This window comes from Arachis ipaensis, chromosome B5, assembly GCF_059453495.1.
Source record: "Arachis ipaensis isolate K30076 ecotype BB chromosome B5, ASM5945349v1, whole genome shotgun sequence".
Lineage (NCBI taxonomy): Eukaryota > Viridiplantae > Streptophyta > Magnoliopsida > Fabales > Fabaceae > Arachis > Arachis ipaensis.
This window is the reverse complement of record NC_142440.1, coordinates 152,693,319-152,811,772: the sequence shown is the minus strand read 5'-3', so window position 1 is coordinate 152,811,772 and position 118,454 is coordinate 152,693,319. Positions and strand designations below refer to the sequence as shown.

At 33.7% G+C, this 118,454-nt stretch overlaps 1 protein-coding gene and 5 pseudogenes across 1 annotated transcript; 5 read left to right on the top strand and 1 right to left on the bottom strand.

Annotated features, from left to right (window-relative positions):
* Positions 1-2,497: 2,497 nt before the first annotated feature.
* Positions 2,498-4,950, bottom strand: LOC107606619 (uncharacterized; annotated as a pseudogene).
* A 1,237-nt stretch (positions 4,951-6,187) lies between these two features.
* Positions 6,188-7,894, top strand: LOC107641371 (alkane hydroxylase MAH1 pseudogene; annotated as a pseudogene).
* A 5,936-nt stretch (positions 7,895-13,830) lies between these two features.
* On the top strand, positions 13,831-14,297 carry LOC107641370 (uncharacterized). Its single transcript, XM_016344865.1, has 2 exons — positions 13,831-13,980; positions 14,058-14,297. The coding sequence occupies exons 1-2, from the start codon at positions 13,831-13,833 to the stop codon at positions 14,295-14,297; spliced, it is 390 nt and encodes a 129-aa protein (XP_016200351.1).
* A 4,713-nt stretch (positions 14,298-19,010) lies between these two features.
* On the top strand, positions 19,011-20,747 carry LOC148566255 (alkane hydroxylase MAH1 pseudogene; annotated as a pseudogene).
* A 17,593-nt stretch (positions 20,748-38,340) lies between these two features.
* On the top strand, positions 38,341-39,890 carry LOC107642165 (alkane hydroxylase MAH1 pseudogene; annotated as a pseudogene).
* Positions 39,891-56,890: 17,000 nt separating this feature from the next.
* LOC148566254 (alkane hydroxylase MAH1 pseudogene) lies at positions 56,891-62,744 on the top strand (annotated as a pseudogene).
* Positions 62,745-118,454: the final 55,710 nt, after the last annotated feature.

Here is a 118,454-nt window from a genome sequence, read left to right as displayed (position 1 = left end):
ATAAGGTTCGAATTATTACACTTCTCCTAAAAGTTTAAGTGAATAGGAGAAAGTAATATAAAAATTATATTTTAAATACATCTTTTTAAGTAAAAATTTTTATTTTAGAATTTTTTTTTTGTATATATATTTTTTTATTTGTCTTATACTATTTTTTTTTAGAATTCATCAAGAATCGAAATTTAGACTTTTCGAATATAAAATTCTAATACTATATCATGAGATTAGATTGATTACTAGTACTACATGCGACGATGGAGTGGGATATGAGTGGAATGACACTGGCTACTACAGGCGATGATAGAACGGCGGTCAAACTATGGCAATTTAACCTTCAGTTATAGCGGGTCAGTTTTGCACTAATTTTTTTATATCTATAAGATTTAAGTTGATAGGAAAATGTATATAAATAATTGTATACAATCTAAAACTCTTGAGTATGTAAGTTGTAAAGTATTATTTGTTAAATGTTGAATAGGATGATTGATGTGTATCTGGTGGAGAAGATTCTTGTGTTACATGAAAGCTATGATGGAAGATGGCACATGATTGTACAAATTAAACCTTTTACTGTGACTTAAAATGCTAAAGCAAGAGAAGAGTGAATTCACCCTATATATATACATGACATCTCAACAAATGTTTAGAATGGAAAAAGTTAAGAACCAAGTACATTAATGAGTGAAAATTGAACTGCAAAAACCAACAATAACTCACTAACCCCCTTATCCCTACACACCCCACTTAACTAAGTCTCATTATATTCATTCGCTGTTTGATCATCATCAAAACAGGCACATGGTTATTACACCAACAATAAATTGAATTCGCAACATGTGGCGGTTCCTCTAAGCTCCACAAGATTTTATAATAAACCGACACAATAAAAATTCAAATTGTAGAAACAAATTAAATCAATAATTTCATGCATGCATCCGTCCTTCTCTCCCACCAACCATCTTATTACAATAACAGATACTTACAATACATGCCTATTACGTAGTATAGCTCTTCTCCAAGTAAGAACAAATTATGTAAATTTATTTGTATGTATCTTCTTTGACATCTTACTATACTATTTAAATATCACAATTGACCAATGATAAACATGGGTCCTGAGGATAATATGAATTACCACTTTACAAGCAATCCAAATAATAGTATATGTAATAACAATTAAATGAGAATCTGAGGTTATAAAATAATGACAAATATAACATAACAATTATATTATTAAGTTATAAAACCGTCAAATCATGGTATTAAAGAGCATATGATAATTAAAAACAGTAAATGTTTAACGAAATGGAGAAAAAATTCGACAAATAAACTTCGGTCTAAAATAATACCTAAAATTTATTATTGACTTAAATATTAGAATATCTTGTAAATATTGACTCAACATTAGAATTTTCGATTTTCTTAACTCACCTGTTCGTGATCTCTACACTTTATACGAACACTTAAATAATTCACATTGCTAGGTAATATAGTAGTATAATATACCAAATAGAGTAACTTAGGTGATGATCCATGTAATTTAATTGAAGAAAACCAATAATTTAGGTCTCTATTAAATGATGGCCTCTTTTTTGGTTGCCTACGGTATCTCCCAGTCTGACATGTCAAGGACTAATTCAACGCAGATCGGAGTTTCATTTAAAAGTCTGTTGCTGGCCAATGAGTTGCTGCATATACAAGGCGAGATTCGAACTCCCGACACTTACTTAAGTGGACGAGTGAGTTGATCACTCGACCAAACCAAGTTGGTTAAATGATGGGCTCTTTGAATGTTTTCCAACGAATGACATTTCTTCCTCCTTTTTCTAATCATAGGCCTGTATCTATCGATAATTAATAAAATCGATTAATTTTTTTCGTTACAAAAGTTTTTTTAAAGAGATAAGATAAACATTTAATCATAAGATGTACTTCAGTTCCACAAATTAAATAAACAAAAATTGAACTCCTAAGTCCTAACCGTTCCTTAATAAAATAAAATAAAATTGAATTAATCACATAATATAATAATATAATTAACCGAAGGAACAAGATTAAGTACATATACTATTTAACTATTTATCATATGTCTCACTTGTTATTACTTAAAACATCATTTGTGGACAAGATGAATTGTCTAGTAAACATCGCTTTTAATTCATAGGGCCAGTATAGTACAATTAACGATTTAGATTTATTTTACAATAAAACAAATCCAACAATAACGAGTTTTGCCAAGCCACACATCATATGGAGGAATATGTGGAAGCTTTTCCAATATATTTAATCTAACGTGTGCTTTAAAATTACAAAAATGTTATATACACAAAAAAAATATCAAATTAATTATTCTATATTTACAGTGACGGAACTAGAAATTTCATAAGAGGGGCCAATTAAATATAAAATATAATAAAAAATTAACAAAATATAATTTGTAGCATATATATCAAAAAAATAATTATATTATATAAAAGTCAATGTTCAACTACATACTTTAAGATTTTGATATTTTTAAACTTGACCGACGATGTTTCATGGAACTAAAATTATCAATTATCATCTCTGAAGTGAATTTTGAAGCAATTTCCTTTTCAATATATACAATCATACAATCTGCTAAAAATTCATCTTCCATCTTGTTTCGAAGCCTTGTTTTAATAATCTTCATAGCTGAAAAGGCCCGTTCAGTTGTTGTTGTAGTCAAAACAAGACGAATTAATCTATCAATTAAATGATATATATTTGATTTTCCTGTCTCTGTCAATTTTTGACACAATTCAGCAAGAGTAGACAAATTCTGAAAATCTGGAGCTTTAACCACATCAAGTTCATAATGTTGTAACTCATAATCCAATTGAATCTTTTCTTGCTCAGAAAAATCTAAAGAATAGAAATTCTTTGCAAGATTGCATATGTTGCAAACACCGAATAACTTGAAAGCATCTTTAGGATCTAAAGATGTACTCAATATGAGGAGCTCGGTTGCTTGCTCACTAAATCTACTATTTAGCTCTTTCAATTGAAAATCTATCACGCTAGTAAAAATGTCAACACGATAGTGGTGTTCAACAGTGACAACATCCTTTTTACGACGAGACCGAATTATGTCACTAAAAGAAGCACCCATATCAGGTATCTGAATAGCATGATCATTGCAGAAAGAACTAACTTTCTCCAAAAGTGCTCCCAACTACTATCTCTTAACTGTTGAATCAATGACTTTGTACTAGAAACCAGATGCATAGCATTCAAAATGTCTTGAGATTTTCGTTGCAATGCTTGACAAAGTTTATCAGTGATTCCCATGATTTCTTTCATCATATGCAAAATGAAAACAAAATCAAATGATAATAAAGATTTAAGAGCATAAGTAGCATCACCACGTTGAGAATATGTAGATCCATTAGTAGCCAAATCTTCCAGAACTGAAGTTGTTGCTCCAAACATACGTAAAAGGCTACAAATTGAGTTGAAGTGAGAGCTCCACCTGGTATCTCCTGATCTTTTTAATGTGCCAATTTGATTTGCTCCCCTTCCTGTTTCAATTTGATTAGTTGCAACTAAATGAAAAATTTCAGTTGCATAAGCAGATCGTAATTCATCATTGCGTTTGCAAGAAGAGCACACAACATTGATAATATTACTCAAACTTTGGAAAAAAGCATGAACATCAACAACTTCTTTAGCCGCAGCAACAAGATCTAGCTGTAATTGATGAGCAAAGCAATGAACATAATATGCATAAGGACATTCTTGAATAATTAAAGCTTGTAACCCTTTCCAATCTCCACCCATATTACTAGCTCCGTCATACCTTTGACCTCGAACATTTTGAATGTTGAGATTGTGATGAGATAATGCAGAACAAATCTCTTGTTTTAGAGTAGCAGAAGTAGTATCTTTGACATGAACAACATCTATTAGCCTTTCTTTGACAAATTCATGCTTATCAACAAATCTAACAACAAGTGCCATTTGTTCTCTTCTAGATTCATCTCTAGCTTCATCAACAATCAAACAAAACTTTGCATTACCAATCTCATTTCGAATTTCATTTTGCACCTTTCTAGCAAAAACATGTAGAATTTCCTTTTGAATAGAAGGTGATATGTATATTGCATTTTGAGGAGCATTATCCAAAACAACTGCATCCACTTCTTTATTGTAAGAAGCTAATAATTTTAATATTTCAAGAAAATTTTTTCGATTCTGAGACTCATGACTCTCGTCATGTCCCCTAAAAACACAAGCTTGAAACGTTAACCATCTGACAGTATCAATAGAGGCTTTAAGACGCAATCTATTGCTTAAAACTTGTTGTGAGCTTTGCTTAGCCAATACTTTGTCAATGTGACATAATTGATTAAGCAAATCTTTACAAGACTTAACAGCAATATTATGAGGAGAATTAAGAGATTTACCCACATGAGATAAAAATGCACAATCCTTTCCATTATTCACTTTTTTCCAATTGCGAAATCCTCCTGATGTGAATGGACTTTATTTTCTAGAAAATAAATAGCATGGAAGACAAAATGCAGCATCCACTTCTGGCGAATATTCTAGCCAAGAAAAACTCTTAAACCAATGAGCTTTGAAACGACGAGGATGACTTTCTAGACCAGAAAGAGGGTACTCATCCATAATAAATTGATATGGTCCAAACTTTATGTATGCTCTACGGATTTCATCTTGTTGATTGATAGGATAATTCCAAATTTGCGAACGCTTTCCGGGATCACGCATCAATGTATCAATATTAACTTGATCTATTTCAGTCCTTGTTATTTTGGAAGCAGGGGGTTGAATATCTTGCTCAACAAGTTGTGTCACAGGTTGTTCAATAATATTTTGAACATTACTCAAAGAATCTGAAGCTGAATTTTGTTCATCATATATTCTCTCTTTTCTCTTGAAAAATGAGTGAATTGTTTTCATCTTTGACATTTTTAACTTAACTTGAACTATCTAACAAAAAAAACAAAAATAATTACATATATATTATTTTCTTAAAAAAAATATTAAACCTATTGAGCAATAACAAATAATTTTAGAAACACAAATATATAATAACCAAAAATAAAGTTATTAATTTACCTGAATATTTTTTTGTTTCAAGTCTCACCCAAAAATAATTCTATTGAGTTTTGTCCTCACTTCAATCTTTGAACACTGTCCATTATAAAAAAAATAAATTAATTATTTTAAATAAATAATGTAAATAATACTTGATATTGTTATTAACTTAAAAAAAATTGAAATATACCTCTTTGAATCTTTGTTGTGCATTCAATGGTTAATATTTTGCTGTTCACTTCTCTTCAATAGTTTTTCTTCACATGTCTTGTTTTGGTATGGAAAGAAAATTAGAATGGAAAGAATAGAAGACCAAAAGTTTGGGAACCACTAAAAGAGAGAAAAGTGGCGCTGATGCCTCTGATGGTTTGAAACAAATATTTGAAAAATGTACTAGTGTTACTTTAATTAATAGTATGGACTTGGACAATTGGGCTAGTATAATAGAATCATTTTTATTAATTATTAGAATGGACTATTTGTTAATAAGAACAACAATAATTCAAATATCCAATACATAGTGCAGTTTTTAGTTATTTTAATTTATAAAATTTTGTAACTTATATTTTTTTAAATATTATATATAAAAAAAATTTAATATTATTAATTATTACTATTTACTATTTTTTTTTTAAAAATTTTGGGGGACCATGGCCACCTTAGGCCCGTCGATCTGCCACTGTATATTTATATAAATATATATTATTTTATTTATTTTTAATATATATTTTATATTTTATTTAATATTTTACCCTGATAATTGATTATTGATAAAAATTTTAAAGCCCAGATTAGATTAAAACTAAGTCTCAAGCAGTTTTCTTTGCCGAATTCAATGTAATATCTATCATTTTTGAATTAAAAATATTATTTGTCTTTTAAAATTTAGTATTTAATCAATTTTTTTAAAAATTTATTATTATTTAATTAATTTGAATATTTATTTTTTATATTATTTAAAAAATAAAAAAATTATGTATTTTTTATTTTTTATTAAAAACTAAATAAAAAATAATATTTAAAAGATACTTAATTTTGAATACCCTAGAATATTATCATTATATTCTTTATATATAGGGATACAAGAATAACAACACTACTACAAACACAAACATCAAACAACATAAACATTCTCAAATTATTTAGTGATGGCCATATTTTTCTATTTAGCAACAATGGCAGCACTACTTTGCTTCCTCTTACACTCTTTTCATAGGAGACTATGTTGCAAGAGCCCTCTCTTAATAGATTGGCCTATTGTTGGCATGCTACCAATAGTGTTATGGAACTTGTTCCGGATCCATGATTTCATAACCGATGTCTTGAAACAAGAAGGCAAAACCGGCGAGTTCATGGGACCATGGTTCACCAACATGAACTATTTGGTCACTAGTGACCCCATCAATGTTCATCACATAATGAGCAAGAGTTTTGACAACTATGTCAAGGGCTCTGAATTTCGTGACATCTTCCAAATTTTTGGAGATGGTATTTTTACCACGGATTCGGAGACTTGGAGGTACCATAGATCTTTGCTTCTTTCTTTGTTTAAGAATAGAAGCTTCGAGATTTTTCTAGAGAAAACGATTCGGAAGAAGGTGGAAGCTAGCTTGATTCCTGTATTAGAACACGTGGTACAACAACGTGTTGAGGTGGATCTACAAGACATCTTCAATCGCTTCACATTCGACAACATTTGCAACATTGTTTTAGGGTATGATCCTAATTGTCTTTCTATTGAGTTCCCTCAAGTTGCATGTGAGAAGGCTTTTAATGAAGCTGAAGAGTCCTTATTCTATAGGCATGCTGTTCCAAAGAGTGTTTGGAAGCTTCTAGAATGGCTTCAATTAGGTCAAGAGAGAAAGATGAGTGAAGCTTGCAAGGTGTTTGACCAATTCATATACTCTTGCATAGCATCAAAGAGAGAAGAGATAAGCAAGTACAACAAAAGTAGTCAAATAGATGAAGCTCAAGTTGACTTGCTTAGTGCTTTGATGATGATGAGAGAACAAGAAGAACAAGAAAAGGGTCAAAGTCAAACATTATTAGTCAATGATGACAAGTTTCTAAGAGACTCAACTTTCAATATTTTTGTGGCCGGAAGAGATACTATAACTTCAGCTCTTACTTGGTTCTTTTGGCTTGTTGCTACAAACCCATTAGTTGAAACCAGAATTCTTGATGAAATCAAAGAAAATTTTGGATCAAATAATGATGAAATGAAGCACAAAGTTTTAGGCATAGAAGAGGTGAAAAAGCTAGTTTATCTTCATGGTGCTCTTTGTGAATCTTTGAGGCTATTTCCTCCTATTCCTTTTGAGAGGAAGCAACCAATCAAAAGTGACATACTCCCAAGTGGACATCATGTGAATCCAAGTACAATGATCTTACTTTCTTTGTTTGCAATGGGAAGGTTTGAAGAGGTATGGGGAAAAGATTGCTTGGAGTTCAAGCCAGAGAGATGGATCTCTAATAAGGGTAGTATTGTTCATATGCCATCTTACAAGTTCATTAGTTTTAATGCGGGTCCTAGAACTTGCTTGGGAAAGGACATATCTTTTATCCAATTGAAGATGGTGGCAGCTTCTATTTTGTGCAATTATCATATTCATGTGGTGGAAGGTCATCAAGCTATTCCTAGTCTTTCAATTGTACTTCTAATGAAGCATGGTTTGAAAGTTAGGATAACTAGAAGACAGTGCAAGTAATTATTAGATGAATATAAGTTTTAATTTGTGATGTTTAATTTTAAGAGTTGTAAAAGCTGCTAGATTGTTACTATATAAATGTGTTAATTAGATAATAATTTCGAAAATCCTTACATATTTATAGAGTATCTATCTAGTTCATGTTTGGAGAATATGTAGGATAATTTATTCTGAATTTCTATTTAATTTCTCATGAATTCACAACATGTTCAAAAGTTCTAGAGAGTAATTTCAGTTGGTATTCAGAGCACGAATTAAAACAACGAATAATTGAGTTCATATACTGTACGTGGAGTTTATTAATTTGATATTAAGTATAACAAAAATGTTTGATAACAAAAAAAAATAACTAAAAATAGTCAAAATTTATCTTATTTAAAATTTATTAATTATTACAATAATTAATAAATTTTAAATAAAATAAATTCTGATTTTTTTTATTCCTCTAACATCGTCGTATATATAATCGAAAGTCAAATTAGGTGGGCCAACATACCAGACCAAAAAGCCAAGAAGGGAAGTGAGCATTAGGGGATGTCTTTTTGTTTTATGTTACTAGAAATTAATTAAATACTGAAGGGATAGGGTGCTTTTCAATTTCTCTTTGTTTTTTCCCTTTAAAATATACAGCTGCCTTGCTTTCGTGTTTTTGAGTTTTTTTTTAAATATATATATTTTTTTAATTTTTCACATTATCTTCTAATTCGATCAGATAAGTTCAATTTAAAAATTTATAGTTAACTAAATAAATTATTATATACAAAAGTAAAATTCAAAATTTTACTATTATATTAATCCAAGTTGGTTTTAATCTTTTTTTTTTCTTTTATTAAATTAATTGATAATTAAAAATTTTAAAAATCAGGACTGAGTATGCAGAAATGGGCCTGATGGGGTTGTAGAAAAATATCTTGTGCCTCTGTTCCAGCAGCAGCAAGCACGAGAGAAGGCGTGCAACACTCCATTCTCCCAAATGGAACAGTGTATGTTTTACCAATTTGAAATGAGCAGTTCAATTAGAAGGGGCAACATGTATCTTATTCGCGGTATTCAATCTGATTAAATTAGGTTGGATAGAATTGTCAATCTGATTCGTAGTGGGTAGAATTTTCGTGCGGTTAGGTAGAATATGAGTTGGGCTTCAATTCTATCCTATCAATTCACACCCTATATATGTATATATACTTATATAAAAATATGTTTTAAGTGGATGTTGAACTAAAAAGCTCTCGTTAAATATAAAAAGTTTTTAACCACTAAGAAAAGATCATTTATTGATAATTTAATACGATTTTTTTTTTACATAAAAGTCAATTTTATTTTAAATTATCATCAAGTTATATAATAATATTGCATTTTTTTGGTAGCCAACGGGTTAAAAATGGGTAAGGTTAGAGTTGAAATATTCTCAACTCACAAGTAGAGTAGAGTTGAGTTTATATAAAAATTTCAACCCGCGAGTAAAGTTAGGATTAAATTTAAACCCTACCTACTCTACCCATTGCCACCTCTAAGTTCAATTGAGACAACATAAACACTTCATGTATCAATAGTTTGTGTCAGAAAGGTAATAGAGAGAGCAGTAGAGAAAATATTTGTGTGTATTCGAACTGTGTAGAATGATATAATATAAAAGGGTATTTATAGGTGTTAAGTGAATCGAAATAATAAAGATGTAATATTCTATAATAAATATTCAAATATGCTAAATAATGCTAATTGATCATAATTATACTCTAACATCCCCTCAAACTCAAGTGACAACTTAAGTTTGAAACTTATTTAAAACAACGAAATAAAAAAAATGCATAAACTGATAGAAAAGGTGCAGACGGAACTACATGAAGAAAGCGCAGACAGAACTGCCGGAAGGAAGCGCAGACGGAACTGCCACAAGAAAATGCAGATGGAACTGTTGGAAGGGAACGCAGATAAAACTGCCAAAAAGAAACGCAGATGGAATACCGGAAAGAAACGCAGATGGAACTATCGAAAAGAAACACAGACGGAACAGCCAAAAAAGAACGCAAACGGAATTGTCGGAAAAAAAACGCAGACGAAACTGCCGAAAAGGAACGTAGACAGAACTGCCACAAGAGTGGCCAACTATCGAAAAATTGCTGAAAAGATAACGAACTGTCAGAAAATTGTTGAAAATGACAAAGTGTGAAAAGATGGTAAACTATCGAAAGGTGATGAAAAACATATGATTTCTCTACGAGAAAGCATCAAAACATGGACAAAAGTGAAGGAAAAAAATGACACGAAAGAAATGTATGAAAAATACGGTGATTTTAGTAAAAGAAAAATAATCAATCATTCTCAAGGAGGATACCATGACTCTGATATCATGTTAGAAAAGTAAGAGAGAGAGAACATCAGAAAAAAATGGGTATATTTGAATTGTGTAGAATGATATAATATAAAAAGATATTTATAAATACTAAGAAAATCGAAAAATAAAAAAACATAATATTCTATAATAAATATTCAAATATATTAAATAATGCTAATAATTGTTTCTAATTATACTTTAATAAATTGAAAATGGTTACTTTTGTAGTTTTCATTATTTCCTTAATATTTATTTTGGATGAGTTTCCCTGTTTGCATGCTTTGAAATGAAATCCTTCAATAATGTATAAAACTAATATACTAATGATGATCTTATGCTATTTTGTGAACCGTGAGAGTTTTTGAGCTATTGGATCGCTTCTTCCAACTCAAAAGGGGATTTCAATATGGCATATTGGCATGCACCTTGGATTGAAGCCTCATCATAATGGGACACTTGCAGGGGAAAGAGTTGCACTATTGCCAAGCCATGGAGGCTCGATTTGTATTTCTCATTATACCACTTCTCTTCAAAATTTAAATGAATAGAAAGGGATAATATAAACTCAGGTGCAGTTGACTTCATGTGAAGTTGATAGTTAAGAGTCGTTAAATAATTTAATAGGTTTGACTATATTATCATCTAACGACTCTCATCTATCAACATCACATGAAGTTAATTGCACCTTAATTTTCATCATATTCTAAATACATCTTCTCAAGCAAGAATTTCTATTTTAGAGTTTGCTTATTTTTTTATGCGCATACTTTTTTTTTTATTTGTCTTATACTATTTTTTTTTAATTTATCAAGAATCGAAATTCAGGTGACGATGAAAGAGTGAAGAGTGAATTCATGGTATATATATATATATATGACATCTCAACAAATGTTTAGAATGGAAAAAGTTAAGAACCAAGTACACTAATGAGTGAAAAGTACAGTGAACTGCAAAAACCAACAATAACTCAGTAACCCCCTTATCCCTACACACCCCACTTAACTAAGTCTCATTATATTCATTCGCTGTTTGATCATCAAAACAGGCACATGGTTATTACACCAACAATAAATTGAATTCGCAACATGTCGCGGTTCCTCTAAGCTCCACAAGATTTTATAATAAACCGACACAATAAAAATTAAAATTTTAGAAACAAATTAAATCAATAATTTCATGCATGCATCCGTCCTTCTCTCCCACCAACCATCTTATTACAATACATGCCTATTACGTAGTATAGCTCTTCTCCAAGTAAGAACAAATTATGTAAATTTATTTCTATGTATCTTCTTTGAGATCTTACTATACTATTTAAATATAACAATTGACCAATGATAAACATGGGTCCTGAGGATAATATGAATTACCACTTTACAAGAAATCCAAATTATTTAGTCTTCTGGACAAACAATGTTATATATGTATTAATAAATGAGAATCTGACATTATACTAACGACACGTACAATACAACAGTTATATTATCAAGTTACGAAATTGTCAAATTATGACATTAAAGAGCATATTATAAGGACAGTAAATACTTAATGAAATGGAGAAGGAGCTCGACAGGTAAATTTTGGTTTAAAATAATACCTAAAAAATATTACTCTTTTAAGTGTTGAAATGTCTTACAGATTATTCCCCAATCTAATTCTTTTTTTCACCAAAATTAGGATTTTCAATTTCTTTAACTCACCAGTTTGTGATCTCTATATCTAATATGAACACTTAGATAATTCACATTGCTAGATAATATAGTAGTATAATATACTAAAAAAAATATAAAGAGACAATGAATTTATGGTATAATGTGTATAATAAAAGTAAAAAAAAATTAAGATCAAATAATAATTAAGTTAATTATTTTTTAATAATTTCTAATTTTAAATTAAAAAAAAATAAGGATTTGTAATGAAAACAATTACGTATACCGCATAACTTCTCTCTCCGCATATGATGGGACTTCTTTAAGTACGTGCTTTTCGCCTAGTCTCTTTTCTTCTCGCCGGTGTCGCGCCACCAGCAACTTTAGTCGCCGCCACCCATAGCACCGACCGATGCCTCTCTGCACACCGCAAACGTCCGAGCAGCACCATCGCGCACAAAGAGTGATTCGCACAGTCCGCCAACGCTCCGGTCGTGCAGTCCCTTCCCCCAGCCGTCAGGTTTCACCGTCTCAACCTCTTCATCCGCGACATACAGGGAGTGGGGATGGTGCCACGTGTACGGTGATTTGGAGTTCGGTGGGTTGCCTATGGTGGATGTAGTGTATCTGATTAAAGATATCAAGAAGGCGAATGCTTTGTTTCATGGTGTTGCGGAGATTTTCGGCCAACTTGATTTTCTTGGATTTCGCTCCCTTACGTCTTCAAGGTATATACATTGAAAGACGAATTTAGATGTTGGATTTTCAATTCAATAAGTATATAGATGGTTATTTTAATTCTTAATTGGATGGTTATTTTGTTTGATTCAGTTTAACTATATACAATTAACAAATACTGGATAGTCATTTAACTAGATAATTAGATGATTATTTTAACAATTACGTGAATAGTTGTTTGATAGCCGGTAAAAGAGCTTCTAATTAACACCAGAGAGATGGAATGATAGATAAATATGGGATATCAGACGATTCAAGGAAAAGAGAAAATAGTATTTAGGTAAATTCTTTTGATAAATTAGGATTGGAATGACTAATTTTTTTTAAATAATTGTTTATATTTTTTTTTAATATTGAGCCAAATTTAAAATTTATTGTATACATTATTAAAATTTCAAATTGCCACTCTAATTATAGAGTAACGTAGTGATCCAAGTGATTTAATTGAAGATAACCAACAATTTAGGTCTGTATTAAATGCTGGCCTCTTTGAGTGTTCCGAATGACTTTTCTTTCTCCTTTTTCTAATCACAGGCCTCACTACCAAGGTATCTATCGATCATTAATTTAATAAAATCGATTAATTTTTTTCGTTACAAAAGTTATTTTTAAAGAGATAAGAGAAACACTTAATCATAAGATGTACTTCACTTCCACAAATAAACAAAAATTGAACTCCTAACCGTTCCTTAATAAAATAAAATAAAATTGAATTAATCACATAATATAATAATTAACCGAAGGAACAAGATTAAGTACATATACTATTTAACTATTTATCATATGTCTCACTTGTTATTACTTAAAACATCATTTGTGGACAAGATGAATTGTCTAGTAAACATCGCTTTTAATTCATAGGGCCAGTATAGTACAATTAACGATTTAGATTTATTTTACAATAAAACAAATCCAACAATAACGAGTTTTGCCAAGCCACACATCATATGGAGGAATATGTGGAAGCTTTTTCAATATATTTAATCTAAGGGATAAGTACGATTTTGGTCCCTGACGTTAGGGGTCAGAATCGAAATCGTCCATCTTGTATATTTGGATTTAATCTCATCCTTAAAGTCATATTTAAAATTAAAATCGTCCTTTATAACATTTTCAGACGAAAATGCCCTTGCGTCGTTATGAGGCAGTTATTACCACCGAAAACAATTATAAATATATATATATATGCATAGAAAATTAAAATGAATGGAAAACCTTAATAAGTATACATTGAATTGAAAGGAAGAAAGGGTAAAGCATCGTGGAAGCCACTGTTGCAGAGCAGAGATCACCGTGGAGGAGCTGCCAGAGGGAGAACGCCATGGCTGCACAAAGCTCAACCTCGTCTCATAGCAGAGCTTCGTCTCATGGTAGGCCGTTACTTTGTTCCCATGGTGAGAAGCCAGTGTTGCGAATCTCAGGGACCAAGGAGAACCCAGGTCGCAGATTTTGGGGTTGTGTCTACTTCGAGGTTTGTTTTGTTACTTTTCCTCTGAATTGGGTCTGCTGGGTGATGGAATGGTGGATGATGTTGGTGGGTATGTGCAGGTGCAAGAAGGCTGCAATTTCTTCCGTTGGGCAGATCCGGAGACAGAGGTGGAACAGTCAGAAGTTGCTAGAATAAGGAAGAAGCTTTCGATGATGAAATCAAGAACCAAAGCGGCAGAGTGGAAGGTGAAGGTCGTTGCAGTGTTAGGGTTTTTTGGGTGGGTGGGGTTTCTTTGTTTGTTGTTGCAGAGTTGGTCTAAAGCAACGCAACAGTGTGTAATTCCATTGAACCTGGTATGAAACATGTGTACACTTCTGGTGTTGTTATTGTTGGTGAATTGGGGTAGGGTTTATCTATTAGGGTGGTTCCTGATTGTGTTATGTTGAGTCTATTTCAAGATGTATATATGAATGTTTTGTAAGCATGGTTGGATAATGAAATGAGATTGAGGCCTTTTCTTGGCACAAACATGAGTTCAATTACTGATCAATAACATAACAGTGTCATGAGTTCGGTAAATGTCTGAATACATGATAAGCATAAGCATAGTGTTTGACATTAGCAACATCTTAAAAGAAGCTTAACTCAAAATAAAGTAACCATCAAAAGGATTGGCTGGGAAGAAGCCAATAATTCAGTACAAGAGTTTGAGCAGAAACTTAACAAGAAAAACATAAGCAACAAAAAGTAAGCAACAAGTTCACACTATTTAACCAGAAGCTTAACACAAACTTAAAACAAAATAAACCAACATCCATGCTATATAACTATGACATATTGATGCTAAGTGTTGTCATTTTCCTAAAGCAATCCCCATTTTCTTGGAGGCAACTTTGCCATTAACTTCAATTTCCTGGGAGAAACATGAGGTCCTCCAGTAAGGCTGACAGAGAAGTGCCCAGTGGGTTGGCTTGAAGCTGTGGCAATGGATGGCTGAGATGCTGGAAGAGTTGTGGTGGTTGGCTGTGATGAGGATGCAGAAGGTGCTGAGGTTTTTGGGATTGCAGTTGTCTTGGGTGGTGGATCATGTTGGGCTGAAGATGTGGGCTTGGTGGTCCCCTTGGGCCTGCCTCTAGGCCTCTTTAGCTGTGCTACAGTGTTGGACTGGGCTGAAGTTAGTGGCTGTGTTGCTGAGGTAACTTTTCTCTTGACAGTGAGCTTAGGAGTGGGCTGTGTAGATGCAGTTTTCTTTCCTCCCTTAGCAGCAAGAGGGTTTGACTTGTTGCTGCCCCTGGATTGCTTGCCTTTGCTTACATCCTTGGAATTTTGGGCCTATGAAACAGATGCAGTTAATATAGATGAACATAAGGCTTAATGAAAAATCTGAGACAAGTAGTGTAAAACATTAATCAATATACCTCATTCTCAATAGGTTTAGGGCATCTGCTCTTATTATGTCCAACAACACCACATATGGAGCACCTTTGTTTCTCCCCCCCTCCTGGACAGATGAGTGCGGCTGCTCTGTTCTTCATCTCCAGCAGATTGTTTCCTTTTCTTGACTGGCCTGTGACTAGGCCTTCTGTATGGGGGAGGCATCACATCAGGATGTGGGGTTATCTCCCATAGATCAGGTCCATTCAATGGGTGAATAACTGCTTCATAGCACTTCAGGTATGTTTCTATCTTGTAGCAATCGGCCACATAAGGTTCCAAGCCAAATCCCTTGAACTTGATGCAGCTAATCGCATGGACACATGGTATACTACTCAACTGCCACCTTCTACATGAGCACTCAAAGGATCCTAAGTCAACAGTAAACTTATCTAACCCACTCACAACCTCATATTTCTGAGCTGCAGACCAATATGGCCGCCATTCTCCGGCAGATCTAGACCTCCTCTCCAACTTGATTCTAATCCTAGGTAAGATTGTCCCTGCATATTTCTGAGCCAGATCCCTATTCTCTGCCCACCTAGTCATTAGTTTAACCCTGATATCCTCTAACATTGTAAGTATAGGTTTCTCTCTAGCATCAACTATGGCAGCATTAAAGCTTTCAGACATATTGTTTACCAGTGTATCTACTTTAGAATTATAGGTAAACCTAGATCTAGACCAATACTTAGGAGGGATAGCATTTAGGTACCTATATGCTTCCTGATTAACAGCTTTCAGTTCAGCCATGTTCCTCTCCCAGTCCCTCCAGTGAGTTGCCTTACCACACCTCCACATTAGTTGCTTCAATTGTAACCCTGGGAACCGTTTTCTGAAATTGCTGTACAGGTGCCTCACACAGAATCGATTCTCCACACCTGGTATAACTTCATCGTATGCTGGCAACAAACCCTGCAAGCAGAAAATGGAGGATGATATAATTAGTAAAATATTTACATGCAGTGATACAGAACTTCAATGAACATAAGTCAATGTGGTAATAGTTTCTTACTTTCTGTTGGTCAGACATGAAAGTAGTTTTTCCCATTTTCTCAATACCAATGTCAGATGCCAGATGATGTAGGAACCAACTCCATGAGTCCTTCGTCTCGGCCTCTACAACCGCATATGCAAGGGGTAGCATCTGGTCGTTTGGATCCCAACCAATGGCAGTGAGCAAGTGTCCCCCCTGGGGTGTCTTCAGAAAACAGCCGTCCAAACCAATGAAGCTCCTACAATGGCTGAAGCTCTGCTTGCATGCTTTCAAGCATATATAGATTCTCTGAAAGATACAGTGGCTGCTCATGGATAAGGATTCTGCTGCATTAACTTGTTCAGGGAACCTCTGCACCTGTATGCGAACGGATGACCCTGGATTTGCCCGCATCACCTCATGTGCATAGTCATATATCCTCTTATACTACTCTCGGAAGGTTCCCTGGATTTCATCCAGGGCAATCTGCTTGGTCCTCGTTGCCATTGACTTGGTGACAGTCAAGTTCCACTTCTTTTGAGCCTTTGACACTAACTCCCTAATCTTCACCTTCGGATTTGAACTGACCTTCTTCTTGAATGCCTTGCCAAGCCATCTCGAGTGCATAATCCCCACCCTGTGTGCCTGTGTACAAGTGTGACTCAGATTCATGCTGCGAAGATGCCAAGTATCCTCTTCTTTCATTTTCGCTGCATATACCCAAAACGGACACTCGCCAGTACAAACTGCCCTAACCCTCTGCAGATCACATTTCCTAAATGTGATCGCCCTAGCTGACTGCACGGCATATGCAGTCACAGTGTCCTTGAACTCTTCTCTGGATGCATACAATGTGCACACTTCCTACTTGTATTGGCTCATGTCTTTTTGAGGCTTGTGAACTGGATAACTCTGCCCCTGGTTCTCTGAATCTGAGACATCACCTCCAACCTCATGGTCATTCTCTAATTCATCACTCCTTGCTACATCCTCGTCTCCAAAGTTATCAGTTGCGACACCCTTCATTTTTCCTGCCCTACCTTTTTTATTCGCCACATTAACATCTTGAAATCTACTAACATCAGGATCAAGCTCATCTTCACTGTTCGTAAAGTTTGAATCATCTTCAGTCTCCTCCTCTTCCTCAGATGGTTTATACTCTGAATCAACGCTGTCACTATCATTATAGTTACCCATATCAGCTTCTAGATTAACATCATCACCACCCTCATTATTCTCTGCCCCAGAGATATCAGCAGCTGCTTCAGCATGTTTTGAATCAGGATGTTCTCCTCCATACAAAACCATCTGTTGTCCCTCATCATCCATCCTATGATCCCCCCCAACATCAATGTAGCCAGACGCAGGAAACACGTCTTCCTCCTCAACCTTGTGCACTACATACAAGTCAACATAATCTCTTAACTCAGCTATTTTGCACATAGCAATGGAATCTGCATCAGTTTTAAACAACTTCAAATGTTTCTCCAAGTCTTCGTGTGTAGGATCCTTGAACCACAACGAAGGGATGTTCTCCTGCACATAACCAAACTGCCTTAACTCTGCATAGGCTTCAAATACGGACCACCGATCACCATCAATCTCTTCTATCACTGTTGTTTCTCCCCCCACATACTCTAACGACCCATTCCGATAGATAAAAAACCCCCCATGGTAGACTTTCAGTTTAAAGTACACCATTGTCCTCTACAACAACCTACAGTGCCATATCACAGAAAAAGAAGAAAAATTAAAAAATAAATCGCACTGTGATGTTTATCCCTAATCTCAGTAAACAGTGAAACATACCTGAATGCCTATGCACGACCCTGCCTTCCAGTGAACCAGACTCGCCTTCGATCTTCAGTCCAAGAACACCGTCTCTCCTTTCATATTCTTACTTAGGGCACAGTGCAACTACATTGGTGAAGTGAAATATTCTGATGGGTTTTGTTGTTTACGTTGAGGGTTTGGAAGCATATGAAGGGGTGAAGTGTTTCGCGCGTAACACTTCAAGGATAGAAGGGTACTATGGTCATTTAGAAAAAATTTACACTGTAAAGGACGATTTTAATTTTAAATATGACTTTAAGGATGAGATTAAATCCAAATATACAAGAGGGACGATTTCGATTCTGACCCCTAACGTCAAGGACCAAAATCGTACTTATCCCTTAATCTAACGTGTGCTTTAAAATTACAAAAATGTTAAATACACAAAAAAAAAATATCAAATTAATTACTTTATATTTATATAAATATATATTATTTTATTTATTTTAATATATATTTTATATTTTATTTAATATTTTACCCTGATAATTGATTTGATAAAAATTTTAAAGCACACATTAGATTAAAACTAAGTCTCAAGCAGTTTTCTTTGCCGAATTCAATATATATAATATCTATCATTTTTGAATTAAAAATGTTATTTGTGTTTTAAAATTTAGTATTTAATCAATTTTTTTAAAAATTTATTATTATTTAATTAATTTAAATATCTACTTTTTATATTATTTAAAAAATTAAAAAATTATTGATTTTTTATTAAAAATTAAATAAAAAATAATATTTAAAAGCTACACTGTTTTTGAATTAGAATATTATCATTATATTCTTTATATATAGGGATACAAGAATAACAACACTACTACAAACACAAACATCAAACAACATAAACATTCTCAAATTATTTAGTGATGGCCATATTTTTCTATTTAGCAACAATGGCAGCACTACTTTGCTTCCTCTTACACTCTTTTCATAGGAGACTATGTTGCAAGAGCCCTCTCTTAATAGATTGGCCTATTGTTGGCATGCTACCAATAGTGTTATGGAACTTGTTCCGGATCCATGATTTCATAACCGATGTCTTGAAACAAGAAGGCAAAACCGGCGAGTTCATGGGACCATGGTTCACCAACATGAACTATTTGGTCACTAGTGACCCCATCAATGTTCATCACATAATGAGCAAGAGTTTTGACAACTATGTCAAGGGCTCTGAATTTCGTGACATCTTCCAAATTTTTGGAGATGGTATTTTTACCACGGATTCGGAGACTTGGAGGTACCATAGATCTTTGCTTCTTTCTTTGTTTAAGAATAGAAGCTTCGAGATTTTTCTAGAGAAAACGATTCGGAAGAAGGTGGAAGCTAGCTTGATTCCTGTATTAGAACACGTGGTACAACAACGTGTTGAGGTGGATCTACAAGACATCTTCAATCGCTTCACATTCGACAACATTTGCAACATTGTTTTAGGGTATGATCCTAATTGTCTTTCTATTGAGTTCCCTCAAGTTGCATGTGAGAAGGCTTTTAATGAAGCTGAAGAGTCCTTATTCTATAGGCATGCTGTTCCAAAGAGTGTTTGGAAGCTTCTAGAATGGCTTCAATTAGGTCAAGAGAGAAAGATGAGTGAAGCTTGCAAGGTGTTTGACCAATTCATATACTCTTGCATAGCATCAAAGAGAGAAGAGATAAGCAAGTACAACAAAAGTAGTCAAATAGATGAAGCTCAAGTTGACTTGCTTAGTGCTTTGATGATGATGAGAGAACAAGAAGAACAAGAAAAGGGTCAAAGTCAAACATTATTAGTCAATGATGACAAGTTTCTAAGAGACTCAACTTTCAATATTTTTGTGGCCGGAAGAGATACTATAACTTCAGCTCTTACTTGGTTCTTTTGGCTTGTTGCTACAAACCCATTAGTTGAAACCAGAATTCTTGATGAAATCAAAGAAAATTTTGGATCAAATAATGATGAAATGAAGCACAAAGTTTTAGGCATAGAAGAGGTGAAAAAGCTAGTTTATCTTCATGGTGCTCTTTGTGAATCTTTGAGGCTATTTCCTCCTATTCCTTTTGAGAGGAAGCAACCAATCAAAAGTGACATACTCCCAAGTGGACATCATGTGAATCCAAGTACAATGATCTTACTTTCTTTGTTTGCAATGGGAAGGTTTGAAGAGGTATGGGGAAAAGATTGCTTGGAGTTCAAGCCAGAGAGATGGATCTCTAATAAGGGTAGTATTGTTCATATGCCATCTTACAAGTTCATTAGTTTTAATGCGGGTCCTAGAACTTGCTTGGGAAAGGACATATCTTTTATTCAATTGAAGATGGTGGCAGCTTCTATTTTGTGCAATTATCATATTCATGTGGTGGAAGGTCATCAAGCTATTCCTAGTCACTCAATTGTTCTTTTAATGAAGGATGGCTTGAAGGTTAGGGTAACTAGAAGATGCTTGTTTTGATGTATAAGACTTGTTGGTTTTAATTTCTATTCTTTACTATTATTGTTCAGAGCGAGCCTAAGCTATTTTTTTTTTATATTGTTAAGTTTTATTTCTACATAAATATAATAAAAGGTATCTTAATAAGATATTTTTAATTTAGTAATATTAGAAAGACAAAAAATAATTAATTTAAATAATTTTATTTTATTTTATTTAGTATTTATTTATTGTAATGTATATTAAATAAAATTAAAAATAATAAATTTTAATAATTTTTTATGAATATTTTTTGTTTCTTATCGATATAATTAATTATCTTTGTAACTTTCACGTCAAGTTAAAACTCCATTATGGAACTTATTTGGCTTATTTATTGTAGGGTGGGACTGCCCTAAGTTAAAAGTTGAATTTAGTTATTTAGGTACTGTGTACCCTACAAGGAAGTGTTACAATAATTCGTGTACATTTTGATACTATTTATTAACATCTAGCTAGCGACCTTTAATAAGAAAATAAAGGTAAGTCTCAAGTATTTATTGCTTTTAAGCTACATGAAAAATTGATGGAAAAGTTGAATGGCGTTAACATCATTTTAAACCCTTCCTACATCAAATTACATGGTATATATTACTCTTAGCACTCGTTACTATTTTACTTACGGGGGCAATGCTAGGTAGACAAAAAAAATAGTAAGAATTTGTTTTATTTAGCATTAATTAATTATCGCAACAATTAATAAATACTAAATAAGACAAATTATGACTGTTTTTTGCTAATTTTCTTTGGTTACCTTACTTAATGTGGACACTATCCAAGTAAAATTTAACATCTCATGCATATAACTATGGATAGAGTGCTATTGATATGTCACATATTACCCTTTATGCTATATATATATAATTGATGAGTTTGGAAAACTCTAAATTAAATTGATGATGATCAAATATTATTAACAGCAAAATTATTAATCTAATCTATATATGTTAATTAAATTAATTTTGCTGTGCAGGGTTTACATGGGCTGAAAAATAATCCTGGTGCAAGCCCAATCACATTCAACCTTTGGTTTTGATAATATATGTTGAATATGGCTGAATTGTTTTTTACGTTACTTGGGCCAACTTAATCAAATTGAAAAAGCTTTCCTATGTGTTTTATGCATGATCCAAAAATTTATCAGGAAAGCAAATGTTACCAATTGGGCCAGATTAAATTTAGATGCTACCAAGCCCAATATTATTTTTGATGAATGTTTCCAAGCTTAGTCCGAAACCAAGTTAAAAGGAAAGCAAGTTGGCTCCATGCTTTCAACAGATTCCATTTCTTTATTAGGGATGGATTTCAAAACTTAATTGCTAGCATTGGAAACATGAGAGAGAATTTGACATTGATTTGATTGAAGGCATCATTGCTACACGCCACACTAAGGGAAGTAAAAGCAAGTTATTTTCAATTAATTTGTTTAAACCACTTTGAATTGCTTTTCTTCAGATTCTCTTTTCTCTCTCATTCTTTCTTCTTCTTCGGTCATTATCCAGGAAGTAATGGAAGCTATGTTCAGCTACCAAAAGAAAGAAGGAGCTGCATGCATCAAGACCATCAAGCTAATGATGGCAAGAAAACATACTAAAATAAAAATGAGCTGTGGCTGAGATTGTCACCAAATATGGATAGATTTGGTGAGATAATCTTGGGTTCTTCATGCTCAAAAAGGAAGAAGAAGATTTCGGCCAGCAAGGTGAGATTCTTGGAGGCATGGCTTGTCTTTGATTCTGCTCAACCACCACAGGAAGTAGCTAGAGTGGCAAAGTGATGGTAGAGGCAGAGATTGAAGCAGATGAATTTATCATCATCATGAAGCATCAAGGGCCAGAAATCCATCTTGGAGAGCAAGCCAAGGATGGAGAGCTCGGATTGATGAAGAGTGATGACCAAGGAAGGACTAGAGGTAATTGCATGTTGGTTACTGCATGGTTATCTCTTCTCTCTCTGTGTGGCCGAACTGGTTTCTTGAAGGAAGAAGAAGTTGGCTTGGGTTTTTGGCTTCAAGTGTGGAGGCTTCTCTCTTCTATAAAAAGGGGGAACAGCCACTGGTTGGAGCAAGGAGTTAGAAGTAAGCAGTGAGAGTGCAAGGCACAGGATTCTCAGAGCTACCTAAGCTTACAGATTTTCTTCTCCTTCAATGTATTATGTTTTGTATTTTTCTGTTTAATTGTGTCATGTCTTGAGTCTCATGGAAAAAGACAAACAGTGAGGTTTGTATGAAAAAGCCATAGAGCGGAAAAAGGCAGTGAGTGCAAAATTAAAAGAAAAAGCCATAGATGTCTTAGAGTTCCTTTGTTCATCTATGTTGTGTTTCATGATTCTGTGGGAATCCCCTTGTAAGTTGGGTTAGCACTTTACAGTTTGTAATCAGGTTGATTATAGTGAAATTCCATCATTGTTGTGATGGAGACTAGATGTAGGCTGCACTGCACTTAGCAGCTGAATCAGGATATATCTTGGTGTAATCTTCCTTCTCTCCTACTTCATTTCTGTTTTCTACTGCACAAGAGCAAAAACCAAAAATGTCTCGTGCCAAGTGACGAGACAAAATAAAAAAGTCTCGTGGCTAGGGACGAGCTAAAAACAGAAAAGTCTCCTCTAAGTCCAGCAAGTGTTAGCAAGCAAAAAGTGGGCTAAGATTCAACCCCTCCTTCTCTTAGCCACTGAAACCATCAATTAGTATCAGAGTTTGGTCTCAAAGAGATCAAGCTTTGCAGCTTGGAGTAAAGATCCTCATGGTAGAAAACAGTGGCGTAAATGTGGTGTCCTATAATCTGACTGAAGGTCAATCAAGCAATAGACCTCCTCTTTTCAATGGGAAAAATTATACCTATTGGAAGGAGAGGATGAAGATATTTGTACAAGCAGTGGATTACAGACTTTGGAAGATTATCCTGGAAGGGCCTCAATTTCCAACTACCACAAGTGCAGAAGGAGTAGTCACTCTTAAACCAGAAGCAAGATGGACTGAGGAAGATAGGAAGAAGATAGAATTAAATGCCAAGGCAGTAAATCTGCTAAACTGTGCTATCAGCTTTGAGGAGTACCGACGGGTATCAAGATGCACAACTGCAAAGGAAATCTGGGACAAATTACAAATCACCCATGAAGGAACCACCATTTTAAAGAAGACTCGGACAGACATGTTGAATAGAGAGTATGAAATGTTTGCAATGAAGGAAGGAGAGTCCATTGATGAACTGTTCGAACGGTTCAACACCATCATTGTTGGCTTAGATGCTCTGGGAATTACACATTCAGAATCTGTGCTAGTGAGAAGAGTGTTGAGATGTCTTACAAAAGAGTGGGAAACAAAAGCTTTAATTATTTCTGAGAGCAGTAGCTTAGATTCCATGACAGTTGATGATTTGAGAGGAAATCTTCTTGCTTTTGAAAATACCTATTTGAAAAAAGATTCAAAAAAGAAAGGAATTGCTTTTTCTTCTGTGACTAACCCTCTGGATGATGAATCCAGTGATAACTCTTCTGAAAATGAGTTTGTGTTGTTTGCAGAAAATTTAGGAAAATGGTGAAGCTCAAAGGCAAAGGTAGCAGCTCAAGGAAGATGAAGAAAGACCTTAGTAAAGTAACCTGTTACAATTGCAAGGAAATAGGACATTTCAGATCTGATTGTCCCAAGTTAAAGAAGGAGGAGAAGCCGAAAAGAGTAAAGAAGAAGGGACTGATGGCCACATGGGAAGACTTGGAGAATGACTCAGATGATGATGATGAAGAAATCGAGACCAAGTCACAACCATGTCTCATGGCAGATCACATAGATCAGGTAGTCTTTCATAACCCTAACATTGAGGATCTTCATCTTATGATAGACCACCTTTCTGAAAAAATAAGATGCTTTCTGTTGGAAAATCAAGAACTTGAACAACAAATCACCATTCTTAAAGCTGAAAACAGTTTTCTTAAAGAGAAAGTGAGAGAGGCCGAAACTGCTTGTGATCTTGTTGAAGAAAATAAGCAGTTAAGAGCTCAAATTAAGAGCTGTGAAAGTAATCATTCCGTTCTTGCATATGTGGATTGTTTTAAGCAAAATGAAGAGTTGCTTAAAGAGGTTAAAAGACTTAAGGAAGACTTAGCCAAGTTCACCCAAAGTTCTGAAAATCTGAATCAAATCCTAGCTAGTCAAAAACCTCTTTATGATAAAGCTGGGTTGGGATTTTATAAATCTGAAAAATCTCATTTTGAAAACATTGCTTCATCTTCAAATGATACAAGGTATCAAGACCCAACCTACTTTAACAAAACAGCAACTCCAAGATTTTGTAGGCTATGCAATCGAAATGGACACTTTCCTATTCAATGTTTCTTTGGTGAAAGAATGATTGGTGATAAAGTTTGTAAAGTTGTTTTTGATTACAATGGCTTAGGACATAAGAGATGGTTTAACGTGAAAGGATCCAAGAAAATTTGGATACCTAAGGTCACTTAAGCTTGTTTTGTAGGTGTGTCTAGCATCCAAACGGAAAGAAAATATGTGGTATATGGACAGCGGATGCTCTAGGCATATGACCGGAAAGACAACCTTCTTCATAAAGCTTGATGAATATGATGGAGGACTTGTCACTTTTGGTGATGATGCAAAAGAAAAAATAGTGGCTGTTGGGAAAGTTGGTAAAAATTTTTCTTCTTGTATAAATGATGTTCTCCTTGTACATGGTTTGAAACATAATTTGCTTAGTGTTAGTCAATTGTGTGATTTAGGTTTTGAAGTTATTTTTAAGAAGTTTGTTTGCTTGGTTGTTTGTGAGAAAACTGGGAATATTTTATTTGAAGCCAAAAGATGCAACAATGTGTATGGACTAACTCTTGAGGATTTAAAGGAACAAAATGTAACATGCTTTACATCTCTTGAATCTGAAAAATGGCTTTGGCATAGAAAGTTGGGTCATGCTAGCATGTACCAAATTTCTAAGCTAGTCAAAAAGAATTTGGTTAGAGGAATTCCAAATATTAAGTTTGATAAGGATCTTACTTGTGATGCTTGCCAATTGGGCAAACAAGTAAAATCATCTTTTAAATCAAAAGAAGGAATCTCAACCAAAAGGCCATTAGAGATGTTACATATTGATCTTTTTTGTCCTACTAGAACTCAAAAGTTTAGGAGGTAAACACTATGGTCTTGTGGTGGTAGATGATTACTCTAGATTTGGTTGGATACTTTTCCTTGCTCAAAAGAATGATGCTTTTCATGCTTTTTTCACTCTTTGCAAGAAAATTCAAAACGAAAAGGATTTGAAAATTGCCCATTTGAGAAGTGATCATGGAAGAGAATTTGAAAATCAAGATTTTGAAAAATTCAGTGATGACTTAGGAATTTCTCATAATTTTTCATGTCCTAGAACCCCCCCAACAAAATGGGGTGGTTGAAAGAAGGAATAGAAGCCTTCAAGAGATGACTAGGGCTATGCTATGTGAGAATGAAATTCCTAAATTTTTGTGGGCTGAAACTGTGAACATAGCATGTTATATTTTGAATAGAAGAATCATTAGAAAAGGATTAAAGAAAACCCCTTATGAGCTATAGAAAGGAACCCCTCCAAATCTTAAGTACTTTCATGTTTTTGGATGCAAATGTTTTGTGCTTAATAATAAAGAAAATCTTGGAAAGTTTGATCCAAAATCCTATGAAGGAATGTTTGTTGGATATTCCACCACAAGCAAGGCCTATAGAATTTATCTCAAGGAGCATAGGACTATAGAGGAATCCATACATGTTACTTTTTGTGATTCTAACTTAATTCCCAGTACTGTGATAGATAATAATTCAGATGGTGAAGAAGCTGGAACAAGCAAAGAAAATCCCAAATCTGTTCAGAATGAAGAATCTGCCAGTCCAATTTTATCTCGTCAGATTGGAGGAGACATTTCCATTTTGTCTCCTGAGCAGGCATGAGCAACTGAAACAGTGAGACCACCAGAAGTTCATCAAAGCTCTACACCTATCCGAAAGCCTAGAGAATGGAAGTCCATGAGAGGTTATCCTCATGACTTCATCATTGGTAATCCCTCTCAAGGAGTAACAACAAGATCATCCACCAAAAGGCAAACCGAACCTAGCAACTTCGCTTTCTTGTCACAAATGGAGCCCAACAATGTCAAACAAGCTCTTGAAGATCCATCATGGGTCAAGGCCATGCAATAGGAGCTTGCTCAATTTGACAAGAATGAGGTTTGGACATTAGTACCTCATCCGGATGGTAAGAAGGTAACGGGTACTAAGTGGGTATTTAAAAATAAACTTGGTGAGGATGGACAAGTTGTTCGTAACAAGGCTAGATTAGTGGCCCAAGGTTATGATCAAGAAGAGGGTATAGATTTTGATGAGTCTTTTGCTCCGGTAGCTAGAATGGAAGCAATTAGATTGCTTCTTGCCTATGCCGCCCATAAAGGTTTCAAAATGTTTCAAATGGATGTTAAGTGTGCTTTCCTTAATGGCTTTATTGATAGAGAAGTGTATGTGGCACAACCCCCCGGTTTTGAACACAAAGAGTTTCCAAATCATGTTTTTAAATTAACTAAGGCTCTTTATGGTCTTAGACAAGCTCCAAGAGCTTGGTATGAAAGGCTTAGTGCCTTCTTGTTGGAAAATCAATTTCAAAGGGGAACCACCGACACTACTTTATTTATTAAAGCATCTAATGATGATATACTCCTTGTTCAAGTTTATGTTGATGACATTGTATTTGGATCGGCCAACATTTCCTTGTGTGAAGAGTTTGGAAAACTCATGACTAGTGAGTTTGAAATGAGTTTAATGGGAGAGCTTACTTTCTTTCTTGGCCTCCAAATTAAACAAACTCCTAGTGGTACTTTTATTTACCAAGGAAAGTATGCAAAAGAGCTTATCAAAAAGTTTGGCCTAGAAAATTCTAAATCAATGGGTACTCCAATGCATCCTAACACAAAACTTGAAAAGGATGATGATGGTCAAGATGTGGATGAAACAAGGTATAGGGGAATGATAGGTTCACTCATGTACCTTACCTCCTCTAGACCGGATATTGTCCAAAGTGTGGGTGTATGTTCAAGGTTCCAATCTCACCCAAAAGAATCCCATCTCACGGCTGTTAAACGCATCATTAGATACATTAAGGGAACTTGTGATTATGGATTATGGTATCCTAAATCTGATGACTTTTGTGCAGTAGGGTTTTGTGATGCAGATTTTGCGGGAGATAGAGTGGATAGACGAAGCACATCTGGCATGTGTTGCTTCCTTGGAAGCTCACTCAATATGTGGTCAAGCAAAAAGCAAGCCACAGTGGCTTTATCCACAGTTGAAGCAGAATACATTTTCGCATCTACATGTTGCACTCAATTAATTTGGTTAAAAACACAATTAGAAGATTACAAATTAAAAATCAATAGTATACCCTTATTTTGTGATAATATGAGTGCTATAAATATTTCAAAAAATCCTGTTTTGCACTCAAGAACAAAGCACATTGAAATTAAATATCATTTCATTAGAGAACATGTGCAAAAGGGAACTATTGATATTCAATTTGTAAAATCTGAAGACCAAATTGCTGATATTTTTACAAAATCCCTATGTGAAGACAGATTCTGCACCTTGAGAAAAAAATTGGGAATGTTTGATTTAAGTTTCATTGAAAACCTGTGAACTTTTAACTCTGTTCAGTTTTGTCTCGTAGATTAGGACGAGATAAAAATGCAGGCTTGATGGAGGAGCTATGATCAAGGGGGAGGCAACGCAGATTTAAATTTTCATGGGCCCACCTAATAATTCCTGACCCCACCATGGCAGTTTAGTTAGTTATTCTTTCTTTGAAAAATAAAATCACAAAATCCCTTGGATTGTCTTTTCATATCTTGTTGGAAGAAGCATGTTGTCAAATCATATCTTTTCCTTCCAACTAATCCCTTGATTCAAGGAAACTCCCTTTTTTTTGAAACTCCCATTTGGTTAATAACCGCGCCATTATGGTCATTAACTTTCCCATCATCTCTCTCCAATCCTCATTTATTGTACCACTAACCTCCTTCCACCCTCACTCTCTTTCGGCATTCACCCTTTCATATTCAACTTTTCCATTCATTCTATCATGAAAAAGAAAACTTCACTTAGGAGAAGTAGCCGAACCCCCATTCCAAAGAATCCACCCTTTTCATCACCTCCAACCCATACGCATATCCATCTCCATTCTACCTCTTCTTCCACCCATTCACCACCTTCCAAAAGGACCGAAACCATGCGCCGAAAGGTAGTTGCTCAGAAAACATCAGGGAGAGGCAAAACTGGAAAGAGCAAGCAACCCAGCGTTGAAGAAGATGAAGAAGAATCACATACCTCGCCCCCTTCATCATCACCAAAGAGATCTACTCCACATGCAAAAAGCTCTCAAAAGAAGCAGAAAAGTTTTGTGTTACATGACACAAGAGAGCCTGCAAATTTGGAGTCCCTCGAATTCAAGAACAAGTTTCACAAAGCTCACTCACATTTTGATCCCTCTCGGTTCTACTCATGTGTGTTCTATGAATTTCATAAAGATGTCTTGCTGAAACGACATCTCTGCCCCTCTTACTTGGTGAATCGTGAAAATCTGGCCACCAAAGTGGTTCTCACCATAGAGTAACAGTTTTTGATTCTATTATCCTATTTGCTCTCATTACTTCTTCTCTAATTTCATTTGCTTATATTATGATACGTCATATGTGGGAAGCAGTAAAAAGTACTAAAAAGGCTAATCTTCCATATGGCATGTTCCTCACATGTATATTTGAGTATTTTAAGGTTGATTTGTCTAATGAATCTGTTGAGAACAAGGTTTTCATGATTAAAGGAGGAGGAGTTTCGGGCAAGAAAGGCAAGCAGTCTGTTCACTCTAAACCATCTCTCAGCGATCTGGAGAGCCGTCCTGAACCCTCAAATGTCACTGCATCAATCCGGGAAGTTCTCAAAGAGTTTTGCAACATGGCCAAGTTAATACGTAAATCTCACAAGGCTGCCCGGAAATTGGAATATGAACAGGAAAGGGCTTGGAAGAAATGTCACGAACGAGTTGGTTTCATGATTAAAAGCTTTGATGATGAAATGGGGATAGGGGATTACGAAGATGATTCCGGTTCAGAGTTCAATATTTCTGATGATAAATGACTGTTTCTTTACTTTTACTTGATATTGGCTCCATTAGGCTCAATCTGTTTTTGTAGGAGCATGACTTGATACTCACTGCTCTATGATACTTTGATACACTCTTGTTACTTTATTATGGATATTTTGTTGTGTTGTTCATATTTTGTGCAGGTGCCCCTTGATGACAAAAGGGGGAGGAAAATTAGTTTCCAAAATTGAAATTGAAACTAATGAAACAGGGGATGAAATTTTCAATTGAAAATTCATGATCACCCTTATTCAAAGAATGCATGTTGTTATTGCATTTGTTTCACTATGGTTACTACTGTTGGAAATGCATTTGGCATTTGGTTTATGATGATGTTTCACAATATATTTGTATTGATCATATGAATGCCTGATTGTTGATTTATCTTGATGAACATGCTTGTATTGAAATAGGAATATTCTTATTCATCTTGGTAAACATGTTGGTTTGAAAATTTATTTTTGGCAGTATCTAACAGCTGCAATGTTCTTGATGTGATCATGAGTGATTCAAAAATATTTTCTTACTTGAATAATATTGCTCTGATATCTTGACTGAAAATATTTGAAAATTTTTTGAACTACATTGTTTTGAAATCAGTTGATGTGTGTAAAGTTTGAGCAGAAAATTAATTTATTGATAACAAATGAGTTTTGATTATCATCACACTCTGCTCATAAATCAAGCATTCAACATTTTAAAATAAATATGTTGAATAACATTGTTACTTGAAGCTTGATTAAAATGTTACAGGTTAGTGCTTCCCTTGGTAAAATAAGCATACATTAAGGGGGAGCCATGTGACATTTAGAAAGGGGGAGAAATTCAATCTTCAAAGGGAGTACTCATACTCAAATTTTTTTAGATTTCTTTCCATTTCAATTTTAATAATGTTTGTCATCAATGGGGAGATTGATGAGTTTGGAAAACTCTAAATTAAATTGATGATGATCAAACATTATTAACAGCAAAATTGTTAATCTAATCTATATATGTTAATTAAATTAATTTTGCCGTGCAGGGTTTACATGGGCTGAAAAATAATCCTGGTGCAAGCCCAATCACATTCAGCCTTTGGTTTTGATAATATATGTTGAATATGGCTGAATTGTTTTTTACGTTACTTGGGCCAACTTAATCAAATTGAAAAAGCTTTCCTATGTGTTTTATGCATGATCCAAAAATTTATCAGGAAAGCAAATGTTACCAATTGGGCCAGATTAAATTTAGATGCTACCAAGCCCAATATTATTTTTGATGAATGTTTCCAAGCTTGGTCCAAAACCAAGTTAAAAGGAAAGCAAGTTGGCTCCATGCTTTCAACGGATTCCATTTCTTTATTAGGGATGGATTTCAAAACTTAATTGCTAGCATTGGAAACATGAGAGAGAATTTGACATTGATTTGATTGAAGGTATCATTGCTACACGCCACACTAAGGGAAGTAAAAGCAAGTTATTTTCAATTAATTTGTTTAAACCACTTTGAATTGCTTTTCTTCAGATTCTCTTTTCTCTCTCATTCTTTCTTCTTCTTCGGTCATTATCCAGGAAGTAATGGAAGCTATGTTCAGCTACCAAAAGAAAGAAGGAGCTGCATGCATCAAGACCATCAAGCTAATGATGGCAAGAAAACATACTAAAATAAAAATGAGCTGTGGCTGAGATTGTCACCAAATATGGATAGATTTGGTGAGGTAATCTTGGGTTCTTCATGCTCAAAAAGGAAGAAGAAGATTTCGGCCAGCAAGGTGAGATTCTTGGAGGCATGGCTTGTCTTTGATTCTGCTCAACCACCACAGGAAGTAGCTAGAGTGGCGAAGTGATGGTAGAGGCAGAGATTGAAGCAGATGAAGTCATCATCATCATGAAGCATCAAGGGCCAGAAATCCATCTTGGAGAGCAAGCCAAGGATGGAGAGCTCGGATTGATGAAGAGTGATGACCAAGGAAGGACTAGAGGTAATTGCATGTTGGTTACTGCATGGTTATCTCATCTCTCTCTGTGTGGCCGAACCGGTTTCTTGAAGGAAGAAGAAGTTGGCTTGGGTTTTTGGCTTCAAGTGTGGAGGCTTCTCTCTTCTATAAAAAGGGGGAACATCCACTGGTTGGAGCAAGGAGTTAGAAGTAAGCAGTGAGAGTGCAAGGCACAGGATTCTCAGAGCTACCTAAGCTTACAGATTTTCTTCTCCTTCAATGTATTATGTTTTGTATTTTTCTGTTTAATTTTGTCATGTCTTAAGTCTCATGGAAAAAGGCAAACAGTGAGGTTTGTATGAAAAAGCCATAGAGCGGAAAAAGGCAGAGAGTGCAAAATTAAAAGAAAAAGCCATAGATGTCTTAGAGTTCCTTTGTTCATCTATGTTGTGTTTTATGATTCTGTGGGAATCCCCTTGTAAGTTGGGTTAGCACTTTACAGTTTGTAATCAGGTTGATTATAGTGAAATTCCATCATTGTTGTGATGGAGACTGGATGTAGGTTGTACTGCACTTAGCAGTTGAACCAGGATATATCTTGGTGTAATCTTCCTTCTCTCCTACTTCATTTCTGTTTTCTACTGTACAGGAGCAAAAACCAAAAATGTCTCATGCCAAGTGACGAGACAAAATGAAAAAGTCTCGTAGCTAGGGACGAGCTAAAAACAGAAAAGTCTCCTCTAAGTCCAGCAAGTGTTAGCAAGCAAAAAGTGGGCTAAGATTCAACCCCCTTCTCTTAGCCACTAAAACCATCAATAATTAACTTTTTTTTTATTATTATTGTTCAAAATTATATATTGCAGGTAAAGAATCTATATATATAGGTGCATGTTGATTCACCAAATGCATTATTGATTGGTCATTAATCAATAAGGGGTGGCCTTGGGACAGTTTATGAACAACAACCCCACCTTTGATTAATTGGTTTCCACAAATTCAATGTGCTCAATTGATATTATCATCAGTGGTGAATGAAATTGTCAAATTGATTGAATATATCATTTAGTCTTCTTTTTTTTTGCCATGTTCATTAATTAAAAAAATAAAAAAAATTATTTTTTAGTTAATCAATATTAACTACTGTTTTTAAAGTTTATAATTTGAAATCTAAAATTAAGGTTTATGATTTAAACTCTAAAATTTAAAATAATTAGCTAATATTAACTGAAAAAAAAGTTATAAGAAGTCTAATATCTAGTCGTGACAACGTGTCTAATCTCCAACCACTTTATTTTTAGGTCTTGAATCTTCAACGAATAAAATTTCTTCAATCCACATTATTTATCATAAAAGAAAAAAAAAATCTCACTTGATCAACTACCCTCGCTACAATAAAAGCTAGATGCAATCATCCAAAGTGAAGAGAATTTATTATTCCTTTGGTTATAAATTGATTTCATTTTTACTTTTAAAATGTATATCTATATATTAATTTTTAATATATTAAAGTGACCAAATAATAATTACTTTTAAACAAAAGAAATTATTTAATTTATCTTTGTTTATCATGTTAAACTTTTAAAATAAATAATTTTACGACAAAAATAACACTCAATTCATGCAAACTTGTGTGAGAGAGATGTAAATATACTTAAGAGTACACCATAAAATTACTTATTGCAAAATTTATTAAACTATTATATAGAGATATATAATAGTTTAAAAGGAATAATAATTTAAAAATATATTAAAAGGATATATTTAATACACTTCTCTCTTGATGCATGGAAATTTAAAAATGATGTCAAGACTCAAGATTCAGTTGAAACTTGGATCATCAACTAACTCAATGGCTATCAATTGTAAAAGTTGGCCTTACATACACAGGATGTAAATTAAATTAAAGTTTGTAGGATTTCATATTCATCGATCAGTAGTGATGATTCGACTAATAAAATTAAGATTTATATTATTTGTAACATTATCTCATATTAAAATTAGGTTTAAAGAAATTTAGTTTCTATTAAATATATGGGCTTTTCATAATTAGAGAAATAGAGAAAGACCTAAAACCTAAAACCTAATTTTTTGGTGATATCACTTAGGCCGGCTTACTTAGCTTCTAGGCTGCTGTATATATGACTTAAATTAATGATAAAATTATTGTATCAAATAATAAATAAATTCAATGCGGTATTTATGAGGTTTTTTTTTTTTTTTGGACTTAATACGAGACAGTTTGATATATTATAAAGAATTATTAGGTGTTTTTGGTGGAGTTAAGCTTTACAATAATTTGTGACCAGAAGCTCTACAATAGTTTATAAAATTACCGTCCTGCATTAAAATTGTTTTTGAAACTTCAATTGCATTAATTATTATGTCTGTAAAATTGATAAAAATATTTTACGTTAGTCATTGATCTATTTTTTATTAATAGTGTGTTAATATAATTTAATAACGTAGATCATTAGTGATATATATTACTTCATGATTGATCACGTAAAATGATATAATACTGATACGTGATGTATCGGTGATGTATCGATGTGAACGGATCGATGTACCACATGTCATAATATTATTTAATTATGTGTCAACTTATATCACGTGTTGTAATATTATTCGTTTACATATTATTATTATAGATGTACTATATAAATTGATCTCTAATTTTGTATTAAGTGACTCATTTTGATCTCTAAAATTAAAAGTCGTGCACCAAAGATAAATAATAGAGGACTATCAGAATTTATTATTTTTGACCATTAATTAGTCATCAATATTTAAAAGTGTGGGTTAAAATATATTGTTGAATTGCTAAACTAAAGAAATTTATGGCTAAAAGTAATGGCTAAAAACCTATGAAGTATGGACACTTCGCTGAGTTGCCGTGTCCGCATGTCGGACACATTTTGGAAACGACACTCACCGACTCTTGTCTAACACGCGTGTCTGCTGTGTCCAACCGTATCTTAATAAAAAAAAAAAAATTCTTCTTTGGATATGCTTGGACAAATCTAAATATCATCACGTGTCAGCGTGTCCACTCTTATTCTTAACATATATTCTTAAAATAAATTTAGATATAGTATATATTATTATTTATTAAAATAAAAATATTTTAAATACTTGATATAATTAAAATAAGACATTAAAAATAATTAAAAATTTTAATTTATATTTTAATATCAATAAAATATCAAAATATCATTATAATTTATCGAAAAATTACTTTATATTTTATATGTATGCGTGTCCCTGTGTTATGTAAAATTTTAAAATTCGCGTGTCGGCATGTCCCGTATCGTGTCGTGTCTCGTGCGTGTCCGTGTCAGTGTCCTTGCATCATAGTAAAAACAATAAATTCTCATGGTCTTCTAGCATCAAATTAATTCCTTCACAAACTTTTTTAATATTTTTAATTCAAAATTTTTAATATCTTAGGATGCACTAATTTCAATTCTATTTTTTTATATGTCATTTATATGCAAGTATTTTTATAAAATATTTTTAAAATTTTAGTTTTAGTTATATAAATTTTTTACAATAATTTAACATTGATAAATTTTGTAATATATAAGTATGTTATTTTAAAAAAATTATTTGATTGATTAAACACACTTTTTTTTGTCAAAATAAACACGCGTACTTTTAACAAGAAATCAAGAATCAAAATACACATTTTTTATTTTTTCCGATTTCTATAAAATATGAAATACACGTTTTTTGGAATTAAAAAATATATTTTTTAAACCAATCATATAATTCTTTTATTAAAAAACATAATCATTGTTGCCAGACATAACTTAAACCGATTATATATAAATGGACTAAATAAAGGAAGTCAGAGATGACAGCAAGAGTGTAGCTTGCAGTTGGAGGTACCTATATGAAATTTCGATGGCTAAGTCAGCAAGAGTTTAAATTAATTTATGTAAAAATTGGGTTGAGAAATATTTAAATTTGTGGGGATATTTATAGGAAGAGGTGATAACTTAGTCATCTAAATTGATGTTCTTATCTAAAGTGAGTGTAATTTTTTTCCTACTGCATGAAAAGTTATCTCACATTGCGTAATTATAAGTATTAAATTACTATGAAAGAAAATTTGTATAATTAAAATTAGAGCATTCAAAGATATTAAGAATTTTGAATTCATACCAAAAAAAAAAGAAAAAAAATTAGTGAAAGGACTAATTTGATACACGATATTCAATTTAAGGTACTAAAATTAGTTACTTAATTCAAAGTCAAGAACCAATTTAGTATATCTACAATGATGACATAGTAGATGACATGTGAACGAATAATGTTGCGATACGTGACACAAGCTAATACATGATAAAATAGTACATGTGATATACTTGTCCATATCAACATATTATGTGTCACGACCTGTCATCATATTATTACACGTGACTAAATTATGAAGTGACACGTATCGCTAATGATTCACGTCGTTAAGGCCACATCAGCATGCACAGTATATAAAAAAATTAAATGAGTCAAAGACTAATGTGGTGTATTTTTGTCAATTTTAGAGACGTAATTAATGTAATTAGATTTTTAGAGACGATTTTAATGCATGAGGCCGATTTTAAAGGCTATTTTAAAACTTAACTCACTTTTGATGTAAATTATAATTCTTATACGAATGTATTAATTGAATAATAAGTTATTAACAAGTATTTATAATAAAATTATTTTATCCTATGTGACATAAATTGATTAAAAAGAATAAATATTTTTGTTTTATCCTCAAAGTATTTAATAATAACTTACATTATTTGGTTTTTATGATATTTAATTGCACAAATTTCATCTATTCCATGAATCGAGCAGAAGTAGTACTGAAGTAGTATTAAATGTTATGGGGATAAATACGTATGACGCATGTAAAATGAATGTGCCCCGTGTTCAATGGATGGCCATCAATAAATATCAATATATAGATTTGCGTACCTAAAAATATAACAAGGATTTTTAAAATATAATAATAAAAAATTTTAATCACGCTTTTAATTTATTTAATGAATTTAGTGAATATGTGACAAATTGTTGGATATATAAAAATGGTTTTAAGATATAATTATATGGTTTTTTTTAAAGATATTTATATTTTTATATTTAATTTTTGTAGAATTAATGACAATATTCTTTTAAGATATAATAAAACCTAAAAAATTTTTAATTAGCAATAATAAAATTTTTTTAACTCTTTTAAACAAAAAAATCTTATAATAGTTAAAATACACACTTAATTAGTATGTATAAACAGTGGACAAGGATTTTATTTATATCTATTGTACATGTATAGTAATTATAATTTGTCACGTACGTAAATTATTGTGATTCTTTTATTGTCAATAAGTACAATGTTTTAAACAGACACCATTCTTAAAGAGTTATGTCATTTTAGCCAATAGATATAATATTTTAAACATATACAATTCTTAAAGAGTTGTATCCCTTTAGCAAAATGATACTATGTACCATTATTATAATTGACAATCTATAAATGGTTGGTAACTAATTATTAATATTAATAACATTAATGATTATATTAATTAATCAAATTTATAAATATTTTTTAATCCCTCATTATTTACAAAATTTTAAATATCATAAAGTATATGTATAAAAAATGTGCCACTAAAATTAAACATTCTTTTAGTATAAATTTTAAAATTTTAATGAAATAATAGATGTTTAATCGATTAAACATATATTTCATATGTTACTTATACCTTCCAAGTTCAAGAGTCTATAATTTTAAACACTTATATGACCTTGTGCTCATCATGGTTTCATGAATATTTATGAGAATAAAACCGCTAAAATTTTTTATTAGAGTGGCACCACTCCTATATTCATATAGGTGGAATCTTTTAAAAAAATAATATTATCATTCCATTAAAAGTTTTAATTCACCCTTCTAATTTATTATAAATAACACTAAATTCTATACCTTAGTGTTCTAATTGTTAAATATCTTATTATTACCTATTAAACCTTGAAATTAGTAGTCTACTAAAATAAGGTTAGATTCCTATTATTTAACAACAATAGAAAAAAATTCTAAATGTTTCAAAAATAATAACTAGAGACAAAAAATGACGTTTATCATTTTAAATTTTATATCATAAATTCTAAATGTTTCAAAAATTAAAAAAAAAATAGTTAATATTAACTATTTAATTTTTTTTTTTATATTTTTTAAAATTTTAAAAATCGAAAAATCAAATACACAACCATTGTCCATACTCCATAGCATTAAGTTTGGTTAGATAGTAGATATGGTCGAGGAAGATAAAGTCAAGGCACGAAAATTGTCATTATCAGGTTCCATGGCTAGGAGATGAATCATTTAGCAGCATCCATGTTTAAGATTGAACAGCTTAGCTTTCCAATAAAACTTTATTTGTTAGAACTTCTCGAGTATATTTTCATAAGATAAATATTTCCTCCGTCATTTTTATTTTTAATAAATTTTATTATAAAATAATTAAATCTAAAAAAAATATATTACTATTAAACAAATGGGAAGAATCTATATCCTACTTACATACAATCTTCCATCTATATATATCCCCGTGGGCCGTGGCAAGAGTTCATCAACATACATACACAACAAATATAAAAAAGAGTTGCATAACCCTATCCGATCCACAAATTATACTTTCCAAATGGCCATATTGTTTCTCATTATACCAATCCTCCTATTATTCTCATATCTTGTTCATCGTAGAACAAGTTGTAGAACCCCTCTCTTGATAGATTGGCCAATCCTTGGTATGTTACCGCAAGTCCTTAGCAATTTGTGGCATATCCATGATTTTGTAACAAATGTTTTGAGACGAAAAGGTGGCACCGGTGAATTCATGGGGCCATGGTTCACCAAAATGAACTATATGATCACTAGTGACCCCATGAATGTCCATCACATAATGAGCAAAAGCTTTGACAACTATGTCAAGGGTCCCCAGTTTCGCGAGATCTTCCAAGCTTTCGGAGATGGTATTGTGGCCTCAGATTCCGAGACATGGAAATACATTAGGACCTTGCAACATTCCTTGTTCCGGCGAAAGAGTTTCGAGACCATGGTGGAAAATACCATTCAAAAGAAGGTTCTTAATAGCTTGCTTCCGATATTTGATCATGCATGGTTGCATGGAAAGGTTTTGGATCTTCAAGATGTGTTTAGTCGATTAACTTTCGACGAAACATGCATCATGGTTTTGGGGTATGATCCTAAGAGTCTCTCAATTGAGTTTCCATTGGTGGAAGTTGAGAAGGCTTTTGACGAAATTGAGGAATCCATATTCTATAGACACATAGTTCCAAGAAGTGTTTGGAAGTTTCAAGAGTGGCTTCAAATTGGTGAGGAGAAGAAGATGACAAAAGCATGCAAAGTTTTTGACCAACTACTATATTCATGCATTGCAACTAAGCGTCAAGAGTTAAATGAATGCAACAAAAGTAGCGGTGATGACTTGCTTAGTTCTATGATGGTGATGGGTGAAGAAAAGGGCAAAATGGTCCATGATGATAAGTTTCTAAGAGATGCTGCATTCAATCTTTTTGTAGCTGGAAGAGATACCATAACTTCAGCTCTTACATGGTTCTTTTGGCTTGTTGCTACACACCCATTAGTCGAGGCCAAGATTCTTGAAGAAATCGAAAAAGTTTTTGGCGCTGGTGTCGGAGAAAAACGTGAAATTTTAGGGATGGAAGATGTGAAGAAGCTAGTTTACCTACATGGTGCTCTATGTGAAGGTTTGAGGCTATTTCCACCTGTTCCTATTGAACGTAAACAATCATTGAAACGTGACACACTTCCTAGTGGTCATTGTGTTAATCCAAATTCAATTATTTTGTTGTTTACTTATGCAATGGGAAGGTTTGAAGATATTTGGGGAAAAGATTGCTTGGAGTTCAAACCAGAGAGATGGATTTCAGAGAAAGGAGAAACAATACACGTTCCATCTTATAAGTTTATTAGTTTTAATGCAGGACCAAGGACATGCTTGGGTAAAGACTTGTCTTTTCTTCAAATGAAAATGGTGGCATCTACTATTTTGCGCAATTATCGTATACAAGTTGTGGAAAATCATCCTACTACCCCAGCTCATTCCATTGTGCTTCTCATGAAGCATGGCTTGAAGGTTATGATAACAAAAAGACAATTTTAATTCCATCAACGAATTTCAATATCAAATGTCATGTGTATTAATATATATATTGTTTAAGTAATTTTTAATATATATTTTGTATTTTGATATGTATTTTAATATATATCTTAGTTTAAGGTTGGATACTGAATAATACGGTGGTTTAATGAACCTTATATCTATATGCTTGCACTTTGTAATTTTGTTTATAGAATATGAGGATGTTTGCACTAATTTCATTCATTCCATGAACCGAGCAGAAGTAGTATTAAATGTTATATGCGGAAAATGCATCTGTATGTACGTATGTAAAGTTAATGCATGTGATCCATGTTAAATGGATGGGCACGCAGATGGCCATCAATAAATATCAATAGATTTGCGTACCAAAAGAAATTACAAGGATTTAATCTTTTAAAAATATAATAATAAAAAAATTTTAATTAAGTTTTTAATATATTTAAGGGTCATGTTACACATCCATGTAATTTTGTATCAAAGTTTATCTAAATTGGTCCAACACCAAAAAAATCTAATACCATTAAATGAAACGTGAAATACACGTAGGGCTGACAATGGGTAGGGTAGGGTAGGGTTTAGACTCTACTCTAACTCTACCCGAAGGTTGAAAACTTTTTTAAAATTCTATCATATTCTACCCGCGGGTTGAGAATCAACCCTAACTCTATCCGCACCCTAAAGTTCTAAACCCTACCCTACCCGATCCTACTCGCAGAAACAAAAAAATGTTCAAATAAATATAAAATTCAACCATTCCAAATTTCACACATATTAATAAAATAGAAAATAAAAAACTAAGTTCAAATTAAAATTAAAAACAATAAAATCTTAAAGAAATTCAACATAAAATTACAAATAATATGATCATCAACTAGCTTAGTGATTATTTCAAGTTTTTATAAGAAGAAGATTGTGAGGACAAGACTCACTTTCTTCACTACATACATAACTTTTACATATATATTATATAATATATTAAGGATGCGGGTAGGGTAGGGTAGGGTATACCCTAAACCCGTATCCTACCCTACCCGCAGGCAAATTTGCACCCTACCCTACCCTACCCGCAGCGGATAGGGTAGACAACCCTACCCGAACGGGTTGGTCTGGGTTGAGTACCCGCGGGTAGAGTATATATTGCCAGCCCTAAATACACGTGCCCAACACATACGAAATGACTGCTCTTGCCTAACGTTTCTTCTCTTTTCCCCGCGCTTCTTCTTCTTCTTCTTCTTCTTCTTCTTCTTCTTCTTCTTCTTCTTCTTCTTCTTCTTCTTCTCACGCTCGTTTACGCACGGAGCGTCTTTTTCTTCGCATTCCTCCTCCTCCTTCTTTTTTGCGTTCCTTCTTCTTTACGTGTTTTCTCCTTATCGTCATTCTTTCGTTGTTGTTGCTGCTATATTTTTTGTCTTTTCCTCCTTCTCTCTCTAGTGAAAAAGCAGTAGAAGGTGAGGAGAAAGAGTTTTGAATTGTGCATAACAGAAATGAATCGAACATGTCATTATGGTGAAACAATTGTATAGTACTGAGTGAACGAAACATAATATAATATATAAAATCAAATTCAAACAGCTTTCTGCATAATGAACCGAACACAGTACTCATGGTGAAACAATTGTATAGTAGTGAGTGAACAAAACATAATCCATTATATAAATTCAAATTCAAACATCTTTCTGCATAATGAACCGAAAACGTCATTATGGTGAAACAATTCTATAGTACTGAGTGAACAAAACATAATCCATTATATAAAATCAAATTCAAACAGCTTTCTTCATGATGAATCGAAACACGTACTCACGGTGAAACAATTGTGTAATACTCAGTGAACGAAACATAATCCATTATACAAAATCAAATTCGAAACACCTTTGTCTACAATTTAGATATTATCAATTCAATTGAATTCAATTCAATTCAGATTCAGAACATCTCTATCCATTCAATTCAATTCAAATAAAATTAGCAATTGCATTCCATTGAATTTGATTCAGAATTAAATAATCCAAACCTCATCAAATTGATTTGTTTTGGAAGAATAATCCAAATCGCTCTCATTCAACTGATTTGAAGTTGATTCATTCATTGTTTCAATTCAGAAGTTCAAATCGAAGAAAAAAACGAGGAAGAAGAATGACGAAACTTATTACGTTGAAGTCAATCCAGATCCATAACAAAGAACGCGAGTAAAGAAGAAGAAAAACAAGAAAGAAAACGCAAGCAGAGAAGAAAAAGAACAAGAACAAGAACAAGAAAGAAGAAGAAGAAGAAGAAGAAGAAGTAGAAGAAAAAAAAGAAACAAAGTGCAAGCAGAGAAGAAAGTTTAGGTTGCAACAGAAGATTTACGTTATATGTAGCGTGTGAATCACAAACGATTTAGAGATTGGAAGAGGCGCGTATAGAAAAAATGACTTGGATAACATCCATATATTTTTTACATGGATGTGGAGCATTATTGTATATTTAATATATTAAATAAGTAAAAAAAAATTGTTTTTAATAATATTTAATAATTTTTTAAAATATTCTTAAAATGAGTCTTTTTAAATACATATTAACAAAACCTAAACTTAAAAAAATGCTAAAAATTAAAAAAAAACTTTCAAAATAGGACGAGACATGTGATATCATTTTAAATAATTTGAATGAATGAAAGTTAATTAGCAAAAAAAGTAGTACTTTGATGAATAATTTGGAGGTGGTGAGGCCGCCAATTGAAAAGCCGGGGATTGCGGGAGAATATGATTAAGGGAGAATTTAATCCATACACTTTCCAACTACAACATCTTCTCTTTCCCTAAAATCCAATGACTAATGACATGAACTTCATTTCAGGTTATATATCAAGAATTATGAAGGAGTAATTACACCTGAAACTGGCATTAGAGGGTTGTTTTTCGGACATCCTGATGAAAGGGATTAACAGAATGTTTATTGAGAAAATATTTTCGATAACAGTGAGTTGAATAGAAATGAGTTAAGTGTATGGTTTTTCGAGAAGGTACGCTTAAGTTGGAGATAATCAGTGCTGATGTGGATTTTGAATATTTTGTTGATCAAGTCAAATCGAGTAGGAGATTCGATTCGAAGAATTGAGTAAGGCTTTCGAAAGAGTTGATCGATTCAGTTATGGAAGTGGGAAGTTAATGGCTTTTATTGCACAAGGAGATCATGGAGAATATCTACAACTATGCGGCGGGAAGTTAATGGCTTTGGAACTTTTACTCAGAAAAAACACTCTAGCACTCTCACATCCCAGCGAATCCCTGAGTTTGCAATCGAGTTATATTTTCTGTAAGGTTCCTTCCATCTTCTTCTTTCTTTTAATTTACTCTTTCTGTAAACTTATCATTTCAATTAATTTTACTTTTACTCATCAAGTGTTCTTTATTTTCTTTAATGAATTTATCTTTCTGCCTTTAAATCCTTTATGTTGAAGTTCTTGGATCAAATCAAAAGCATTTTTATTGTGTCTCTTTAATTTCATTGCAATCTTTTTTATTTGTTATCTATTTAATTTTCGAAACTTCAATTTTTAAGTCTTAGTTATTAATTTACAAATTTATTTTATTTTTATTTTTAAATTTGGTCTAATTGAAGACGCTTTTGATGCACTTCTAGAAAACTGGTACTCGCACAGAGGAGTAGGTTTCGCTCCCAGACCACTAGATATCGAACCACCATCAATTTGCTAAAAATCGACAAAACAAATTGGCACGCCCGGTGGGGTATGCGATTACGAAGTGGGAAGATCATTCACATGGATGATGAGTTATCAAATGTGAATGGTGGTTCATCCACCAATGATAGCATACCGATTTTCATGCAACAAGTCGACGTGTCTTCACGTTCGGAAGGTGCAATTGGGACTGAAAGTATAGTCGTTACGACTATTCAAACTAGAAATATTGGACGTAATACTCGTCCACGCGGTCTTGTGTTACCATATCAACCTCTGTTAACTGCTGGTTGGCCTCCTTATGGTCTTCCTCCTGGTTATACCCCACCGGTGGGTGGTTTTATGCCGCACGTCCATTTTGGGAATGTAAATGGAGCGAATAATGCTCAAAACCCACAACATTCCGAGTATTCTCGTGATTATCATGTGGGCTCCACTTCGAATTTTGTGAATTCGATGGCAGTATATCGACAACAAGTGGAGGAGAGTCACCATGACCTGGTTAATTTATTGACTCAGCAAATGACTACAATTCTGAATCCCATGATGGCCGATCATGAATCAAGATTTGAGCGTCTTGCTAGACAAGTTGAAAGAATTGCTCGAATTGTTGATTATGATGAAGGTGAGAGGCATAATACCAGGGAAAATAACGAAGGAATGGAAAATATTTTTCAAAATGAAACCAGATTCTGAATCGAGAAAATCCTCGTGTGGTTCTCCGAGGTCAAAATGCTTATGACTATCTGGCCGGATTGCGTGGTAATTGCTATCAAGTTGCTAGAATTATTGAAGAAGTGTTAAATCGGGTTGGGCTAAATGTTAGTTTTATGAATCAACCATATTTTGTGTTCGCTTTTTCCCAAGTGGTTCAAATGGCTGAAGTGCCAAGAGGGGTGAAAATCCCAAAAATAACCACAAAATTTACTTGTGAAGTTGGAGAATCAACTACTGAACATGTTGCTTGTTATTTGGTCGAAATCGGGAATTTAGCTAATGATAAAAATTTAAAAATGAAATTTTTTCTTCATCATTGACAAAGAATGCATTTACTTGGTTTTTGAATCTTAGACCAAATTCGATTACAACATGGAATCAGTTAGAAACTACCTTTCACGCTCAGTTCTATCGAGGTGAAATGAACGTAGCAGTTACTGATTTAGTGGCTTTGAAACGTGAAGATGGTGAGACCATTGATGATTATTTAATACGTTTCAAAAATGCTAGAAGTAGATGCTATATGTCATTACCTGAGAATGAGATAGTAAAAATAGCAATTATGGGCTTGGGGTTCTATATGCATAGAAAACTGCTTAATGTGCATATTCCCGATTTGGCCCATCTGGCTAAAAAAGTTCGACAGACCGAACTTATGAAAAGAGAAAAAGAGAAATACAGGAGTGAACAAAGATCGAAGAGTAAACCTTTTACTCGAAAAGAGAAGGTTGCTTATGTAACAATGGAGTCTTCCGAAGAAGAATTCAATTTGGAAACAGAAATCGATTTGGCCGAACTTAAGAAAGGCCCTCCTTATGTTTGTTCTTTGTTGAAGAAATTGCCAAGTAATAAAAAGTCGAATGATTCAAAACTAAAAAGTGGAAAAAAGTACAGTTTTGATATTTCAAAATCTGATCATATTTTTGATGTGTTGCTTAAAGATAAACAGTTAATTTTACCTGAGGGTAAAACTTTGCTTTCTGTGAAAGATTTAAAAGGAAAGCCTTATTGTAAGTTTCATCAAGCAACAAGTCATTCGACTAATAGTTGCGTCCATTTCAGGGACTTGATTCAAGAGGCGATAATGGAGGGGCGATTGAAATTTGATGATGGCAAAAAAAATGAAGGTTGATATAGATCCCTTCGAAGTTGAGGCCAGTTATATTGAACCTTGCTTTGGAGTAAACATGGTGGGCATGTCCTACGATTTTGATGTGGCTCTCGATGATTTTGAGTCACAGGTCAGATCGATATATCCTAGAACAGGGGACGGTTTGCTGGACTTCTTAGTTTAGCAGAAGATCAAAGACCGGGACGTATCTCTGTGTCCGCGGTGTAATGCTGTTTTTGATACTGAAGCGGCAGCAATCTTTGAAAAAGAAAGGATGAAGAAAGAGTTGGCTCATAGGGAAGAACAGGCCCGTCAAAGGCAGCCACTCAGGCGTATAGAGGGTTCTAGTTTGAATACCCCTCAAGAGAATGTAAGTGCACCTTTAAGCCGTTCTCAGGCTATAGGTGTCCAGTGGATCAAGAATTGTCAGGAATTCCAGAGACGTGATCATTTATATCGGCGTAATCCTCAGTGGGGGCATCGAGCACCTTCTCGGAATCAGTATGCTTATTATCGAGGCCGTGCCTGGGGTTTTCCCCGAGGAAGAGGAGGAAGGAGAAGTTTCAATCAGAATAAGAAACTTTCAGTTGAGACAGGTAAGGAATTAAGCAAGGGGGCAACGCCCTCTGTGCATTCAAGAATAGTCTTTCCTTCCGATGGGGAAACTTATCCTAAAGAGATTCCATTACCTGCCAAGATGGAAAAGGGCAAGGCAATAGCCCAGCCCTCAGAAGATGAAAAACATAAAGATGTTGATGTGGATGAGGAATATTTCGATGAGGGCAATGATGACATGGTTGGGACGATATCGATCATTCCCACTGAGTATTTGGGGGAATATGAAGGAGATCCTGATGTGGATTATGATTCGGAGGATGAGGAAGCTTTTTCCTTCATTCGAATCGAGGATGAGCCAAGCTACTTTTTACGCCCTACTGAGAAGCAAATGTCTCACCTTCGCCACTCTACATAACAACTACTCTGAGTGGGATAAAAGTGAATAAGGTCTTGATTGACGGTGGTGCTGCAATTAGTCTGCTGCCAGAAAGGATGCTAATTAAAGTAGGGAAGCATCCGGACCATTTAGTCCCTACGAATATTGCTATGACAGATTTTAGTGGGGCTTCAACTCTAGCCAGGGGATTGGTGACTCTGACTGTAAAGGTTGGCTCATCTGAGCGTAACACTGTCTTCGTAGTGGTCCCTTCGAAAGCGAGTTATAACGCTTTTATTGGGGCGAGATTGGATACACGGTGTGGGAGCTGTGCCTTCTACTGTGCATCAAAGTGTTCTTCTATGGACCAGTGAGGGTAAACCTGAAACCGTCAAGGCAGATTCGAATTTATAAGTCGAACAAATGCATGTCGATTTGAAGATTTATAATCATAAGTTAAAGCCCTTGGATGTTGATCGATCACTAAGTCCTTATAATTGTGAAGGGTGCTACTTGTCCTCGGAAGGCCTTTCGATGAAGATGCATTATCCAGTGTTGGACTTTGAACCAACTGGTTGGGATTGCTCCTCTTGAAGACTTGGAAAGGATTGCTCCATGGACCAGGTTGAGGAAGTTTCTGACTACCTGGTAACATTATAAAATTATTTAAGTAATTTGCAGTTATTAGAAAATAAAGATGATTCTTCTGATGAAGTTGAATCGGATAGGATTAGTAAATTTATTAATGGTAGTATGTTTGATTCGATGCTTCTAGTCAAATTTAGTTATGATTTTCCTATTTCTTGTAATGAAACTCATGATGTGAGCCGGACTGCCGATTTAATAGCAGAGGCCCATTGTGTAGAAAATAAGAATAGTAATGATGAAGTTTCTTCTATTTCTCATAATTCTATTGATTTTACTTTCGATTGTATTTATGATTTAGAGCGTTTGGGATTTGAAAAATATTCAATTAAAGAGGATGATTACTATAAAGGGTTCGAATCTCAGGATCATTTAGAACAAATTAATTTGGGGACTCATGATGACGTTCGAATTACATATATATGTAAAGATCTTATTGATCCTTTTCGAACTGACCTTTTCAATTTTTTACATGAGTTTAAAGATTGCTTTGCGTGGGATTACCATGAAATGCCTGGTCTCGATCGTTCATTAATAGAACATCGATTAGCATTAAAGCCCAACGCTCGACCTGTGAAGCAAACCCCAAGACGTTTTACTCCTGAAATCAATGTGAAGATAAAAGAAGAAATAAAATGCTTGATCAAAGCAAAATTTATTCGAACTGCACGTTATGTGGAGTGGGTATCGAATATTGTTCCTGTGATGAAGAAAAATAGGAAGTTAAGGGTGTGTATCGATTTTCGAGATTTAAATAATGCCACCCCAAAGGATGAATATTTTATGCCGATTGCAGACATGTTAATTGATTCTGCAGTAGGAAATGAAATTCTTAGTTTCATGGACGGTTATTCTGGATATAACCAAATCTTTATTGCGGAAGATGACGTGGCTAAAACTACTTTTCGTTGTCCTGGGGCTTTAGGTACGTATGAGTGGGTGGTTATGCCTTTTGGTTTGAAGAATGCTGGGGCAACATATCAGCGTGCCATGAATGCCATTTTTCATGAGTTTATTGGGAAGTTTATGGAGGTGTATATCGATGATGTGATGGTAAAATCGATTTCTGTGGGTCAGCATATAGACCATTTAAGAAAAGCATTCCTTACTATGAGGAAGAAAGGATTAAAAATAAATCCTTTGAAATGTGCTTTCAGGATATCGGCAGGAAACTTCTTAGGCTTTGTTGTTCATAAAAAGGGGGTAGCTATTGATAAAAATAAAGCAGATGCGATATTAGCATTGTCAGCATCCAAATCGAAAAAAGAAGTGCAATCGTTTTTAGAAAAAGTGAATTACCTTAAGAGATTCATCTCGAATCTTTCGAATCGAACTAGGGTATTCGTGCCTTTGGTGAAATTAAAGAATGGTTCAACATTTGAATGGACCATAGAACATCAATCGGCGTTTGATTCGATTAAGTCATATTTATCAAAAGCTCCAATTATGGCGAATGTACGTCCATCTGAACCTTTAAAATTATATATTGCAGCATCTGAAAACACTATAGGGTGTATGTTAGCCCAAGACGATGAAAATGGGCATGAACGGGCGGTTTATTACCTTAGTCGAGTTCTAACTGATATCGAGACAAGGTATTCCCCGATTGAAAAATTATGCTTGTCACTATATCATGCTTGTATGAAGTTAAAATGTTACATGGTGGCTAAATCGGTGAAAGTAATAGCACAAACCGATCTTATTAAATATATGCTAAGTTTTCCTATGTTAAGAGGACGTTTGGGAAAATGGATACTGGCATTGACGGAATTTGATTTACAATATGTCCCGGCTAAGACTGTGAAAGGACAGGTCATTGCAGATTTTCTTGTAGACAATTCAAAAGATCTGAATGACCAGGGGGCAAATATAGTTGATGTAGAAGTCAATTATTGGAAATTGTATTTCGATGGATCCAAACATAAAGATGGTGCGGGGGTTAGAATCCTCATTATCTCGCCAGAGGGTATTCCATCAGAATCCTTGTTCGAATTAAAGTATCCTTGTTCCAATAATGTAGCCGAATATGAGGCTTTGATTTTGGGTCTAGAAATTTTAATCGACAAAGGAGTTTTAGAAGTTCAAATTCTGGGGGATTCACAGTTAGTTTTAAAGCAGTTGTCGAAGGAGTTTAAGTGTAATAATAAGACGTTACAAAAATATTTAGTAACTGCTTGGGAGTTATTGACGTCTTTTCGAAAAGTTTCTTTGGTGCATATCCCTCGAATTCATAATGAGATTGCTAATGAGTTAGCCCAAATTGCTTCGAAGTATCGGATTGGTCCGAAAACTATTAAGAAATTATCTAGTATCCATCAAATTTTAATACCAGCAAATGAGAGAGAGGTGTTATGCATGGATGAATGGGAGAATTCTGATTGGAGAAAACCTATTGCTCGGTATTTGAAAGATCCCAATACTGCAGTTGATAGAAAACTAAAGCTGCAAGCAATGAACTTCATTTTATTGGCTGATGAGTTATACAAAAAAGGGATCAATGGAAGTTTGTTGAGATGTTTGAGTCGAGAAGATCAAAACATTGCTTTGGGTGAAGTTCATAATGGAATATGTGGTGCTCATCAGGCAGGAAAAAAAATGAGATGCGTGTTATATCGCAATCATGTATTTTGGCCATCTATGATAAAAGATTGTATTGATTATGCGAAGGCATGTTAAGAATGTCAGAAATATGGTTCGATACAACAGATTTCTGCGGCTGAATTGCATTCGATAATAAAGCCATGGCCATTTAGAGGTTGCACTTTAGATCTGATTGGATTGAATCACCCTCCCTTCATCGAAGCAGCACAAATTTATTTTAGTGGCTATTGATTATTTCACAAAATGGATTGAAGCAGTTCCTTTGGTAGAAGTTGGTCAAACGGAGATAATTAATTTTGTCGAGGAAAATATTATTCATCGATTTAGAATTCCTCAGACGTTAAGTACTAACCAAGGAACTATGTTTACTGGCCAGCGAATTAAAAATTTTACGGCTTCAAGAAACATTAGTATGGTTACTTCAACTCCTTATTATGCAGAGGCTAATGGGTAAGTGGAGGCAGCAAATAAGATATTGATTGGTTTGATTAAAAAGCATATCGGGAATAAACCTCAAACATGGCATGAGACTTTAAGTCAAGTGTTATGGGCTTATCGGAATTCACCAAGAGGTTCGACAGGAACCTCACCTTATAAGTTGGTATATGGTCATGATGCAGTATTATCATTGGAAATTAATTTGAATACCCTAAGAGTATCGAAGTAGAGTGAGTTGCCATTCGATGACTATTGGAATGCAATGTTTGATGAATTAAATGAGCTAGATTCAGAGCGAATCCTGGCACTTGATAATGTAATTCGACAAAAACAAAGTATTGCTCGAAGTTATAATCGTCGAATTAAGGAGAAATCTTTCGAGATAGGTGAGTTAGTTTTGAAAGTTATTTTACCAATGGAAAAGAAATCGAAATTTCTTGGTAAATGGTCTCATAACTGGGAAGGTCCCTTTCAAGTGATAGGGATATTTTCTGGAAATGTCTATCAGATTAAAGACATCGAGTCAGGAAAAGTGGTTAATTTGATTAATGGGAAATATCTGAAATATTTCTATTGCTGGCAAATATAGAAATTCAACAGGCATAAGTTCAGAAAAGGAGGAAATCATTACAAAAGTAAAATAGAAATAAAAAGGAGTTCAAGATGCCAATAGTTTTGCTAAATCAGAGCACAACTTTGTCCTTTTGTTTTCCAGAATCGTGAGCATTTCAATCTGTTTGAACTTGTCAGTTTGAATTTTCTCGAATTGTTTTTCATATTCTCTCTGCTCGGTGTTGATTAAGACAAGTTTCTAGATAAGGAGATGTTATTCTTGTTGGGCTGCAGCCAGAGGTTTGGCTAGGGTGGCTCGATCTTGGCGTATGGTGGCAAGTTGTTCTTGAAGTTGAGCCAATTCTGCTTCGAGTCTTGCTTCTTCTTGATCATGAAAAGCCTGAACAGAAATAGCATGAGAATTCTCACATCAAATTCTTCACGAGAGGATTGGATTGGTTGAGCAGTTGCAAGGCAGTTTTCTATTTTAGATTTGGCTGTAGCTTCTTCATTTTTGGTTTCCTGAAGTTGAAATTGATATGCAACGCTATCACTGTGAAGTTGTTTGAATTCTTGGATTGAAGCAGAATATGGTGTGTTGGTTGGGAATTCAAGAGAAGAATTCAAGCAATCCTCCAGGAGTTTGTTGAGGATTGGATCATTAACCCATGAAGTAGGTGGATGATCCAAAAGTTTGATGAATGATCGAAGTTGTTCCCGAGTATCAGGTTCTAATTTGATTGGAGGTCTTGATGTGGCAAGCCTTGAAATTGTTGGAACAGGAACTGGTACTTTGTTTTCTTGGATAATTTTATTCAAAATAGAAATCAGGTCATCCAAGGTAGCACTAGTTGGAGTGGTAGGAATATTCGATGTCCCTGGTCTTGGTCTCGGAGGGGTCTGGAGTGAAGGATCAGTTTGTAATTCTGGAGGGGTTTCAAAAACCTTGGATCGAAAAGAATCTGAATTAGTGGTGTCAGCGGCTTTAGAAGTAGAATCGGAGTCTGGAACCACTTGGTTCTCTTCAGTAAAGGCAGCTTGATTGTTTAGTGAAGTTGATTCAAGTCTATGAGTCTCTTCTGGAGAATGCTGCAGGGGATTTTCTATCAGATCAATCACTTATGTTGTGTGATGAAGAGGTGGTCGAGCAGCAGGAATTAATTGCAGGGATCCTGTGAATTGAATTGAATCATGTGATGTAGAATGCTCTGGGTCATTTTGTTGCTGAGGGATTGGTTGATCGGGAGCTCCAGTGGAAGAAGCTGCCTGGGCAACATTAATAGGCTAATATAAAAGGTACACAATTATGAGTTTAAGATTCGTTTTTAAACTAAGTAAGAATTGGATATTGATGAGTGTGTTACCTGAGGAATTCTGGACCTTAGTATTAGCTGAGTGCCGGGATCAGAATCGGCTACATCTTTCGACTAAGAGGAAGCAGCGAGAGAATCCTTGTTGGTCGGTTCACTTTCATCAGCGCTTTCGCTTGATGATTGTAAAACTAGCTGTTAAAATTCCAGAGTTAATTATGTTTTAAAAATGTATAATAGAAGTATTTGAGGGATATTTCGAATTTGAAAGTAGAGTTATAAATAGAAGAATTACTCTGCGAGAAGTTCTAGTGGGGTCCTTCTGATTTTATGTGGTGGTGGACGAGCAACTTCAACTCTCCTTTTGTGTGCCCTTTTTGGAGAACTTTCAGTAACAACTGTTCGAATAGCAGTTTGTTGGATGTCTTCAAAGGTACGAGTATACCTTGAGTAATAAGCAGTCCACCACTCAAGGCAGGATTTGGTGATAAATGAACTGCGCTCATAAATCAAGAAGTTGAAGCGGTCTCTTTGTTTTTTATTTTTTAAGAGACAAGTGTTAAAATCTTTCTGAGAGGTCAGAGTAATTTGAAAGAACGGCTCACTGTGTCGAGGTTGAGGAGTTGGGATAGCCTGAGAGAATCCCAATTGTCTTACAATCAAATGAGGAGCATACAAGGTTATTTTGAACCTTTCCTTCTTGTATTGTGGCAGCCCTATTGGTATTACTTGAACAACCAATAGATGTGCCCAAGTTCGATTTGCAAGTTCGCTTTCTTCATCAGTGTTTGGAAAGAGCAAACGATCGAGCCAGGTAGGACCGCAGTTGCGGCGCAAAAAAGGAGTGAAATTGAGTTGATCATTATCAAAATTTCTGCAAGAATGGAAAAGAGAAAAGACAACCCAAAATTTGTCTTCATCCGATTGGGTGTTTGCGAAATTGGGTTTGTAATCAGACAAACGAAAACCCTCGATGTGTTGTTTATCAATGTTTCCCTTTACAAGTTTTATCATGTAGTTTTCGAAAATGGCATTCAACCATAATTGAAGAAGTCAAAGTGGACCTCCTGTGTTGATTATTTTGTTGTCCCGGAAGTCACAGGTAAGCAGGCTCATTTCTTCGAAAATGTGTCCTAGAAGAAGTTTGGCCAATTTGAGAGTTTTCCCTTCATGTAAAAGAGCAGCTAAGGGAAGGAAGAGTTTTGACATCTGTACGCTTCGGGAACAGAACAGAACTGCATTTAACCAGTAAAACAAGAAGGCAACATGTTCATTATCGGTGATTTCTGTACCATCTACACCCATGTTATGGGCGATGAAGTCACTGTATGGGGTGTTGAAGATGATATTGTATTGACGCTGAGACTGCATGTCAGGGTACAGTCTGGAGAATTTATGGGTAGCCCTGTAATGGCAGCTACGTCAATGAAAGACATTCCGATCATTCCACAAGGAAGGTGGAAGTTATTGGTAGTCCTGTTCCAGAAACAGGTCACTGCTCCAATCATCTAAGGATGTGTAGTGAGTGAAAAATGGAAAAGCCTTAACAGTTCATGTATTCTTAGGGCTCCCCAAGTAGCACCCTTTGTGGGTTCGAGACGTTGGTACCAAGTTATAAAATCAAACCCTCGAGGTTTAATTTTTGGATTGTTTCGAAAAGGCTTTTGGTTGATGAAGTGAGAAATGTTGAAAGCTTGGTTTATCAATAAATCTTCTCCTTCGGCATTAGAGAAGAAAGAAAGCTTTTTGTTTGCCCTTTCAAGAGTTTCAATCGGCCCAAGAAAACAGTGTGTATCTACACCGATTGTGAAGGGGATTAGAATCCTGGTATCATTGACTTGTAGATGAGAGTCATCAATGATTTCATCATTGATTTTATTAAGAATGCGAAGAGCTGGTGGAGATGGTGGTGCTGTTGCATGGCCCTTACCCTTATCTTGAGTAACGGCACGAGAGGAAGAACCAGCCATTGTCAAGGAAAATTGAAGGTTGGGGATTTTGTGGGAAATTCTTGATGCGAAGGGAGTTTAGAGAATAAGGAGTTCAAGAGTTTCGAATAAAGAAGGAAGGGTGAAATTTAAAAGTATCACTGTAGCCGTTACTGTAAAAGGAACACAAATAGAGGTAACTTCGTGAAGAAGATGAAGTGGTAGAAAGAGAAAGCGCAAGTCTCGGGAGATGTGTTGAGTGGATCAGTGGTAATGGGGAGTCTTAAATGACAATTATTACTGATTTGAAAACTGATGTCTTTTGGATTAAGTGTTTTATTGTTCGATAATAATATCGAAAGCAACCACATTAATCCAAGGGGGCAATTTGTTGATCGAAAAAATATTTTCAATAACAGTGAGTTGAATCGAAATGAGTTGAGTATGGTTTCTCGAGAAGGTACGCTTAAGTTGGAGGTAATCAGTGCTGATGTGGATTTCGAATGTTTTGTTGATCGAGTAAGCCAAATCGAGTAGGAAATTCGATTCGAAGAATTGAGTAAGGCTTTCGAAAGAGCTGATCGATTCAGTTGTGGAAGTGGGAAGTTGATGGCTTTTATTGCACGAGGAGATCATGGAGAATATCTACAACTATGCGGCGGGAACAATTACCAAGAGAGACTGTGCGTCAGAATTTGAAATGCCATATTTAATTATAATTAATTGTGAATTAATGGGCAGTTATGTAAGATTAGCCTATAAATACTAGGAAATCTTAGTGAATAAGGGTTGGAACTTTTACTCAGAAAAAACACTCTAGCACTCTTACATCCCAGCGAATCCCTGAGTTTGCAATCGAGTTACATTTTCTGTAGGGTTCCTTCCATCTTCTTCTTTCTTTTAATTTACTCTTTCTGTAAACTTATCATTTCAATTAATTTTACTTTTACTCATCAAATGTTCTTTATTTTCTTTATTGAATTTATCTTTCTGCCTTTAAATCTTTTATGTTGAAGTTCTTGGATAAAATTGAAGGCATTTTTATTGTGTCTCTTTAATTTCATTGCAATCCTTTCTATTTGTTACCTATTTAATTTTTGAAACCTCAATTTTGAAGTCTTAGTTATTAATTTATAAATTTATTTTATTTTTATTTTTAAATTTAGTCTAATCGAAGACGCTTTTGATGCACTTCTAGAAAATTAGTACTCGCATAGAGTAGTAGGTTTCGCTCTCAGACCACTAGATATCGAACCACTATCGATTTACTAAAAATCAACAAAACACAGAAAAATAGCTTTAGGCTTATTCTTTCGTATCAAAATACTCTAAAGTAAAAAAAAATGATAAAGTAATAAAATAAATAAATTATCACTCTTAAATTAAAATAGTGAAATATATATATTTTATAAAAATTACAAAATAAATAATAACTAATTCCTTACTTTAAAAAATCTAAATTTTTCATGTAAAGAAGAATAGGAAGAATAATGTAACACATTGTCTAAGCTATTTTGAACTTATTTCTATTGTCTCTCGAATATTTTTTATATTGTATTTAAAAAGCTTATTTACTTATACATTCATAAAAAAATATTATTTATTTATAAAAAATTAATCATTAAATTAATTACAATATATTTGTATATAAATATATATTATTTAATTTATTTTTAATAATAATTTATATTTTAACGTATATTTTATATAAATAATAATTTAATAATTAATTTTTTATATATAACCATTGTAAATTTATATACGGAAGAAATTAGCTAGAGGCGTTTTGTTGACGTTGTCTTTTTTTTACCTAACAACATTCAAAAGAATTTATTGGGGAATTGTCATACGGCTATGTATGTGCTACATAAATACGGCAACACTGATATAAAATTTGGATCTTCTAAATTTTAGATTTTCACTTTAAAAAATAAAATAAAATCTCTCATCATTCAATATTTTTTTTAATTCCACTTATAAAATAAATTATGATAAATTTTATTTTACCTTCTAAAATAAAATTTAAAATTTAAAAAATCCAAATCCAATAATATAGTATAAGTAGGATGGCTGCAAATATTAATATGGGGTAAGAAAAGTTTAGAAAAGATGTGAAGTGACATGTATAAATTAAATATATATAAATATAAGTAGAAATTCAGGTGAAGTTAATTTCACGTGAAGTTGAAAACTAAAAGCTGTTAAATAAAAATTCAGTCAAATCATTCAAATTATTTAACGACTCTCGACTATTAATTTTACGTGAAATTAATTACACCTTAATATTCGCCATAAATATATAGTGCTAATTTTTAATGGAAGAACAAAAACTTTGCAAAAACGAATCTAAGTCCAAATTCTCAGCTTTAAAAAAATTGACAATATTGGGCTGAGATTTAACTTTCTTGGTCATCATGATGAGTCATAGACCTAACTCTTCATAATGCCATGTCAAGGGCTACTTCCCATCCAACCCTTTCGCCTTCTAAATTTTTGGAAAAACTTGACAATATTGGGCTGAGATTTAATTTTCTCGGCCACGATGATGAGTCATAGGCCTAACTCCTTAATTATATAATGCCATTTCAAGGGCTACTTCCAATTAACAGACAGAAAAAAGGGCAACTTTCCATGCAAGAAGGCCTAACTCTTTAGATACTTTTTAATAATTTAACATAAATAATTATAAAATTAATAATAAAGGAATTCAAGAATACTAACTGTAGACAATATCTAAGATTAAGGAATTCAATAATTCTAATAGCAGTAAGAATATTAGAGAATTATCAAAATTTATTATTTTTTTATTATTAATTAATTATTAATATTTAAAAGTATCTAATATAGTATATTATTAATTAAATTATTAAACTAAAAAAATTAAATTAATAAATAAATAATAATAAAAAATAATAAATTTTAATAACTCTCTGACATTTATAAGCAGCAAACAAGAGTTCATGAACCCAACAAATATACCAATTAGCAATATAAAAAAGTTGCATAATCTATCCGATCCCCAAACTTTTCGAATGGCCATACTGTTTCTCATTCTACCAATAATCCTCCTATATAATTTCTACATGCTCCTCATCGTAGAAGATGTTGTAGAACACCTCTGTTGATAGATTGGCCAATCCTTGGCATGTTACCACAAGTCCTTAGCAACTTGTGGCATATCCATGATTTTGTAACAAATGTTTTGAGACAAAGAGGTGGCACCGGTGAATTCATGGGACCATGGTTCACCAAAATGAACTGCATGGTGACTAGTGACTCCATGAATGTTCATCACATAATGAGCAAGAGTTTTGACAACTATGTCAAGGGCGGCCCCTAGTTTCGCGAGATTTTCCAAGCTTTCGGAGACGGTATGTTGACTTCAGAATCCGAGAGATGGAAATAATTTAGGACTATGCATCATTCCTTGCTCCGGCAACAGAGTTTCGAGGCAACGGCCGAGAACACCATGCAGAAGAAAGTCCAGAATAGCTTGCTTCCGATATTTGATCAAGCATGGTTGCATGGAAATGTTTTGGATCTTCAAGATGTGTTTAGTCGATTAATGTTCGACGAGACATGCATCATGGTTTTAGGATATGATCCTAAGAGTCTCTCAATTGAATTTCCATTGGTGGAAGTTGAGAAGGCATTTGACGAAATTGAGGAGTCCATATATATTCTATAGACACATAGTGCCAAGAAGCGTTTGGAAGTTTCAAGAATGGCTTCAAATTGGTGATGTGAAGAAGATGACAAAAGCATGCAAAGTTTTTGACCAATTTCTATATTCATGCATTGCAACTAAGCACCAAGAGTTAAATGGATGCAACAAAAGTAGTGGTGATGACTTGCTTAGTGCTATGATGGTTATGGGTGAAGAAAAGGGCAAAATGGTCCATGATGATAAGTTTCTAAGAGATGCTGCATTCAATCTTTTTGTAGCCGGAAGAGATACCATAACTTCCGCTCTTACATGGTTCTTTTGGCTTGTTGCTACACACCCATTAGTCGAGGCCAAAATTCTTGAAGAAATCGAAAAAGTTAATGACGCTGGTGTCAAGAAAAAACGCAAAATTGTAGGGATGGAGGATGTGAAGAAGCTAGTTTACCTACATGGTGCTCTATGTGAAGGTTTGAGGCTATTTCCACCTGTCCCTATTAAACGTAAACAATCATTGAAACGTGACACAACACTTCCTAGTGGTCATTGTGTTAATCCAAATACAATTATTTTGTTGTTTACTTGTGCAATGGGAAGGTTTGAAGTGATTTGGGGAAAAGATTGCTTGGAGTTCAAACCAGATAGAGATGGATTTCAGAGAAAGGAGAAACAATACATGTTCCATCTTATAAGTTTTTTAGTTTTAACGCAGGTCCAAGGTCATGCATGGGAAAAGACTTATCTTTTATTCAAATGAAAATGGTGGCATCTACTATTTTGCGCAATTATCGTATGGAGGTCACTCAGATAAACACGCCTAAAACATCTTTTTTTAAAGATGTCTTTATGTTGTGTTTTAATTGATTTTGGTATAATTTATTCGGTGTTCCTCATCACATATTATTAAATTCCTCAAAAGATTTTCTTTCCAAAAACAATAAAAAACATTTAATTTGGACTAAAACAAAAAGGTAATAGATTAACTATTAGATTTTTTTTTAAAAGATTATTTACATAAAAAAATATATCACATTCATCAAAAAAAAATAAATATATATATATATATATATAACAATTAATTAATTATTTTATATATATAAGCTCTTAAAAAATTTTATAAATAAAAAAATAATTAATTTTTATTCGTATAATATATAAAATAATTACTATATTATTATTATATTATAGATTAAAATTTACTAATTTAAATTTTGTTTTTATTTTTAATATAAGTATTAAAAATAAATAATTTTTTTATAACAAGATATATTGTAATAAAATATATATAATATTAATTAGTTTTTAAAAAATTCTGAAAAGATGGTTTTTTCTAATAAAGTGTTATTAAAAAATTAACATTATAAAAATTAATTTCAACCAATATGATATAATATGATATAATAGGTTATTAAATATATTTAATACAAAATACATTGAATATAAATTTTTATTGAGTTTAAATTTTAAATAATTTTTAATTAAATTTCGAATATTTTTATTTTAAAGAGTTAGAATATTTTAACATCATTTTTTTCGTATCTTTTTAATTGAGTCTTTGATTTTTTAAATTATAAACCTTATTTATAATTAAGAGTAATGTTTTAACACCACCAATTAGTCACACATATAAAAATACAAGAACAATTCTATTGTCATAATTATAATCTAACTTTATAAGCAATACAATACAATGAAACTATATATAAGTAATATAACTAAATTTTATCTACATCTATAGTCACATTTCATAAATAATATAATTAAATTATATTTATGTTTATAATTAAAATATGAATAAAAATACAAAAAAGTATCAGGATGGTTAATTTTTTTCATTCATAATTTTTTATTATTTTTGTTGTGAAAAATTTAATTATTTTAATAATTAATTATTTTTAAAAAAAAAGATAATTGAATAACACAAAAAAGTCTTATTAAGAGTAATTTATTTATATATGATTAAAAAATAATTGAATAATTATATACGGTAAAAAATTAATATTATTAAAAAATAAAAATAAAATTTATTTTAAAATTAAAAATAAAGTTTATTTAAAAATAAAATTAAAAATCATGGTTTTTTTTCTTTTTTCCAAAATTTATCTACGAGTAATTCTATAAATATTTTATGATGAATAAAAATATTAAACTCATACTAAAATTTATTCTAATAAAATTTATTTTTATTCTACTAAACGTTAAATAAATTATTGAAAAGAATTTTGTTTCCTCCATTAAAGAAGAATGATAAACTTCCATACTTCTATTATGTTATGGCAATAATTTGGCCTGTTATTTTTTAATGTACATAATAATAATAATAATAATAATAATAATAATAATAAAACAAGTATGTCACAGTAAAAAAGAAAGCACGTCACCAAATAATTTATCATCCGAATTATATATGAATCAAATTGATAATATGAGAGCTAACACTACAAAAATCGACAACAAAGTTAGAGACTTACAAAACCTTTCTTAAGATCATAGAAAAAAAAACGTTTATATTTGTGGGATATACAAAGCAATTATCATATTATTATTATTATTATTATTATTATTATTATTATTATTATTATTATTATTATTATATGAGCAAAAAAAGTCCAACTGTATGTTTTAAAGTAAAAATTTTTTTAATATTTGATTAAATGTTCTTGTATTTAGTACTTTTTTTTGCACTTCCTCTTAGTTAAAAATATAATCATTATAATTTTTTAGTTATTATTGCTAGGGGTGTTTACAGATGGGATATGGCTGAAATTTCGATTCAATCCGCACTAAACTCATTAGATCAAATTCGATATTCGCACTTTTTATGTTTGGATCAGATATCAAATATATCCATAAAATAAAAAATATAAAAAAAAATTTATTTTTATAAAAAAAAAGTCAATAATTTTGTTTGTTTACTTTTTTAAACATATTTACTTCTATCTGATTAGAGTGTGGATCCGATTCGATCCAATCCGATCATCTTACAGATCAGATCATATTCTCAAATTACAGATCAGATACGGATAAATACTGTGGATTTATATGGATATGATCTAATTTATGAACACCCCTAACTATTACTATAGGTTCATTGTTGCAAAAGAATGTTTCTTTTATTATAAACTATTATTAGATTTTAATTACCATTAAAACAACTGAATGATCAACTTAATTACCATTATTATATCCATAGTTGTAAAAATCGAACTGGATCGGTTGGTTCGACCAAAAAACTAGTGAACCGGATTAGAACTGGATTATAGTCAAGTTCGGTTTACTCTTTGGACCGTTTAAGGAATAAAATCGGTGTGAACTGGTAAGAACCGGTGCAAACTGGTCTAACCAAACTGGTCTGCTTGAAAAAAATTTTAAAATGTCTCCACAAGGTCTCGAACCAAGAACCTTGGAGCAAAAATAACCTCTACTTGCCACTTAACCATTGCACTTCTAAGTACTATATTTGACAAATACTAATTATATAGTATACATAAATATCTAATTTAATTTAATTTTTGTTTTTTCTATTTTTAAAATTAATTATATTTTAATTATATACCATTATTAATATAAATATAAATTTCACTAAAAATTTATTAATTTACTTGATCTATTTTATTGCTAGTATTGTGATTAAGGTTATTTGTTTTGATGTTAGTGTTAAAATCTACTGATATTATAGTTAGATGATAGGCTTTGTGAATTAATTATTTTTTTATTGTGTCAAAATAAGATACTATTGTAGTATTAAAATTTTATGGTTTTTTTTATATTAGTTATTTTTAAAAGTTGAGACTTGATTCTTCATAAAATGTTAGTGAAGATATGCATTTCAAATTTTAATTTTAAGTTTTTAACTATTTTATATTTTATATTTACGTGAGACCAGTTTTATCGGTTCAACCAGTGATTTATCAGTTGAACCAATAAACCAGTGAACCAGTAGTTTGATCGGTTCGATCACTGGTTCAGTTCTGACAATTATATTTCAATCTAATTTCAAAAATTTCGATTTACTCAATTTAATAGTTATGACTCACAATTGGTTCCTAATGAAGCAACAACAAATTATGTCTCCCAATTGGTTCCTAATCAGTTCTAACAATTATGTCTCCCAACTTAATAGTTATGACTCACATTGGTTCCTAATCTTATTTTTGTCACTGTCTCACAAAATCGTTAACGACATGCTGAAATGGACTAACGACTGCTACATTATACATTCTAGCGACTATTTGATGTGACAATTGAAATTTTTTTACCTTATTTTTTATTTTCAACTAAACACTTAAAACCCTAATATGAGTCACGGATACCTAAGTTAAAAAATCAAACTAAGTAAATTGAAACTTTAAAAATCAGATTAAAGCTCGAATATAACTTCAAAACAGAACTTTAACTTATGTAGTGATTAATTTAAATGAAAATCAAATAAATCAAAATTCAACATAATTTTTATCAATGTTTTTAAATTCAAAATTTCTATACCAAAATTAACTAGGATTTTTCTTTAAATTAAAAATTTAATGAAATAGTGACTTTAATTATCTTAACCAATATCCTAATTAATTGCTTTTATGTCTTAAAAAAACCGTATATAAGAAAAAAATAATTAATTTGTCTACTTTAATAAATAGTTATTTTACTAAAATGAGAAACTATTTTTTTAAAATTTTTAAGAACTAATTAATATTATATATATTTTGTTACACTACATTTAATTATAAAAATTTTATTTATTTCTAATACTTATATTAAAAATAAAAAAAATTAAATTAGTGAATCTTAATCTATAATATAATAATAATATAGTAATTATTTTATATATTGTACGAATATAAATTAATTATTTTTTTATTTATAAAAATTTTTAAACGCTTGAGCTTGTTTTATATATATATATATATATATTTTGATGAATGTGATATATTTTTTTATGTAAATAATCTTTTAAAAAAAAAATCTAATAGTTAATCTATTACCTTTTTTGTTTTAGTCCAAATTAAATGTTTTTTATTGTTTTTGGAAAGAAAATCTTTTGAGGAATTTAATAATATGTGATGAGGAACACCGAATAAATTATACCAAAACCAATTAAAACACAACATAAAGACATCTTTAAAAAAAAGACGTTTTAGGCGTGTTTATCTGAGTATTGGCCTTATCGTATATATACAAGTGGTGGAAAATCATCCTACGTACTACCCCAGCTCATTCCACTGTGCTTTTTATGAAGCATGGCTTGAAGGTTATGATAACAAAAAGACAATTTTAATTTGATCAACGAATTTCAATATCAAATGTGATAGGATAGCAGGATTGTTATGTTTATGTATTTTGGAGAAGTGAGTAATACAATGTACCCTGTGACGGAATTGGATTCTGAAAAAAAAAAAAAACAAAAAACAAAAAAATCTAAGGTAATATGGCTATCTATTTTGTTTCAATTATATATATATATATATATATATATATATATATATATATATATATATATTATACTAAAATTGAATTTTCAAATTAATTACTATATATATTATTTAAATTATTTTTAATATATATATTTCATATTTTGATATGTATGTGTTTTATTTGAATAATTAAAAAATTAGACTAATCGCCAATGAGTAATAGCTCAAATGACATAAACTCTCCATACTCAATTAATAGTTCAGAGTACACAACTCGGACCATGCGTGAAATTCGAATCCTCCGTTTTTCTTGTTTTGGGTAATTTTTTTGATCCGATTTGTGTTTAAAAAGTTGAAAAAAATTCAGAATACACAACTCGGACCATGCGTGAAATTTGGATCCTCCGTTTTTCTTGTTTTGGGTAATTTTTTTTTTTTATATTTTGAGGGACACAACTCGCAGGGTCCGAATTCTGCTTCCTCTGATCCCACAACGAGGTGATCCTCTCCATACGCGAGTCCAACACTTCCTTTACTTCCATATTCAAATTAAAAAGCGTAAGTACGCAGGTAAAGTCAATTAATGTGATTCATGTTCAAGTGACGGCCTTCAATAAATATCAATAGTAGATTTGCTTACCAAAAAAAACAAGGATTTAATCTTTTTAAATGTATATAATAATAAACTTTTTTAATATATTAATTAGGTAAAAGAAAATATACTTTTAATAATATTTAATAATATTTTAAGATATTCTTAAAATGAGTCTTTTAAAATATATATTAACAAAACCTAAACTAAAAAATATGATAATAGATTTCTTTAAATAGTAAAAGAAAAATATTACATATACAAATAAAATACAACCAAATATTTAAATCAGTAAAAAGAAAAGAAAAGAAGGGAAAAAAACCAAAAGAACGAAAAGACGAGTTAGTTGACTAAAACCGAATTAAATTGAATAAATAATTATTTTTAATCGTAAAAAATATGCATGTTGAAAATAAAATCATCATGAAAAATTTAAATAAATTTGAGAGTAAAATATGATTTGTGTTTTTGATGTTTATATTTTTTTATTTTTAAATTTTTCTAACGCTTAATTTTATTCAATTTTATTTTTAATATTTTTAATTTATATCAAAGTTAGTATTATATATTTTTAATTTTAAAAATCAAGAATAATTTTTAATACAAATAAAAGATATTAATAACAAAATTAAATAAAATTAAACATCATGAGTATTTTAAAAAAAATCACCAACATTAAAAACAAAAACACACTTTACCCATAAGTTTGATATCCATCAAAATTTATCTCCCTCCGAATAAGAAAATAAAACGTTAATTTCATAAAAAAAAAAAAACTAATTGTAAAGACTCTTCTCCCTTTCTCCTTTTCTTTTGTTCTCTTTTTTCTTTTCATAAATTTTTTTTGATGAATTAGACAATTTCCAAGGATCGGAGCAAGTTAAATACCTCATAGTAGGGGTAGATTACTTCACAAAGTGGATCGAGGCAGAACCCTTAGCCAACGCCACTGCCCAAAGAAGCCGAAAGTTTTTATACAGAAACATTGTCACAAGATTTGGAGTCCCATATTCAATAACCACAGACAATGGCACCCAATTCACAGATACCGGCTTCAGGAAACTAGTATCCGACTTGAATATAAAACACCAGTTTACCTCTGTCGAACACCCTCAAGCCAACGGACAGGCCGAAGCCACCAATAAAGTCATATTAGCAGGGTTAAAACGACGACTACAAGATGCAAAGGGAGCTTGGGCAGAGGAGCTTCCACAAGTCCTATGGGCCTATCGAACGACGCCACATTCTACCACAAAGGAATCCCCATTTCGGTTAACATACGGAACGGAGGCAATGATTCCAGTAGAAATTGAGGAAGGATCGCACAGGGCAGTCCATTATAATGAGGGAGCAAACCCCCAACTTCAGAGGGAAGAACTCGACCTACTACCTGAGATCCAGGAAAGAGCTCGGATCAGGGAAAAGGCGCTAAAACGCCGAATGACATCCAGATATAACCAAAGGGTAGTACCAAGGAGTTTCGCTGAGAACGATCTCATCTTAATCCGAAACAACATAGGAACAACTCGACCTGGAGAAGGAAAACTGGCAGCCAATTGGAAAGGACCATACTGGGTCACAGAAGTACTCGGGAAGGGCTACTACAGAATATCCGAACTCGACGGACGGGAGCTTCCAAGGTCATGGCATGCCTGCAACCTAAGAAGGTACTACAGTTAGAAAGGGTAAAGGATCTCATCAGTGGATGCGCTCTTTTTCCTGAAAAGGTTTTTTAATGAGGCACCAGGTCGAGACCCAGACCCAACTTAAGAGGATGAGAAAAATCCCACATGTATATATTTGCATTTTTCTTTGAATAAAATATTACCTAGGTATTCTACAAAGATTTCAAGACGCATTATTCTGAAGCATTCATCGTCCGATTATAAAGCTACAGGTTGGCAAAAAGTGAAAAACAATTTCACTGCACGACCACGATAAAGACAAATCGTCCAATAAAGGTGAAAACGCGATTCACCCAAAGGACGAGCTCGATATGCCAACCACTTTCTACAAATCGGCAAAAATGAACACAGAATAATGTAAGAAGTTATCGAAAGCAATCTAAAAAGAACCTGACGAGGTCTTACGGATAGCTAATATAAATAACTTAAAGAGACTGGCCGACATCAAAAAGTCGGACCAAGTCAACCCAAGTTATCAGCGAATCCCTGGAAAGAGGTCTGATCAACCCTATTAAAGAGGAATTGCTATAACTTAGAAGAGATCGACCTAACGAAGTCGGTTTCCTACAAAAACAAGTTATAAAAGTAATCCCTGAAAGAGACCTAACAAGGGTCCAAGAAAGAGGATTACGAAATAACTTAGAAGAGATCGACCTAACGAAGTCGGTTTCCTACAAAAACAAGTTATAAAAGTAATCCCTGAAAGAGACCTAACAAGGGTCCAAGAAAGAGGATTACGAAATAACTTAGGAGAGATCGACCTAACGAAGTCGGTTTCCTACAAAAACAAGTTATAAAAGTAATCCCTGAAAGAGACCTAACAAGGGTCCAAGAAAGAGGATTACGAAATAACTTAGAAGAGATCGACCTAACGAAGTCGACCTCCTACAAAAACAAGTTATAAAAGTAATCCCTGAAAGAGACCTATATAGGGTCCAAGAAAGAGGATTACGAAATAACTTAGAAGAGATCGACCTAACGAAGTCGACCTCCTACAAAGACAAGTTATAAAAGTAATCCCTGAAAGAGACCTAACAAAGGTCCAAGAAAGAGGATTACGAAATAACTTAGAAGAAATCGACCCAACGAAGTCGATCCACTACAAAAATCCAGCAATCCCTGAAAGAGACCTCATGAAGGTCCAAGAAAGAGGATTACAAAAAGGAGTCTATCAGGGGACCAATGCAAAGAAGTCGGTTACAAAGCACTAAAAAACACACGCAAAGCAAGAAAACCCAATTTGGACCCCTACAACTACAAAGAGTCAAAAACTCAAGAAGTTCAAATTGGGAGAGTTCAACATCAGCAGGTTTTATATAAAATTATAAAGGCCTCGAAGGATCACCAACACTTACTACCCAAAGGATAGCAAGCTACTTGTCTGTTTCTAAAAGTAATAAAAGTTGCTAGGAAAGCAACTAAGAAGAGTCAAACATCTAAATAAAGAGATCAAAGGGCCAAAAAATCGGGCCATCTACACAAAAGTTATAAAAAGTTCCCACAAAACGCCCACAAGCCGGGCCAACTACAAATCAGCAGGTATCAGAAGTTTTCTCAGCACCATCAGGAGCTTTCTTCGCGGCATCAAGACCAGGGGAAGGAGGGCGAGCTTGAATCGACACCGCATCAACAGTCCCATCCTCCTGATTCAAGATCTGGCAATCCAAGTCAGGCACAGCAGGAGGAGCGGAAGAAGTCGACGCCTTGGTGGAAGACACGAGGGGAGGAACAACTTCATCATCATCACCCTCATCATCAGGGACAATTTTGCCATCTCGGACAACATTATCCAAACTGAAAAGGGTGAGATCGGCCTCAGGAGCAATGATCCGGACTTGTTCTTTCAAGTTCTCGTAAGCAGCAGTTACGCTACCAACAAGATGACCCTGGAGGTCGGCATAATCCTCCCGGGCGTTGTCCAGCTCTTCCCTCAAGCGCCTCCCCTCCCTATAGGATGTCACATAGCTTTCCTTGTGCATCATGGCTGCATCCTCAGCCAACCTCAAGGAAGCAGCCAGCGACTCAGAGCTCGCCTTCTCATTCTCGAGGTCCTTCTCCAATTTGGCCACCTTCACCTCGAGCTCCTCCTTCAACCCCTTCATCCGGTCGAACTCTCGTTTTGCCTCCTCCATAAATGCCTTAGTAGCATGAAGAGGAAGGTTCTGGGCAGTTCGATGAATCGCAGCCGCCATATAGGCCATCCTCACATGATTCTGAGCCATAAACTCCAAATGATGAAGAATGGACACATCATCCATGGAAATGGTACCATATGGCCCAATCCGTTGATCTATAAATTCAATAGCGTTGAAGTTAGGAGCATTGAGATCAAAGGGCTCGGAAGTCTTTTGCTTTTTACTTGGAGGAACAATGGGTGGAATAGCAGAAGAAGAAGGGGGATCCACCAAACGGACCCGAGGTATCGGGATCGTCTTCTTCACCCCGGGAGAGCTCGGCACGGCCGGCTTCTCACGAGGCTGAGAAGACCCCTCCCCAGCAGCCCTGGCCGCAACATTCCTGGCAGCAGTCGCCTTCTGTTCCCTTTTAAAAGCTTTCATAGACTCATTGTTTTTCATTGCCTCTGCAAATAAAATAGAAGTCAAGTTACAAATCAAACAAGTCGAAAATACAGCTACAAGCATCATAAGACAAACAGCAAAGGAAACACAAGATACCCAGTTCAGATTGAAGAAGAGAAGGGTTGGTTAGAAATTTCTTTGTGTCAAGATGGGGAGGCTGACCCCAACGCTCCTCTAAAACAGTCACAAAGGCCCGCTCAGCCTCATCCAACATGTCCCAAGAGTACCTAGAGACCCTAACATCCTTCTGCCACTCTAGGGGAAAGGCGGACTCATCATTTTCATCCAAGAAAAAGGGCCGAGATCCTTCAACAGCTCGGACCTTGAAGAAATAGTTTTTAAAATCCCGAAACGATTCGTCAAACATGGAAAAAACTTTCTTTCCTTGGGTAGAACGGAAGGAGACCCAAGCTGACTTCTTTTTCACCACACCAGGCTTAGTCAAGACAAACAAATAGAAAAAGAGAGATTGGGAAGCAGGAATACCAAAACTATTACACAACAATTGGAAGATTTTAATAAAACCCCAGGAGTTGGGGTGAAGTTGAGAAGGGGCAACATTACAAGACCATAACAGGTCGATTTCAAATGGAGTAAAGGGAAGAGTAACTCCGAGTTGACCAAAGAAAAAATCGTAAGCATAAAAGAAAGGGCGATCGTCAACAACTCGAGTCGAGAAACAGACTCTCTCGTCAGAGGAAGGAGGAACAAGCTCATAATTCTTCTCATTGCCAGAGTTACTACAGACGCTGTGAAACTGCCTAAGCTGAGAACAAAACTCAGAATCAACCAGCGAGACACACATGAGGACCATGGAATCCACCCAATCGGCCATACCCGCAGGGACCTGAGATGGCGTTGCTACGACGTTATTTCGGGAAGACATGAGGTCAAATAAAGATCCTACAAAAGAAAAGAAGAGCGGATTACTCAAAAAACATCTCGGGCACGGGTCAAAACATCTCGATGGGCGGATAAACAAAAGGAAAACCCCAAGACTAAAGCCAAAAAGTCCTGGGGCATCCTTTGGAGGCAATAACAAAGCAAGATTTCTAGGAAAAACCTACACCCCAGTATCTCTCAAAACAAGGAAAGAAGACCTAAAGCAGCAAGCATTTCGTGCATCAAAGTTAAGAAACGCAAAGTCATCAAAGCAACTATCTTTCTACAGTCTACCAGTGAAAGCACTGTTAACGTCAGCAATACCAAACAGAAAACCATCAAAAGCAGAGAAACAGCAAAGACGCAAACTTTTTCGAAATCAAGCAAAAAATCATCAGCAGAGAACAAGCACCAACATCGAACACTCCCAAAATCGTCAAAGGAGCAACCTTTTTCAGAGTCAAACAGAGGCATCATTCCAAAGCTTCAAATACAAAAGCATTCACAAAACATGCAAAGTTCTTAAAGTATCAAGAAACAGAGGGAGAAACTACAAGACACACAATGATCAGCAAAAAAGACAGAAAAACCCAAACTTTCTCAAAATAGACACAAAAAATGGCATAGAGAAAGATAGAAAGAAAAATCGAACCTGGAGAAATAGAAGAAAGACCGTAAAAGAAAGCCGAAGAGCAGAAGCAAAACCACCCCCCTCGAAGCAGAAATTACGAAGATAGAAGGAGAAATCTGGAAATCGCCCCTTTCCCACAGAAAGCAGTAACAGAACAGGCGTTGCAGGAGAAATTGCGAAAGAAACAGAAAATGAGATAGTAAAGGGAGAAGTTACGAAGAGGAGCGAAGAAGAGAAACCGTTTTTGATTAAGAATTTCAAAATAAAAAGAGAGAACGAGGGCAATTAATAACCAATTAATGAAGGCATTAAACCCTCTCACGTTCCCAAGAACAAAGCGCTGGTATAAAAGTGCACGTTTTTAGAGGAAAACGTTCTACATTCAAAAGCTCTACGTAGAAAGGAATCGACAAAAGTGCTCGAGTTCGGCTTCGCTGTAAAGAAGTTCGAAGTCAAGAAACTCGACTTCAAAGCAGAAGACCGAGCTCAAGCAGGGGCACTGTTCATACCCAGGGTCGAGCTATCCGACCTGGGATGATCGACGACAAAGCGACCGACCTCTTCAGGTCAAGCGGATCGACTTCTTCTTAAAGAACTCGGCCAAGTTAACAGGAAAGCCCATAAAAGGGCCCAAGTAGAGGAACATGACCCAAGTCCAAAGGCCGTCCAAGCCTGTAAGAGATAAGGGCGGTTCCCTTGAAGATAAGCTGACCTCAACTCAAAGATAAAGATAAGATAAGATAACTAACTTATCTTATCTAGAAAGGTCAATCTACAACTACTATAAATACACTGGAGCACCCAGGTATAACTCATACTCTGATTCTACATAAAACCTGTTTAATACCCATGCTAACTTAAGCATCGGAGTCTCTTGCAGGTACCCCCCACCCTTCGGTGATAAAGGATCAGCAGCACAACCAGTCCAACAAGTCGGACGCACCGGCTCCGGTCACCATTCACGAACCGGACACCTCAGGTCCCGACTAGCACATAAGATATCGACCAAGATCGACCTACAAATTCAGGTAACCCTCGGAACAGGTATCAATACTCGGGAGTGGATAAAGGTCTTTGGGACATGCCTTATTTAAGTCGGTGTAGTCAACACACATCCTCCATTTACCGTTTTGCTTCTTAACTAGCACTACATTTGCTAGCCATGTTGGATATTTAACTTCTCTAATGAAGCCGGCTTCTAGGAGTGCCTGTACTTGCTCTTCCACTACTAGGGCTCGTTTCGGGCCGAGCTTGCGCCTTCTCTGTTGTACAAGTCGGGATCCCGGATGTACCGAGAGCTTGTGGGACATGAGCTCGGGGTCTATCCCGGGCATGTCGGAAGCTTTCCAGGCGAAGAGGTCAGAATTGTCTCTTAGGAGCTTAGTCAACCCTTGCTTCAGGGTTTCCCCTAGGTTGGCTCCTATGTTGGTATTCTTCCCTTCCTCTTCGCCGACCTGTATTTCTTCAGTTTTTCTTCCTGGCTGTGGTCGTAGCTCTTCTTTGGCCCTTGCACCACCGAGCTCTATGGTGTGAACCTCTTTGCCTTTTCCCCTCAGGTTCAGGCTTTCATTGTAGCACTTTCTTGCCAACTTCTGGTCTCCCTGCACCGTTGCTATTCCCGCAGGTGTCGGAAATTTCATGCAGAGATGGGGGGTAGACACCACCGCTCCGAGTCGATTTAGGGTAGCTTTGCCGATTAGGGCATTATATGCTGACCCTACGTTGATGACTATAAAGTCTATGCTCAGAGTTTTGGATTTTTTCCCGTTTCCGAAGGTAGTGTGGAGGGGTAGAAATCCTAGTGATTTTATTGGCGTGTCGCCTAGCCCGTACAAGGTGTCGGGGTAGGCTCCTAACTCCTTTTCATCCAACCCTAGTTTGTCAAACGCAGGTTTGAAAAGGATGTCTGCCGAACTTCCTTGATCTACTAGGGTTCTGTGGAGATAGGCATTGGCTAGGATCATGGTTATTACCACTGGATCGTCGTGTCCAGGGATTACTCCTTGCCCATCTTCCTTTGTAAATGAGATGGTAGGGAGGTCGGATGATTCATTTCCGACTTGGTAGACTCGCTTGAGGTGTCTTTTGCGAGCGGACTTGGTGAGTCCCCCTCCCGCGAATCCGCCTGAGATCATATGTATATGTCTCTTCGGAGTCTGCGGTGGTGGGTCTCTTCTATCTGTGTCCTCTCGCTTTCTCTTCCCATGATTATCCGACCTTTCTATGAGATATCTGTCAAGTCGGCCTTCTCTGGCCAACTTTTCTCTCACATTTTTAAGGTCGTAACAATCGTTTGTTGAGTGACCATATATTTTATGGTACTCGCAATAGTCGCTGCGACTCCCCCTTTTTTTATTTTTAATGGGCCTGGGAGGTGGCAGCCTTTCAGTATTGCAGATCTCTCTGTATACGTCCACTATGAAAACCTTTAGAGGAGTATAAGAGTGATATTTTCTAGGTCTGTCGGGACCGAGGTCTTCTTTCTTCTTGGGCTCCCTCTCCCTCTCTTTTATCGAGGGAAGGTGCCCAGGTCGCCAACTCGACTCTCTCAGTCTGGCATTTTCCTCCATGTTGATGTACTTTTCAGCTCGTTTCTGTACATCACTTAAGGAGGTGGGGTGTCTTTTTGATATGGATTGTGAGAAGAGACCTTCTCTAAGCCCGTTGACCAGCCCCATGATAACTGCCTTAGTGGGCAAGTCTTGAATCTCTAAGCATGCCTTGTTGAACCTTTTCATATAATCTCGTAGAGGTTCTCCGACCTCTTGCTTTATTCCCAGGAGGCTCGGTGCATGCTTTACTTTATCTTTCTGAATGGAGAACCTCATTAGAAACTTCCTCGAGAGGTCCTCGAAGCTGGTGACCGACCTTGGAGGGAGGCTATCAAACCACTTCATCGCTGCTTTCGATAAGGTGGTCGCGAAAGCTTTGCAGCGCGTCGCGTCAGAAGCATCAGCCAGATACATCCGACTTTTAAAGTTGCTTAAATGATGCTTCGGATTGGTGGTTCCGTCATAGAGGTCCATATCGGGGCTTTTAAAGTTTCTTGGAACTTTTGCCCTCATTATGTCCTCACAAAAAGGGTCCTCCCCTCCTGGGGACGACTCTTCTCGATCGTCACGGGAGTTCCGACCTTTGAGGGAGGATTCTAACTTTAAGAGTTTTTTCTCTAACTCTTTTCGTCGATCCATCTCCTCTCTTAGGTGCTTTTCTATCTCCCTTTGTCGCTCCCGTTCCTGTTCCAGCTGTTCCAAGCGACTTTGGTGGACATGGACTAACCCCATTAGTTCAGTTGCGTGGGGTGGTCCATCCTTTTTTGATTCACGCCCCTCTGAGGAATTTGTCTTCGGATTTTTAAATCTGGAGGTTCCTTCCCTGTGTTGGTCGTTGGTTTCCTGGTGGAGGGTCAGGTCTGCGTCGTTGTTTCCGGTATCCAGATTCTCTTGTTCGGAATCCGACGCCACGTGACCATCTTCAGGGGATACATCCGCCATTACTAGCTGATCTCTCGGGTCCCCGGCAACGGCGCCAATGTTACGATGGGTAACCGGAGATTATTGGGTTGGATTAGTTTAGCTGGCCCAATCGTCGGAATGAGGAAGTATCCAAGCGGATTGATGATCCAAGGCCCCCGTCCGACTTCGGTATGAGAAAATCGGGGGTGGCGCCTGCAAAGACACTCCGATGCCAAAGTCGGCAAAGGGAGCAAAACATGTCTAGAGAGTATTGGGACTTCTGAGATACCTGAGAAGTGTCAGTGTATTTATAGTGGTGAACCCATAACCATCGTTGGTGTAGTTCCGTTATTTATGGTGGATAACCGCTCCTTTATCTTAGGGAGGTTGAGATATGGCTCCAGGAAGTGGGTAGAGAGATTTTAGGGGTAGTTACTCATTTGAATGGGTGTTTATCTGCCAGCTAATCTTCGTCCCGACTTCTTTAGAGCAAGTCGTGGTAGGGACCGACTTCGTAGGGCGAAGGTCGATGTAGGGCGAGGCTCAATCCTTTGGATTGGGCCTTTCGTTTGGACCTGGGCCTTATCATTGGGTCAGGGTATGAACAATATATATATATATATATATATGGTGAATGCTATCCAACCCCCTCTAAAATAACATGTAAATTATCCTTCATTATGTGTCACATTGTAATTGGTCCTTACTTAATCAGTTGGGTTATTTTATAATTTATTATCATTTTAAATAAAGTTAGAAAATGGGAGTACTCTCACGCAATCTCCATTTCTTCATCCCTTACGACGTGGTTGAATTTCCGTCATCAGTAACTTTGCCGTCCTATTTAATATAGCTAGCGCCGACGTCCTCGCTATCTCCTATCCTCTCACTCGATCCCTCCTTCTGCCGTGGATCACTCTTTACTAACATAAGTAATGTTTAGTTTAGTTATTACATTTTTTCACTAAAACAAATCTTTATTTAATTACACGATAGAACAGAATGTAAAATATAATATAATATAATAACTCTATTTAGAGTACTTAAAAGTATAATTAAAATCAGAAAAAACATATCTTTTATCGTACATAAATTATTTTAAAAAAATAAATTGTTAAAATTAATAACACAAGTTTAAAATGATAAAATCTAACTTTCTTACAAGTATTTTTTATAGTATTTTTATTTTTTTAATTTTTAATTTATTCGTATTTTATTATTTAATTAATGATTAAATAAATTATTTTTATGAGAAATTATTTTTTTGTATTATCTTAAAGAAGAGACCAATATAACAGTTTAAAAAATAATGTAAAAATAATTTTTAAATAAAAATAGATAATATTAAAATTTTTAAATACAAAAGTAAATTATACAGATAGATTATAGATATTTAAGAGATAAATATGAAATACATGCCTAAAATAAATAAAACAGACAAAAATAATTCTCTATTTCTCAAGAGTACTCCCATTTTGTCTATTTTATTTATTTTAGGTATGTATTTCATATTTATCTCTTAAATATTTATACAATTTATTTTTTAAACTGCTATATTGGTCTCTTCTCTAATATAATACAAAAAATAATTTTTCATAAAAATAATTTATTTAATTATTAATTAAATAATAAAATACTAATAAATTAAAAATTAAAAAAAATACTATAAAAAATACGGTAAAACAGTTGAATTTTATCATTTTAAATTTTTGTTATTAATTTTAATAATATATTTATTTTTTAAATAATATATGTATGATAAAAAAATATGTTTATTTGTTTGGAGTACAAATTTTATTATTATATTTATATGTTCATGATTTTAATTATATTTTTAAATACTTTGAATAGATTTATTTTATTATATTATATTTTATATATAAATATATGTTTTATCACGTAATTAAATAAAGATATATTTTTTCAATAAAAAAAATTAATAACCAAATTAACCATTAATTATGTGGGTAAGCAGTGATCCATGTCAAAAAGAGGCGCGGGCTATACTGAAAAAGATGGTGAAGTACAGGCAACGGAATTCAACGACCGTGACTAAGGGATAATGCACTAAACAAAGAGAGATTGCGTGGGAGGGCAGTAGATGGCGACGACGTAGGCGCTTCTTGTCACGAACGCGACGGTGCTTGGAAGGACCGAATTTAGGTGATAAAGTGATGAAGAAAGAACGGATGAGTGGAAATGTGCTTCAATTAACGGGAGTGAAGATTTGATATTTTAAGAAATTATATTATTTCCAATCTCAAATAATAAATTATAAAATAACCCAACTATGGTTAAGTAAGAACCAATTACAATGTGACACATAATGAATAATAACTTACATGTTATTTTAGAGAGGGTTGGATAACATTCACCTGTATATATATATATATTTGTTTGTGACAAATCTTCCAAAGAGTTGAGCTCCATTGTTTTTGTATGTTTATATGATGGGATTATCTTAGTTTAAGGTTGGATACTGAATAATACGGAGGTTAAATAAACCTTATATCTATATGCTTGCACTTTGTAATTTTGTTTATAGAATATGAGGATGTTTGCACTAATTTCATTCATTCCATGAACCGAGCAGAAGTAGTATTAAATGTTATGCGGAAAATGCATGTGTATATGTACCTATATAGTAAAGTTAATGTGATCCATGCTAAATGGATGGGCACGCAGATGGCCAACAATAAATATCAATAGATTTGCGTACCAAAACAAATTACAAGGATTTAATTTTTTATAATAAAAATTTTTTAATTAAGTTTTTAATATATTAAATAAGTAAAAGAAAATATATTTTTAATTATATTTAATAATTTTTTAAAATATTCTTAAAATGAGTCTTTTTAAATACATATTAACAAAACCTAAACTTGAAAAAAATGCTAGGAATTAAAAAATCTTTCAAAATAAAATTACTAGTTTGGACGAGACATGTGATATATATCATTTTACATAATTTGAATGAATGAAAGTTAATTAGTAAAAAAGGTAGTACTTTGATGAAAAATTTGGAGGGTGAGGCCGCCAGTTGAGAAGTCGGGGATTAGGGAGGATATGGTTTATCATGGTAGATTTGTGTAAAATATGTGTGTTCAAAACAATATATAACAGTGGATGGATATATATTAAATAAAAAAAAATATAAATTGATTGTGTTTATATGTGAGTTTTTGCCAAAAGATTCGAATATAAAAGCGTTGGTGCAAATATTTAAGATTGTTGTCCAATTTTAATAATGGAGGAATATAATGCAACTTTAAATTAATTTGTTTTTAAAACATATGAACCATGCATATATGTATAGTAAAGTAGTCATATGGTGTTGATAATATTTATTGGAAATTGAATTTTGAAAAAATAGGTTCAAGAACTTCATTTAACAATGGAGAATAATGGTCGAAATTCAATATGCTAATATGAAAAAGTATTTCTGCCACTTTAATAATTGGAAGAATATAACAAATTAATAGTGAACATTGTAATAGAGTTACTTGGTTTTAAGTATATTGTTTAACTAGGTGGGTTTTTTTATTTTGTAATGTTATATTGGTGACTCTTTGATGACAATGTCCAAAGAGAGCAAGATAGAATAAGTGAAATTATGTTATATGGTATTTTTCCATATAATAATGATTTTTATTGAACTATTTTTTCCTATCTTTTAGTGGTCAAGAGCTCTAATAACAATAAAAAAAAACAAAAGAAAATATTTTTTAATAATATTTAATAATTTTTTTAATATATTCTTAAAATGAATCTTTTAAAACATATTAACAGAACCTAAACTAAAAAAATAGATATTTTTAATTTTATTTCTAATATTTTATATAAAATTAATGTCTAAAAATTATTAAAAACAAAATTAAAAAGTTAAATATCAAAATTATTTTTAAAATAATCACAAATATTAAAAAAAATATACTTTACTCATGAATATAGTTACCATCAAAATTTATTTCCGTCTAACAAAAAATAACACTATTAATTTCATTAAAAAATCTTATAAATTCTAAATATCTTTTTTCATTTTTTCAGTAAATCTTCATCTCTCTTTTTTTGTTAGGTAGATTGGACAATTTCTAATTCCAAGTACCATATAATACATCCACATTTTCCTCACATGTTTATCAGATTTTTTTCGCTCGATTACAATAGATGGAACCTTTAACTCTTTAAGTAGAAAAAGAGAGACTACTATTTGAGTTATACCTCGTTAGTAACCCTTGACTCTCTTGATTGTTTCCTCCTCATTGCAACTGGCCAGTGGCCACCACTCCTCTCATTCCTCCAAGCCCGGCCCAATACCATCCCAGCCCTTCGAGGCCCATGACGAGCTACCAAGCATAACCGCCATCTTTACTGAGCTATTCAACATGCCTACCCTCCAAAAAATTCCTCACGAACCATTGAGGTAAGCTTTTCAAACTGAAGTTTGGTTTAGTTAAAATATGAACTCAAATTCAGATTTAAATTTTGACTCACAAATTTACAAATTCAATTTATTAAATTATTAATTAGTCAAGTTCAAATTAGATCTCAGGCTAATTTGACTCACTTTCGATTTTAAAATTTAGAAATTTTAAGGCTCAATAATAACGAAATACTAATAAGAAAACCTCCTGACCAATTACTTAGATTTGATATTGTTTTAAATTAGTGTATGTTCTCGTGTCCTGCATAGGAAAATATATAAAATTATATAAAAAATTTATTAAAAAAATTAGTATTTATCTTAATCAATTTGAGTTAGATGAATGATTATTTCATTCGTATATTTAAGAAGGTATTTGGAGTTTGAATTACGCTTAATCAATTTAGGTTGGTTGAGTGATTATTTATCTTAATTAATTATGCTATTAGTGACCGAATTTGCGACCAACTAAACAATAAAAGTTACAAATTAATTAGTAGCTAAATCGGTCACTATTTTAAATAATACTACTAGATTTTAAAATAAATTAAAAAACTATCATTTTTCAATTTTCAACCCTAACCCTAAGCTCTCTCCTCACACACGTCCCTCTCGCTGCCTCCCTCACTCTCCAGCAGAGTGGAGAGAGAAGTCACTTTCCGTTGAGTCCTGCTTAGAGCCTGTTCTGCTCGCCCCCTCAGCTCCGCGATCTTCGCCGCCGCCATTATTCTCAACTCTTTCTTCGTTGATGCTAACTCACACGGCAATTTTGCACCCATAGCCACCACTGCGATTTCACCATTCTTGTTCTCCATGTTCATTCTGACTTCTTCAGATCCAGATCCAGTTCCAGATCCGATCCTTGTTATCATATTCAATTTGCCCTGCGAATCTTGATTTTCATGTTCTTCGTGAATGTAAGCCAATTTGTGCTCCTAAAATTACGATTTCAGTAATACGATCTCCACCTGCGATTCAATGTCTTTCTCCTTTTACATATTCAGTTCAATTTTTGCCTTCTGTAATTCGCCAGTTACCGATTCTATTACGTTATTCAAACCATTTATTTCTTCCTTTGCACTAATAGCCTCTTCTTTTAACTGATATATATATATATATATCCATTATATTTTATGACATTCCAATCAAAATTTGCTTTACCTCCAGAATAATTTGAAAAGTTGAAGCTTAAGTTCGTTATTTTGTTGTTTCTTCAGATCCTTGCAATTAGACACATGGACCTTGTCACTTCTCAAGCATGGTTATTAGAAAGTGCAGAGTTGGTGGAAAAGGTTTGTATTTTATAGACCTATGCGTATCGGCTCTCTTTTTATAAGAAAAAAAAGATGCGGCGCTAGTGAAATCGAAATTTTGAATGGATCTGCTTCAATCAAATTAAAATTGCTTTTATAGTGAACAATTAAGCTTTGGGAAAAAGTATCATTTTATTTCATATCGGAAGGATGAATGAAGGATAAAGAGAGTAGATACACTGGAGATGGCTCAGTTGACTTTAGTGTTTGTTTTGAGGTATTAGAACAGAGATTGAGAGACTGAGACACAGTATCATGTTTGTTGACTCAAAGATTGGTACTAAAATTTCAGTATTTTAGTACTTCCAAAAAGTAGAGACACAGAGGACTGAAATTTTAATAACATTTTATACCTAAAATACTCTCATTTTAATTAATTAATTCCAATTTTATCGTTTGTATAAATTAAATTAGAGTTTTATTCTTGTTTCAATTTAAATATTTTTTAAATTATTTGTTTCAGTAATTATTATAATTAATTTATTTATTAAAATAAAAAATCCCCTTTCTTTCCGATCTCCTCTCTCTCTCCATAAATTCCAACAAATGCCTGCTTCTTGGGCCTGAAACGTATTGGAGGGTTGCTTTTTTGGTATTCTAGTAAAGGGGATAACATACAGGTAGGCTTTTAGGACTAAAAAATTTATTTTCGAAAATCGGAAGATGGATGAATGCACTGATAAATAATAATATTAAAATCATCATGGCCTAAACCTTACTGTCTATGAGTGTATTAACACTTACAAAGCATTTGGTGGATCATAAGATTGATTACCAATACAAGAATGGTGACTTGACTTCTGACCCAAAAAAAAAAAAAAAAGAACGGTGATGACTTGACTCATTAATTAGTTTGCAAGTTAGTTATTTATTTGGTTATGCCTGTTCATTAAGTCAGTTAGAACGATAGTTAAATTAGCTGAAATATTTGGTAACTAAAGAAAATCAGACAAAAATAATCATAATTTGTCTTATTTAGTATTCATTAATTATTGCAACAATTAATTAATACTAAATAAGACAATTTCTGTTTTTTTTTTGTCTAACTAGCATGTTAAATTAATTAGTCTTTCAGTAATTTTCAATAGTGTTACATATATAAATAGTAACAATGCAATTAATTCACATGAGTGAGTTCATTCTTCTAATTTATTTCAGTTTCATTCATCTTTTTTTTTCTCTCTCCTTCAATTCGGTTACTTTTAATCTGTCTTCTTGACAATAACGATGTTTCAAATCCTTATTCTACAAATCAGAAGCAACATTATTCCGATCCAAATAAAGCTATCGGCGTTGTTCAGCAACAAATTGATCCAGGACACGATGAATGTATTACATTTTTCTTATGCCTCAAACATCATATCATTTTCCTCCGATTTTGTAATGGTTCCATCAATGAATTTCAATTTATTCTTTCCTTTCAACACGCAAAGTATCGCATTGTTCCAGCTAAGATAATTTGTACTGTTAAGAATAATCAAAACAATAGAAGTTCTAGAATTCTCACCTAAATGTATGAATTATGGACTGGATATATCTGTAACCGAATTCAGATTCGATTTTGCTATTTGAGCTTGCAGCGCGCTCAATTGATTGAGCAGGTTAGCGAGTTGCCGCACTTCCATTGATTCAGGTTGTGGTATGAGTACACTATTTTAGCGTTTGGATTATCCCTGATCGGAACACTCTCATCTCTTCTACGCTCACTGTACCATGTGAAAGTACCATGTGAAAACTGCGTGCTAAGAAGATGAAGCTCTCATCAATCTTTATGGTATGAGTTTTTGAGAGAATGATGAAAAATGTAGAGAATTTGATTATTAAGGAGAGAAAAAAGGAAAGCAAAAAAAAAGAATAAATCTAATGTAAATTAGAAGGATGAACTCACTCATGTAAATTAGTTACATTGCTACTATTTATACAAGTTACATTCTATTGGAAGCTATTGGAAGAGTAATTAATTTAGCTATCATTTTAGCTAACTTAATGAACTGACACAACCAACTAAATAACTAATTAGCAAACTAATCAATGAATCAAGTCACAAGAATGATCTAATTTTGCAATTTTATTTGGCGTATTAAAGAGGTGATTAACAAGTAATAATACAAACCTTTTCCACTTAACACTCACTCCAAATAATTCTAGGAATAATAAAACTTAAAACAATAATATGAATAGTCAACAATGATATTATAATCAATATAATAATGATTGATTGCATAACTAATAATCAACAATGTCATCTGTTGTGATTGCATAATGATGAGAGGAAAACAGAGAAAAATCAAGAGAGTTGACGATGATGAAGAAAAACTCCAATGGGAGAAGTAGGTATTAGAAAGGCAAAAGTGATTGATAAATTTAGAAAAATTGAACAAGGTACTTTAACGATTTTTATTAATAATCTAACAAAAGAGCAAACATTCAATAGTTGTGGAAGGTTTTTAGAATGGAAGAACAAGTTATTGATATCCATCTGTCACAAAAAAAAAAAGGGATAAACATGTAAAACAAATTTGTTTTTGTAAAATTCGTGTATAAAATTACGTTTTCAGAGTTGTCTAAACGGATGGTATGTACATGGCACTCATCTTATAGTATCGAAAATTAAGGCCCAGTTTGGCTAACTAACTTAATTAAGCTCCTTTTGATAAAATAACTTAAACAATAAATGACTCTGTTAAAAGTAACTTATAAATAAGTTATTTTGTGTTTGGATTTTTAACTCTAAAAGTGCTTATTTTAAAGAAATGTAATGAAAAGTAGAAGTATTATGAGAGAAGTTATTTTTTTTAACTTCTCTATAAGCTCCAAAATAGCTTCTTAGAAAGTTGCAATTTGGTTTTGAAAATTGCACCCGACATTAATACTACTACTTTTCATAAGTCAAAAGTTAAAAAAAGCTACTTCTAGAGTTTTCCAAACGGGCCCTAAATATAGAAAGGAATATGGAAATAACTAAAATAGTGGTTTGTACTTTGTATAGAATCGGAGTAGATATGAAACAGAGTCGATCCATCCCACTAGAAGAACAAAAATGAGTATTGATTGATAAAAAAAAACTTTGAAAAAATGACAAATAGATCCCTGACCTTTTGTCCTGCGGACATTTTTGTCCCTGACCATTGAAAAATACTTTTAAGTTATTGACCTTCACAAAACTTGGACAGATCAGTCCCTTCATCTAAATGCCTCCGTCAGGGACTAATCCGTCCAAATGTCTCCGTCAGGACTGATCCATACAAGTTTTGTGAAGGTCATGAACTTAAAAGTATTTTTCAATGGTCAGGGACGAAAATGTCCGCAAAACAAAAGGTTAGGGAGCTATTTGTCCTTTTCTCAAAAACTTTTAAAGAGACTTTAATGAACTAGAAGACCGAGAAAGATCCACATGAAGGAGTAAGAATACAAGACAAACAAGTAGTAATACTGAGAGAAGTAAATGGTAAAATCGATCAGACAACAATAAAAAAACTTGAAAGAAGTATCATTGGAGAGTTAGAAATCTCTTTGAAGGCGAAAGAAGTCATTCCGCTTCTGTTCAAAGACTGGCACACACCAATTGAGATTTAAATTTTGGGCTCATTTAAGATGGGTCTCACATTTGACTCAATTGAGAATATAAATAAAATTTTGAATTTATCGTTTCTCCTAAACTATTTTGGAGAGATAAAAAATTGAACTCAAAAGTTAAAAAATAGAACGAGAAGGGTATGACTCGATATTTTTGGAGTTCCTCTCCATGCATGGTGTGAAAATAATTTCACTAAAATTATTGAGGTGTGGGAGGCAGTTATAAAAATGGATGAAAATTTGATAAATTTGAAAAACTTCAACTCGGTCAGTATTGATTGATACTAACTAGATCCTTCAAATCAATAATTTGATAAGGTTGGATCTGAATGGAAAAATTTGATATCTTTGTGAAGGAAACAGGCATCGAAATAAAAACATACAGAGGAAAAAATAAGAATCCCGCTAGGAAGTCAATGGAGTATTTGTATAATGTGTATAATTGGCTATTTATTTGGTCCAATATGGGTTAAAAAATGAACATCCAAGATAAAATACTACTAATTTTTCAAACACAATACATCCATACTAATCCAAAATAACCATCTGGATACCAGGGATAATAAACATCTGATATCCTATTGAATCGAATATTTCTAAACCCTCATTGTACACATTGTACAGATACTCCATTAGCTCTCTATACTTCCTCAAAAAATAATGCTATGAAGCGGTATATTGAAGATGAACGTCGTAGAGATGGAAGATATGAGATATTGATAGGTCACTACCAAAATGTAGAAGAAGAAGACAATATAATGGCAACATTAGTGATGAGGTCAAAGAATAATATGAACAAAAAAGGTTGGAGCTTTATATGAAGATCTTTTCTAGGTGCATAAAGAAGTGAAAATGTAGGTGGGGATGAGAGACCCTCTCCATATCACTACCAGAAATGCGGTGATTAGCCACGGAAAAAATTGTGGCTAAAATCAAGAAATTCCGTAATGATTAAGTTTTAGCAACGAATACATTTCCGTGGCTAACAAGGGCGACGCCTTTTAAGTTAGCCACGGTTTTCGTCCGGTTAGCCACAGTTTTATGATCCGTGGAGACATCTGAATAGCCACAATTTTTACGTTATTGGCCACACTCTAAACCGTGGATAAATGACAACAGTGTAACCAACAAGTATAGCTTTGCCACAATTTTTTCGTGGCTAATATTGGTAAGCTGGGCTTTTTTGCCACATTTTTTCTGTGGCTAAACATTGTTGGGTTATTTAGCCACGGTTTTTCCGTGGCTAATCATAAAAGATAAATTAATATATATATATATATATAAAGATGCTACTTAGAACAAAATTATATCATACAAAATTAAAAAGATTAGCCATATCCATATAAGTAATATTTTTAGTAATAAAAATATGAAATTTAAGTAACAGTGTTGAAAAGCAAATATCCTGAACTAAATGAGTTTAAACTATTACAAAATCAAGTATCAGAATGTATCATTATTAGATCTCTAACGTTTTCATTGGAATACCTGCAAAAACATTCAAATAAGATTGTGTTATCTCTTAATTCATGAAAAAAAAAGTCCCAAGACATTATTTAAAATAATATTTTAATGTAGTTAAAAAAAAGTAGGAATGCATACCCAATAATGCTGAGTTTTCATTTTCACAACATAAAACATCTTATTGAACTCGTCATCAATCAATATATATATTGCTAGACTTGATATCCTGGTGAACAACTTTCAATTCAATTGCTTCATGTAAGTAAATAAGCAAGCCTGTCAAGAATAAAGGTAAAATAGAGAGTGATATTAATGATATTTTCTCATATTAAAACTTAACTATAGTATTATTTAATGAGACAAAAGAATACTATTAGCGAGATATTGGATTGCAATCAAAACCATTTAGAGAAAAAGAACTTAAAGTAAAAATAAAGAGGAATGCTAGGGGGCCAGCAATTTTTGTGATTTGTAGCCATCAAATAGCCATCAATGATAGTTTTAATGGTGTGAGATTTCATCCAATGGCTCACTTTGTTTTGCTGGCTACATGCTGGCCAGAATTTAACAAAGTTGCTGGCTCCCTAGACTTTTCCAAAAATAAAAATGTGTTAGCAATTACCAAGGTCAATATTTTAAAGTAGAAAGTTGAACTTACCAGGTAACTATCGAATAAAACTTTCATGCGGACCTCCCAGATAAGTGTCCCTTGTTCCATGGCAACATGCATCCATTACTCTAAGTTACCATTATTCACATATTCATCCATTAGCAGCTTAAATATTGAAACAAACACTAAAGCAAAAATGCTATTGATAATACAAAGAAATAGATAATTAGATACTATGTATTCGGGAGTTGTGATAGCACAGATAATAACTTAAAAGAAGTACAACTTTATTCAACGTTGGCATCAGGACCTTTAACATTGTCTTCTACTTAGTACTCTTTTTTATCATGAATTTTATATATACTTTTAACGTTCATTCTCAATTAATTAAAGCAATAAGTATGTACTCTTTTTATACTATTTCAACTAATGCATCTTTTAGTCACCAAAAAAACTAATGCATCTTCGGTTACTCAATGCTGAATTTACTAAGGATACGGAGAAACTGAACAATAGTCTGAACATGTGAGAGAGTTCTTCCGATTTTCTAGTCAGTGGGCTTTACTTTGGTGCTAAGTGAAAGTTATTTTTTTCCGTCCAAAATTTCACTTGTGTATTGTAAACGTTCATTTGAATTTATTTCAGTCAAGTAATTGAGTTTTTTAATTTAAATTAATAGTTAACTATAATAAAAAAATATAAAATTATAATTATATATAATATTTCAAAGACGGTACATACTAATTAGGATTATGAATTTTGACTCGGATTTAAAAAAATAAAAAAGATTGCCGGAGAAAAAAATATTAAAATTTTGTAACTATTTCAAAAATAAACCTACAGTAACTTATGTCGGATATTTTTTTATTAAATTAATAAAAAAATAAAAAATAGAAAAATAAAATTTAGAAAAATTAATACATATTGTGAATTAGGGACAAAAAAATGTACTCTTTTTATTATGAATTTTATATTTTTATCATTCATTCTCTCAATTAATTAGAGTTATAAGTATGTACTCTTTTTATATTATTCCAACTAATGCATCTTATCAATTGAAAATGGCTGGGAAGGAGAGAGAAAAAATCATCGACAAACTAGATAAGTCTGCACCCTTAAAAATTGAAATTTATTTTTAAGGTTTAAATTTGAAAAAAGTAGGAACTGCATATAAAATTTTTGAAAGGGATAGAAGGAAACACTAGAAGCGCGTAATTTGAGAGTAGACATCGTTTGATTTCGCCACGATGAGCATTGGGTCTGTGGTAATTGAGAGAGTCTAATTCAAATTGGCCACAGACAAACAAAAACGTGGGAAACTTTCGCACAATTTAGCCACGGAAAAACAAAACGTTGCAAGTAATTACAACGATCATGAAAATTTGCCACTGCTTCTTGTTCGTGAGTATTTTTCCATGGTAAACTATCGTGTTTCTGGTAGTGTATACAAATGATAGACAACTTAATTTTTATTGGAGATTCTATCTCAGCTAGTTGCATCCATGATGATAGAAATTCTGAAGAAATAATATAAGAGACAAAGTTAGACTTACGAGGACAAAAAAAACTAAATTACTGAAAACAAATAGAGACAAAGAAACGATTCTTGTCAATTGTATCCTTTAGCATAAGTTCTCTTATGAAATGAAATCTTATTTCAATGCTTAGTACTTTAGCATAAAACAGGATTTTTTTGAAAATATTCATTGCACTCAAGTTGTCATAAAATAGAGGGATACTATTGACTTGCAATTTATAATCTGCAAATTGTGTTTTAAGCTAAATTAATTGAGAACAACAAGAGGAAGTTGAGATATATTCGACCATCAGCTGTTGATTGAGCAACAGTAGCTTGCTTCTTTCTTGACCACACATTCAAGAATCGTCCAAAAAAATAACAAATACCCAACTACACAGAATTCATCAGTTTTAGGATACCAAAGACCAAAATCAGCAGTGCCATCAAGGTATCTAATGATCATTTTCATGACAGAATGATGTGATTCTTTGGGTTGTGATTGAAATCTAGAACACACACTCACACTATGAACAATATCCGGTCTAGAGGAGGATAAATACATGAGAGATTCTATCATTCCTCCGTACCTTGCTTCATCAACATCTTTCCCTTTTTCATCATTTTTAAGTTTGAAATTTGGATGCATAGATGTACTCATTGGTTTGAAATTTTCTAAACCAAATTTTTTTATTAACTCCTTGGCATATTTACCTTGGTGTGAAAAAATTCTACTAGGAGTTTGTTTCATTTGGAGACCTAGAAAGAATGTGAGTTCTCCCATCATACTCATATCAAACTCACTAGTAATTAATTTTCCAAATTCATCACACAAAGCTTCATGTGCCGATCCAAACATAATGTCATCTACATAAACTTGAACAAGTATGAAATGATCATTAAATTCTTTAATGAAAATAGTAGTATTCGTAGTACCCCTTTGAAAACCATTTTTCAACAAGAAAGAGCTAAGTCTTTCATACCAAGCTCTTGGAGCTTGTCTCAAACCATAAAGAGCTTTAGAAAGTTTAAAAACATAGTTTGAAAAATCTTTATTCTCAAAATGGGGGGGTTGAGCTACGTATACTTTCCTATCAATAAAGCCATTTAAAAAAGGCACACTTAACATCTATTTGGAAGAGTTTAAATCCTTTATGGGCAGCATAGGCAAGCAATAATCTTATTGCTTCCATTCTAGCTACTGAAGCAAATAACTCATCAAAGTCAATTCTCTTTTCTTGATCATACCTTTGAGCTACTAATATAGCTTTATTTCTAACAACACTACCATTTTTACCCAATTCATTTCTAAAGATCCATTTGGTACCTATGACCTTCTTACCATTCGGATAAGGCACTAGAGTCCGAACCTCATTTTTCTGAAATTGGACCAGCTCTTCCTCCATTGCCTTTATCCAAGAGGGATCTTCAAGTATTTTCTTCACATTTTGGGGTTTCACTTGTGATATAAGAGCGAAGTTATTGAGTTCAGCTCTCTTTCTACTTGGGAATCTTGTGGTAACTCTATGAGAGGGATCTCCAATGATGAATTCATGTGGACAGTTCTTCAAGAACTTCCATTCTCTTGGCTTTGGTGAGGTGATCTCAAGTTGAGTAAGAACAGGATCAGTTCCATTGATATTTTAAAAAATCTCTGTATCAGGAGGAGACAAACAGAATCGTCTCCTAAATTCCGGTCTGTAGAATCTTAAACAGTATCCTCCATTGTAGGTTGTTAGTTCAAGTTTGTCTTTTCCTTGAATTCTATCTAAATTTTGTGCAATCTCAGTTCATGCATCAATTTTCTCAACAACACTTGAAATGGAGTTAGAAACATAAAAAGTGATATATATGGACTCCTGAATTATTCTATGTTCCTTGATGTAAACTCTATAAGCTTTACTAGTGGTTGAATATCCAACCAAGACACCTTCATAAGATTTTGGATCAAATTTTTTAAGATTATATTTAGTGTTTAACACAAAACATTTGCATCCAAAAATATGAAAGTACTTAAGATTGGGTGGTACTCTTTTTCAAAGCTCATATGATATTTGCTTTAAAACTTTTCTAATGATTGTTTGGTTCAAAATATAGCTTCAACCCAAAAAAATTTTGGAATTTCATTTTCACAAAGCATAGCCCTAGTCATTTTTTGAAGACTTTTATTTCTCTTTTTAACAACCCCATTTTGTTGAGGTGTTTTAGGACATGAAAAATTATGTGAAATACCAAATTCATCACAAAATGATTCAAAGTATTGATTTTCAAACTCTTTTCCATGATCTCTTCTTATGGAAACAATTTTCAATTTTTTTCATTTTGGATCTTTTTACATAGAGTTGAAAAAGCAATGAAAGCATCATTTTTATGAGCCAAGAAAAGAACCCATCCAAATCTAGTATAGTCATCAACCACTACTACTAAACCATAATGTTTACCACTTAGGCTTTGAGTCATAGTAGGACCAATAAGATCAATATGTATCATTTTCAAGGGCCTTTTGGTTGAGATGTCATATTTGGGTTTAAAAGAATTTTTAGTTTGTTTACCCAATTGACAAGCATCACAAGTGATGTCTTTGTCAAATTTTATCTTTGGAAGACCTCTAACCAAACTCTTCTTTACAAGCTTGGAAATTTGAAACATGATTGCATGTCCTAATTTCTTATACCATAACCATTTTTCAGATTCTATAGAAGTGAAACAAACAAAATTTTGTTCTTTTAGTTCCACTAAAGTGAATCCATACACATTGTTTCATCTTTTAGATTTCACCGAATTTTTTACATACAACCAAACATTCTGATTTCTTGAAAATAACAAAATAGCCTAAGTCACAAAATTGGCTAATGCTTAGAAGATTGTGTTTCAATCCATCAACTAAAAAATACATCATTAATGAACGTTGAGAAACTCTTACTAACCTTACCTACGGCCACAATTTGTTCTTTACCATTGTCACCGAAAGTCACAAAGCTTCCATCGTATTTATCAAGCTTGATGAAGAAAGTGAAATTTTCGGTCATGTGCCAAGAGCATCCATTATTCAAGTATCACATGTCTTTCTTCTTCTTGGATGTTAGGCAAAACTGCACAAAGCTTTTAAGTGACCTTTGGTATCCAAACTAATTTGGATAATTTGAAATTAATCATTCTTGGTTGCCCAAGTGCATTAAAATCACAAACAACCTTGTATGTTTTGTTTCCTACTCTTCTTTTGTCAATAAAGCATTGGGAAGAAGAGTGACCAGGTTTATTAAAATTAAAACAGTGATTTATGTGAGCATGTTGCTGAAAACTATTTAAGGTATGATACTGATGGTGATTAAAAGATTTGAATTTTCTGATATTTGAAAAGCGTGCATTTCTTTTGAAAGATCCATCTCTAACATTAGTACCTCCTCTTACAAAAAACCTTAAACCAGAATTTCTTGACACATATGGGTTTTTAGAACGTGAGGCTCTTTTGTGAAATAAGGGTTTTCTAAAAACGGTCTCATTGTTAGAGATGTAATCCAGATCAGAGTTATTTGAAGCATGTTCAGATTTTGAATAAGATGCATTTTTATCAAAATATGGCTTTTCAAAGTCAGCATCAATGTTAGATGAATATCTAAGACCAGATTTATCAAATGATAATTTTATTTTTGAAGATGATGCTGTGAATTTTGCAAGTGTTTTTTTTTTTTAAAGATTGCATTATTTTTTGTTACATACCCTAAACCTGATTTTTCAAACAAAGATCTTTGATTAGCAAAAAGTTGTCCAAGTTGTTTGAACTATATGCAAATTTTTCTAAATCATTATTCAAACTATTAATAGTTTCATTTAATCTTTTATTTTCAGCAATAAGTTTTTGAGAGGGATCACTAATATGCTTTCCTTTGAACTTTTCAATTTTAGATTTTAAAAATCTATTTTTTTCAATGAGATCAAAAGTACTTTCGGTCTCCTTCACCTTTCTTAAAAAAAAACTCATTTTCAGCTTTCAAAACTTCATTTTCAGATTTGCATTTGTTGTATCAGCAATTTTTTAGAATGGTGAGTGAGATCATCAATAGTAACAGGAAAATCATCAAGAGATAAGTCATAGTAATTCACCTCTTCTTGTTGATCTTCACCAGCCATGAAATAGATTCGTGCTTCATCTTCGGAATCTTCTTCCTCATCTGAGTCAATCTCGAGATCATCCTAAGAAGCCATAAGTCCCTTCTTGTCCTTCCAAGACTTGTCTTCCTTTTCCAGTTTCGGACAGTCATATTTGTAGTGTCCACCTTTTCTGCAGTGTGACAAATGACCTTGCTTAAGTCCTTCTTTGGTTCCTTTGAGCTGCCACCTCTGCTTCTTCCTTTGAGTCTCATCATTCTTCTAAGTTTTCTAGAAAAAAAATACAAACTCGTCATATGATAAACAGTCACTGGATTCATCATCCAATGATTCAGTGTAAGATTTAAGAGCCACTCCTTTTCTTTTTGTATCATTTTTTATGTGAGTGATTTCATATGCTAGAAACTTTCCTCTCAGCTCATCATTGGTCATTTGACTAAGGTTACTGCTTTCAGATATAATAGTAGCCTTAGTTTCCCACTTTTTTGTTAGACTTCTCAAGACCTTCCTCACCAACAGTTGTTCAGAATGTGTAATCCCCATAACATCTAAGCTGTTGATGATGATGGAGAACCTTTCAAACATGTCATCAATGGATTCTCCTTTTTTCATAGAGAATATCTCATACTCTTTGCTCAACATGTCAATTCTGATTTATTTCACTTGTGTGGTGCCCTCATGTGTGACTTGGAGCTTATCCCAGATTTCCTTTGTTGTTTTGTATCTTGAAACCTTCCAGTATTCCTCAAGCTGATTGCACAGTTTAGCATGTTGACAGCCTTGGCATTTAGTTCCACTTTTTTCTTGTCATCTTCATTCCATTCTGTTTCAGCTTTGTGAGTGACAACACTATCAGTGCTAGTTTTTGTTGAGATTTGAGGACCATTTACGATTATCTTCCACAAGTTGTAATCCACTGACTGAACAAAGATCTTCACTCTTTCTTTCCAATAGTTGTAGTTTTTCCCATTGAAGAATGGAGGTCTATTGTTGGGTTGTTCTTCTATCAGAGTATAAGCTACTGTGTTAGAATCTATGTTGTTCGCCATTAGGATCTTTCCTCCAAGCTGTGAAGCTTAATCTCTTTGAGACTAAGCTCTGATACCAATCAATGGTCACTAGTGGCTAAGAGAAGGGGGGTTAAATCTTGGCCTCCTTTTTCTTTAGCGTTTAACCTTGAGTTTAGTGGAGATACTTTGAGTAGAAAAACAATATAGATTATGGTTTTGTCCCTTAACGCGGCAGGAGAAACTTTTGTTTTGTCTCCTATAGTACAGAACCAGAAACAGAGAAGAGAATAGAGAATGGCACACCGATGTATCCTGGTTCGGCTACCCAGTGCAATGTAGCTTACATCCAGTCTCCATCACAACAGTAACAGAATTTCACTATCTTTTAATAGAATTACATTTACCAATTCTCCCTAAGATTTACCCCAATCCTATCTGGGACAAGTCCAGATTACCCAACTTGAATTTGACTATGACTCACCCTAGCTTTCAACAGTAAAATGCTAACCCAACTTGTAAGGGAATCCTCTTAGGACTGTGACACAAAACAGAAAAACTTACAAAGAATTTCTGAGATTACTATGACTTTTTCTCCAAGTTTAACTCTCTGCCTTTTTTCACTCATTGGCTTTTTCTTACAAACCTCACTATTTTGCCTTTTACCAATGAAAAATAGAAAGACTAAACTGAAAAAAATATTTACAAAATAAAAACCATGAAGGAGAAGAATAAACAGCTCAGAGAGCTATGGGAACCCAAACGTGTGCTCTCACTCCTTGCTCCAATCCTTGGCCGTTCACCCCTATCATAGAGGAGTGAAGCTTCTAGGGCTTAAAATGTTGCTTCAGCACATGTTGGGTTCTCTTCTCTCAATACACAGATGCAGTAGCGGCGTTCACAGAGGAGAGAGAGGGTAGAAGCAGTGACATGCAACCTTACCTTCAGTCTTCTCTTTCAACCTTTTTCTTCATGCTTCTTGAATCTGGTCCGTGCATTCTTGCTTTGGCCCAAAGCTTGTTTCTTGACCGTAGATTTCCAGGCATAGCACTATTGACTTCACCTTCTTCATATTTTTCAGAATGGTGCTTGTGACCCAGTTGATTTCTTCAACAATCCTTGATTAAGCATAAATGGAGAAATCTCCTTTTTGTGATTTTCTTCCTGATGAGATCTTCCCTTTTGCTATAGCCCATTTGACCTTCTTTTCTTGCTTGAAATTGGAAGCTTACATTTTGTTCTTCACTTGTCCCTAACTCCAGAACTTTCCTTTTCTTTCTTCTTGCTTCAGAGTGATGTGGCGTTAAAGAAAGAGAAGAGAGAGAAGAAAGAATTTTAGTTCGGTGGGTGAAGTGAATGATTCAAATGAAATGGAATTTGGATCACTTAGTTACCATCTAAGTGAATTAATAGATTTGAATGTTGACCACCGTTAGGCTTATGTTTGGATATGGGCTTATTTATGTTCTTAGGCCAATTGCTTTCTTTTCTTCTTTGTTTTTGATAAGATTTCTTACTTTCACTTCCACTCATTCTTTGAATTGAACATATGATACGAATGCTTTGTTTGAATCAATATTGGGCTTCATTAGTTTGTTGGGCTCATTTTTTTTTCTTTGATCCCTGAAGCATTCTTTTTATCTTTGAAGGAAATATGTGATGGTATCAAGTAAATCTTTAGCCATGATTGTGTTTTTGTGGGGCAGATGTCATTTGTGCTTGTTTTATTTCTTCTTGGGCCAGTTTCAATTCAATTTAATTTTTGCACACTAAACAAAATAAATTACACAACCAATTGGATTATAGCCCAATAATATTTAGCCATCATCTTAATCATAGTTTAGTTCTCTAACCTCAACAAAAATTTATATATCAAATTTGGGAAAGTTTTTGTTTCTATTTATGGAAGCAACCATACATACATTTATAGGAGGGAGAATTAGGACATGATATGATGATGAATCAGCAATTACTAAATCTATGGGTAGTTAGCTATGATATCCATGTAGTAAACCTAACAATTCTTATAAAGCACAATATACAACAATAATTTTTCTGTGAAACTCATGGCAAGATACTGAAAATGACAGACGAAATCAGTGCAGCATGATGGAAAGGCACGACAGACGCAGAAGCTCTGACGGCTCTTTTCGTGCTCAAACACGGCGGCAGCAGCGACTCACTCTTCGCGTCACCTCCTCCCGCGACCTGCACCCTTTTTTCCCCTTCGCATCTCTCTCTCTCTCTCTCTCTCTCTCTCTCTCTGTGTGTGAGGAAGAAGCACGGACGACAAGACGAAGACAGTGGTGCCTGAGTACGACGGACGGCGGCACTCCTTGTGGCGGTGATGGAGAAGCTAGGGTTTCTATAAGTTTCCTTTCTTTAAAGTTCAAAACAGCATCGTTTTTATTAAACCGACTGGATCCCGATTTGGTCTAACCGACCGATTTTGGCCGATTCAACAGTCTGCACGTGGTTTTGTAACTGTGATTTTTTTATTTAGATCAAACCACAAAGACATTCAGTTTCTGGTCAAATTAGTTCGACTGGTTAGTCCGATCTGATTTTCAGAACCATAGATAAACCAAATGATAGTGTGAAAGAGTGTTTAAGTTGAAAAAAGAAGTGGATAAAAGAGTTGTAATGGGAGTCAACAATTGATGGGAGTGAATGCATTAAAGTGGGACTAAACCTCATGTTTGATAGAATAATTGGGTGGCATAGAGCTTGGAGTATATCACTTGCTATTTGTTTTTGTTCTTGTTCATGTTTGTTTCATGTTTTGTTTTTGTAAGATATCTGGTGGCCTTTAGTTTCATTTTTAACGGCTATGGCGAAGGAAATAAAATTATAAGTACTTGGATATTGTTTGTTTTTTCCTTTTGAGGTCAAGACTATAAATCTATATATAACTAATGATGTAATTAAAATAATATAATAATATCTATAAATAATCATTTTGAGAAAATTATAAATAAACCAAAAATAATATAGTACGACAATAAAAGTAATTAACCATTTCTGACTATGAAAGATTTAGACGCACACAAAATTGACTATGAAAAATTGAAATTAAAGTTATACCCATACAAGATTAGTTTTGTTTGATAAAAATGACTAATTCTTAGATTTTTGTTAATAATTCCGTAAATACTCCTTCTCTTTTCTCTTCTTTTCTCATATTCCTTCCATAACCATCACCACCTTTGCTGCAAAATCCACCATTCCACCAGATCTATTCCTTTGCTCTCACCTCTCCCGGATAACTGCATCTTGCCATAACCACCACAAATTCAAATTACAATAACAATTCTAGATATGCAATTGGGGCTTCAGGAACCAACCAACCTGAATGCCAGAACATGCGCTCTGGTGGGAGGCTCTACGGAGCCACCCGACCAACCTACCGCTTGCAGCCACACCACCAAAAGAGCTATCGTGATTGCTACTGCTGCCTTTGCTTCTCAACTTGAAATTCGCGATTAGCGTAATCCCCACAAACCTTAACAAACGCATAACATTCTCCTACGATCCTACCTCCATCTTAATCCTCTCTGGTGATATCGACATCGGCGACGACACTGTCCCCGCTTTCGACCACGGAAAAAAGAACACAACGATGTTGAAGATAACGATTTCGAGCTTAGAGAGAGAGAGAGAGAGAGAGAGAGAGAGAGAGAGAGAGAGAGAGAGAGAGAGAGAGAGAGAGAGATTTTGCAGCGGAGATAGTGGTGGTTATGGAAGGAATATGAGGAAGGAAGAGAAAAGGAGAGGAATATTTACCGAATTATTAACAAAAATTTAACCATTGATCATTTTTGTCGAACAAAACTTATCTTATATAAATATAAATTTAGTTTCAATTTTTTGTGGTCAATAAAAATGATAATTAAGATTATAAGAACAAAAATATTTTTATTTTATAATTACTAGTTAATAAGTGAAAATATTAATAACTTTTTTATAAAAGTTTTTTATTTTGATTTTCATAATCATTAACATCATTTGTGGGCAAGATGAATTGTCTAGCAAACATCGCTTTTAATTCATAGGACCAGCAATACAATTAACGATTTAGACATTTTTTAGAATAAAACAAATCCATCCATAACGAATTTTGTCAAATTAAAAATATTTAAAAATAATAAAAAGTAACTTAAATAACTCAAATTTTTTGTTTGATATTCTTTACTTATTGTTGAAATACAATTTCATATATAATAAATATATAATTATAAATACTAAATTAAATAAATTAATTTTGTATTATTGTCTTCTCAGCATTATTTTTTATTGCTTAACGAAATTCATTGACATTATCGTTTTGTAATTTTTTTTCCCAAAAATAAATGTTATTTATAGATACGCAAATCTCTATTGATATATTTATTGATGGCCATCCATTGAACATTTAAATATGCATTTTCCACACCACATTTAATACTACTGGTTTGGTTCTTGGAATAGATGATATTTGTACAATTAAATATATAGCATACCACCAAAATCGTATAAAGTAGCACTGAGCCCACCAAACATTGTTGGAAGAGGCTCCAACAGAGATTACTAATCTGAATATCCCAAATGTAATAATGTTATGCAGATTTTTGTATAACGTCGATGTAAATAATCAACTAGACAACTATTAAACAACTATTAAATGTTGTGGGTTCTCAAGTAAAAGACAATATCAATAAAAAAATTTAAAATAAAAAAATGGAAAAAGGAACTAAAATATAAATAAATAATAAACTTTAATTAAAGATCCTAATGAAAGTAAAAAAAAAAAAAGAAATTGTAAAGAAAATATATAAAAAAATAAATAAGAGAAAGGAAAAGTAAAAGAAAAAGAAACTAAAAAAAATAAGTACAAGATATAAATGAAAACTAAAGGTGGAAGAAATAATTAGTTTTTCTTAGTAGATCTGTTTGCGTCTATGACATTAAGATGTTTAAAGTACAGAATATGACCGACGGAGATGAAATCCTAAACTTCTGTCATGCACACTTCCGTCTTCGCTCTCAACGCTCGTCGCTCCTCACTCTTGGCTCCTTTCCGTCACATCTCCCTCTGTATTAGAGGGAGAAAGTGAGAATGAGCGACTGCACAACAGCGGTGGGCAAAAGACTGCAGAGGAAGAAGATTTGGTGAGGCATAGCATCAAAAAGGCAAAACCGAATGGAGATGAAGTTCTTGTTGAAGCCAAGCAGCATGAGATAGAAGATATGTGTGAGGAGATTCCTGAACTGAATAAAGAAGCAGGGTCTGATGAGTTAGAGGCAGGGTATAAGCAGGCTACGACTCCCTCAACTAGATTTTGACGCTGAGTTTAACATTTGATTTTAGTTATGATAAGTAGAAATTTATTAGTTGTTTAGTATGTCTAAGGGAGGTTGAATTGTATACATTGATGAAATTGTAAATGAATTGGATAATTAGATGTGGAATAAACGATATGGTGGTATTGTGGACCTTGGGATTTTGTCAAATGAGTAGAAAAAATGGAGAATAGAATATTTTAGGTATTGGAATGATTGAGTGTGTTATGAGTGTGATTGAGTGGATGGTGGTGAAGTTGTGGTTAGTATAAGAACTGTTGTTAGGCTTTGAAAATGTTGAGTGGTTGGAAATTGATGGATATTGTACTTGGAGCGGTAGAAAATTGTTTAAGATTAGAATTAGGCATAGAGATGCTATAAGGCACTAAGTTAGGAATTAGTCTTAGGATAAGCGTAAACGCTATTTGGGTCAAGTTGAGGAAGTTCAGAAGTAAGCCTAGGTTTTGTAATCCTATAAATGATGTATGACTTAATTAAACATTTGTATTAGTTAGTTAATTAGTGACTAAAAATCAGAGTGGCACAGCAGAAGCTTGCAGAATGCAATAGCACATGATAGTTGTGAATAGAGGTAGTAGAATGGTCACTAGACATATCTTAGGCTTGAATACTTGAAGAGTTTAGTGAGTTGAGGTAAGTAAGGGCCTTTAAGGAACTAAGTTTGATTGTGACTGTAAGATTAGAATGAGTTGGGATAGGCTGTGAAGATGAGGGTAGGCAAATAAATTAGATTTGGATGATGACTGAATGCAACTGTCGTGTCGGGAAGATAGGGATTGCGATATTTTAGCATGGTGACTTTGGGTCTAGGTTGAGATGGGAAATTATTTATTTGAGAAATGGACTTGGAACATATTGAATTGAAAAGCCAATGTAGTATTGAAGTTGAATTGAGGAAATCTAACAGTAAGAAGGATGAATACAACATAGACTTGAATTCAGTTAAAATAGGGCGTTATAAATAAGAATAGGAGATGTAGAAAGGATTTTGAGCTGACATGGAGGGATGAAAAGAAGCATCGTAAGAAGTAGGTTTAAGTTGAGGGAACATTTAATGATGATGATGGGTAAACCAAATTTTGAGGATAAAATTTCTAATTTGGTGGGGAGAATGTAAGAACTGCGATTAATAACCGTTTAATTAAATAATTAAATTTCCCAAAATAGGATCCAAAAATTTGGAATGTTAATTAGAAATTTTAACTATGATTTTCGGACTCAATAGATTTTTATGAGTTGGAAAATGTAATTTTCTGCGAAAAACCGCATAAAAACTCGAACCAGTAAATGAACCGGTAGTACGAGCTTAAGTCTGTCCGGTACTGTGCGAGAATAATTTAAAACAGTAGAAAACCTTAAGAAAATATTTAGAATTGAAAACCGGACATTAATTTTAAAGGTTTGGCCCGAAATTGGGCCAAACGGGCTAAAAATGCTAACGGGTTGGGCCCAAGTCCAACTTATATATATACTTAAACGAAGGCCATTTCAGCCACTTCACTCTTCATAATTCAGAAACCCAGCTGCATAGAGAGAGGTGAGAGAAGAGAGCAAAACGGGGAAGGTTGCTATTCATCACTAACTTCCGGTGGCCACAACTCGAGCTACGGTGCTCCGATTTGTGTGCCATCAACGGTTACGTGAAGCTCTTGCCGAGCCCGTCACTTCTAGCTAATATTGTGGTAAGCCTCTTTCAAATCTTTGCCCATTTCACTGCCCTAAGGATTTCGAAAATGTGGGTTTTGGTTTTGAGTGAATTTTTGTATTTTGATTGTTTAGGTGGTATCTAAGGTTGGGTTATTGGTGGTTTGTTCCCCAAACACCATCAGAAAAGGTAAGAAAACTCTTTACCTTTGTGAAATTGAGATTATGATGAACCCTAGGTTGATTAGTTATAAATTGTGTGTATATATAGCTTGATTATTGTGAATTTGGGAGCCTTTGGATTTGAGTGAGTGGCTTGGTTGTGGTTGAAAGCTTGTTGGAATCAAATCTTGGTGTATAGCACATATTGGGAATTGACCAATGTATGGTTTTGGTTTCCTCTATGTAATATATAATATTTCTGGACACTTAGGCTAGTGACCCATAGGATAGGTTGGATTGAAATGACTTGTTGAATTTGTTGAATGATGATGTATGATGCATTGATGACTTTGATGATTTGGATGAATAATGTTGTTGAGGTTAGTAAATAGTGTTGAATATTGATCTTGTGAATGTTTGAAGTTGATTATTATGGTTGGTAGTGATAGAATGATGATTGATGAGGGTGTTGGTGGAGAAATGAGTATGGTGTCATATATTTGATAATTGAAGTTGAGAAATTATGTAATGTGAGTGGAAATTGGATATGAATGGTGAATTGTGACACAAAGGGTAAGATATGAGGTAAATTAGAGTTTGATGTGGTTTTGATTTGGTTTTGGTTATGGATTTCAAGGATTTGAGAAGTTAGTGAACTTTGGTAAAAATGGATTTTCGGTGAACTTTGACGAATTATATCTTGAGCTACAGTTTTTGAAATTAAATGAATTTTATATCAAATTATAGATAATTCAAAGAGCTTTAAAACGGTATAGATTTTGTAGAAATCTGAATTTTTTAGAGAAAGATATGATCATTGGAAATTTGTGTCAGAAATATGAATTCTGCGAAGTTGCAGAATTTGTGATTTCTGGTTTGTGTGCGCATGCACACTGCTGTGCACGTGCTCTGATCAGTGGCTATTTTTGACTTGTGTGTACGCACAGCCTTGTGCGCACGCACACCCTGTGAATTTTTAAAAACGTGCATACGCACACTCTTGTGCGCACGCACACACAGGGAGGTGCTTACTGTTGGGAGCGCTAGCACACTCTGGTGCGCGCACACACCCTACAAAATTTGCAAGTTGTGCGTACGCACAACCTCGTGCACACGTTTAAAATGAAAGCTTTTACCTTATGTGCGTACGCAAACTTCTATGCGTATACACACTTCTTGAAAATCCTTCTGGGCGTGCGCACGCACAACCCTATGCATACGCACACTGCCCTGTTTTTCAATAAACATATTATTTTTAACTGTTTTACTTTCCCGGCAGGGTTGTAAACTTCTGTGACACTTATATAAGACTCTTTAGCTTGTTTTTAGGTGTCAGAACATAGAGAGGGCTCGAGGTGAAATCAATTAAGTATTTTCTTGCAAAATTGTAAAAATTGGAGACTTAGGTTTCTAGAGTACTGAGGACGGATTTGGTTGAGTGAGAAGGCGGGGTATTATATTGATGATTACTGATAGAAAATTGTGGAAGTGGTGAATTACTGAGTATTGAATGAAATGATTTTGAAAACCACTGATGTAATGTTTTTAAACTGAGATTATTGAGACACTATGCGCCTGGCAGGGATGGCGGTTAATCCCGCCTGTCGAGGTCGCGGCGGCAGCGTAAGGGCGGTGGTTAGTCCCGCTTACGTTAAGATGTGAGGTCTGTGGTAAGAGTATCCCACTCGCATCCCTTCGGAATCACTATAGTGTGCAGGCACTAACATCCTAGACCGTGATCCGGGCACGATATCTCGGGGGTTCCCATTATGAGACCGAAGGGTGACATCTCCATGGAGGTGTATCGGGTTGGTAGTTGAACCGACAATGTGATATCACAGCCAGATAGGACAGGCATACATCATGTGCATCTTTTATCTGTTTGCTTGCTTTGCCGACTTGAATTGCTTGACATGCCTAATTGCCTATTTGAATTACTGGATATACATGCTTATACTTGTGCTTTACTTGCATTGTATTATTTGTGTTTTCTGCTGGAATTGAGGAGGTTCGGTAGGCAGTGGCGATGAAATCGCAGGGAGGTTAGGCTGGCGAAGGCTGTGGGACAGCAGAGAATTGTTAGATTAGAAATCCTTTAAGATAAATTACCCTTTATTATTGTTTTTTTAAAGTTAATGTTTTAAAGTTTACTTATGGTTTAAGCTTGAAATCTTGTGATGGATGTGAAGATCTAGGATTGCATCTGGCGTCCTGGAGTCTTATATCTTACATCACTGGGCACTGTTACCATACTGAGAACCTCCGGTTCTCATTCCATACTTTGTTGTTGTTTTTCAGATGCAGGTCGCAACCCACCTCGATGAGTTGTTTTGATGGGGACAGAGCGGAGGATCTTCACTATGTTTTGAAGTCTTTTGATTATTTTGCTTAGTTCTCTCACCTTTTGTATTTATATTTGCCTTAGAGGCTTACTTTGAGAGGAAGTTTGTATAAGGTATTTTACTTTCAAAACTTTGTGTGTTGTATATAATTAGCCGGCTTAAAATCCGCGAGCCGCAGCTAGATTCTTATGGCTATTATACTTTGATATATCTATATCTATGTCTTGATATCTGTACGTATATCTTGTGCCTCGGTTAGTGTAGCTTTGCGTGAACGTTTTACGTTTTTCAAAATCTGTTTTTAAGCTTAATCCTTCATCGGGCTTCTAGAATATATTATTTCCTTCTATATAAATATGTATAAGCTTTAGAATTGTCGTAACCTTTGATTAACCTTTACTTTACGATGCGAAGTAAGGCTTCGGGTAATTAGGGTATTACATTTAGTGGTATTCCGTGAACCAGTTGGGATCTACGATGACGCTTTGTTGGAAATCTTATAGTGCATTCCGTTGTAACCTTAGGATGTAATGGTTTATGCGTCACGACGATTGAAGCTGTACGAAGTGAAATTTTTGACTCACGATCTGGAGCCTGCTACATTTGTGCTTGTGTTGAAGATGTGGAGCAAGGAGGAAATACCCCCATGGAGATGGATGTAATTACTAAAGGACTACTATTTTGAGTTAAGCTGTCTCCCAAGAATTTCCGCGCTTGACTTTGGTTTCCACGTGTAGATTATAGGGTGATTAATATAATATTTGGTACTAGAGGGTCCCTGAAGCAAGCTTTATCATATAGGGATAGCTTGATGTGTAATGATATTGGTATGGTCCTCTCCCTGGATGAAATCATCCAAATGGTCACAGAGGAATATGATTTGGAGGAAGTCACCGAAAGAGGTCATACAGATCCAGCTCCCTTCAATCCTAAACATGTGGTTGATAATTCATTAGAGGAATATGACATGTGGTGTAAACCATGAAAAGGCTCTTTGATTGTTAAACTCTTGGGGAAAAATATTGGTTATCGTGCTATTGAAGCTTGGATAAGAAGGGCTTGGACAAAAAAAACGGATGTTAATGTTATGGATCTCACATGAGGTTTTTTTCTGGTTCGTTTTTCAGATGAAGGGGACTACCATCATGCTCTTTTTGAGGGACTCTGGCAGGTGGCGAATCACTATCTTCTAGTCAGAGATGGAGGCCATTTTTCCCCTTTTAATCAACTAGTATAGAAGCTCGTAGTGTGGATTTGGATTTCAGGCCTTTTGGTTGAATTATACATGAAATAATTCCTCTGAAGGGTGGGTGGAAAATTAGGTACAATGTTAAAAGTTGATCATACTACTTCCATACACTCAAGGGGCAAATTTGCTCGCATTTGTGTTGAAATTGATTTGAGCAAGCAATTGGTGCCATCCATTCAAGTATTGGGCAGAGATTTCAAGATTAAGTATGATGGTCTCCACTTGATTTACTTTGGTTGTGGTAGCTATGGTCATAGGATGGATCAATGTTCCAAAAAGCAAAAGAAGGAGGTGCAACTGGCGACGGATTCAACGCTGTTGGGGGATCCGGTGCTGGATGGAATGGAATTAGAAAGTGCGAAAAAAGGAAAAACTAGCGGTCACAATTCAAGTTTGAACAAATATCAAGCAGATTTTAGGGAACCAAATCCCGTGAATGAGGGCAATTCAAAAGGGGTGGTTAATCATGAAGATCCCAGTTACTTCGAGTTGTGGATGTTGGCTAAAAAGATGCGAAAGATGGGCGGCCTAAAGCACGCTCGAATGCTAGGTCTATGATGAATCCACATTTCATGGTATTTATTTGCTCTAATTGGGTGGATTTCATCAAATTTTCTTGCATTTATTCAATAAAATAGCATAGTTTTGTAAATTCTCCCTAAATTGTGCTTAAAGGTGAAAACATGCTTTTTAGCCCCTTAATTACTAAATTTTATTTACTTTAATTCCATTTGATGTCTTAATGTATTTATTGAGTGATTTCAAGCTTGTAAGGCAAAGATTGGATTGAAGGAACGAAGAAAAAGTATGTAAAAGTAGAGAATTCATGAAGAAATGGAGTTTGGAGCTTTTCAGCAAGTGTGCGTACGCATAGGTGGAAGTGTGCAGTCATGCATACGCACAACTTTCTGTGCATATGCACAAGTAAAAAAATCAGCAAGTGTGCGTACGCACACGTCTGTGCATACACACAAGTCCCAGCACGTGACCTCATTAATGCAATTTGCTAGTAGCAAATTTTGGGCCTCCAAAACCCAATCTAACTCATTTCTAAAGCTATTTCAACCCTAATTCAAGAGGAGACAAGGGGGGAGCAATTAGGTTTAGCTTAGTATCATGTTATAGGTCATTTCTAGAGAGAGAAGCTCCTCCTTCTCTCTAGAAATTAGAGTTTCTTAGTTTATTTTCTCTTCAATTTCTCTCTTTAATTCATGTTCTAGTGTAGTTTCATTTACTTTGCCTTGTTTAATTGCCTTAATTCTCATAGTTCTTGTTAATTTCTCATTCTTGCCATTTTTAGTTTATGAACACTTTTGTTAATTTGAATTTTTATTAATGCAATTTAATGTTTTTTTGTTTATTATTATTTAATTGAGTTGTTATTATTATTTTCTTACTTTTGGTAGCTTTAGAATTTATTATTATTGCAATTTAACATACTTTTATTTTCATACACACCAAGTGTTTGATAAAATGTTTAGGTTAGTTTTAGTGTAGTTTTCCACACTCTTGGCATGGAATTGAGGACTTTGGTGACCTTGAGTCATTGATGTCCATTCTTGATTGATATATTAGGGTAGTTAATTGATTTGGTTTCCATTAATGCTAGTCATTCACTAAGTTAATTAGTGAGTTGACTAGGACTTATGGATTGAGATCAATTATGCCTATTTGACTTATTCTCGATGTTATGGTTGACTAAGTAGGATTGACTCTTCATAATCATCATATGTTTGTGGTCAATGGTTAGGATAGGTAACCCTAACTCTCAATCCTTGCTAAGAGGTTTCTTAGCATTTGAATTTCCCTTTTCTTTGATCAATTGCCTTGAGTTTAATTGCTTTGACATTTAGTTATTGCATGCTTCTTTAATTCCTTGCTATTTACATTACTTGCCTCTTGCCATCAAACCTTATCCCCCCCATAGCCAATAATTGATCACCTCATTGCAATTCCTAGGGAGAACGATCCGAAATTTAAAACTCCCGGTTTATATTTATTTTGGATTGTGACATCTTTATTTTAAACTTTGATGTGAGGATCCATTACCGGTTTGGACTATACTTGCAACGAAATACTTAATTTCTAATGTGAATTTCGGATCGGCACAAATCTTCTCACATTAGTTTACTAAAAGTCAAACTAAGAAGGCAGGTTCTAGGTTTGAAGTCTTGGCCCAGGAACAGCCAGAAACAAATAGTCCACTAGCAAATCAAAAAAGTAAAGCCCATTATGGAATGCAAAAAGCTCTTCAGGTAACGCTAACAAGCCTTCTATTATGAAACAACACTATCATGCGGGCCCTTCAAATAAAGTGGCTCAAAAAATCTTCAGAAAAACAATATGGTAGAATCTTCGAGGAACAAAACAAATAATGTTGGAACTCCTAATAATCAAAATTTTCAACATGATAAGAGGAAGGACAAAATAGATGATACGACCCCCAATTTGCTGAGAGAGAAAAATGATTATTATTGGCTCTCCTTGGAGCTCATTAAGCAAGCTATATACATGCTAGGAGGTGATTCTTTGTGCTTGGGTGAAGGTTCCTACGTTCAAACCCATTACCCATCCAAGGAAGTTATGGAAGCGGTGAATTTGCTTCACAACAGGGTTGGAGGCAATATGTAGGAATCAAAACCTCCATATCTGGGTAAGACTCCTGCGGATATATCTCTCAGTGATAGTCAAGTACATTTTGCTTTGGGTAATAAACAGGAAAGCATGGCGGTGGATTCAGCTACCACTAATGTTTCCTCTATCTAGTAAGTTACTGTTTGATTTCCACCTTCTTTTTTCATTTTTTATGAATATTATTACATGGAATTATAGAGGTGTGGGGAGTAAAGGATTTTCTGTTTTGCTTAGAGAGCTATATTTTTGTTATCATGCTATTTTATATGTCTTCTAGAAACTCATATAAATGGTATGAAAGCTAATAATATTGTGAGGAAGTTTGGTTTGTCGAATTGGTATTTGATGGAAGGAGTTGGTTTTGCAGGCGGTATTTAGTGTCTTTGGAACTTTTCTCATTGGGATATCTCAGTGGTGACATCTCACAAGCAATTTATTCATCTTGAAATCGCTTATGGGCAAGAACCATTTTGGTATCTTACTCTGGTTTATAGATCTTCCAATCTTAGCCTCCATTCTGAACTATGGAGTGGGTTGAAGGATTTATCAGGGCAAACCTTAGAGGAATGGTGCACGGGGGGCAATTTTAACTGTGTTCTCTTGGTGGCAAATACTGGTGGGACTTCTGGCCTATCTCGAGACTCTTAGTGTTTTTCTGGGTGTCTTCTAGATTGTGGTCTTCAAGATATTGGATTTCGTGGTCAACCTTTCACTTGGCAATGTGGTGGAATTTGTAGACACGACTAGAAAGGTATGTTGCAAATAATACCTAGTCCCAAAGATTTAGTCAAGCTATGATCAAGCATCTCCCAAAACTAAAGTCTGATCATATCCTAATTCTTTTGAATCTTGAGGTGACTTTTGCTTCTTCTAATGCTTCTCGACCCTTCTAGTTTCTGGCAACCTAGAGTTCGCATGAGGACTTTGATAATTTTCTTGGAAGGACCTAGAGAAATGATGTTTCCTTAGAAACTAATATGAGTACTTTTATAGAAGCTGCAAAAAGTTAGAATAAAGATGTGTTTGGTAATCTCGCTCGCAGGAAAGCTCGGATTCTAGCTCGTCTAAATGGTATTTCAGAGCATCTTCGGTTTCATAATAGTCTCTTTCTTGATGATTTACAATCTTTGCTTTGGAAGGAGCTGGAAGCTATTTTAATTCAAGAGAAAATTTATCAGAAACAATGCTCTCGATGTAAGTGGATCAATTTCAGAAATAAAAAACTTCCTACTTCCATAGTATGGAAACGGCGAGGAGAAGGAAAAATAGAGTTACTATGCTGAAGAATTCTGAAGGTGACTGGGTGGAAGATGAAAATTTTCTATGCGACCTCGGAGTTCAAAATTTTCAAAATCTTTATTCTGAGGATAGCATTTATGTGAAATTAGAGGCTCTTGGTCTATTCCTAGAGCTAAATATGGCAGAAAGGAGTGAACTTGGCAGAGGGATAACACCGGAGGAGATTTCTTTTGCTCTTTTTTCAATGGGAGCTTGGAAGGCCCCAGGGCCAAATGGGCTACCTGCTATGTTCTAAAGTAAATGGAATATAGTGAAATCCTCCCCAACAAGTTGGATGGAAAATATATTCAATAATCATGAGGCTATTAAGGAAGTCAATCAAATGTTCATTTCCTTAATTCTGAATAAGGAAACTCCTGAGAACCTTAACCACTTTTGGCCCATTGAGCTCTGCAATGTTTCATACAAGCTTGTCACCAAGATCATTGCTCAAAGGCTTAAAGTGGTAATGCCAAAGCTAATTAATTCATCTCAGCGTGCTTTTGTCCCGGGGAGACAAAGTGCGGACAATATTATAATGGCCCAAGAAGCTATTCATACTATAAAAGCAAAAAAGGGGTCCATTGGTTATATGGCGGTGAAAATTGATCTTGAGAAGGCTTATGATCTCCTTAACTGAAACTTTATTCATGATACTCTTATGGAAGCCAGGCTACCTGAGAACCTGATCGATCTTATCGTTCAATGCTACTCCTCGGCCGAAATGCAAGTTCTTTGAAATGGGATTCCCTCCTCCTCATTTTCTCCTTCTAGAGGTGTTCGGTAAGGAAATTTTATTTCACCATGACTATTTGTTCGCTGTATTGAAGGTTGTCCCAGGTTATCTCTGTTGCAGTTAATAATAACCCGTGGGTTCTTATCATGCTTCTTCGTGGAGGACCGAAGTTGTCGCACCTGTATTTTGCTGATGATATTGTGCTTTTTGGTGAGGTATCTATGGAGCAAGTGGGTCTAATTAGAGATATTTTAGATTTATTTTGTTGTGGCTCTTGCCAGAAAGTGAGTTATAAGAAATCTTGCGTATTCTTCTCCGATAATGTATCATTTACTAGGAAGTTGGAAATGAGTGAGGCCCTTGGTATGCATTTGACCTCTAATTTGGGAAAGTATCTTGGTGTTCCTTTGCTTCATGGACGAACCAAGTTGGGAGATTTTTACTTTATTGAGGAGAGGATGTAGAGTTGACTGAGTGTTTGGAAGGCAAGAAATTTATCTTTAGCTGCACGAGTAACATGAACACAATCTGCCTTAGCTACCATTCCATCATACATTATGCAAACTATGAAGCTTCCTTTGAGCATCTGTGACAAAATTTACAAAATCTATCGGAATTTTATTTAGGATGGTGATTCTAATGGGAAAAATCCTCGCCTAATCATTTGGGCAGAATATGCCGACCCAAGTAGCAAGGGGGTCTAAGTCTGAGATCGGCCAAAATCCTGAATAATGCAAACATGATGAAACTAGCATAGAGGCTAATTCATGACAAGGAGACCTTGTGGGTACGGGTTTTGAGAAATAAATATGGTAGTGGTGATACTATTGTGCCGAAGGTAACCAAACCCCAATCTTATTCTAATGTGTGAAAGAGAATCTGTCAAGTTTGGAGGCGGTTTAAAGGGAACCTTATTTAGAGATTAGGTGCTGGTAATATAACTCGGTTCTGGGTTGACCACTGTCTGCTTGGTGTTCATCGGCTTGCTGATTTTGTTCAGAATGGTGTAACAAAGGATAGGCTAGAAGATAGAGTTGGTGACTATGTTAGAGGCTTAGATTGGGATCTTGATCCCATTTTGGAGTTACTGGGTGAGGACTGGGCTCCCATTTTTTTTTGCGATGAAACCTCTTGAGGCGAGTTTTGAGGATGACCAAGTGGCTTTGTTGCACTAATCAAATGGCTCCTTTTCCATTAAGTTGGCATACTCCATTTTCCTAAAAATGCTTGAGAACTCGACTACAAATTTATTTTTGAAGGTCTGGAAGCTTAATGCCCCCCAAAGAATCCGAGCTTTTTGTTGGCTGGTTGAAAATGATGCCTTACTCACCAATGCTCTATGATTTAGAAGGGAGATGGCTCAAGATTATGTTTGTAGTATCTGTGGAATCTCTTCTGAATTTGTGCTCCATGTCCTCCGTGATTGTAGAATTACGTGCATGACGTGGAAGAGTATAGACAGTTCATTGGGTCTTGATAATTTCTTCAATAAACCTCTTCAAACTTGGCTTTTAGAGAATCTGTCATCCCAATCCACCTACTAAGGTATTCTTTGGCCCCTTCTCTTCTCTTACATCATGAACACTCTTTGGTTTTGGCTGCTCTTCGGTTAGCTCGAGATTATGCTGCTGCACAGTCTAAGTTTACTAGAATAAGGAGAAATGTTGGTTCTTTTATGAAAAAACAGGTCAATTGATCTCCCCCTAAACCCTCCCCTTTCATTAAATTAAATACAGATGGATTAGTGTTAAAGGACGGAAAGAATATATATGGTGGCATTTTATGGGATCATGAGGGATAATTCTTGGCTTGTTTCAATGCTAATTTACGTGTTTGTACTATTATTGTGGCTGAATTGTGGGGCATATTTCTTGGTATGGAATTGGCCATTAATTTGGGTATTGCTAATCTCTCTATTGAGGTTGATTCAAGAGCTACAATTTCGGTGTGTCTACATGATACTATCAACCTCCATGTAGCTCGCACCCTCATTGTGGCTATTAAGGACAGGTTCAACAAGTTTTTGAGCTGAGAGCTTCATCATGAATTTAGCAAAGCAAATGGTTGTGCTGATTATTTAGCGTTTAAAGGACATTTTTTTAGAACTTGGCTGTCATCTCTTTTACAGTTTGTAAAAATAATAAAGTTAATTTTGCAGTTAGAAAGCTAATACTATTTTTACTATAAACAAATGGATGGAGAGAAGCTCCTAATTAATAGCAATCATTAATTGTTTGGTATGGAAGAGAAAAACAAGGTCGTTGCTATGTTACGAGTGGTTTACATACAAGAAGTTTATCTATAAATTAAGTTCTTTTCTTTGTATTTTTCATCAAGCCATCCAGAGAGAAAAACATAGGTTTCTTTGAGTAGTTTTCTCCTATATATCTAGAGAGAAGTGTATTCTCCTTTTGTCAAGAGAGAGTGTTATTGTAATCTTCTTATGTTAGAGAGAAGTTGTAATTCTCAAAGAAAGTTATTTTATACACATTTCTAATTTTTCATCTCTATATTTTGCTGCGTCATTTGTCTGGTGCCCAAAAGTGATATCAGAGTCAAAGGTTGCTGATTATTTTTTTTCGCTACGAGTTACTGCCTAAAAAAAGGCAGCAAAGTATGATATTCTAAAATTCAATGGGAGTAATTTTTTCTTATGGAAATTGAAAATACAAGCACTTATGAGGAAAGACAACTGTGTGGCAGCAATTGAAGGTAGACCCACTGGGATTATAGATGAAAAATAGAAGGAGATGGATGACAATGCCATTGCAAACTTACACTTGGCACTTAGTGATTCAGTCTTGTCAAGTGTAGCAAAGAAAAGGACAGCAAAAGAAATTTGGGATACTCTCACTAAATTATATGAAGTCAAATCACTTCACAATAAGATATTCTTAAAGAGAAAACTTTATACTCTTCGAATGAGTGAATCTACATCGACAACAAATCATATCAACAATCTCAATACGCTATTTTTCCAACTCTCATCGTTGGATTACAACATAGCAGAAAATAAACGTGCAGTACTTCTACTTCAAAGTCTACCAGATTCATATAATCAGCTCATCATTAGCTTAACTAATAATGTTTTGATAGACTATCTTTCTTTTGATGATATGGCAGCTGTGATTCTTGAAGAAGAATCCATGTGCAAGAATAAGGAAGATAGATTAGAGAGCTCTAAGCAAGCAAAGTTGTTATTGATGACGAGAGGAAGATTAATGGAGCGTGGTTCCAGTGGGAGCCAAAGTAAACCAAAGTCACAAGGAAAGAAGCAATTCAAATGCTATAATGGCAAGAGAGGGCACTTCAAGAAAGATTGTCAGAATAAGAAGAGTATAGAGAAGGTTTTAAAAGGATCAAGTTCTCAAGGAAGTGTTGTGAGTACCTCTGATGATGGACAAATCCTGTATGGTGAAGCAACAATTGGTTCTAAAAGCAGTAAACAGCTCACCGATGTCTGGATTGTTGATTCAGGAGCAACCTGGCACATGACTCCTCATTGTTATTGGTTTTGTACATATGAACCTGTCTTGGAAGGATCTGTGTTTATGGGAAACAATCATCCCTTAGAAATTATTGGAATAGGTACTGTCAAAATAAAAATATTTGATGATTCTATCCATTCATTTCAACGGGTAAGACATGTGAAGGGCCTGAAGAAGAATTTGTTGTCAATTGGATAATTGGATGAACTTGGTTGCAAGACCCATATTGAAGGTGGGATCTTAAAAGTTGTTAAAGGTTCTCTTATGGTAATATAAGTAGAAAAAATTGCCACAAATCTATACATGCTTATGGGAGATACTTTGCAAGAGGCAGATGCATCAATTACTTCAGCAAGCTAAGAAGAAATGACGATGATATGGCATCACAAACTGGGCCACATGTTAGAACGAGGCTTGAAGATTCTTGTGGAGTGTAATCTCATTTCTGAGCTCAAATCAGTAAACTTACCATTTTGTAAGCACTGTGTTACAAGCAAGCAACATAGATTGATGTTTGGTAGATCAATTACTCGAAGCAAGTACATATTGGAGCTAATTCATTCTGATGTGAATCACCAGAGATGTCCCTAGGAGGAGCAAAATATTTTAGATTATTTGTTGATAATTACTCTCGGAGGTTATGGGTGTACCCGATCAAGAAGAAGTCTGATGTGTTTGCGATGTTTAAAGAGTTCAAAGCAAAGTTGGAACTTGAATCTAGAAAGAAGATCAAGTGTTTAAGGACAGGAGGAGAATATATCGGTGGTGACTTTCTAACATTTTGCAAGCAAGCAGGTATTCAACGATAATTCACAGATGCATATACGCCTTAGCAAAATGGTGTAGCAGAGCAAATAAATAGGACTCTGCTAGAAAGATCGCGAGCTATATTGCAAACAGCAGATTTAGCTAAGTCTTTTTGGACAGAAGCTGTTAAAATTGCCTATTATGTGATAAATTGGTCGCCATCGGTCACTATCAACTGCAATTGAGTTAAAGACACCAATGGAGATGTGGCAAGGTAAGTCACCTAATTATTCTTCTTTACATATATTCAGTTGTCATGTGTATGTGATGTACAATTCCTAGGAAAGAACAAAGCTGGACCCAAAGTCTAGGAAATGTATATTCTTGGGTTATGCTGATAGAGTTAAGGGGTATCGCCTGTGGGATCCCACTGCCCGCAAGGTAGTTGTCAGTAGAGATGTAATATTTGTAGAAGATGAATTTCAAAAAGAACAAGAAAATGACGGCACTATTGAAGAAATAATCACTGTTCAAATAGATAAAAAATGCAGAGAAGGTGATCTTTCTAAAGTAGAACCATAGCACAAAGAACAAGAAGTAGAGGCCAATGACATAGAAGTAACATCGATCCACTCGACAAAGAAGAACACCATCATGACACTCAAATTATGTTTTGACAAACCATGATGCATATTGTCTTCTAACAGAAGACGGAGAGCCAACAACTTTTATGGAGGCTATGCACAATCTAGATGCCTCTATGTGGATGACAACAATGCAAGAAGAAATCGAGGCATTACATAGAAACCAAACTTGGAAACTTGTTGAACTTCCAGCAGGTCGGAAAGCCATTGGTAACAAATGGGTTTACAAGATCAAATTAGATAGTAAGGATTAGGTAGAACAATATTCTGCAAGATTGGTTGTCAAGGGTTGTGCTCAGAAAGAAGGTGTTGACTTCAATGAAATATTTTCTCGGGTTGTGAGACTAACTACTATCAAAGTAGTTTTGGCTATGTGTGTTGTATTTGATTTACATCTAGAGCAATTAGATGTAAAAACTACTATTCTTCATGGAGAACTTGAAGAAGAGATATATATGCTCCAACCAGAAGATTTTGAAGAACAAGAAAAAAAACTTGATTTGCAGGTTAACTAAATCTCTATACGGTCTAAAGCAAGCACCAAGGTGTTGGTACAAGAGATTTGATTCTTTCATTATTAGCCTTGGATACAACAGACTTAGTTCATATCATTGTACCTATTACAAGAGGTCTGGTGATAATGATTTCATCATTTTGCTGTTGTATGTGGATGACATAGGTAGTAGGTCCTACACCACAAAAAAAAGTAATATTTGTAACGAAAAAGTTATTACAAAAAATCAAAATTTTGAAACAAAAGGATTTTGTAACAAAAAAAACGTCGTTGCAGTATGTCCCGTTACAAAAAGTTTTTGTAACAAAAAATGAAACTGTTACAATTCAAAGTAATATTTTGTAACAAATTTTTCTGATACAAAAAACCAGAAATGTTACAAAAATGATAACAATTTTGACCTTTAAAATGTTTTTCGTAACAATTTAAATTTTGTGTCGTAATATTTTGTTACAAAATACTACTTACTTTTGTAACATTTTTTATTCTTAGTTACAAAAATAAAAAGTTCATTTTAAAATATTTAATTAAATAATTGATATATCAATTAATTTTTTAAACACGTTAACTTAACATTTATATAATATATAATCATATAGATAATTAAAATATCTTACATGTCATTAAGATTCTTTTACAATAAAATAAGTTCTAGAAATTCAACTAAACACAACTTTTTCCTAACATAAAATTGTATCATATCAGATTTATAATTCTCGACTCTTCTAGCATATTTCAGTCAAGTTGGCATCAATTTTGTACCCCTGCAAATATGAACAATAAAAACCAAAATTAAAAAATAACACATAACACTATCTTCATTAGAGTAAAAATTAAGTTAGAACTTACAAGTTAAAATTAACTAATTCTTTAAGAGTCTATTCTTAAAGTTTAACATTAGCCAATCAAGAATGTAAATTATCAAGAATTAACAATTCAATATATAAACTCGGCCTAATTAATCATAATTCAATTCATTAAATTTACATAAATATCAATCACTACAAAACACACTTCCACCAAAATTCTCATAACAAATATACTTGACTTTTTTTTTATGCTTTTACACTCATAAAGTTTCATAATGAGATTTATGTCAAAACACAAAATAAGAACATTACAACAATTATCCTAATGAAAATTCAAACCTGAAAAGAGAAAATTCCAAAGCAGCAAATTATGCAAATTATGCATAAACTTAAAATAGCAACAATTAATCCTTCGAAACAATCCAATATGGTTGACTTTTCTCATCATTGTAGATTGTACAGCATGAGCAACAAGTATCAATGAGTCTTATTATATTTTTAATTACAGAGAGGTGCTAAACTCTCATTTATCAAAATAAAACTCTAAACAAATAGCATCTAAGCAATTAATTGGAGTTCTGAATTCTAATGAGATTCTAATATACATTTGAATGAAATATTTGGGACAGTTGGCTAGGGAGTTTGATATGAAAGATTTGGGACCAGCAAATAAGATTTTAGGGATGCAAATCTACCGAGACAAAAGGAATAGGAAGATTTGACTATCGCAAAAGAATTATTTGAAGAAGATCTTGCAATGCTTAAATATGCAAGAATGTAAGCCAATTTCAACCCCAATTCCTATGAATTTTAAATTATCCTCAAGTATATGCTCTATTAGCGAAGCAGAGAGAATTGAAATGTCTCGAGTACCGTATGCATCAGCGATGAAAGCCTTATACATGCCATGATCTGTACAAGGCCAGATATTGCTCAACCAGTTGCGGTGGTAAGTCGATTTATGGTAGATCCGGGTAAAGAGAATTGGAATGTTGTTAAGAGGATCCTAACATACATCAAAGGGACCTCGAATGTTGCATTATGTTTTGAAGGATCAGAATTTATTGTCAATGGATATGTCGATTCAGACTTTGCATGTGATGATCTTAATAAAAAAAATTACTACAGGATACGTGTTCATTCTTCCAGGAGGAGCTGTGAGCTGGCTATCTAAATTATAGATTGTTATAACTTTATCTACTACAGAAACTAAATATATGGAAGCTACATAAATATGTAAGAAGCTATTTGGACTACAGAAGATTTTTGTGTATTTTGACAGTCAGAGTGCCTTGCACATTGTAAGGAATCTTGCCTTTCATTCAAGAACAAAACACATTGGAGTATAACATCACTTTATTCGGGAAGTAGTAGAAGAAAGGAGTATTGATATGCAGAAGATTCACACTAAAGATAACCTAGCAGATGCGATGACAAAACCAATCAACACTGAAAAGTTTGAATGGTGTATATCCTCATATGGCCTATCAAATACATGAGCAACATGAATTTTGAAGATTTACCGAAATTAGCTTTAAGTGAAAAATTATAAAAATAATAGAGTTAATTTTGTAATTAGAAAGTTAATACTATTTTTATGATAAACAAATGGATGGAGAGAAGCTCCTAATTAATAGCAATCATTAATTGTTTGGTATGGAAGAGAGAAACAAGGTCATTGCTATGTTATGAGTTGTTTACATACAAGAAGTTTATCTATAAATTAAGTTCTTTTCTTTTTGTTTTTCATCAAGTCATTCAGAGAGAAAAACATAGGTTTCTTTGAGTAATTTTCTCCTATATATGTAGAGAAAAGTATGTTATCCTTTTATCAAGAGAGAGTGTTATTATAATCTCTTTATGATAGAGAGAATTTGTAATTCTCAAAGAAAGTTATTTTATGCAAGTTTCTAATTTTTTATCTCTATATTTTGCTGCATCATTTATCTGGTGCCTAACACAGTTTACCTTCGTATATTTCGTCTTATTTTCTTTCTAATGCTATGAGCATCTCTTTTTTTAGAATAAATTATACGTTGTGTCTTTGAGCTTTTGTCCCATTGATTATAAAAAAAATGTTCAGAGTATTTTTCCAATTAATGATTCCAACTCTTTATTCTGATCCTAAAATTCTTATTTATAGAGAATTATAATAATTAAAAATTACAATTATATCTAACTACATCTAATAAGAATCAATTATGTTCCTGTAAATATACTTGTACCATTATAATTTCAATAGAGTACATATCTAAATACGTAATCACTTCTAAACAGATTCTAATTTATAATTGAAATTTTGAGTACATAACTACTTCCAAAGTCGTTCTAATATGTTATGTACTTATAACTTGATCAAAGTTAATTTATCAAATAGTTTAATAATAACTCATCGAAAATATTATTTTTGATATATCAAATAGGTTTCATCCTTTTTATTTAATCAACATATATCCTTTAAAAAAATTTGTTAAGTTGTCATTACGAGATTCGATGGCAACAAACTAACGACATCACTCATCAATTTCAATTAGCTTGACATTAGAAGAAGATGAATTTGCTGTAGGCCACTACACACCGACATTCTTAATTATCGTCAATTTATGATTATTACGACGTTTGGACAATGACGTCACTCATCAATTTGTGATTATTACGACGTTTGGACAATGACATCACTCATTAATTTTAATTAGCTTGGCATCACCGACATCCATGATGAATCCACCGACAATAGATCGACCACCACAAACCAGTGTTAAATTCTTGATTAGTGTCAATTTGTCATTATTGGGTTCGATGGCAATACATTTTAACTACTAATTTTAGATAGCTTGGTATTATCAAGATGGATTTAGATTCTCTAAATTTTGAATTTCATTTTAGAGGGTAAAATATGATCTATCACCATTTATTTCATAAATGGGACCAAGAGAAAATATGAGAGAGAAAATATTTAATGGTGAGAGGTCTCACTTTATTCTCTAAAGTAAAAATCTAAAATTTAGAAGATCCAAATTCCACCGAAATTAAGACCACTACAGTATCAAATTTTTAGTGTGCAATATAAAACTGTTTTTAAATAACTAATTTTATTTAAAATAAATTAATGTCAATGTAGTTTATGTTCGGATATTTTTTTGTCAAATATAATAATTATAAGATTTTGAATATTATTTAAATAATATTAGCCAAATTATATTAAAATGCGTAATTATTAAATAGGATATCCTCAGTTGGTCTCTTACGTTTGGGCGTAATCCTGTTTTAGTCCTTAAAGTTTAAAGTGTCATATTTGAATTCAAAAAAGTTTCATTTAACTTTAATGTAGTCTCACCGTGAGGTCAAAGTTAAATAATTAATGAAATGTCCTACATGACAGCAGTACAAGAACAAAGTCGATAATCTAGAGAATAAGTACAAGCTCCAGAGACACAAAATTAACCGTAGATGCATCAATACATTTATTTATTATTTTTCTTATAATTTAAATGAAATATTTTCTATAGAACTAAAGAGAATAATAAATAAATGTATTGATGTATCCACAGTTGATTTTGTGTCTCTGGATCTTGTACTTATTCTCCAGATTATCGACCTTGTTCTTGTATTGCTGTTATGTAGGACGTTTCTTTAATTATTTAATTTTGACATCACATTGGGATTACATTGAAGCTAATTGAACCTTTTTTGGATTATCCAAATGAGAAATACAAGTCTTTACAAATGCACCTTCTTCTTCTTCTTTTTCTTTTCTTTCGTTTCTTGCCTTCTCTTTCTCCTTCTTCAACCATTACTGCACGTTTTCACTGCACATTCTTCTTCTTCTTGCTGCACGTTCTTCTTCCTCTTCCTCTTCTTCTTCTTCTTCTTCTTCTTTTCTTTCATTTCTTGCCTTCTCTTTCTCCTTCTTCAACCGTTACTGCACGTTTTCACTGCACCATCTTTTTCTTCTTGCTGCACGTTCTTCTTCCTCTTCCTCTTCTTCTTCTTCTTCTTCTTTTCTTTCGTTTCTTACCTTCTCTTTCTCCTTCTTTATTTACGTGCTTTTCTCTCTGTTTTCTTTCTTCATTATTCTCGATTTCCATTATTTTTTGACATCAAGCTCTGAAATTGTTTTTGAAGAAGAAGAAGAAGTAGTAGAAGATGAGGAGGAGAAAGAGAAAGAGTTCTGAATTATGCATAAGGTGTACTTCAACGAATTTTGGGTGTAGTTTTTGTAATCCTTTGGGTGTATTTCTGTAATCCTTTGGGTGTATTTCTATAATCTTTTGGATGAATTCATGTAACCATTTGGGTGTATTTCTGTAATTCTTTGGGTGTATTTCTGTAATCGTTTGAGTGTATTTCTGTAATCGTTTGGGTGTATTTCTGAAGTTTTATTATCTTCAAATTTGGCAAGAAACTCGTTTTCATGGAGGAAGAAGAAGAAGAGTCGTTTATAATGCATGGTGAGTAGCGCGCTTTGGAAACAGGAAGTGGTTGAATAACGTGCGTTTATTTACTCTTGAATGTGGGAGTGTAATGCGTGTTTTTTGTTGGACTTGTACCAACTTGTAAGACTTGTAAGCCAAAAAGACTTGTATGTGTAGCAGGCCTCTGTTCAAATAGAATATTTTAAATCTTAAGGACCAAAACAGGATTACGCCTAAATATAGGGGACCAATTTAGTACTTTACTCTAATTTATATCATATTATTTATATTACTTTATTTTGTCATTTATTTTTTCCAATAAAATGAAATATATTTAAAAATAAAATATTATTTTAATTTAAAAAAGAAAAATATATATACATAATTTTGACGTCTACCTCCCGTCCCTATCACACTGCCGTCGCCCATTACGTCACGCCCACGTCCTCGCGTCGCACTCCTTCATCGCACTACAGTGGGAGCATCTTCTCTCTCGTCGTCGTCTTCCATTGTGCCGCGTCCTTCCTCACGTCGCCGTCCTCTCTATCACATCGCGCCCTCCGCCACCGTCCTCCTCCTCCTTTTTCTTCCGGTTTTTTATTTTTATAAATTGAATAAATGTAATAATTACCAAAATAAATAATTTTAAAAATATTTACCGAAATAAATACTCCCCTCTTATCTCGTTTACACGTTAAACGAGATAATTTTGCATGTATCTCGTTTACAGTGTAAACGAGATATATGTATTTTTTAAAAAAAATAAAAATAATAAAAAAATATTAATAATATCAATAATTTAAATTTTTGGCATGCAATTAGTACGTAAAAAAGTTAGTAAAAGAGATTAAAATGAATATATTTAATCAATTTCAGTCCATTTTAAAGGATATAGATTAACATGTTTACTTAAAAACTATTAAAGTGCCCATTATTAATACGATTATCTCTTCTCTAACTTCTCACTATTTAAAAATTTAAAATATAATTTAAATATACGTAATTTATTTAATGATTCAATTAATACATATCACTACTTTATTGGTATATAATATAAAATTTTTTTTTACTTAAATTATATTTTAAATTTTTATGTATTTCTATGTAACAAATAAGTGAAATAAGTAAAAGCACACATAAATATGCGGTTAAATAGTCACCAAAAAAATATGCGGTTAAATTGTCTATTATTAATATTAGAGGTAGTACGTGGAGGTAGTTAGTAAATAGAAAAATTTGATGGTGGTGTGTGGAGGTGGTCGACGTTTGGGGGCTTGAAGGTGTGGAAAATGAGGGGAGAGTTTGTTCAAACAAATTAAAGCAACACGAAGCAGAGGATAATGCAGTTACAGAGTTTATTCAAAACAGTTTAATAAGGAGATTCTTTGTTTTTTTTTTTCAAATTGTTTAAAAGTAAAGATAAAAAAAGTAAAATTTATTTTTTTATTTTATATCTAAAATTTAAGTACCATAAAAAAAATTTATTAATTACATATGTGTATTTTTCCTTATTTCAATAGTAAGAAAAATAAACGTGTTAATATATTTATTTTAAATAGACAGTCCATCTTTTTTATTATTAACTATTTATTTTTTTTATTATTTAAAATTGTTTATCTTTTTTATTATTTTTAAAATTATATTTAATTATTTATAAATACATATATTTCGTTTACCGTGTAAACGAGATATACGAAAATTAAAAAACTATCGTTTACAGTGTAAACGA

Coding starts and splice junctions, on each gene's coding strand:
- LOC107641370 (XM_016344865.1), top strand. CDS start 13,831: ATGGCTGCACAAAGCTCAACCTCGTCTCATAGCAGAGCTTCGTCTCAT. Junction 13,981..14,057: donor GGGGTTGTGTCTACTTCGAG/GTTTGTTTTGTT, acceptor GGGTATGTGCAG/GTGCAAGAAGGCTGCAATTT.